Consider the following 144,179-nt stretch of genomic DNA (forward strand, 5'->3'; position numbering starts at 1 on the left):
ATCTGGGCTACGTCTAGACTGGCATGATTTTCCACAAATGCTTTTAACGGAAAAGTTTTCCGTTAAAAGCATTTGTGGAAAAGAGCGTCTAGATTGGCACAGACTCTTTTCCGCAAAAGCACTTTTTGCGGAAAAGCGTCCGTGGCCAGTCTAGACGTGCTTTTGCGCAAAAAAGCCCCGATCGCCATTTTTGCGATTGGGGCTTTTTTGCGCATAACAAATCTGAGCTGTCTACACTGGCTCTTTTGTGCAAAAGCTTTGCGCAAAAGGACTTTTGCCCAAATGGGAGCAGCATAGTATTTCCGCAAGAAGCACTGATTTCAGACAGTTGGAAGTCAGTGTTCTTGCGGAAATTCAAGCGGCCAGTGTAGACAGCTGTCAAGATTTTCCGCAAAAGCACTTGCTTTTGCGGAAAAACTTGCCAGTCTAGACACAGCCCCGGTGATTGCCTGTGTATGGGCCAATAACTATTCTGCTATTCAAGTGGAACACCTTAAACAAGAGAAACTGAACAAGCCTCATTCTGGAATATGCTCTTACCCAGTAGTAAAGACTAGAGATGTAAATGGCTAGTTGAGTAGTTGACTATCCGATAAGCATATGCTTATTGGGTTATTGAGTGACTACTCAACTAGTTTTTTAAGTTTTTCTATCAGAGGCAGTAAAAGAGGGAGCAGGAGCTGGCGCTGGAGGGAGCTGGCTTAAAACCTGGGCCCCTCCTCCCACAGCACCACCTCTGTTACAGGACCTAACGACATAAACCACCACATCAGAGGCTCATTCAGCTGCATAGCCATCAAGTGCCCCTCTGCCATGTATATTGGCCACAGTCTCTATGACAAAGGATTAATGAACACAAATCAGATATTTGAAATGGTAACACATAGTAACCTGTTGGCGAACATTTTAACTTGCCTAGGCACTCATTCATGGAGCTAAAAGTGACTATACACTTACAAAGCAATTTCAAAAACCAGCTGGAGAAAGAAACTGCGGAACTGACTTTCATATGCAAATTTGACACATTTAACCCAGGTTTGAACAAAGACATGAACTGGATGGGCTGTTATATTCAACACCCAAATGACACCAAAAGCTAAGAATTGGGCACTTACAGCCCACTCTATTAACCTCGTTTAGCATGGACACTCTAATTGACAAGGTTTTCCTTTATTTCCATTTCCCTCCCCATTTCCTCTCTTTTTCTGCCATTTATTTTTCCCTCTGGACCCCTTGCTCCATTCATCTGAAGAAGTGGGTTGTGCCCATCAAAGCTCATGATACCTTCTACAGTTTTTGTTAATCTCTAAGGTGCTGCAGGACCATTCATTATTTTAATTTTTTTCTGAAACAAAATGCTTTGTTTGACTCCAAATGCAATTTTTCTGAATTTTCCATTCATTAGAAATTCAAAAAGGTTTTGGTTTGATCCAAACTGAACATTTTTTTAAAAAAATTCAGAACTGCCAACAAATCAAAAAATCAGTTTTTGGTCAGCTGCACTCCTGACACATTCAGGTAATGGGTAGATCTTCTAATGCCTGGTGTCAGTCAGAAAGTGGCTTCCTAAGTCTACTTCCCTAAAGACAATAAGCCTCTAAGGCAGGGATGGGCAATAATTTTTGGTGGGGGGGGGGGCCACGCCAAGATTTTGGAAAGTGGTCAAGGGCCACACTTTCCTGTGGAGCGGGTGCAGGGTCTAGGATGGAAGTTGAGTGCAGAAGGGCACATGGGCTAAGGGACTGGGGTTCAGGAGAAGGTGTGGGGCCCAAGAGGGAGTCTGGGTGAAGGATGGGGTTGTGACCTGGGTCAGGGGATTGGGGTGTAGTGTCAGAGAGGGAATATGGGTGCAAGAGAGGATTCTGGCCTGGGGGAGGGGTACAGGAGGGAGTGCAGGGTCTGGGAGGGAGTTATGACCTGGGGCAGGGGGGTGCAGAGGGTTTTGAAGGTGACCTGAGGGAGGGAGTTGGGGTATAGGAGGGGCTGGGGTGCTAGAGTCAGGCTTTGGCTGGGAGGCACTTACCTAAGCCTCTCCCAGCCAGCAGCCCTGCAGCATCCCCAAGGCAGGATGTGCTCCCTGCTTACTGCAGCCCCAGGTCACTTAATACTGCAGGCTGCTCCCTCTGTATGGCTCTCAGCTCTGGCAGGGGGATAGGATTGTGCTGCCTTTATCTTCCAGGCCAATCTGGTTGTTTCCAGCCAATAGGAGCTGAGAGATTGACCGGGGATGGAGAGATCACATGAAGTCTCCCCCTCCCTCCAGAGCAGAGTTGCAAGACAGAGTCCTGTGCTTAAAATAGCAGCTGCTGTGTGACTGAGGGTTCTGGCAGGGTGGTCCACAGGCCAGATCCGATGGCTTGGCAGCCTGGATCCGGCCCACAAGAGGATATCTTGCCCACCCTTGCCCTAAGGCCACATCTAACCATGTCTATGCTAGAGTGCTTTTGCTGGTATAGCTTATAACAGCTGCCGAAAGAAAATGAGTTATACTGCCAAAAGCACTTCTATCCACACGAAGGCTTTTACCAATATAAAAATGTCACACACAAAAAAAATCAATCACAGCTCCAGCCAACATTGCTAAACTTGCAGAAGTTTCTCGTGTAGACCTGGTGTAAGGCAGGAGTGAAAATAACTTAAAATTCCTTACAAGTCTTATTACAACCCGGATCCCCAACTGCTTTTTAAATAGCTCCCTATACAGCTCCTGCTGGAGCCGTGAACCAGGGCAAACCCACTTGCTTTGACCTCTGGTGTCAGTCCTGGAAAGTGTCCCTCCTTCTGAAAGACTGTTCCCAATGGTGGGGCAAGTGGGGCTTAACACTGGATCCTTCCTGGTTTGTGCTCCAATTCGGGATAACTACACTTGTATCTGAAGGGTAAGCTTTGGAAGGAGCAGGGGAGAGTTTATCAATTCCAAGTGACTTGCTAGGGCCAGGAGGAACTGATGGTGGTGGGTGGTTTGTCTGAAGTGGGGAAAGTTGGTCAGGACTATGATCAAAGAATATCAATCCTCCTGGTTTTTAAAACCCTCCAGGAACTTGCTGCTGCCCGTTTCATGGACTTTATCTTTCTCTCTGTTCCCTCTCTGCTCCTTCTGCTCATCTTGCACTGGCACTTTTTGTGAATTATAAACTCTCCCCTGCTCCTTCCACAGTTGAGCTAATTGCTGCATTCGAGATATGGTGTCTGTTGACTTAACTGAAAGGGGGCACGAGCAGGCCAGTTTTCTTGAGGCATCATCAGCAGTGGAATTTGTTCCCTCATTTGGCATGCCAAAGCCTGAAAGCGTTAAACTTCAGGACAAGCTGAAAGAGCCATTTGTTCTCACAGACTTTTCCTTAAGGGAAGGATAAAGTTCTGGAAAAGGGGTGGGAGTTGAGAGCTGATGGGTAATTTGCTTATTTTCTGTTTGGGTGTATTGTAATACTGTAAATGTATCCATAGCAGGGGAAGTGTGTATATTTTAAAACCAAAAGGAAACCATCAAAATAAGTGCTATTGTTGCTAGACACTTCTGTTCAGCTCCCGCCCATATTTCCCCTTCATTACTTTTCCACCTCATATGAAATCTCAGCTAAAAATGTAACTTTTCATCAATAATATAATAACATCTGATGCATCCTCTGTTGGGGGAATGTCTCTAGCCTGCACACACACGGAAGAGATTTCTTAGTATTCATTAGGGCATAGTATCTAATAGGCTACGTCTACACTGGCCCCTTTTCCGAAAGGGGCATGCTAATTTTAAACTTCGTAATAGGGAAATCCGCGGGGGATTTAAATATCTCCCGCAGGATTTAAATAAAGATATCCGCCGCTTTTTTCCGGCTTGTAGAAAAGCCGGAAAAGAGCATCTACACTGGCCCGATCCTCCGGAATAAAGCCCTATTCCGGAGGATCTCTTATTCCTTTTTGAAGTAGGAATAAGAGATCCTCCGGAATAGGGCTTTAGTCCGGAGGATTGGGCCAGTGTAGACGCTCTTTTCCGGCTTTTCTACAAGCCGGAAAAAAGCGGCGGACATCTTTATTTAAATCCTGCGGGGGATATTTAAATCCCTCGCGGATTTCCCTATTACGAAGTTTAAAATTAGCATGCCCCTTTTGGAAAAGGGGCCAGTGTAGACGTAGCCTATAGTGTGTTAAACTGACTCAGAGTACAAATAAGAAACTGCCCCAAAGAGCTTACAAATTAGTTTCAGACACATAACACATGGAAGGGAGGTTATGCAAAATAGAAGGGTGTAAATAGACTGGAGGAAGCACTGAGGTAACAAGAAGATTATTCGTTACTAATCAAGGATTAGTCTGTACATGGTGGAACAAAAATTTGACTTTTAAAGTGTAAATAAAGAGAAACACCTTTGAATTCTTTGTTGTGGGTGTCATGGTACAGGTATGTTTTAGGGAGGAATTTAAATGAGAAGTGGTCCAGTAGTCTTCTGGGCTAGCTCAAGGAAGTGTTTTTATGTATAGGAATTCAGTACCTGAGTGAAGATACTGACTAGTGTCCTCAACTCCCAGGATGTCAGTATAAGGTGGGGGGTGCTTCACTTTAGGATCAGGACCTTAGTATATTCATGAACAAATACATCAATCTCTAGATTCTATGGTTCTCTCTTCTGTATGTCCCTGAATGTCTCTGTAAATACCTGTACATACTTTGTACAAAAAAGGTTGGAAGGACAATGTAAGAGTCTGATTTTTTCTCTCTTTGCCCTAGATGAGGAAGATCTGTGCAGAAAGGATCACCCTTGCTCCATCACAGGAGGGAAAGGAGCAATCAAAATCTATGTCTCCCTTTCTGTCTCCCCTCTTTGTACATAAAGCTGCAGGTGTATTATGAAGAAATTAACATCTTTACATCTGTAAAACATCTTAGGATACAGCTAATACAAAGAAAGCTATATCAAATAAAGTTACGCTGAAAAATGCTTCTTGGAATTACTTGTAAAAACAAAATCAGGGTAGAAAACTTAAAAATGTGGAATGCTCCTGTAAATAAAATAATGTGAACTGAAGCAAAAAAGCTGTACATCGAAAAGCTGCATAGGAACTGCATTGGCACTCTGTGAATGTATTAAAAACGTGAGGGGGGGGGGAGTATTCATGCACTCGCTGGCAGAGCTGTCACGATCTCAGTTCTGGAGCACATTTTGCTAACAAGAGAATGAAAGAAAAACCGCAAGCAGAGGTTCACAAGCAGAAAGATGGGGGAAAGCAGTGAAGTATAAAAATATTCTCAAGCAAGAATAAAAAAAAGAGAGACAATAAAACCCCACACATACATGTCCAGAAAAAGAACCACGCAAAATGTCTGTACCCTGCTGGGATCTAGGACTTTTAGCCTAAAATTACAGAGCACTGTCATGAATTTGAGGTGGCTTTTCTCGCTGGGTGAGGGGTGGGGTGGGGGTCTGTTTTGAGAGCTGTGCACTCGCAGAAGAGGGGGAAGGGAGGGGCCACCAGGGTTTGAAAATGTTCACGCTGCTGTGCTGAGTTTAGATCACATCTGTTCCCGCCGCGTGTGACCGGATTAAATTACCGCACATTTCAACCGGAATGAGGCTTTTTGGCTCCCTCCCCCTCTGAAAAAGGGAGCCTCCAGCCCAGAGAGAGCACCTCTCGGCTGCACACTCCAGGGGAGCGAGGGGAGGGGTAAAGCGAGGCCGATCCAATAGGGAACCCGGATTGCACGGGGACTGGAGACAATTGATCTGCGGGAGCTGCCTCTCGCTTGCTCCTCAACGTGATGCGCCTTGTGTGCCAGCGCTGCTCGCTCGCCTCCAGTAGTCGCTAGGCTCGGCTCGCTGCACGCCGCCCGGCTGCCGAAGAGACTCGCGCTGGAGCGGCCACCCGCTCTCCCCTGCTCTAGCCCGCGGCTGCTCCGAGCAACTTTTCTCCCTGTCTCCAGACGGCGCCGGAGCACACGTGCGCCCTGCTGCCGCCTCTCGGCGGGGCGGGGAGCCGCGGGGGGCTGCAGAGGCGGGGCTTGTCCCGATGCCGAGTGAAGGTCCCCGGCGGCAGCAGCAGCGGCAGTAGCGGCGGGAGGCCGGGGAGCGGCGCCGGCCAGCAGGGGCAGGCGGGAGGATGCCGGCGGCGGCTGGCGACGGGCTGCTGAGCGAGCCGCCCTCGGCGGGGTTCGGCGATGGCGGGGAGCCGCGGAAAGCGCCGCTGGGCTCGGAGGGAAGTTTCCTGCCCGCCTGGCTCAGCGCGGCGGGGGCGCGGGAGCGGCTGCGGGATTTCCAGCACACCAAGCGCGTCGGCAGCTACCTGATCGGCAGGAAGCTGGGGGAAGGGTCCTTCGCCAAAGTGCGCGAGGGGCTGCACGTGCTGACCGGAGAGAAGGTACCCAGACCCCCCTCCCCACGTCCCGCACTCCCCGCCAGCTTCCCTCCCCAGCCCCGCACCTCGACCCGGCTCCCCCCGCCGGGCACCCCGAATAGCCCTGCTCCTCCCGACCCCGCACTCACTTCCCTCCGCTAACTTCCCTCCCCGCCAGCAGCTCCTGCCCCGCTAGCTCCCGCGCCGCACTCCCCACCAGCTTCCCTCTGCTAGCCTCCTGCTCCCCCTCTTCATGCACCTCCCGACCCCGCTCCCGGCGGCAGCGCCTCTCTATCCATCCCCCCCAGCAACACCCACCCTCGGGGGCAGCTCTCTCCTCTGCTCCCACAGCACCCAGCCGACAACCGAGGCAGCTACCCCCCTTCCCCTCCCCGCAGACTTATTAGGAGGGGCAGCTCCCCCAGTTTATTCATTTCCCTCCAGGAGCAAGATCCCTTTTAATCCAGCCCCCCTTCTGGCAAGGAGCATTGCGGCCGTCCCCCTAGTTATGCCTCCAAAGGCTCCTATTTACAATTGTTATAGCGCCGTGTTTCAATTCTCCTCTCCCGCCTTCTCCCCCGCCCCCCACGTTACCCGTGGGAGCTTCCCTCTTCACCTTGGGGCCAGCTGTCCTGCTAGCCCTTGGCAAAGAGAATGCACTTTTTCATTTGAGTTTGGGGGGCAACTCCAGTAGTTTAAGTGGGGGAAAGGCGAACTGAGACAACTTCCCCCTCTCTTTTTTGCTGGCATATGGTGGATATGAGATTGTACTTTTTCCTGAGTGGGTTCCTGGGATTTGGTTGCCTGTGAAATGAGTTTGGTGTACCCAGTCCAGCGGGGAGCAGATAAAGGTCTCTGCCACACTAATCTCCCCACCAATCCAGTTGGCATAAATTATTGGCAATCTGAGCACAAAGATGCTCCCACTAGGACTGAAAGTTGTCAGTGATTGAAAGGACAATTAACTAGGGACTGTCCTTTCTGCCAGAGGTAGTTCCCCTAACTGGATTGAGACTCATTGGCTGGGCATTATACCTGCACTCTATCATTTAGAGATAAATGGGTACTTGTGTCTGCAGCACTTTTCATGAATATCAAAGGTGCAAAATGAAAACTCATGGGCTGTGTCTAGACTGGCCAGTTTTTCCAGACAATCAACCGCTTTTCCGGAAAAACTTGCCAGCTGTCTACACTGGCCGCTTGAATTTCCGCAAAAGCACTGACTTCCTATTGTAAGAAATCAGTAATTCTTGCGGAAATACTATGCTGCTCCCGTTCAGGCAAAAGTCCTTTTGTGCAAAACTTTTGCGCAAAAGGGCCAGTGTAGACAGCTCAGATTTGTTTTCCGCAAAAAAGCCCTGATCGTGAAAATGGCGATCGGGGCTTTTTTGCGGAAAAGCGTGTCTAGATTGGCAAGTGCTTTTGCAGAAAAGTGTCCGTGCCAATCTAGACACTCTGTTCCGTTAAAAGCATTTTCGGAAAACTTTTCCGTTAAAAGCATTTCCGGAAAATCATACCAGTCTAGACGTAGCCATGGTGTCTTGGAGAGCCACAGTATTTTATGCCCAAGGAAAAATTAACATGGTTCTAAATAGACAGTATAAAGAAAATATCTGAATTCATAGTACACTGAACTTTGTGAACAGTTTGGCTACATTCAAACACAAAAATAGTATTTTCATTTTATCAATAAACTAAGATTTTTGGTAACCATGGATTTGTTTTGTTTTGTTCTTAAAATGTCTTATTCACTGTAATACAATATAGAATTGAATTATTTATCTTCCCCTTTTGCCTTTAGTTATAAATATTCCTTAAACATTGTGGCAAAGAACATAACCCCTTAAACTGGCATATTGGTCACTGTGTAATTTGGTATGTCTGCAAGCAAGACAAACAGATACTATTTGCTATTAAAAAGAGCGGTAGTGGGTTTTTTGGGAGGTTGACTGTTTGTGATTAGACGTTGTCATACACTTGAAGATGTAGCACATATTTTAGTTTTTAGAGGATGTTAGTGAGTGATGAAATCATCTTATGGAGACTCACTATTGTTTGTTTATTACTACTGTATACAAAATCTTTTAGTGAATGCCTAAAGGAGTGGTTCTTAAGTGTAGTCCTCAGATTGTACCATCTTGCAGGTTGTCCTTGGACTCAGGGCTCACTCCCCGCTGCAGTGTGGAGCCTGTACTGGTGCTCCAGCCCTGCTGTGAGAATGGAGTGCCAATGCTGGCTCTCTGCTGCGTGGGGGGAGGGGGAAGAGTCGAGACTTGTGGGCCAGATCTGGCTTGTCAGGGAAGGCAGCATAGGATCCCATAATCTTTTCACCCTCACACGTCCCTCTCCAGCTGAGACTCTAATTCACAACCGCCACCCTCATTCTCAGCCCTCTCTTGCACCTTACTTCCTGGCCAGATCCTGCAGCCCACCTCCTCCTGTACCCACCTCGTCATTGGTGGTTGGCTGGTCATCTGTGTAAAGGTCTGCATTGAGCTGGGTGGGCCATAGGCCAAAACGTTTCAGAAGCACTGGTTTAGAACATATGAACGGCCACACTGTGTCTAACGGTCCATGTAGTTCAGTATTCTGTCCTCTGATAATGGGTGATGAACAGGGCGATTACTGAGAGATCCATTCCCTGTCATCCAATTCCAGCTTCTGGCATTATGAGGCTTGGAAACACCTAAAGCAGGGGAGTTTCCTGGCTATTTTAACTAATAGCCATTGATGTACTATACTCTAGGAACTTACCTAATTCTTTTTTGACCCAGAATTACTTTTGGCTTTGCAACATTCTGTGGCAGGGAGTTCCACAAGTTGACTGGGTGTTGTGAAGAAGTACATCCTCTTGTCTGTTTGAAACCTGTTGCCAACTAATTTCATTGGGTGAGCCCTGGTTCTTGTGTTATTTGAAGGGGTAAATAACACTTCCTTATTTACTTTCTCCAAGCCAGTCATGATTTTAGACACCTCCATCATAACCTTTCTTAGTTTTCTCTTTTCCAAGCTGAACAGTCACTGGGGTGGCTGTTTGGCACCGGAGTTAATTAGCCATGGCCAGTTAACTGGTTAGCCAGTCTCAGGCTTACTGCTATGCTTACTGGTTAAACAGTTAACATCCCTAGTTTGAGCACATACCTTTGTGCCCAGTTTCTAACCAGTTTGTCAGTGGAGAACACCCAGACTTGTGTAGTGCAGAACACTTTATGATTATTAAAACCTCATTGCACCTATTGAGCTAAATTCATCCTTAGTGTAACCCATGACACCAAAGGAATTACACGCCATGGGGGTATTGGGCCTTTGCAGGAAACGAGTCCTGATAAAATGAATATGGCTGTAGAAACAATAGTCTGAGAACACATTTCAGTTAATGAGAAAAGTATTAATTTTGAGATAATCTGGCCTTCCTAGTTATGTACAAGTGATGTATTAATGACTAGGTTGTCCCACACTGACCTGAAACTTCTCTCCAAGGAAGGTTTAAACAAACTTTTAAAATCTTTCTAATTTTTACAAAAAGTCTAGTTAACAAAAATGGAGACACAGTATGCCTTAATCTGTCTAACATACTACATGGGGAGTAAGGACACTAAGGCTACGTCTACACTGCAGAGCTATTTCGGGATACTGGAAGTATCCCAAAATAGCTATTCTGTGTCTATTGAAATAGATTCAAAATAGATTTCAAAATAACGGGCGGTTTATTCCAACATCCCTGTAGCCCTCGTTTCACGAGGGTTAAGGGACATTTCGGAATAGCATTTAAATTCAAAATTTGGTGCGGTGTAGACAGCACCAAATTTCTAAATAAACTGTTTTGAAATTAACATGAAATAAGCTACGCAATTTGTGTAAGACAAATTACGTGGCTTATTTCGAGGTAAGGGTGCTCTGTAGGCACATCCCTAGATTCTAGTCTGGACATTGCTGCTGAGTGGCTGTAGGCAAGTCGCTTCAGCTAAGTAAGCCTCTGTTTCACTTCCTATCCTTTGGCTCTCTACTGAGACTGTACACTCTTTGGAAGCAAAAACTGTTTTACTATGTTTCTATGGTGCCTAATGCAATGGGGCCCCGATCTCTGTTGGTGCCTCTTAGGGCTACATGCAAACAAATACAAACAATAATAAAAGGGGTTAAAAATCCTAAAAAGAGTTTTCTCTACAGTTGTTCAGAGTGGGTTTGACAGCTTATTTTAACCAGTCAGATCACGGTAAGCAAGTGACAAGAGTATAATGTACTCTAATTATAGTGGTACTGTAAATGCAGCTATCGTTAAGATTGTCATAATTTCCATTATAATTTCCTGTACTCAAGTTTTTAACTCCAGTTGTAGAAGAAATTTATTATGGGCTGAAATTTAACATGTAATGTGCCCTGAAACTTGCAATGGGAACAGTAATAGGATTAGTGATTATTATGTTGTAGAAGCACAAAAAAAAATCCATCCTTGTTCTGTTGCCAAGCTCATCCTTGGGCTTCAGTTAGAGATGTCTGAGTGTAAATGACTAAGGGTATGTCTACACTACAGAGTTTTGTCAGAAAAACGGCCGTTTTTCCAACAAAACTTGAGGAACGTCCATACTGCAATTGAGTTCTTCCACAAGAAAATCGAAAGAACAGAGGGGTTTTTCCGACATTGGTAATCCTTATTCTACGAAGAAGAAGCCTTTTTGCGAAAGAGCTCTTTTGGAAAAAGGCGTGTGTAGACAGGGAAGAGGGAGTTCTTTTGGCAAGAGGAAAAAGCACAGGTGCCCTGGTGGCCACGCCTTTCATAGCAATCACAGCTTACATGAAAGAGAGCGTCCATTCAGTCTGGAGGCTCTCTTTCGAAAAAGCAGGTGGTTTTTTCAATGCACTTTTGCAGTGTGGACACGCTCTTTCGGAAGGAGTTTTTTCAGAAGATCTCTTCCAAAAAAAGATTCTTCCGAAAGAAGCCTGCAGTCTAAATGTAGCCTCACTGTTTAACCAATATAACGGTTAACGGTGGCGGTTACACTCAGTGAAGCCTCCTCCCTGGGAGCTGTGTGGGAAAGGGCTGCCAGCTCTGCTCCCGTGGAGCAGGTTTTGCTGCCACAGTGAAGCCTTCTCCCCAGGAGCCAGTGGGGCTGGCAGGAGCTGGAGGCCCCACTCCTGTGGAGTCTTTGCTGAGGACTTTACAGTATAATGCTAAGCTTTACACGGCTGAACCCGCAGCACAAGTAACCATGTAACTGCTGAGATTTTCAGCAGTTACACAGTTACCCCACTAACATGATTTTTAACATCCATAGTTTCAGTAACTAATACCTCTAATATTCTGATTGATAAAAGACACCTATGCAGGCATGCCCTTTCCACCTCCCCTTTTCTGGATTGCTACATTTACTTCAGTCTATTAAACAAAAAAACTCCCTCCCCTCCAAAAAAAAAAAAAAAAAGAGACCCACCACTGGCCTCTCTGTGTCTGCTTCTAGACTCATAGTTTCTTTTATTTCTTGAATAACAACAATTATAACAAAAGGAACAAACTGTGAACACGTAGGAGAAACAATCTTCTCAATTACATGGGCTCGTGTCCTTATTTTTGTGGACAGGCATGTTGCTTTCTGAGCTCCCCTTGCCAGGTCAGCAAGTTGTAGATGGGCTGATCCTTCACCATGGAAGTCATTGGGGGGGGGGGGGGGGGCTGTGACAGACTTCAGCTGGCACAGAGTCAGACCTGTCACTTCTAATTGCTGGTTAAAAGGCCCATTTTCCCAGCAAGCCCACTTCTTTAACTTCTCCAGCTTCTGGATAAACCACGACATAGGGAGTAAGGATGTAAAATCCGGTTTCATTAGACAACGAGTGAAACGTTACATTTAACCAGTTAACAAATTGAACGGAGGCAGAGAGTGGCTGGAGTGGCTCCCCTGCGCTGTGGGTAGGTGCTGCTCGAGCTCGGCTGCCTCTGGCCCTATGATGGGCTGCTGGCTCCCAGTCCTATGAGCTGGGGGTTGGCAGCCTCATGCAGGGCTGGAAGCAGCAGTTAGAGTATGTGTGCTCCCAGCCCGCATAGGGGCTGCTGGTTCCATCCTATGCGGGCTGGGAGCTGGCAGCCCCACAGGGCTGGAGCAGCCCTCCACACACACAGAGCCCAACACAGGCAACTGTGCCCTGACTGCAAGTGGGAAAGACAAACGTCTGCTTTCCTGGCTTCTTTGCTCTGTATGTGGGGTTTTAGGGAGGAGATTAGAGCAGGCACCTTCTTCAAGACGTCATCATTCTGCATTATCATCTGCCAGAATTCTCAATGACTGCAGTGGGACAAGTTGAGGAGTAGAATACTACTCGAAATAAAGCACAACAAACTTGTTCTAAACAAGTATAGGTTCAATATCATACTCCTTACACAGATCAGGCCGCCAAAACCACATTTAAGTTAATAGGAGCTCTATGTTAAGCCACACAGGGCAGCCTTTGTGACAATTATTTTATTGATTTTCCTTTGCCCCTTCAAATTGCTTTTCAGATTGCTTAGCAAGAAATATTCAGTAGGCGTGACACCTTACTTGTCTCATAGTACAGTGAAGAAGAGGGACTGTTCCTCTGTGTCTGGAGTCTGGACTAAAATCCAGGTCCTCTGGTGGCACAGTGTACTTTCACTAGGTCAGAAGACCTTTATGTCAAACTTTTTAGCTCCTGTAGATTAGAAAAAAAATCACGTAGAGCTCAACTCTATAATCTTATCCATCCCAGACACGTGTCCTTGCAGGTGGACTCCCATTGACTTCAGAGTGGCTCCATGCTGGATTAAAGGTCTTCTCATGTGGACTAGTTTGTAGAATCATGGTATTTGCTGCATTTTTCTAAACTGACATTTTTCAGCCCTATTACTCACTATACTGATTAGTGCTTCATGTGTATTGGAAAAAGAAAAAATAAATTGACAAGTTGATTTTGTTTTGTTAAGCAGTTATTGAGCAAGGGCACTGATTTAATGTCAATAAAAATGCCATAAAATGTGAAGCTTAATGCTAATATTTAGTGGCTGCACAGACACAATCTGAGCCCATTACAGTCATTCAAAATTTCAAGTAAATTAAGGTGCCCCAAAAGGCATGATGCAGCAGACCTTAACCGCTGTGGAGGAGTTAATACATATTATTGCTTCATAAATGTATATACTTAGATATTACATTTTTGGATTAATGTGTCCTCAACTAGGCTCAGATGCATTATAATGCATTGTGTGATAGCACAAGATCAAGGCAATACAAAGTGAATGCCAGAACTGTGCTGTTACCTCACCCTATCATCACTGGGTGTTTCTGGGATGTTCAGATAGCTTATGATATAATATCTACTTTGCACCAAATCCTGGTTCCTCTACTCCCTTGACTAGTCTTGCTGAACCTGCTGGGACCACTCCTGCAAGTGAAATAACCTGGATTTTTTCCTGTACCTCTTTTAAATAGGCACAACAGGGTGAATTAAGGTTAGATGTTACAGCCTTAGCTATGAATGTCTTTACTTTTTAAGGGTTTTAGGTCAAATCTTTTACTGTACTTTTTGTGGTTTAAGATTTCCATAATAACAGGAATGTGATTACTTTCTGCTTTTGAAAAAAGACTGGTTATGCTTGATGCAATTGAATACATTTCTGAAAATTTGGGGGGAAAAGGTTTGATTTGTAAGATTCCTCATTTCAGATAATCTTTCTTGATACTTCTTAGAAAGCAGTTTCTGTTTTACTAGCACACTAAGGGTACTTCTAGACTACATACCTCTGTCGCCAGAGGCATGTAGATTAGGCTACCAGACATAGGAAAATGAAGCGGCAATTTAAATAATCGCCGCTTCATTTAAATTTACATGGCTGCCGCGCTGAGACGACAAACAGCTGATCAGCTGTTTGTCGGCTCAGCGCGATAGTCTGGACGCGCGGGTGTCGACATCAAAGGTATTTGTCGACCACCCAGGTAAACCTCATCCCAGGAGGCATACCTGGGTGGTCGACAAATACCTTTGATGTCGACACCCGCGCGTCCAGACTATCGCGCTGAGCCTACAAACAGCTGATCAGCTGTTTGTCGTCTCAGCGCGGCAGCCATGTATATTTAAATGAAGCAGCGATTATTTAAATTGCCGCTTCATTTTCCTATGTCTGGTAGCCTAATCTACATGCCTCTGGCGACAGAGGCATGTAGTCTAGACGTACCCTAATTTAGATTTATTGTTAAAAATTATCATGATCAAATCGTTTAGTTAGCTATATTGTACAGGCAGTCCCCGACTTACGCGGATCCGACTTATGTCGGATCCGCACTTACGAACGGGGCTTTCTCGCCCCAGAGTTCGCAGGCAGCGGGACCGCCCAGAGCGCAGCTGTCCTGCCACCTCGACCTCTGGGGCGAGAAAAGCTGCTCTGGGTGCTCCTGGTCTGCTGGGGACCGTCTCCAGCAGACCAGGGACACCTGGAGCAAAGCCGGGGAGGCGGAGGGGTCCCGCGCCTCTGAGGCTTTGCTCTGGCAAAGCCGGGGAGGCGCGGCACCCCGCCGTTGCTGCGGCTTTGCTCCCCGTGTCCCTGGTCTGCTGGGGGGGGTGGGGGGCGCAGCTAGTGCGCCCCCCTCCCCAGCAGACCAGGCTTTTGTTGTGGACCCTGGGGTAGAGCAGCTGGGGCGCTGCCGGGTTGGTCCTGCAGGGACGTACCTGGCAGCCCAGCTGTTCTGTCCCAGGCTCGAGATTCAGCCGCTGATCAGTGGCTGATTCCAGGAAGCTGGGGGCAGAGCAATTCTGCCTCCAGCTTCCTGTAGTCAGCCCCTGGTCAGTTTCAGCAGCAGCGGCTGAATCTGGAGCCAGTTCCGACGAACATACAAATTCAACTTAAGAACAAACCTATAGTCCCTATCTTGTACGTAACCCGGGGACTGCCTGTAATTGAATGAATGACAGGAAACTCAGATGTTTTCTCAGATAATCTCAGACTCAGTGTCTTTAGACTCAGAATGACCAGCCATAAAGCAGTAAAAATTCACCAAAAATAGGTTTCACAAGATACTATTGCCCATGGCATTAATGCAGACAGAAGAGGCTATGTCCCTTTGAATGTAACTGAGTGAGACTGCTTGTACTTTCAGTAGATTGAGGAGGTTGGATGATTTATTATGCATTCTGATCAAATATATGAAAGCCTCTGTATTGTATCATAAAATGACAATATATTAGAGCTAAGTAATGTTTTAGAGCTGAAGGTTATATAAAGGAACTTGAACTGAAATTACATTTAGTTTAATTTCTGGCATAGGTCTTGGCACTAGTAGTTGCAAATATTGAATAGTTTGATTCCTAACCCACTGAAAAACATATTTATCGCTTTATTTAGAGTTATTGTTGATCTTAAAAAGGTGCATTTTTAGGTCCTGGTAATCAACAGTTTTGCATGACAATGCCAGCTATGTAGTGGAAAGTAGCTACTAAAAATATAATTTTCTAGGTTCCGCCATAAAGGTAAAATGACTAATATTAGAGATGGCCTTTGCACAGAAAGTTCTCTTTTTAGAATATATTTTTGTAGCAAACAGGTGCTAAACTGTGTATTTTAGAAACCTGGAAATGCAGAAGTGATATATGTGGGAAGAACAAGCACTCGGTAGAGAGCTGGAAATTCCTATTAACCCTCAGCAGGTACTCCTTGAATGAAGCAAGTATTTGCAAAAAGCACCTGCATAGCAGATCCCGGGGAATCTGTCATCTGTCAATGACAGATTGCACTGCATACAGTTAACAAAATTACATGCTACAGTAGCAGTCACATTCTGAGCTTCATGGCCTGCTTTACCTTTTGAAGTGCTTATGAATGATTGAAATAAGCGTATAGGGAATAGTACAGCTTCAAGTGTTCTCGGCAGGTGTTGAGTCAGAGAAGCCTTATTTGGCTTCCATAGAGCCTAAATGAGATTCACTGCAGGTTGTGTCGCTGTTCTAGGCCAGCCAAGGCATTTGTGCTAAGAATTTACTGTGACTGAAAAGACATAGGCTGTTACATTAACATCCATTTATGTTTCAATGTCTGGGAGTATTTAGAATGTAGGGAGATTTAGTATATATGAGAGAGAGGTTGTCTCTCATACCACCTACCTTCCCCAGTACCACACTACTATTCCCTCCACAAACAGTTGAAGAGGCGGTAGCTTGCAGCCAGTCTTTTTCTGGATGAGACAAACAGAAGAATGTAAGAATGACCATTGTGGGTCTGACCAATGATCCAGCTAATCCAGTATCCTGTCTTCCAACAACCACCAGTGTCAGGTGCTTTAGAGGGAATGAACAGGACAGGGCAAGTATTGAGTGGTCCAGCTGCTGTTGTCCACTTCCAGCTACTGGCAGTCAGAAGTTTAGGGACAGCCAAAGTATAGAGTTTTATTCCTAACCATGCTGGCTGAAGGAACTTATCTAAATCTTTATTGAACCTGCTTATAGTTTTGGCCTTCATAGTATCTCCTGGCAGTTATTCCCTCAGGCTGATTATGTATTTTGTGAAGAATTACTCCCTTATATTTGTTTTAAACCTGTTGCTTGTTAATTCCATTGAGCGACCTCTTGTTCTTGTGTTGTGAAGGGGTGAATAATACTTCCATATTCACTTTTCCCACACCAGTCATGATTTTATAAACCTTTATTATATCCTCTCCTTCCCCCTGTAATCATCCTTTTGCTAAGCTTAACAGTCTCTTTATATGGAAGATGTTCCATACTGCTAATAGTTTCTGTTGTCATTCTCTGTACATTTTTCAATTCTAATATATATATTTTTAAGAATGGAGCAACCATAACTGCCCACAGTATTCAAGATGTGAGAGTACCATAGATTTATCTAGTGCATTATGATATTTTTCTGTCTTATTATCGATCCCTTTACTAATGGTTCCTAGTTTTCTGTTCACTTTTTTGACTGCTGTTGCATATTGAGCAGGTGTTTTCAGAGAACTATCCATGATGACTTAAAGATCTCTTTCTTGAGTGGCAACAGTTAATTTAGATTTAATGAGGGGGTAGGCATGACATAGGCGAGCAGGCTTTAAAAGCCAGAAGCAGAGCGACCAGGGGAGCGAAGCAGATAGGGGAGTTTAAGAGGGAGAGCAAGTGATCCCGCCACTGAACAGGCTATCAGGTGAGTGTACTAGCTTTTGGTGTGAGTGAGTTTGCTCAACTGTTTGAATTTGATTCTGATTTCAGATGATTTCGGTTTCAGTTACGGTGGCAGTTGGGATTGTGTGTCTGGGAGTTCCTTTGTTCCCTTGATTGCCTTTGATTAGCTTTCCCCTGTGTGACTAATGAGGGGATAGGCCTGACCTAGGCAAGCAGGCTTTAAAACCCAGAGGCAGAGTGACCAGGGGTGTGAAGCAGACAGGGGGCTGCAGACAGGGGAGTTTAAAGGGAGTTTGACAGAGGAAGGCCCACTATAGTCAGGAAGACCTGCAACACCTGTGTCAGGACTGCTTCTGTCTCCTCCACCTGTGCCTGTAGCCAGACAGACCACCTGATCATGGATGCCTCTACTCAGATCCTGGTGTGGTTTTGCAGGGACTGTGGTTTGCAATTCCCACTTACTGATATCCAGGCTGGGAAGACCATCCAATGTGAAAGGTGCCTGCTAGTGGAATCTCTCAGGAAGCAGGTGGGAGAGCTACAGGAGGAGGTGGCTAGGCTAAGGAGCATCCAAACCTACAAGCAATTCCTGGATAGTATTAATGTGGAGACAGCTGAGGTAGATGTCCCACTACACAAGACTGCTGACACACCACTGATGGAAGAGGAGATGGTTCGGGGGGACACTAGCAGCTGGTCACTTCTGGCAGCAGGCAGTGCTCCACTCCTGCTCCCAACCCTCCCACCATGGTCCTGAAACCATTACATTGTTCTGGATACGGGAGATAAGGTTCAAAGAGGGCAGGTGACCAAAGCCCCCAGGTAAGTGAAGAACATGGAGACCTGGGAGATGGGTTGGAAATGGGATGAAGTGTGGGCTATAATAGCTGAGAGGGGCAAGGCAGAACTGGGAGGCAAGATCAACTCAGTATCTTAGATGCTTACATACAAATGCAAGAAGTATGGGTAATAAGCAGGAAGAGCTTGAAGTGCTAATAAACAAAACAATGACATCGTTGGTATCACAGGGTATGTCTACATTGCCACCCTGGGGTGGCTAATGTAGGTATTCAAAGTTGCAAATGAAGCCCGGGATTTAAATACACCTAGTAACGGTAGTTCGCACTAACGGGGATTTAAAAATGGCGGCGCCCGGCAAGATGCAAATGAGGCTCGGGATATTTAAATCCCGGGCTTCATTTGCAACTTCGAATGCCTACATTAGTCACCCTAGTTTGAACTAGGGTGGCAGTGTAGACATACCCACAGAGACTTGGTGGGATAATACACACAATTGAAATATTGGTATAGAAGGGGACAGCTTACTCGGGCAGGATAGGCGGGGGGAAAAAGGGAGGAGGTGTTGCCTTATATATTAAAAATGTACACACTTGGACTGAGGTGGAGATGGACGTAGGAGGCAGATGTATTGAGAGTCTCTGGGTTAGGCTAAAAGGAGTAAAAAACAAGGGTGATATCATGCTAGGAGTCTACTACAGGCTACCTACCCAGGTGGAAGAGGTGGATGAGGCTTTTTTTAAACAAGTAACAAAATCATCCAAAGTGCAGGATTTGGTGGTGATGGGGGACTTCAACTATTCAGACATCTGTTGGGAAACTAACACGGTGGGGAACAGACTATCCAATAAGTTCTTGGATTGCATTGGAGACAACTTTTTATTTCAGAAGGTTGAAAAAGCTACGAGGGGGGGAAGCTATTCTAGATTTGATTTTAACCAATAGGTAGGAGCTGGTTCAGAATTCGAAAGTGAAAGGCAGCTTGAGTGAAAGTGATCATGAAATCATAGAGTTCATGATTCTAAGGAATGGTAGAAGGAAGGACAGCAAAACAGAGACTATGGATTTCAGGAAGACAGATTATAGTATTCTTAGAGAGCTAGTAGGTAAAGTCCCATGGGAAGCAAGACTAACGGGAAAAACAACTGAAGAGAGTTGGCAGTTTTTCAAAGGGATATTATTAAGGGCCCAAAAGCAAGCTATTCTGCTGCATAGGAAAGATAGAGAGTATGGCAGAAGGCTGCCTTGGCTTAACCAGGAGATCTTGCATGATCTAAAAATAAAAACTGAGTCATATAAAAAGTGGAAACTAGGACAAATTACAAAGGATGAATATAAGCAAACAATACAGGTAAGCAGGGGCAAGATTAGAAAAGCAAAGGCACAAAAAGAACTGAAACTAGCTACAGACATAAAGGGAAACAAGAAGACATTCTATAAATATATTAGAAGCAAGAGGAAGACCAAGGACAGGGTAGGCCCACTGCTTAGTGAGGAGGGAGAAACAGTAACAGGAAACTTGGAAATGGCAGAGGTGCTTAATGACTTCTTTGTTTCGGTCTTCACAAAGAAGTCTGATGATGAAGGAACGCCTCACATAGTGAATGCTAACGGGAAGTGAGTAGGGTTAGAAGACAAAATTAAAAAAGAATAAGTTAAAAATCACTTAGAAAAGTTAGATGTCTGAAAGTCACCAGGGCCTGGTTAAATGCATCCTAGAATACTCAAGGAACTGATAGAGGAGGAGGTATCTGAGCCTCTTTGAAAAATCATGGAAGACTAGAGAGATTCCAGGAGACTGGAAAAGGGCAAATATAGTGCCCATCTATAAAAAGGGAAATAAGAACAACCCAGGAAACTACAGACCAGTCAGTTTAACTTCTGTGCCAGGAAAGATAACCGAGCAAGTAATTAAGGAATCCATCTGCAAACACCTGGAAGATAATAAGGTGATAGGTAACAGCCAGCATGGATTTGTAAAGAACAAATCATAACAAACCAATCTGACAGCTTTCTTTGATAGGATAATGAGCCTTATGGATAAGGGAAAAGCAGTGGACGTGGTGTACCTAGACTTTAGTAAGGCATTTGATACGGTCTTGCATGATATTATCAATAAACTAGGCAAATACAACTTCGATAGGGCTACTATAAGGTGGGTGCATAACTGGCTGGACACCGTTCTCAGAGAGTAGTTATTAATGGTTCACAATCCCATTGGAAGGACATAACAAGTGGGGTTTCACAGGGGTCTGTTTTGGGACTGGTTCTATTCAATATCTTCATCAGTGATTTAGATATTGGCATAGAGAGTACGCTTATTAAGTTTGCAGATTATACCAGGCTGGGAGGGGTTGCAACTGCTTTGGAGGATAGGCTCATAATTCAAAATGATCTGGACAAACTAGAGAAATGGTCTGAAGTAAATAGGATGAAGTTTAATAAGGACAAATGCAAAGTACTCCACTCAGAAAGGAACAATCAATCTCAAACCTACAGAATGGGAAGCAACTGTCTAGGAAGGACTACTGCAGAAAGGGATCTAAGGGTCATAGCGGACCACAAGCTAAATATGAATCAACAGTGTGATGCTGTTGCAAAAAAAGCAAACGTAATTCTGGTATGCATTAACAGGAGTGCTGTAAACGAGACATGAGAAGTCATTCTTGTGCTCTACTCTGCACTGATTAGGCCTCAATTGGAGTATTATATCCAGTTCTGGGCACCACATTTTAAGAAGGATATGGAGAAATTGGAGAAGGTCCAGAGAAGAGCAACAAGAATGATTAAGGTCTAGAGAACATGACCTATGAAGGAAGACTGAAAGAATTGGGCTTGTTTAGTTTGGAAAGGAGAAGACTGAGAGGGGATCTAATAGAGGTTTTCAGGTATCTAAAAGGGTATCACAAGGAGGAGGGAGAAAAATTGTTCTCAGCCTCTTAGGATAGGACAAGAAGCAATGGGCTTAAACTGCAGCAAGGGAGGTTTGGTTGGACATTAGGAAAAACTTCCTAACTGTCAGGGTGGTTAAACACAGGAATAAGTTGCCTACGGAGGTTGTGGAATCTCCATCTCTGGAGATATTTAAGAGCAGGTTAGATAGACATCTGTCAGGGATGGTCTAGATGGTACTGGGTACTGCCATGAGGGCAGGGGACTGGACTCGATGAGCTCTCAAGATTCCTTCCAGTTCTAGTGTCCTATGATTCTCTGACCCAAACATTTTGTATCTGTATTTTAGATTATGTTTTCCAGTGTGCATTACAGTAATTACTCGTTTAACACGTGCCCGCTTAACACGTTTTCGCAAAAGCAAGATTTTATTTTGAGGGAACGTTTTTTGAATAACAAGACCATCCCCGAAATAACATGAAAGTGGTGGACTACTTCGCACGGTGGTATAAGTTGGTGAAAACAGTGGTAATACACATGAACGGATGAATACACGTGGTCACAGCGTTCCTCCGCTCACTCACGTGTTTATCTTTGTGTTTTAACAATCCGCAGCAACGTGTTGCTAGATATCTTGTGTTGCTAGATATCTAATGCTGACATTGACAACGCATCACCGACAAAAAATTGATCACCTATCACAGGTGATTCAAGACTCTTTAAGGGTATTGGCAGCAGAAGCGATGCTGAGTTAGTGCATCCTGTATTTATAATGTCTCCCTAGCCATTGCTGCCATTTTTTAGAAATCTAGGGCTTGGTCCTGACTGGTGTTGAGTACTTCAAGCAAAGCAACCGCTTGCTAAGGTCACGCAGGTACTCAACCCTGGCTCTGCTCCAGGCCTTGCCCCCTCTCCACCTCTACCCCCAACGTCCCTTTGCCTTGCCTCGTTCCTCCCCCACTTCATTCTGCCTCTTTGCGCTTCCTCTTTCATTGTCTCTTGCCCTACCCTGTTCCCTTGCTGCTAGCACCTCCTGTACACCATGGAACAGCTGATTGCAGTGGGTGACAGGCACAGGAAAGGAGGGGGAGGCACTTAGTAGCAGTTCAGCCAGTTGGTGTGGGAGGAACTGTTGGGGGGGGGCGGGAGACTGCTAGTGTGTGCTTAGCACCCATCATTTTTTTTCTCTGTGGGTGCTCCAACCCTGGAGCACCCACAGAGTCAGCATCTATGGCTTCATTCAAGTGCAGTGCACCCACGTGTGTCATTGCCCACCCAAAGCATTCAAAATTAATGAGTCAGACACTCCCCTCCAAATCATGAGATTGGCTCAAAAATCATGAGCTTTTTAAAAATACAGTTTGGGTTCTTTTCCTTTGCCTTCTGGTTTCTGAATATTTAGGAGGCACTCACCTCGCATTTTCAAGCTTTTCTCCTTAAACATCTGGACTAGTAATTTACTTTTTTAAAATGGAACTGAGGGACACACATAATCACATGGCTTGAGGAGGCAGCGCTTTAAGAAAAACCTCATGTATTCTTGTGATTGAAAGTTATCAGAGTTGGCAAAACTCATTGTTTTCAATGACGCATGGAATTAGGGCACAGGTACTTGGCTAGAAATTGGGCCTGTTCTTTTGCCTTTTTCCCCTCAGTGCTGTGTATATTATGTCAGTTTTCTGGGTGCATTCTGTTTCTCACCATGAACATTCAATTATTGGCTTTATTTGTCATTTCATTCTCAACATACTTTTTACATTTTATAGATGTGGAAGAGATTGTTTTGAAAAATACTTATTATAAAATCAGTACTTTCTCTGAGGAACACCTTTTGTCTATTAAAACCTACCACTTGTGAGAAATTTTTCATTTTTGTCTGTAGAAGCCTAAGTTAAAGCTTCGAAACTTAATTCCCAGGTCTTACAAATGGGACTATACAGTATTCAGTGTATGTAGCACATAGCTGTACATGCTGTTTTGCATTGTAATAAAACATTCTTTATCCTGGGGACTTTCCCATTTAATTAAAGCCTTGATTCTATAAGAATTTATGTACTCAACTTCATGTACCTTGTGGTCCCAGTAATGTATCACATGAGTAAAACTTAGCAATTGTGTGTTTGCAGGATCAGAGCCTAAGTGGAGTCTGACGAAGACAGGTCATCTGAGGAAATTTGGTCATGGAAGAAGTACATTTAATAAAATGTGGGGCTGCTAATGTGGAACAGTTCATAACTGGGTAACTCTTTATTGTAGGCAGAGCTGGTAGTGCTACCTAATTTTAAGGTTGTCTAACACTTTCCATTATAATATGCTGTTTTTAGTTGTGTAGAACATTTCCATGCTCCAACGAAGAGGTCCCCAAAATATGGGGTGGTCTCCCCCAGACATGGAGGAACATCCAAGGGGGCAGAGCTGGGATATTCCTTCTGGCCTTGCTCCCAGATGTTAAATTTCAATTAATTAACTAATCAAATAGTTAATGGTATTTCCATCGACTATTCGATTAGTTGATAAGGACTAGCACGGCGTTCTGCCTTTGAAATGTACAAGAGCCCTGCAGGGGCTCTTGTGCAGTTCAAAGATTGAAATGCCGTGTGAAGCCTGGAGTCAGGCTTGATGCGGTGCTTCTTCTCTGTAATGTACAAGAGCCCCAGCAGGGACTCTCGAACATTTCAAAGTTGGAACGCTGTCACTGTGCCCTGTCCCCTCCCATGGAGCTGGAGCTGGAGCTGGAGCTGGGGGGGAACTGGCTTTTAAGCTGGCTTCCCTTCCCCCCCCCCCCCCCCCCCCCCCCCCGCTGCCTCTTTCTGATAGAGGCAGCAAGTGAGGGGAAGATTTTGCTTATCGGATAGTTGACTAGTCGATTAGTCGCTTACATCCCTTTCCCAGACTGGGCCCCTGGATGTGGCCCAGCTCCAGCCTTGGCCCCCTTACCCTCCCTCCCTTGCCTTGTCTGCATTCCCTCCCCCTACTCACACAGGCCCCCCATGCGTTCTTCTCTGGAGCAATGGCCCTGGCTCTGGGAGGTGGGAGGAGGCTGCGGACAGAAGTAAGGGAGAGCACAACACTCAAAAGTTTTGGACCTCTGCTTTAACCATTTGAGATACAATTTTTCATGCCAGGTGTCTTCCTGAGGCTGATGTTTTGAGAGGAAGTTTCAACAACCAAAATGATTCATATGTTTCTGGGGACAAAGCAAGGGAAAAATATGTTGGTTTCCCCACTGTGATCCTAAGAACATTCCTATGTCGAGAGGCAACTGCCTCCCTGGTCTCTGGCAGTGACTATCAGCTGGCCTGACTGCTTAGTGTACCCCACAGAACACAGCATGGAGTTTACACAGACAACATGGCATCCACACCCATACAGGGGAAGGAACTTTGTCTGGGGAGACATGTCAGAGAATGTATTTCAAAAGTTTATTGGACAAAATGGGAGGTGACTCTCTAAATTATCCTGCACCTGAGAATACATGGAAAACTAGCTCCTTGGGAATCCCTGGGGAGCTCTTGAATAAAAGCTTTTAATAAAAGTCACCATTGCTGGAAAAGGAAGATTGGTGAGAAAACCAGCTTGAACAAAAATTGTAGTTTAAGTTTGGTCTTACCCATTAGAAAGTGTGGGTTTTTAGTAACCCTTTCTGTCTTTATCGTGTATATTTGAAATCTTTTAAAACCAGGGGGTTTCATACTTGGGTCACAGGTTCACCTGGGGTAAGCTGGCAGCAAGCTATGAGTTTTGTTTATCTAAGAATCCATAGGCATGGAGCCTTGCAGTTCCCATTGGCTGTAGTTTGCTGTTTCCAGCTGCAGGAAGTGGCGGCCTAGCAAACTGCAGCTAATGAGAGCTGCGACACTGCATGTTATGGACACTTAAGGCCAAAGCATCATGCGGCCTGCCAGCAGCTTATTCGGGCAGGTCCGTGATCCAATTTGGAAAACCCCTTCCTTAAAACCAATCTCTTTTTAAATAAACTTGTTTTACTTTTTATCTAGGCCAACCCAGTGCTTTGCTAGAATTGAAGTGATTGTTAATTCTAGCCAGGGCAACTCATTTCTGTCTCTTTAAAGGAGCAGCAAACGTAATCTCTTCTGTTATTGCACAGTGGTAAGGGCTGTGCATTGCAGAGAAACATCTCTAAGGGGCTTAGTGGCTGGGGCTCACTAATGGTTATCTGCTAGGCAAGGCAGGGAAACTGGTGTGTCAGGCAATTATCACACAATAGGGGCAGCAAAGACAGAGGCTGACAGGGGTAGCACAGTGTCTCACAGATCTGTGTATTCCCAGCAGCCTACCCCACCCATGTTAGTAAATTATGGTGACCTGTTCTTTGGAATGTGCCCCCATTCTTTGGAGCAGGAATTTGAAATTCAGCATGGGGCTGGCAAAAAGCACATACCTGTCATAAATGTTTGTGAAGCGCTCAGATACTACAGTGATGAGTGCAATAGAAAAGCCCTCAACAAAATAAATAATTCTGTTTTCAGAGGAAGATTTGTGGTGTTAGGCCACATATGCATTAAACTTTGAGGCTAAGACAAAATGTTGAACAGCTGCTCTCTTAGTGAGGATGAGCCATTCTGCACATGGAATGAGGCAGAGGCCTTTTGGAACACATTCTGTGTGATTGTATAATTTAAGACCGTATAGTAATGCAGATGCAGAAGGGGGCCAATTTAAGGTTCACTGACAATCTTAATTCTGCTTAGCTTTTCAGTGCTTGACTTTGCAGTTGTAATAATGTTCTTTTAATAGAGTTTTCTTGTATGTAATTTTAACAAAAATGCCAATGTAAATGTGAAATACTTGATCAAATAATTTTATTTAGAATGTAATTGGAAGGATTTTATGTCAAGGTTGTAGTAACTTCAGTAGGAGTTTTGCTTGAATGAGGACTAGGATTTGGCATTTCATCAGCACAGCATGGTATAACGCATGTTATGGAGCATTTAAGGGTTTTAACATAAGGCAGGATAAACACCATGTTGCTGATGTGCAATCACCTGTTCATTATTTCTTATGTAATCACCTGCTTGCAGTGGATTCATCTGGAAAATAACTAGTTTCAACAGGAGCATGTTACAAAACTGAACTCTTCCCTCTCACCCCGTTGTTTTAGGTTTCATGTCTGGAGTAAGTAAAATGGCCTTAAATAGTCAGAGGCTGCTCGCTATTCCAATCTGTCTTCCAGAAAGCTTATTTTAATATTTTTCAGCTGTAGCTCTCACATGTTCTGCAAGGATCTGAATTGATGCACATGTGGCAGTTGCTTATCCTCTTGAGATAAGCTGCTTTCAAGTTTACATTCAGCAGTTTTAAAGGCATTGCAAACAGTGCATGTCAGTAGTGCTTACTTTTAATATATACCATTGTAATTTTAGTTATTGGTGGTAAATGGGGAGGAAATAGTCAGTGTTAAATTGACACCAGGTGTAAGTTTTTGTGTGATTCTCACATCTAGGGCCTTGTATTTGCTCTTGAAAGCTTTGTATTTTTAACATTTTTAATGAAGTGTAAAGCTGTGTGCCTGCTTTTGGAGTCATGCATTACATATAAATGTCTTGTTAATTAAAACGTGTCCCACTTTCTTTGTCTCGGAATGGGTCTTATTCATCCCTGTCTGGTACATGCTCTTGAAGTTAGACCAGGGTTGTTATTGCCCTGGTGAGTAGTGGGGTGATACTATTTATCGTCATAAATTTCAAGAGACACAACTCACTTGTTATTTCCCCTTGCCTTTGTCATTTGCGAGTTATGTGGTTATCCCAAACACAAGAAAATGGAAGGTAATCGTGTTTAGCATTTATCTTTATTATTTAGGGGTAGGATGTAAATTCCTAAATAAAGCAGCTATTTAACTATTCGGACAAACCATCTTATAATAAGTGAATTGTGATAGTCTGTCTAAAGCTGAGTAGTTATGTGTTGCATAAACAGCAATACCAACCAACCAAACAAACAAAAAAAACCAAAACCCAAAACTTTTAGGCTACGTCTAGACTACATCCCTTTTTCGTAAAAGGGATGTAAATTAGATGTATCGCAATTGCTAATGAAGCGGGGATTTAAATCTCGCCCGCTTCATTAGCATAAAAATGGCTGCTGCTTTTTTTCCGCACGGAGCTTTGCCGGAAAAAAGCGCCAGTCTAGACGCTGATCTTGCGGAAAATAAAGCCTTTTCCAAAAGATCCCTTATCCCTCTATGAAATACGGGATAAGGGATCTTTTGGAAAAGGCTTTATTTTCCGCAAGATCAGCGTCTAGACTGGCGCTTTTTTCCGGCAAAGCTCCGTGCGGAAAAAAAGCAGCAGCCATTTTTATGCTAATGAAGCGGGCGAGATTCAAATCCCCGCTTCATTAGCAATTGCGATACATCTAATTTACATCCCTTTTACGAAAAAGGGATGTAGTCTAGACATAGCCTTATAGTGTTGATTACAACTTTCTCCAAAATTTTCAAGGAAATATCTACAATTATCTGAAGAGTGTTCAGTGCCAAGATAGAAGAGGATTTATTCATGGTGTTATGAGAATGTTTCAGTAGGAATAAAAGGATACAACAGAGTAAAGGAAAACTTGCACTGGCCTTCAGCAAATACTTCTTAACAGTGCGGTGCCCAACTCTTTCCCACAGAATGTGGTGGAAGATTCACTACTGGGGTTATTTAAAACTGAATTGGACAATCTTTCTCTGCCTCCTTTGAACACTTGTTTGTGATGCTGAAATCTAATGTGTGGGGGATCAACATTTCAAATATACAGTGTTTAAAATAAATAATTTGCTTTCTTATTCCTTCCATCAGTAATGTAAGGAACAGGCTGAGGGGTTGTATGGTCATACAGGTTAAGACTTGGAACCATCTCTGAACCACTACAGTATCTCTCAAACACTTTCCCTGATACTTTCTTACACAATATTTTGTCTGCTGGTGGGCAGTGGTCCCCTATTGGGTTATAGCTTATGACTCTTCGGCTATGTCTACACTGCCTCTTTTGCCGGCAGAGAGTATGCTAATTAAGTGCTCATTAGCAACTTCTCATGCTTCATTTGCATAATCTCTGCCCAAGGCTTTTTGCACAAGAGGTTTTTGCGCAAAAACAAACAGTGTAGATGGGTCCGTTTTGCGTAAAACAAAACTCTTTTGCACAAGATCTGTATACCTCCTTTTTTGAGGCATAAGGATATTGTGCACAAGGGGTTTTTGGCACAAAACGGACCTGTCTACACTGATTGTTTTTGCGCAAAAACCTCTTGTGCAAAAAGCATGGGAAGAGATTATGCAAATGAAGCACGAGAAGTTGCTAATGAGCACTTCGTTAGCATACTCTGCTGGCAGCGTAGACATAGCCTTCTAGCTGGCTCATTCAGGAAGTGGCAATAAAGAGAATATAAATGTTTGTTTTGGTATATTTCTTGGCATCACTAATCTCAGTGTAAGCACCTTTCCATCAGTAAAAATGTGTCGCCACACTAGAAGTTTGTATAGCTTTAAATGTACCTGTACTAAACACATAAAGATAAAGCAATACAAAAACTGTGTGTGGACCAGCTCTTAAATGGAGGGAACTGAGTCTAGCCCTTCCTTCAGTAGAGGGGAGGTTAATGCAGTAAAGATGTTATAGGAGGGTAGAGGGACTGTGAATAAGACCATTTGTGAAAAATAAACAGAAAGCTGAAATTGCACTTACTAAAGATTTTTTTCTATGAATGCTTCACTCCCTTACTCTGCCCTTAGAAATGATTTTTAGTTTTCAGTCATGTCATGCTGTTCTCTGTTTTAGTGCAGAATCAGAAGTGTTACTGCTATGGAAAAGGTCTCCAAATGAAGAGACTAGAAAAGAGTAAGATATAGTGTCATGACTATCTACCTATTGTATTCTTTTTTATATAAATTTTACACAGTCAGTTTTCTACATGTGGTATCTATGGAGCTATGAGAGACAAAACATGTAATCATTGTGATGCCCTGAAACACCTCTTCTCTTGGTTCTCAACATCTGTAAAGTCACTCAATAACTCAAACCTCTTGTGCATTAAAAGCAGAAGCATTTGTTTTTCTGGTAAGTGCAAGTTTTCCTCTAGCAAAACTATAAAGATACATCAGTATAAACCAATTTATACCAGGGACACTGACTTTTCTGCATGCCTAGTTGTACATTTCATCACTGAAATGTGAAACTAGGACAGTTTAATGTGTAACATATTACATGTTCATGAATATGGATGTTAGAAGATTCATAAGCCAGGGCTTTCATGTAAGGGTTGCTGTTAATGCAGCATTATTATATGGTATCAGTTCTCCGTTTTTGTTCCCCACATGTAACCTGAGAGCCTCATCCATCTCAGTATGACAGACAAAATTGTCAGTATTAAAAAGGCAAGTTATACTTTATCAGAAACAGCTGCATAGGATATGGTTCATTTGTGACCCAGGCATAAACGACGCTTTGCTGTATTTTAGACATAGCTGTTTTATGTTGTTCTTACAACTTAAAAGGGCTGTGTTTAGCTCAAGAGGACCTCTGTTTTGTAACAGTTGTCACACTGGCTTCCCCCATGACCAGTCATGTGTAGCAATCTGTTTGGTCAACACCGACTAGGGACCACACTTGCCTTAACAAGTTTTCCATCTGTCACAGTGATCACATATCACTCCTCATTCATTTGTGTAACAGCCCCTGAAAATTCCTTTCCTCTGACTTGATTATACTTTGTGGTCCAACTAGTTTTCTTGCTGAGTGACAGAGCGTATTCTAGCAATGTGAGCTTTACCTTATACAGTATATGGGGGAAAATCCTTCTTTGAAAAATATTCAATATTTGGAGAGTGATATTTGATGAACACTTTAAATTGCCAGGCAGATCATGTTGTTTCAGACATTCAAGTGTATATTTTCTCCTTGCTCTGCCTGAAACAGACTTTAAGGCTGGTTTTGACAGGCTTGAAAGGATTTCCTGTACAGTCTACACCGTCATTATGGGGCCATCATTTATCTTTGTCTTTGACCTTCCGCCTTCTCTACCTCCATCCATTTCTGCCTAATCCTAGTTTACTTGTATACAGTCTTAGGTACCTGACAGGAGAAAATTTGCTGCTATCACCAGAGAAACCCTTACTGACACCCCATTCGTTGGTTGACCAGAAGAGACTAAGAGGTCAATGGAAGCGGTTTATTTCTGTCTAAGACTGAGTGGCTCTCTTTCATGACTCTTGGAGTTCTACTTGTCCATGGAGAGTCACATCATTTTTCTCATATCCAGGTTTACAATATAGCCATGCAAAATACTGCTTTCCAGTTACCTGGGCCATACTCTAGCTACATGACACCAAAATGTTGCAACTCATTGCTCCTGCATTGGATTCTCATACTCCTGTATATTTGTCAGTCCACCAGAGTGGAGGTGAAACATACTTGTGACCATGTCTGCTTTTGCAGATTGCTGTTGGCCTGGCTTATCTCTGATTTTCTTTGAACTGAACAGCTAAGCTGTAGATAGGGAGAATAAAGAGTTGGCTAACTTGCTGTTGGTACTTTTAAAGAATGTCTGCAATTTCTTCAGAAATCTTAAGTTGAAAGATGCATAAAAACAAAAAGCACTAAGATTAATTAAGGACACCTTGTTGCTAGGGAAACTATGATGCTATGCAGAATGGCTGAAAAAATCCCCTAGAAAATGCTAGTAAAGGGATTTACAAAATATACCACTTTAAAGCTTACAGACACAAATAGTTAATAATGCTTTATGAACTGGGTGCTATGAAACCCAGAGTATTTAAGCACATGTCTGACTTCATGCACGAGTATTCTTATTGATTTCAGTGGGCCTACTTACCTTCTTAAAGTTAGGTGTATGTTTAAATACCTTACTGAATTGGGATCCTAGGGCAAGAAGTCTTACCTTGATACAGCAAAAGTCTGAATTCCATCTCTTGAGAGCACAGCAGTCACAGCTGGATATATGCTGTACAGATCTTGGCACGAAAGGGTTTTCTGTTTTGTTCAAACAATGGCAATGTTGGTCAATTTTAATAATGGATTTTCTTGAAAAATCCTTGAATCTGTAAATCTCTCTCTTAAGGCCTCGGAACCTGTCATCTGAAAGATGAAATTTAGCACTAAGTAACTAAAGACGCTACAGAGCCTGAACATTCTGCTAGAACAAATAACAGGCAGTAGAGCAGGAGTGGGCAAAACAGCCTCCGCAGGCTGGCTCAGCACACGGCAGTCCTGCTGCTCCCCTGCCCCCAGGACAGTCGAGACCTGCGGATGGGGGAGTGAGCGAAGTCTCGTCCCCAGCCAGGGGCACAAGGCACCAGAGGGAACCGATGGCTGTTTTAAAACAGCCGGTGATTCTCCCTAGGTGCCAGGGACGGAGGGCAAGACTTCATACCCACTCACGCTGATCCCCCACCCATGCCGATCTAAGTCTGTGGGTGGCAAGCACGAGAAGTCTCCTGGCCCTGGGCCTTCTGCCCAAGGCCCTTCCCCTTCCAGGGAATTTGAGAAATTTGAAGTTGGCCCCCATTTAAAAATTATTGCCCATCCTTGCAATAGAGGTCTAAGGTCTAGATCAGGGTTTCTGAAAGTGTTCGGTGAAGTCACTTTCAGAAACACATTAACTGGCCACCCCAGTTTGTTTATTTACTGGCACGAGGCACCAGAGGGACCCAGTGTGGGCTGGGACACCACTTCCCGCGGCTCCCTTTGGCTGTGTGGCAAGGTCCAAAGGGTGGGGGTGGGGGAGCACCCCGCGACTCCGCTCGTCCGAGCCTCTATCGCCCCTTTTGTCTCTGCCCTGCTGTCTCTGCCCTCGGGCCGGCGCCGCAACACCCTGGCTTGCCCTCAGCCAGGAGTTTGGAGGGCTCGCTGCCCGTGGCCCCACTCACGTGCCGTTGCCGGAATCGGGTCCTCTGGCGGGCTCGCCCTTCTTTGCTCCTTGGGCTGGGAAGGCGGGGTCGTCCGCCGGCTGCCTCCGTCCTCCGGTTCCCCAGGTAGGTCACCCCGGGGTCGGTCTGGGCTGCGGGGGTCTGGCGCTCCTTCCCCGGTCTGCCGACGTCACCCCCGGCGTTGCCTGCAGGTGCAGAGGGAATGCCGCCAGTCCCCTTTCCTTGCCGCCCGCCCCCTTTATGCGCCGGCATGTCCGAGACGTGCCGGTTCGCCCTTTGCCCCCCGGCCTCCTCCTCCCGGGTCCTAGCACCCACCATGGGCAGCGCGCCTGCCGCCGCGCGCGGCCCGGCCCCTGCCTCCCGGCTCGGCAGCGTCCCGTCCCGCCGAGCGCTTACCCCCGCGTCCCCCTCGGCTGTGCCGCCCGGCGCCTCGTTGAGGGCGCGGGCGTCAGTGCGGGGAGTGTCTTCCCCATCACAGGCTGCAAAGGATGAAACAGAGCCAATGAGATCCGCAAGGTGCTGCGGTGCCAGTAAATAAACCGGGGCGGCCAGTTAATGTGTTTCTGAAAGTGATTTCGCAGAACACTTTCAGAAACACTGGTCTAGAGGACCTACATTCAATCTCTGGTCCTGATAACTCATCTGGAGGTACCATGCTACATTTGTATCAGCCCATAACTGCAGTCAATGAAGTTTCTTCTCTCATTTTATATTAATTACTTAGGGCCAAATCCTAGAGTTGTTAATTGGCCCTTATTAAGGCATACTTCCTCTTAATTCAGTGGGATTCCTGCTTCAATAAAGGACAGCAGGATATGACTTTTATTTGTACTTTGTGTGGAATAAAGGGGAGGTTCTTTCAAAATTATCTTTAAATTGTTAGGTCTGTGTGCACTTTTACTCAAGTGTTGAGGGAGATTCCCAACCATATCATCTCAGACCCTCTCCGCTACACCCTGACCTCAGCCTCATGGCCAATCCCTCCAAAGATAATGGTGTTTTACAGCCAGTAGGGTTTGCTTCCACTGTTGTGCATTACACCTTCCTGTATGACAACCAAATCTGGTTTTCCCATTGTCTAGTGGCACGTTTTACTGATCAGCCATTGGAATATTTTCATAGAACACTAGATCTGGGAAGGGACTAGGGATGTAATAGTGCAGTCGAATAACCGATTATCCTATAGGCAAAAGCTTATCGGTTAATTCTATAGACTACAAGCATTCTCCCTGCCCCTCCCCCCCGAAAAAGGGCTGCTGCCACCCTGCACTGCTGCCTCTGTATCAGAGGCAGCAGCACAGGACAACAGGCAGCCAGTCCAAGCGGGGAGCTGGTTTTTAAACTGGCTCTTCTCGCGGACCAGCTCACGCCTGGCACCTCACATGGAGTGGCAGGGGACTCCTTGGGAGTGAGGATGGAGTGCACTGGCTGCTGTCCCCGGGTACTATAGAATAGTTGAATAACCAATAAGAATTCATAAGGTTACTTGACTATTCAGTTAACCGATCTTTAACATCTCTAGAAGGGACCCCTCAAGAGATCAGTGAGACTAGTTCCCTGCCCTTACAGCAGGACCAAGCTCCATCTAGCTTGTCTATCCAACCCATTCTTAAATATCTCCAGTGATGGAGAGGCCACAATCTTCCTAGGCAATTTATTCCAATGTTCAACCACTCTGATAGTCAGGATGTTTTTCCCCTAATGTCCAACCAAAACTTTCCCTGCTGCAATTTAAGCCCATTGTATCTTCTCCTAATGCCAAATGCTGGGCTTGAGCTAGGGACCTTTAGATCTTCAGTTGGGAACACTGCTAACTGAGCTACTTAGGCTTCTGCCAAACTTTATGAGGTTCTACTTGTCTAGGTAGAATAAAAGTGTCTCTTAAGTGGAGCGATTCTTTGAGGTTTGTCATGGAAGGGTATATGGAGGAATTAGCATTTTAAATGTAAAAACATCTCAGGTAAAGCTGTTACTGCTAAAAATAGTACTGCCTTCCAGCAATTTTGTATGTATTTGAAGATCAACTCTGCAGTGCGCTTGTCTTTCTTTTTTTAATATTTTTTTTGTTAGCATCCTACTTTGTGATGGGATCCAACATTTGGTTTCCCAGCATCAGGAGATTTCAAAGATACCATGACTTGAATTACTTATTGAAACAGGGCTGAGGTTTAGTCATAGAGAATACAGATTTACTAATAGCAAGTTTCTAGCATTATGGGTTGTTTATGTAAGAACTGGCCTAAAGAAAAATCTGTCTGTCTAAGACTGAGCCCCTTGCCTATCAAAGCTATATTGATTTCATGTTAGAATAGAACAGTAAGGAAAATACCTAATTAGCTCTGTATGTTAGTAGTGGCCCAGAAAATACTTGTCTTTAGTAACAGAAGCACCACTTTTTGACTCACACATTTCTCCATTCACTCTTTGATTCAAAAGGAAAGGAGCAAACAATAGCCAGATATGACAGCAGCGGGTGCACCCAGAAAAAAAGGGAGAGGGAGTGGTTTCCTGGCATTCATCCGGTGAGCACATAGAAGTTCCTCCTCTCAAAGCTATGTCATAGCTCAGCTGCTGGGTTTTGGGTTAGTATCAAAGGACAGCACCTGCTTTGGGCAGCATGTTTCCCTCACAACCTGGTAAATTCTGTGTCGGGATTTCACTTAGGAATCAGCAGGACTGACCTAGGATAAGCCTCTTTTGTTCGGCTCTATACTGGCCCACGATAAGATGCTCTGATATAGGGCCAAAGCATTTTTAGCAGTGGAGCACTGGAATACAAGCGTAGAGGAGATTAGAGGAAGGCTGATTGCATTTAGATCTGAAAGCAAGACCTGTGTATAATAGGGACGTAATAGTGTAGCTGGTAAAACGATTAACTGATAATAATGCGACGAGTACGTGCACCTCTCTTTTCCCTTCTTCTGAATTTAAAGTGTTTTTGGAGCGGGCGGGCAGGCACTCTGGCTTGGTCCCAGCTTGCTCCCAGTCTGGCAGCTACCTCTGTTGTAGCTCTGCATACAAAAGATTCTCACTTTAAAGGATTTAAATGCAGAGTTGCAGTGAGGGTAGCTGCCAGGACTTGGCATGAGCTGGGACTGAGCCAGTGTGCCTGCCTGCTGGCTCTCAAAGTGCTTCTAGTGCAGAGCCGCAGTGGGGGTAGTTGCCAGGACCCAGCACAAGCCAGGACTGAATGCTTGCAATGCTAACCCTAATCGATTAATCGTGTTACCAACAAAATATTTGTTGACTACATGATTAATGAATTACACGCTTCTTAACATCCCTAGTCTGTAGGATAAGGCGTTCCGCAGGAATTGCATTTTTCTCAGGAGCATCTCACACTTGGGGAGACTTAGTCGGGAGGAAGGAGAAGGCAGAAAAAAAAGGAAAGCTGCTTCTTCTCCCCAGACACATACACTGGACACAAAAGAAGCAGTGAGAGCACTTCCATTTCAGACATATTCAGTGCTATCTTTGCTGCAACCGTTGTATGGCGTTTAGATATGGCCAAAGAGGAGCATTTCTCACAAGGAACTTTTTGGCCACCTTTGTCCCTAACATAACTTCCTTGACTTTAAATAGGACCAGTTAGGCTAGGGATTAATTTGGCCCCTTCCTCTCCCACTACACAGAACTCTCGGTATACAGTCACCACAATGCTCTAATGCAACAATCCAGACAAGCAGAATTTGCTCTCGTGATGTGTCACAGCACAGCACAAACTTCAGGAAAGCAATTGACTCAATGTAATTCTGCGAAATTGAAACCCAAATATGGCCTGTTACTCATCTGTGTATCTCAAAACACACACATAATCTAAATCATTTGTTTATTTACCTGGCAGAGATTTAACCATAAGTGAAACGTGGGATGTCAAGAACTACTGTTTATACCAATTCACTTCAAACTCTTGCTTTGTTATTTGTTATGATTTCTACTGTAGTACAGGCTAAGGACTCTGAGCAGGCTCCATTGTGCCTGGCACCATGCAAACAACACATAGACAGTTCTGTCTCAGAGAGCTCCCAGTCTAAGGTTTGGAAGAGAAAATAAAATTAAATTAAAAGACTTGCCATGAGTAAAGTTTAAAACCTCAGATTTGTTTTGATATTTAGCTAATATCTGTGGGAAATGCCTTTTTGTTTATAGGTAAACGAGGTTTGCAGCCCAGTGGGAAGTGATGTACGGTGAGTATACAGGGCTACATTCGACTCACTTATACTCTAGTAAAAACAGAGTAACCCCATTGTAGGGAATGGAATTATTCCAAATTCTCCCCAGTTTAACTGAGCTCATGGTTTGGTCCTTACATTTTATTTTTAAAGGTGCAACATAAGGATGTGTATGTTTGGGGGAGAGGAACGTTTATACTCACTCTATAAAGATCAAAATCAAACTTCATAGGATGGGATCCTTGGACAGTCCCTGCCCAGATGGGGCATCTTTCAGGAAAGAAAGGAAAGACACAGGAAGGAGAGCAACACAGGAAAAAGTAATAGAATGAAAAGGAGCAATAAAAACATGGACTGGGCTAGATTGAATGAGAGACAGAAGAGCTAGGAAAAACTTGTATAGGAAAATACCCAGATGATGCCAGGGTAGGTGTATATTTTGGACTGTTGTTTGTTTCTTTTTTAAGTGTGTGGAAGCTTATTTAAACAGAAAGATTTCTGAATAACCCATAGGGTCATTTCTTTTCTTGCTTTTTTCTTCCCTCAATTGCTGGCTTCGTTTCTGCTGATCACTGTTTGCAGTATCTGTTCAGTGCCTCCTCATTTCTTTCCATCTCTCTCTTTTCTGGTGGTGGTGTTTGAGAAGTGTCACTTCAGTGAATGCTGATTAGACTTTGTTGCCCTTTGGCCAGGCCTGCCCCGTCATGGAAATAGGTGAGAGCGGGAGGCAGTGTGTAATCATTGCTGCTGATGCAAGATCTTGTTTCCAGGATGACGACTGCATACAGTGTCAGATTTTCTTTTGGACAACTTCCCCAGACTGATGGTAAAGGTTTGCCTTCTCTGCCCCCTTTTAGATGGCACTAGCCTGCACTGGATTCCAGATCTTAAATGTGTATCCTCCAAATGACTGTTTGAGCAGCACCACTCTTGCCCCAAAATATCATATTGCTGCTTAATAAATTTGTTCTATGCCCACATTTTGTACACCGTGTCCAGATTAGGAATGTTAAAAAGCAGTTCATGAGGTAACCATGTAATCACTGAAAATCACAGCAGTTACACGGCAACACAAATAATTAGGGGTATAAAACTGCGGCCATGTGAGGAGAGGCTAATAAGCCTGGGATTTTCAGCTTGGAAAAGAGATGACTAAAGGGGGATATGATAGAGGTGTATGAAATCATGACTGTTGTGAAGAAAGTAAATAAGGAAATGTTATTTACTCCTTCCCATAATACAAAGGAGTAAGGGAAGTCAGAGAAAGAGTGCTCTACCTCGGACTTCCTGTTGTGTAGACAGCATCAAAAGCTGAAATAAGCTGTTTCGACTTAGGCTATGCTATTGACATAGCTGAAGTGCGTAGCTTATTTCAGCTTTAGCCCTGCTATGTAGATGTGCCCTAACAGAGCCCACAGCACAGGGGGCAGTAGCCAGCTTCCTGGGAACAGGGTGGCAGACGGGATTCGGTACACGCCAACTCCTGGCACAGCCAGCTCCCTGGGAGCAGAGGCAACAGCCAGGGCGTGCTGGGAGTCAGCTCCCAGCTGCCAGCCCCACTCCTGGGGAGCTGGCTGCTCTGCAGGCGCTGAAGTATAAGCTCTTTATATAAGAACCTGCAGTGCAGGGTGACAGCCGTCTCCTTGAAGCTGGTGTGTGCCAGGAGTTGGCATGTACCAGCTCCCGTCTGCCACCCTGCTCCCAGGAATCTAGCTACTGCCCCACCAATCTCCCCCGGTCAGCCCCATTCCCCCGATGACCCCTCCGACCAGCCCCGCTGCCCCCTCCAGCCCTGCTTCCAGCAGCTGGTTCTCCCGTCCTCCTCCTCCTGATCTCCCCCGGCCAGCCCCTCCGCCCCCTGGCCAGCCCTGGTTCCGCCGCCTGCCCTCCCCGATCTCCGCGGGACAGCCCCCCTACCTCTAACCCTGCTTCCGCTGGCCAGCCGCCCAGATCTCCGCGAGACAGCCCCTCTGCCCCCAACCCTGCTTCTGCCGGCCGCCTGCCTCCCCCCATCTCTGCAGGACAACCCTCCTGCCCCCAACTCTGCTTCCTGGAGGCCGGTCCCCTCCCCCCACCTCCTCCCAGCCCGCCCCGCTCTGCTCCCCTCCCGGCAGCCACGCTGAGGCCCGGTATTTTTTTCCCACGGCCCAGTAGCGGGCCGCAGCCCATAGTTTGGGAAACACTGCTTTATAGTGAGCTTGCATGGAGGCCTTATGCTGGGCCCAACCAAACCAAGGGGGAGAGAGAGCAAGAAAAATGGAAGCATCTAATACCCAAAGCGTCCTACATGTGGGGTTTGTAGGCATTTCTCTAGTGCCCTTTGGAATAGCTTGGAACTAGGAAAGAGTATGCGCTCAGTCCTCAGCCAAGAGAGAAAACAGTATCCTCTGGGCTGGGTGGTTAAGTTCTTCCTTGTTACTTAAACAAACCTGCCAGTCCCTTCCTTGTCTGCTTTACATCAGCCATGGCTGTTAGACTCTTACATCAGAGGCCAAAATGCAAGGGGGACAGTTAGTGTAGTTGGGATGGCATGGAGCTGATAGGACTTAAGTGTGAAGAAAGGTAGCCCAAATAGGGATGTTAAATGGTGTTTAATCATCTAATCGATTAGGCGATGGAATTTCCATCGCCTAGTCTATTAGTTGATAAGCGAGGAAAACTGCAGAGTCCAAGCGGGGTTAGCTCCTGGGGCCTTTTACATGTATTAAGAGCTGCCAGGGTCTTAATACATTTAAAAGGCTAAAGTGCAGCCAGCGGAGACTGGGCATGAGCTGGGAATCAGCCATCCCGGCTCACGCCCAGTCCTGCTACACCTCTGCCTCCCCTGCCACACCATGGAGACAGTGCTGGGGGGAATAGGCTTTTAAGCCAGCTCCCCCAGTACCGGCTTCTGCTCCCCTCCTTTGTTGCCCTTCTCTGATAGAGGCAGCAAAGGTGGGGAAGCGACTAGTTGAGTCATTAGTCAACTAGTTGCTTCCATCCCTAAGCCCATAATGAAGGGATGAGCTTCAGAACAACCCTATAGCTCTATGGGTATGTCTACACTACCACCCTAGTTCGAACTAGGGTGGTTAATGTAGGCAACTGAAGTTGCAAATGAAGCCCGGGATTTGAATTTCCCGGGCTTCATTTGCACCTTGCCGGGCGCCTCCATTTTTAAAGCCCCGCTAGTTCGGACTCCGTGCCTGCGGCTACACATGGCACGGAGTAGGTAGTTCAGATTAGGCTTCCTATTCCGAACTACCGTTACTCCTCGTGGAACAAGGTGTACCGGTAGTTCGGAATAGGAAGCCTAATCTGAACGATCTACTCCGTGCCACATGTAGCCGCGGGCACGGAGTCCAAACTAGCGGGGCTTTAAAAATGGAGGCGCCCGGCAAGATGCAAATGAAGCCCGGGAAATTCAAATCCTGGGCTTCATTTGCAACTTCGGTTGCCTACATTAACCACCCTAGTTCGAACTAGGGTGGTAGTGTAGACATACCCTATTTGACTAAGTGGTGGGCAGTCATACCAAAGGTGTGATCCAGCACCTGCTGAAATCAGAAGCAAAGTTCTTCCTATTGACTTGAATGGTGCAGGAGGATCAGGCCCCAAATTCTTAGATGAAAGTGAAAGGATATAGCCAAGTTGCTATCTGGGAGTCCCATGTTCTCATGGCTTTCCCTGCTTCCCCATAATAACTATAGTGAATGTAGGCAATATACATGTGCTCAGCAATGTGCCTTTATATTCAATGAATTAGGGATGACTTATTGGCATGGGTGAGAGATGATTCACAACACACCTGAGACAACAGATTTATGTTCCATGTGGTTAATACTTTACATCTCTCACTTATGAAAAATACAGCACCTTTTTTTTTTTCTTCTGCAGATGTTGTGCCCTGCTGGTATGATACAAACCAGCAAATAATCTTTCAGTATCCATGAATTTGTTTGTGCTTAACTGAATAACTCTAGTAGTTTATTGTTTGAATAGTTTACACTAGCCTCTGTGTTAATGCTTTTATATCATTAGGTAAGGAACATGCTGATTTCTTGGTGAATCACCACTGGCTTTTAAAAGTAGTTAAGATCTGATTTCCCTGTTATCTTACCTTACAATAAAATGATTGTTTTTAACGTGACATAGTCAGGAATGTAGCTTCCAGACATTTTTCTACAATTCAAAGCATTTATGTATCACAGCACAGAATAGTGTTTCTCAAAGTGATCCGGGGACCTACTCTGGGAAAGCTGCTACTGGGCTGCTCCAATTTGTTTACTTACCGGCTCCGCAGCCACAGAGGTCGTGGCTCCCATAGGCTGTGGTTTGCTGTTGGCAGCCAAGGGGAACCGCGGGAAGCATCATGACCTGGGCTGCTTCAAGAAATGAGCTTAGAGCTCTTCCTGAATAAGGCAGAATGTAACAAATTCCTATTTCTATTTTTTCTTCAAGATTAAAATACGCATTTATGTTATATCTATCATTATTATATGATGTGAAGGCCCCCATGGTTCTCACCACATATGTATTTTGGAGGAGGGGGCAGGAGAGAACATGTAGCTATAAAGCATTCCCTTTACAATCATTACAAACACCTCCCCATATACCTTACCACCACCCAGTCCTAATATGGAAGTAATGTGTGCTAAGTATTATTTTCTGGAGCTCCAGGAAGATACCATCTGCACAAGCAAATGAGAGAGCAATAGAAGGCATGTGCTGAATTGTTTGTAACACATTGTGACACTTTTTGGGGGTACCCAGAGTTGTGTGAGGCGCCTTCCTTTCACCTTGACCTTCACTTGATGAGGAAGCCTTGTTTGGACCTGCTGTGGATCATTTCCTCAGCTTCACTGGCCATGGTCAACACAAGCACTGAGAGTATGTCTACGCTTGCACCCTAGTTCGAACTAGAAATGCAAATGTAGGCATTTGAAATAGTCAATGAAGAGGGGATTTAAATATCCCACGCTTCATTAGCATGATCTCGCTGGCACGTTACTCCGATCAACAGCTGTTTTGAAAGTGAAAGTGCGTGCCGGGACACATTCATTTGAACCAAACCCTTTGGTTTGAACAAACGTTACTCCTCTATTTTTGAGGAGTAACATTAGTTCGAACCAAGGGGTTTGGTTTGCACTAACACCTCCCGGCACACACTTTCACTTTCGAAACAGCTGTTGATCGGAGTAGCGCGCTGGCGAGATCATGCTAATAAAGGGCGCGATAGTTAAATCCTCACTTCATTGACTATTTCAAATGCCTACATTTGTATCCCTGGTTCAAACTAGGGTGCAAGTGTAGACATACCCTGATTTCCAGGTCTCTGCAGGCCCTGCTGTCTTTTTGTAGCCCTGAGTTTTCTGAGCATCTCTCTGGAGTGTCCAGTCTCTGATTCCCCAGATATTCACAAGTGTTCATTTAAGTACAAATATGTAGCAAAGTTGTTTCTATGCAAGCAGAACACAGCAGTTGACAAAGGGACCAATAGAACCCCAGACTGAAATTATAAGCCATATACTCACCCAAAGAAAGCTTTAATATATCTTAGGTATTTCTGGGCCATCTATCATCATAGTACCTGAAAGCCAAATACAGTAATTACGTTTGCATAGTTGCCCCTAGTGGACTTTAGTTTTCATCTTTTTCAGGTACAGCAAATATTTCTAGTTTTTGTTATTTCTAGCCATCTTATTGTTGTCATTTCTTGTCTTTGGTTAGTACAGACATGCCTTTGCATGTCTTTAAACTTTCTCTAACAATGATTAGACTTTGGCTTATCCATATCTCTTCCAGCAGTAGGCTTCATAAATGAATACTCTTGACTAAGCGTATGTTATTTTCAGCTCTTGAGAGCCCCACTTTGAGCATGGCAAGCTTGTTAGCTGCATCGTCTCAGAGGAATGCAGCCGTCTTGGTAGTTTGTGTACAGAGAGAGATTTCTGTGGAGGGCCCTAGCCTGTTGAGAGTATTTGTTCCAGGGCTTTAATTTGAAGCTGAGAACCATTGGAAGATATGTTCTTGGCACTGTTTCCAGGCAGCAAAGTGATTGTATGTGATCTATATAAATTATAGTTTACTTGTTGCCTTAATCATCAGTCCCAACTACTAGGAGTTATATAATAGTTTACTTGCCAGACAGCAGAAAGTATGAATTACTGTGGCTAAAAATCATCCAGGAGGGAGGATGGAGATAGTTGCCTGCTAAGCTGAGGGTAGAAGGAAGGTTATTTTCACTATCATCACTCTCTGGATTAATTCTGGTTCAGTAAAACTCAAATACTTATCCTGCATTGATTATTTCTGCTCTTAATAGGGATAGATAAGGCAAGGGTAATGCACATAGAGTTGCTTGCAGTTCAGATACAGGCACACAATAATGCTGTTTGTGGAGAGCAGCTGCGTAAGTAGGCCACATTCCACACGCTTGCCTGAATTTGGACCTGTGTAGACAGGAACTTTTCAAATAAAACTACATAAAAAATGAGTTGTCATGGAATGACAGCAAGCTTTCTTTTTCCTGTTTCTGAAAAATGAACAAGTGTCGCCTCAGTAATGGTTAGTGAGCTACTTAATTTCAGGGCATGAGTTAAAAGGGCTCCTGCTATTGCAGAGGAAGTGTAGCACACAAGGGAAGGACTGAGCATAGCCATTTGTTGTTCAGCTGACATATCTTGTTTAATCATTGGCTGCTGTGCTGATGACCTGGAAATCTACAGCACCATGCCTAAATGTGAAAACTTCAGAAGTAAATAAATATCTAAACACGAGGCAACTATAGGCAACTGTGTTTTTACTACAAGCTGTTTAATGAACCTGACAACAAAATCAATACAACCAGTGCCTATCAATGTATAAAACAATGGCATCATAGACTGAGTCTAGTGCTTTTGTTCACAGAAGACACATGTAGTTATTTGTTGTGAAAGTAATTGAAGGAGTGTTTTAGGTGTATATTTTTAAAGAGAACGTTAAGGTTAATCAGAAGCTGGAAGCGGTGCTCATTTTCATTTTTTTAAATTTTTTGTGTAGTATCTAGCTAGCCACTTTTCTCTCTTTTGGTTAACTTTTAAGAAACTTGTGCTGGGATTTTGACATCTCAAAACATAAGCTCAATGCCGTAAGCATGTCAAGGTCAAGTATAAAGGTCACATTCATGGTTGCAAGTAAATATCATCAAAAACTTAGTAAATACACAAAAAGAAGACTGAGTACAGCATATTCAGACTAAGCATTCAGGTTTGCTTAACGTAAGTGTTTTCTCCCCTTTGATATTCACATCTTTGCAACAACTTTTGTCTGTCGTTCTATAAAAGGTGCTGGGAAATCAATTAGGTTTCAGTGGAAAACACCAACAGCTATTTATTTCTCTGGGGGGCTGTTGTATCCCAAACAGTTTATCAGTTAGTACTTATATCCCTTGATTTATTTTGAGGTTATTTGTGCAAGGTCAGAGCTAATAAATCATTGGTGTGTATGATGTCAACCATGCCTCCTTTGTTTCTTATCAGGTGGCAGTGAAAGTAATTGACAAGAAGAGAGCCAAGAAGGATACCTATGTCACCAAGAATCTGAGACGGGAGGGGCAAATCCAGCAAATGATCCGACATCCCAACATAGCTCAGCTGCTGGATATATTGGAAACGGAAAACAGCTACTATCTTGTCATGGAGCTGTGCCCTGGGGGCAATCTGATGCACAAGATCTATGAGAAAAAAAGACTAGAAGAGTATGAAGCACGTAAATATATCAGGCAGTTGATTCTAGCAGTGGAGCATCTTCATCGGGCTGGGGTGGTCCACAGGTAAAGTACAAAGAGCGGCCTCTGAGAATTTGCCTCCGAACCATTAAATTATGCTTATATTTTAATTTTTTTTTTTAAATCCTCAGTTCATATTTTGTGCCTAATCTTGATGCTCTTCTTACCTTAGACAATAATGAACATGTTCTCACTTGAGCCCCAGCAAAGTTCTTAAGTATGAGTGTGTAACTTAAGTTAGCAGTAGTCTCATTGATTTCACACACTGAAAGTTATGCATGTGCATTGCTGAAGCAGGGCCCTACTTCTGCTCTTTATATTTAGAGTTTTGCATCTTCAAAACCCTGTACAAACATAACTTGTCTTTCAGCCATTCCTGGAGGTAAGTAGGGACAGTCTCACTTCAAAGGGAAAAACTGCAACACAGAGAGGTCAACTGACTTCCCAAAAGTCTCACATTGAGCCGATTGTCGGAACTAACTTAGAACATGGTAGTTCCTGGTTCCTACTTCTCTGCTCTCTCTGTTAGATTTTGTTGCTCCCCAAAACTTCTACATGATTTCAAAAAACAGAACTTTGCACATCTCAGTTCATGTTATATGTCTTCTCAGGATAGATCCAGAATTGGCCTGGTAGGAACATCACAAGAATTGAGGTGTGCTAACAGAGTGCTGTTAGTGAGGAAGGATGATCTTGTTAAATATACACACATATGGGTTCAGTTCCTGGCTCTGCCTCAGATTTCCTGCATGACTATGGGCAAGTCACTTAGGCCCAAGTCCTCCAAGGTGCGGAGGCTCTTAAGATCTGAGCCCTAGTTTCTCTGGGTCTCAGTTATCTATCTGTCAAATGAAGGTTCCATATAATTTCTGTCTCCCACTTGTCTGTCCTGTCTCCTTGGGGCAGGAAGTGCCTTCTACTGTGTGTATATATGATATTTGGCACAATGGGGGCTGACTTCAGCTGGAGCTTCTAGCACTACTGTAATATAAATAAGTATGGGGAAAATTTCTTCTTCAACTGGGGTTCCATTGCAACAACTAGCTACATAGAATGTATTCACTCAAGTTGAAATAGAACCATGATATGGAGTATTGTTCTTGTCCATGTGAAAAATGCCACAAGTGTTCTGGGCCTTGATTTTTCTCTCTTTTTTTTTCTTCCTAAAAGCAAAGATAGGAATTCAGGCAACACAGTGTCCCTTAACACATTGAGGCCCATATTGTGCCCTTGAAGGGTAAAAATCTCATATGGGGGTGGGGGGTTGGGTAAGGAAAACTAAAAGGATTTCCCCAGTGTGGCTCCTGTGCCATCTTTTTCTGGGGGGGGGGGGGGGGGGGGGAAGGGAAGCGGTGTGTCTCTCCTGTCCTCATGTGCCCCTTTATTTCCCTCTCCTGCTCCAAAACCTGGCTGATATCAAGGATTCAAGGAAGGCCAAGATTATCCATGCAGAGGTCCCGTGGTGGCTGTGGTCTCATCTGCGCCCTCTCAGCTCCTCACTAGCACATCTTTAAGGGAGTCAAGCTGCTATGCACCATCGGGATGCAGTGCCCCAAGATATGATCTGGGGCATATTAATTTTTCCAGACATGTTTCATGGGGCTGGAAGGAGGCAGACTCTTCTGCACTGAGAATTCTCCACAGAGGCTTGGGGAAGTGGGAGAGCTGAAAGGAACCACCCAAATTCCTATCTACATGGAGAAGCTGAGCTCCAGGCATGGATGCACAGATATGAAAGGGCCCAATCTGTGCCATGACATGAGTCTAGTATTTACCTAGAAGAAAAGGTGCCACTCACTGCATTAGTACAGGTTGAACCTCTCTAGTCCAGCACCCTCAGGACTTGACCAGTTCCGACCGAGAGAATTTTCCGGACTACAGGAAGACACTATTATCTAGCAGCATTACCAACACTTCCACTGCTTACTGGGCTGTTAGAGGATATTTAGGGGTAAATTAGCATTAAATAACAGCACAGAACAGAACACTGAGAGCTAGGAATGGTGACTGTGAACAAACTTTATGGGACTGTGGAAAACTTAGCCACAACTATGAGAAGTGGACATCCGGCTAACTGAAACCATTCCGGACGACAGATATTTCCAGACCAGAGCGTTCTGGACTGGAGAGGTTCAATCTGTAGTACCACTTTAATGCCCATAGCTGTTACTTGGAATTTTCCTGTCCAAGTAGTGACTAAGTCCAAACCTACTTACAGTTTGACACGATCGTAGTCAATATAGTTGTAAGTATTTTCTATTGAGTCTTAACCATTCAATATCTTATCTTTCGTTATGAATGTGGTATATGGAGTATCATAAAGAGACAAAAAATTCCCACTGGAAAGATAATTAGAATTTTTTGCATTAGATCTCTGTGTGCATAAGAGAGAAATGCTAATAGCTGCCTCTGGGGTTGTCCTTGAGCCTATTGAGTTTTGGGCTATAGAAGTGCTGAAAATAGACTGCTCAATCAGTAGCATTAAAAAGAAAGAAAGGAAGAAAGAGTCAGTGCAGAAGTCTGATTCATTCTCACCCTGAATGCAATGACAATATTCTCTTGTTGTTATTTTTAAAACTGTTTCAAAACTAGCAGCACTCACATCTCTTCTGTGATCTGTGGGTGTTCACATTCCCTGTTTGATAAAGAAAATACAGCCGCTTGGCTCTAATGTGGGCTGACATTGTCGGTGCTCCTTTCAGAACTGGTTCTTTTGATCATTCATCCTCTTGAATAGAGATGGGTATTTAAAAGAAAATGAGTAAATTATTGAATATGTTGTTTCAAAAAAATGCACCAAATTTATCAGCTAAACTATTGACTGAATGTGCTCACAAACAGTTTTCCCAGTTCTGTAAGCTAGGTGAAAAAAGTAGTTAAGTAGCATATTTGAAATATTATAATGAAACCAAGCTAAGCTATTTGATGGATATTATTTTCCCAGCTCCACTTATTATGGGTAAAGGCTCAGTATGGTGAGAAATCACTCTGATTTCAGAATGAGATATGTGGTCCTGAAATCAAAGGAAATGTATCTTTTAAGAGTATAGCGACTTGCCAACACTTTATAATTCAGAAACTCAAAGCAGCCTCGTTTATTTTAGAGGTCACTAAGTGGCGCTTGTATATGTATTGAAAGTGATGCACATTGCGCCAGACATATGCCTTGCTAGACCTTTCTGAGGTTACTACTCAACTATGAAGGATGTAATGGTAAACTTCTGAGTGCAGGGTCTATCTTTTCTCCTGTAGATGTGGCCAGCACTGAGAGTGCTGTAGCCACTGCTAGAATACAAGGTAAGATATATCCTAAATATAACTGTGTTGTAAAAAAATAAAAATAAAAATAGTGGATCGTCGTTGTGCTGAGACGAACTGGTTGGTTGTTAAAACTATGCAAGTAGCAAGCTCATAAATGACTCAGAGAGGAATCTTTTTCTTTCCCTCTGACAGAAGAAAACAAACCCAAATGGCAGTATATGGTGAACCTTTCTCTTTTCAGAGGGTGTTTACACAGGCCTTCATGCTGTCAAAAACCAGGATGAACATTAAGTCCTTTGGGAGCCTAAGGACAACAAAGAAAATGAAGTGAAAGCCTGGGTGCTTGCAACAGCATCCCACAGGAAATTCTCAACAACCCTTTTAAAGTAATTTTAACAAAATTCAATCCTATTCAGTGCAATTACTGTCAGAATGTCAAAGAAAGGAATTTAATAATGTATTGGAAGCAAAGATAGCATTCTGTAGCCCTGTTTTTCTGTCTTTTTACCTTCTGTTAGGGGTATGCAATTAAAAAAGATCAGAATTGTTGAAGGCGAGAAAAAATATATGGAGGGGAGTGGAGTTTCTATATTTTTCCATCTACTGCCCTCACCTTCCTTCCACCCCCACCCCCCAAAAAGCACTTTGAGAAAAGTGAAGGTAGTGGGGTAGGATTCAGACATTTTGGACATGGTAAGATTCATGCCTTGCTTGATATGTTAGCTTTGACAATTTTCATCCTATTAATTTTCAGTGCAAGTAGTCTGGTAGCTGGTGCAATATTTATGACAGATCTTTGCACTGGAGAAGAATGTCTCCTTTTGAAATGCAAAGCTGGTTTGTCTTTCTATTTCATAATCCATTTCAAAGTTGCCATTAGTCATTCTCTGTTGGAGCCCAATGTCATTAACAAACTAAGCATTGCTTTAAGGATATCCATCCAAATTCCCCTTTCACTTACACTGATACTTCCAGGTTGACTCCAGTGTTGTTGGGTGAATATATATTATTTAATAACAAAAATGGGCTCTTTGGAATGTACTTTGTGCATTATAACTGACACAGAGCTATGCAATCTGCTGCTTATTTCACTGCTAGCTCTTCTTGTGCCTAGAAAGTGGCTGAGGTTTTGTGGATTAACGTTGGGTTGGCTCTTTTCTTATTTTGTGGTGGAGAATGTAAGGCAGGCTGCATTCACAATCACTACTCTTTTTGCAGCTGCTTGCTGATAACAAAACATTGACTTCCACCAAATACATTGACTCCCTCCTCCATCATAAAAAATAAAATACAAGATGGAAAGGAAGCCTGAGTTTTGGTATGTGACACCTGCAACGGTAGTGAATATTTATAAGCTTATTTTAAAATCTCCATAACAAAAGTATAGGGTTGTAGCTCCCAGTAGTGAAGGTTCTATGGAATAAGTTTTTCAAAAGTGGCCCCTAAAGTAATTCATCAAACAAAAAACGAGGGAAACATATTTTCAAAAACAGAGAATAACAACAGCATGGTCATAGTTTCACAGCTCAGGAAAATATAAATATGCTCTGTTTCTCTGTAGTACAGTAATAGAGATCTGTGCTGAAAGTCTTACCATTCCTAGACCTTAGTAACTAGAAATACTGCCGGCACCAAACATGACTCATCCCATTCATAATCAGGAGATTTAAAGAGAGAATGTTGTGGTATTGTTGTTGTTGTTTTTAAACTTATAGTCTCCTGGTTTCTGAACCTTTAAGATGAACCCCATTCATGTTTTCAAGCTTTTCACTCATGAAGTGTAAAAACAAACAAACCAAACAAACTGATATTTTCCTGTAATCTTATGTCACCACTTCAGGAACCTGGACTTTTAAGGAACACACCAAAAGTGTGACAATCATGCCAGAATCTCAAGAGTCACAAAAATTGCAACACTGACCTAAGGCCTTAATCTTGCAAAAATTTATGCATGTGTTTAACATTACACTCACTGGGTAATTTCATTGATTTTAATCAGGGCCAGATTGGTTTCTGTGTCTGTACATAAGTTGTGTATGTACTATGTGGCTTGGCCATTCTACTTGGGCCAAGTAGATTAGATGTGTATTTCCATTTTTTTACGTTCTATAAAATGGGACAATGTGTTTTCTTACCATCTCTCTTACAAGCACAGCTACGCAATGTTCTCTGTTCTCTGAAATGAATTACCATGAACTTTCTCTGCTGAAGATACAATTTGGACACACACATTCACTCAAAATAAGTTCAGAACAGCCCAAGCAGAATTGACAGAGCAGAGCAACAGGAAAACAATACAGAAGCTTCAATGCAATAAAAGTATAATCCTGTTCCTGCAGGATGAGCCCAAGCCAGGCCTAAAACCAGCTGTGATCAAAATGAGATAAATAGCGTGACTTGGAGTGTGTCAACTCCTCCCCTCCCAAGGCACTGACCTATTCATTCACTAATATTCTATTCTGTAAGTGCTCTGTCTACTAGGAAAGGGCCCCACGCTGACTGTGTGGCTCTTTTCCTGAAAAATTTCCCATCATTACTAACACCACTGCAGCTCCTGCAGCATCAGAGGTCAAATGTCAGAGACTGCTTGGAGCCTTAAGCACCATGTTATCTAAGCTTGCTCAGAGCAGATCTGTGTGGCATAAAGGCTGGCTGGTGCCTTGTCTCTATTACTGCTAACACTGATGTAGCATAAAGCAATGGTGGGACATTTTTCAGCAAAATGATGGGCTGAAGACAAGGCCCCTCTGTGTCCTTCTGTTTCCTTTTGCAGTTTCTCAGAGACAGTTTATTTGATGGGAAATACATGCCCGACTAATTGGAGCCAAAGTTCATTTGTTGGTAGATAATAAGCTGGATGGTTGTAAAAGAGTCGTTTTGCTGTTGGTTTTGGATTCATCCCGAGGTTAAAAAAAGAAACATGCACTCACAGGGCCTGACCAGCATGTCCTTAGGTAAAATCTCACTCACTTCCATCCAGCATGCAACTGTCGAGTTCCTCCAGTTTCCTGGAGGTAGTTCTTACCATGAGGAGGGGGCAAGTCCTGCCATTACTTACATGGCTCTCGCCCCAATGAAGGCAATACGGCAGTATCTCTGAGGGGAGCAGTAGCCAGCTTCTTATTTTGTCTCTTAGTATAATTGTAGTAGAGATTTTCAGTGCCTAGATATACGTTAATTGGTGCCAGTGGTGAAGGTTCTATCTTTTTAAGGGCATGTCTCCATTGGGGAGTTATTTCAAAATAACTCCCCTTATTTCAAAATAACAATGTGTGGTCCACACTACCAAGCCTGTTATTTTGAAATAACTCCTGCTTGTTTTGAAGAGGAATAAGCTTATTTTGAAATAACCTTGGGCTACGTCTACACTGCAGGCTTCTTGTGCAAGAACAGCTGTTCTTACGCAAAAACTTGCGGAGCGTCTACACTGCACGTGTGTTCTTGCGCAAGTAAATTTACATTAAAGCATTGGAACAGAGGACTTCTTGTGCAAGCGTTATTCCTCTCCCTACAAGGAATAAGCCCTCTCGTGCAAGAGCTCTTGTGCAAGAAGGCAGTGTGGACGGGCAACAGGGGTTTCTTGCGCAAGAAGCCCCTATGGCTAAAATGGCCATCAGAGCTTTCTTGTGCAAGAGAGCATCCACACTGCCATGGACACTCTTGCGCAAAAGCACATGGCAGTGTAGCTGCACTTTTGCTCAAGAACTCTTGCGCAAAATGGTTCTTGCACAAAAAGCCTGCAGTGTAGACGTAGCCTTGTAGTGTAGACATAGCCTCAATCCTAATGTGGCTGTGAAGCAAGCAGTGGAAATTATACAGCCTCAAATTTGGTTTCTGTTGTATAATATTTACCACATTCACATACCGAGCAAAAGGAACAGAGCAGAAATATTTGATTCAAGGCAGTCAGACTAGGAGATCTAATGGTCCCTCCACTCCTAAAATCTATGACTAAAGGATCTGCTTAAGTGCAAGGTGCTATATACCCAGAAGTATAAGATGGTCCTGTCCCCAAAAACACACTACAGTAAAACTCCATTAGTCCGGCATCCAATGCTCCGGCACCATCAGGAACCCGGAAGTGCTGGGGCAGCCAGACAGGCTTCCCCCATTCAGCTGCTGCTGAAACTGACCAGCAGCTGAATCGGGGAAGCCGGGAGCATAGCAGCTGGGGTGCTGCCGGGTTGGTCTCGTAGCGCTGTCCCTCGGGGCTGCGGGACCAACCCGGCAGCACCCCAGCTGCTCTGCCCCAGGGGTCCCCGATTCAGCCGCTGCTGAAACAGATCAGCGGCTGATTCCAGGAAGCCCGGGGCAGAGCTGCTCTGCCCCGGGCTTCCTGGAATCAGCCGCTGATCTGTTTCAGCAGCGGCTGACTTGGGGACCCCTGGGGCAGAGCAGCTGGGGTGCTGCCGGGTTGGTCCCACTACGGGACCAACCCAGCAGCACCCCAGCTGCTTTGCCCCAGGTGTCGGGATTCAGCCGCTGCTGAAACTGACCAGCCTGGGGCAAAGCAGCTGGGGTGCTGCGGGGTTGGTCTCATAGCGCCGCCTCTCGGTGCTGCGGGACCAACCCGGCAGCACCCCAGCTACTCTGCCCCAGGGGTCCCCAAGTCAGCCGCTGCTGAAACAGATCTGGGGCTGATTCCAGGAAGCCCCAGGCAGAGCAGATCTGCCCCAGGCTTCCTGGAATCAGCCGCTGATCTGTTTCAGCAGCGGCTGAATCGGGGACCCCTGGGGCAGAGCAGCTGGGTTCCTGCCGGGTTGGTCCCGCAGCGCCGTCCTTTGGCGCTGCGGGACCAACCCGGCAGCACTCCCAACTGCTCTGTCCCAGGCGTCCCCAAGAGCAGCTGGAGTGCTGCTGGGTTGGTGCCGTAGCACCGCCCCACAACGCTGCGGGACCAACCCGGCAGCACCCCAGCTGCTCTATTGCAGGCATCCCCGATTCAGCTGCTGATGAAACTGACCAGCAGCGGCTGAATCAGGGACGCCTGGGGCAGAGCCGGACTATCGTAAGGGGGGCTATGAGGGGTATGGGGTAGTGATATGCTTGTAATAATCTAAAATGGAATATTAAATTGAAAAAAATCCTTCTTGGGAACTACCCCTTTGAAATGTAATCTATAAGGACAAGAATCCGGACCTTACCCCCATTACTATCGCACCCTCTATTGACAGTATTTCTTTAAAGATTTGCTATATTGTTGTCATAAGACAGATGCCAGTGTGTGCATGCACCTACTCTATGCATATTGAACAGAATCAGTGTACACAGAGTGGGTTTACCCATTCACCCACTCACAGTTCCCTTCCATGAGATTAACAATGATTCTGAGGGTGTGGCTTGGTTTCTGCTTTTTTTATTTGTTACTGTTTTGATTCTTTATTTCAAAGAATGACTAAAAAGAACACTAGGCGGCTGCTCACTATCCCACTGCTCACTATGCTCGTCAATCCCCCCCCCCCCGGGCTGTTTTTGTGACCAGAGAGTCTGTTGACATCATTATGTCGCGCAGCAGGAAAAACTTTTGTATACAGAGAGAGAGAGAACACAGCTCACAGTTATAAAAGAAGCGCTAATCATTTCCACTATCAAAATGCTGAGTTGTTCTTCAGGTAAGGGCCGGTGTACACTAGAAAATTAGTTTGACCCAGCTTTGTCACTCAGGGATATGAAAAATCCATTCCCCTGAGCAATGTAGCTAAGCCGACCTAAATCCCTGTGCAGACAGTGGTAGATCAATGGAAGAATTCTTCAATTGACCTAGCTAGCTACTGCCTCTTGGAGAAGTGGATTACCTACACTGATGGCAGAACCCCTACGGTCGGTGTAGGCAGTGTCTACACTAGGGATGTAATAGTATTAAGCAGCTGGTTTTTAAACTGGCTCTACTCGTGGACCAGCTCCCTCATGGCATCCCACGCTGTTGCCTCTGATGCAGAGGCAGCAGCGTGAAGTGGCAGGGAGCTCATTGGGTGTGGGGCTGGACAGTCCTGGGTGTTGGCCCCACCCCTGGGGGCTATAGAATAGTCAAGTAATTGTTAAGAATTCATGAGGTTAATTGGCTATTCAATTAACCGATATTTAACATCTCTAGTCTACCCTTGAAATACTAGCATAGAACCATAGAGCTGGAAAAACATAGACCTCAGAAGGTCATTAAGTCCAGCCCCCTGCTCTAGGCAGGACCAATCCCAACTAAATCAACCGAGCCAGGGCTTTGTCAAGCTGAGACTTAAACACCGCTAGGGATGGACACTCCTAGCATTTCAGGTGAAGTCAAGCTCTAAGTATTCTGATCTAGTTTGCAGTGCTGCATTTTTAAAAACTTTCAGATTAAAAAATCAGTGGTATATAAAGACTACTAGATCAGTAACCACTTACTGGTAAATCTGTTGAGAAAGCAGACATGTGTAAACAGTATGGATTAACCAGGTCTGACTGCACTCTATGGTACAGCCTATTTTTAGTTACTTTATTTTTCTTTCTGTCTGACACTTTTATTCTATCTGTTTTTATTTTTCTTAACTTTTACATGTCTTTAGTTATATTTATTTTTAGTCTTTCTATTCTTTCACTCATTTATCTCATTATTCTAATTTATTTTGTGACTTTTTTATTCCTTCTGTGGGCGTTTTGCCTGCTTTTCACTGATTTTCAGCTTTCATCTAATCTTATCAATTCTCTTTTTTAAAAATCTTTGTCGCTAATACTTTGTCTTAATCTTAAACATCCTCTTAACTTCAACTTTTTTTCCTGGTGTTTTGCTCCTGTTAATTCCTATTGGTCACCATCTACCTGGCTATTGCGTATACGACAGCCTTTCTGTATGTCCATTTATATAGGTAATCAGACAATGAGGAAATGAGATGTAGCTATCTAAGGCCTAATGGGTAAGGGCAGTAATTTTGGAGAGGAGACACTGTTTTTTTATATGTAACAAAATGCTTTAAGTGTAAAACCATGTCCACTGCTTCCATAATTCATTATATCTGTTACTATTTCTTAATCTTTTAAAGAAATGGTTGAGAATGATAAAGTTTCATCTGTTCAGATGCTCACTCAGAATTTTTTTTTTTCAGAGACTTGAAGATAGAAAATCTGTTGCTAGATGAAGACAACAATATCAAACTTATTGGTATGAAACCCTTTTAGCAATTCCAATAGTTGAAACCTGTGCAGTTGTATAAAGGGAATGTTTGAGTCTTCATCACCATTTTCCATGTGACAACACATAATGGTGTTACAGAGAGATGCTAAGAGAGTGCAAATAGCATCCAAGCTGTTGCTGAAAGCACACTGTGAAAAATGTTCCAGTGAATTCAAGATTTATTTATTAAATGCCCAATCCTGCAGCCTTGGCATAGGCAAAGCTCCTATTGAAATCAATGGGAGCATTGCCAGAGTAAGGGTTGCAGAAGTGACCCCACAAAAAAATAACTTGTTTTACACCATTAATTCCATATTTATTAAGTGCTTGATTCTGCCCCCAATCCACATACTTCTGCTGAAGTTGGCAGGAGCTGTGCACACACACAACAGCTGGCAACATTTGGTCATCTGTTTATATACAGTAAACTCATTTCCAACATCAGATGAGAAATTGATTTAGAAGTGTGTTTAAAAAAATAAAATCAACAATGGACTCCTGATTGTATTAAGGTACCCATTGTATGCAGTGCTCAATTCATTCAAGTTCTACAGACATTGTAAATTAATCATCTCTGAATATATTTGTCTCTCACTGCCTGTGTATAATTCCCATTAATGTTAATGTGGGCATTGAAAGGAAAATATGCCCCTTATTAAAGAACATCTGTTTTATATTTATTTCCATGCCTACACATTTGCCATCCGCAGTGTCTTGGTTGCCTACTTAGAGACTAGAATGCTTTCTTTTTACTCTTTCTTTGATGGAGAGATTTCATCATCTCCTACCTGACTACACTTAAGTCAAAAGGCGAGCCAGTTCATCTGCATGAACAATACACAGCTCTGTGCAAACAAGAAGGGATTGCTAATGTATTTTAAAATATCCAAAATCCACTTAGGAATTTGGTGTTTTGAAAAATGCCCATGACTTTTTAGTCATTACATTGTAGTGAATCAAGTAACTCTGGAAAGATAATAGCAAAACAAAATGTTGCATTGCCTGAATTGCAGGTTAAGAGGATATTGATATTTTACCATGATTCATTCATCAGTAATGATGGATAGCACCCATTATCTCAATTTAGCAGTGAAGTGAGACCAGATGGTTTGTAGCACTGTAATGAGAACATTTGATGGATTTAAAGAATTTCTATAACTTTCTTGTTATTCGGCGTTTGATTATCCAACAGTACATATATTTGACATCCAAATACAGACAGTCAGATGATTCATATACAATACAAAACTGGTATGCCAAAACAAAAGAAAAAGTTTCCAAACTGTTTCCACAGTCTTGGTTGCTTCAGTAAGGTCTCTTCAAAGTGGGTGGTGTGGGAAGGATAAGGAAGGAGATGTTTAGATCTTTCTTAGACTTGCTAGCATTAAAATAAATTGTCCTCTAGTCCTCCCAAATGACAGCATTTTAACAGTAGCAGATTGTTCTCAGTATGTGTTTTTTAAAACAAGTCAATTAAACCTTATTGTCCAACTCTATGTTATAGAACATAAACTTTTTATTAGACTAATAGTTTATTAGACTAATAGTTTTAGACTAAAAGTACAAGCAGATTTGCCGTCAATCCAAACAGCTACATTATATCAGAAATCAGCTGAAACCCATTGTTGCAGAGTCTCCCATTCTTTAAGGAAACCCTCAGATTTAATTAACTTGAGGTCACAGTTTGATGAAGCAATCCAAAACAGATATCCACCAACTTATTGGCCAGCGCATCTCACATGAACAGTTTTTTATGTGACACCTGTAGTGACTGATCCTGATATCTTGGCAATCACTTGTATCCCCTCTCCCCTCCCCCCCGAATAGTCCAGCAAGGGCATCCACAGTCAGGCTGTTGAATCTCTTAGGTGGAGACATATGTCTCTTGCTCTTGATGAGGGTATTTCCAGGCCACAGGGCCACCTGCCCATAAAAGCTCATCACCTAATAAACCATCTTGTTAGTCTTTAAAGTGCCACATATTTCTGTCTTTTGTTCCAGCAAAGTCAGGCACCCAATCCAGCCTGCTTAACTTTACTCTTCAGAGACAAGACACAGTGCAATTGCCACATGTAGTTACTACACAGCTCTTTCTAATTGAGCACATTTACTCTCAAGGTAAAAGCACTGCAGAAACAGGGGTTAAAAACAGTAAAAGAACCCATACACATACTAATAAGCTTACTAGAGATCATCTCCTCCCTCCAACAAGGGCTTTGGTTGGTGAACAGAACAGTCCTTCAGACCTTACTCGGGGGTTTTCCTGTGGTTATCCGTTCATAACGTCTTTTAACCAGAACAAGCCCTTCCATGATTGTGTGTCCTTTCTGTCCTTTGGGTCTTTAGATCCTGAGAATAGGTGATTTGTAGACAAAGGTCCCATCCCGATGGCGAAACCCAAAAGATCAAGTCAGGAGGTGGGCATTTCCATTTCCCTCTTCCCAAGTATTTTCCCCGAAACCTACTCAACTAACAGCCCATTCTTGACTTAACCCTCTGAAGGTTAGGATTAGCCCTGTGTCCTAGACAAATTACGTGCAATCCCCACTAAAACAAAAATATTCTTAATACAATGAGTTCCTAATACGTGAACTTAATTCCGTAAGGTTTGGTGAGGATTTTGCAGGAAATTGGCATATTGTCTCAGCACATAGACTAGTGTTTCTGAAAATTGCGTTCTGAAACCCTTATGGCAGTGGTCCACAGACCCACTATGACTAAGACTTCTAGAAGGATCCACATCTGCATTTAAAATGTTTTAGGGGTCCACAAATGGAAAAAAAGGTTGAGACCCACTGCCTTATAGTTTTGATTTATCATTCTACTGGAGCTACATTTGGGCAGAACAGAAAAGGGGATCACAGGAACCCCATCCCTGGAGCAGCTTAGGGTCCAGTGGTAGCTCTAACTTATACCAAGTTGAGCATTGAATGAAGTGGAGATCTGTGCTATGTGTCCTCCTGCCCCTGCATTTCCTTTAAAGGGGACAACTGGCAGCAGAGCTTTTTCTGTCAGCCTTCTGCGAGCAGAGAACTATTCAAGAGAAACTCTCCACCGGGTATCTTTGGCTGGTTTAAGGCTGACTTATGCTGCTTGTGCAGCACAGAATGGCCTCAGGGGACCAGAGACTCTGTCCCTCCCTGTCTCTCTGCACACTTTCTTGTTTATATGATATATGATAATGGAATATGTTGTATCTTCATACCCCTGAAAGGTCTCTCAGCAGAGGCTGTCATTGTACGGATGCCCCCTGCAAGGCTTCTGAGTGGCAAAAAGTGTGATTTCGAGAATGAAGGGCTCCTTTCTATGCATGAGTATGCATTGATCTCCTGCTGCTAAGATAACCTGTGGGTTAAGATAAGATCTGTGGGTTATGGACTGCAGTCTGATGTGGAATAGGGCTGGGGGAATTCAGTTCCCATTGGAATGAATGAGTAAACAGGAACTTTCGTTGCTCTCCAGTTAACCACAACATTTTTTTTTTTTTTACTTTGACCAGCATAAGAGTTGCATTACGTACTAGGTGCCCAGTGTGTTTGGCTTTATACGAAACACAGACAAAGACAGTCCCTGCCCCAAGGGACTTAATACAGTTTATCTCTGTAACAGAACACCTCTGCTTATCCATGCATACAAATGGGAGCTTAATTCCTGGAGTCCTGTTCTCCGTCTTGACTGCCAAAATGATGGTTTCCCACTGTGTTGGTTCTTTTTTGCGACATATTAAGATGATTTAAAATAAGTGTTTAGTGCTTTGTGTTAGATACATTGGTTACATTGTTATATGTATTCCTTTTATTGCATTAAGTGTCTCCCCATTCCGCTGCCTGCTAAGACTCAGATCTGAGAGCACATCAGGATTTTTGAGGTCTTTGTGAAACAATGTGCTTCTCTGTATCCAGCAGCCCTTGATCACAGGTATCTGATAAAGACACAATCATACTGCTAGTCCTGGGTCTTTGGGCATTTTTGAGAGCACAGCTTGGAATTTGGTTCAAGAAATAATGGGCCAAAAGCAGCTCTGGTGTAAGTGGATACAACTCCCTTGAAGTTACTGCAGCTCTGCCTGCTTGCACAAGGGCTGAATTTAACCCATAATTTCTTATATTCAATGTCTGAGAATACTAGCAGCCCTGTTATTCAGTAACATTCCCATTACTGTAACACTCCTAGTTTAATCAGTAGCCTATATGCTTAGCTCAAGATTGTGTTCCTGAAGGTGTTACAACATAGAAGTGCGGTGTGATGGTTCCCTGGATGAGCATTAACAAGAAGAGTGAGGGAGTTTCCATGTCATAATATTTACTTTAAGGAACCAATCATGGTCTTTGATCTTAATTTTGCAATCAGCAAAAAAGTTACAAAGGATACTGAATAAAGGTAATATCAGCATTATGATTATCAGTGTGAGTGCCGATAACATTCTCTTATTAAGTTCAAAAGTAAATATTTGTTTAAAAGCACATTGTAGGTACTACCAGTATTTTAACAAAGAGCTTCTTCAGAAACGTTCCCCTTTAGTCTGTGATAAAATCCCTGTCCAACACAGTCCTCTGGGTAGTGCAAAGAAAGGAGAAGTGAAAAACCAGGGAATCTATTCCTTTGTTTTCTGCAAAGAAAGTGCTTTTGTTTCAGTAAGCCCAGCAAAGGAAGGAGACCAAGTCACTGTGCAAACCGATTTTATGTTTAATAAACTCCCTGGACATGTTTATGGTTTAAACAAATGTAGTGGTTCAAATCTGAAGGCGGTGTATCTTGTCACAGCTCTTGTGACTGTAGTGGAGTGTTGCTGATTTACGCCTGCTGAGAATCTGACTTAAGTACTTTGTCAGTAAAGCACAATGTGAAAGTTGTGAAATCTGAAAGGACAGGTTAGTGGTAGGGGCTAAGGCAGAATGCTTCCTAGAAATTTGTTAACTATCTTACATTTGATGTAATCTGGTCCAGTCCATGCACAAAACAGTAACAACAAGAAGAACATGCAGAAGTATTTGTATAAACTCCAGAGATAAGTGATCTCTGGCAGGGATGATTAATCAGTAGCCAGACAGAGTAGGATTCCATCAGACACAAGCAAATAGTCCTAACTCTTCCTTCAGTTTTAACAATATGCTCCTGCAGACTCCCTCCAGCACATTTTGTATGCTCAAATGTAGCACAGTGTACATGCATTTTCTGCTTTCCTTGCTCTCAAATAGTCAGGCAAGTGGAAAGTATTCATATGCATGCACTTAGACACTTCAGCTCAAATAGTAACCTTTATAACTTTTATTTTTCCTAGACATCATTTAGCTTTTCTGTCTAAAATTGATTTCATTTAATCACTCTGACATCCATATGTGTTATATGTATTCTGGGAATTTATAAGAAGCTTGAATCAAATGAAAACACCTTAATGTAAATGGAAACTTTACATGGATACATCAGGCATTGCTGAAAGCTTCAAATATGTTACTTCAACCAAAGGAAAAAAATCTAAACAAAAAACACTGAAATTTGTTTTCCTCCTTTATTTTCCACATTTGCCATTTTGGAGTAAGAGCGCTGACTCTGCAGCCTTGTGTTTTTATATTACCATGACAGTTCTAAAAAGCAAAACCTCTTGTTAAGGTTGTTGATTCATTTACATGGTTTAGTAGCTGTAACATGTAGACTTTGCTTTTTAGGGACATTTTGCAATAATATAAAATATTTGGCAATTTTAAGATCATCCTCTGCCCTATACACAGTCACACTCAAGCCAAATTCTGCTCTTTGCTGTATTCATGCAACACTCATTGAAATCAAGTGATCATAAGTGTGCATCTGACAACAGAAGTATCCTAAGTTTTGTTTGTCCAGTGAATTAAAAACATACTTGACAAAAGCTTCTATTTTTTCAATCTATAACAGTAGCAAACTCTTGGAATTTTTTTTCATGTTGATTTATTATGGCAGTAGATTGCATGTGTCTTTAAGAAAACTATAGCTGTTTAATGTTTCAGTGCATTTGTGTATGTATTTATTATTTATTTTATTTTCACAGACTTTGGCTTGAGCAACTGTGCAGGTATCATGGGTTACTCTGATCCATTCAGCACACAATGTGGCAGCCCCGCCTATGCAGCACCAGAACTTCTTGCAAGGAAAAAATATGGTCCCAAAATAGACGTTTGGTCCATGTGAGTTATTTAGCTTGTAACAGCTAATTTCTTATTTTTATTTTTTTTTACCATAGCTCATAGACATTAAAGCGTTTGGTTACTGTGATCAATCAAACTTTCTAGGAGTGGCATGGCCCACTGCATTATGGCACGGGGGGAAGCCTGGATTAGAAAATCGGACTTGCATTATTTAGATTTGGAGGAGCTGAAAATGTGCTAAGAATTTTACAAATACAGAGGAAGGTATGGTTTCTACACGGAAGGGCATAGAATCTACTGTATGTAGATTCCTTTTATACCGAAGGCTCTCCAAACTCTTCCACTAAATTTCTATACTATATATAGTCAGCTCTGGCATGAAGGCTGGAAGCTACCCAGTCCACTGTATAAAGTAAAAAGAGAATTTTGATCCAGTCATATCTTTTGACAACTAACCACTTTTTAGAGCTTTACGTATTGGAGCCTAACTTATAGTCTCTGGTCTGAGGAGATCCAGAGCTAAACTATCATGCAGCCACTTAATATCTCACTCCTGCTGAGGTACATCCGTCCACATCAGGGATGTCGTTACCAGCATTGTGGAATGCAGGCGCTCTTACTGTGACTGGAATGCAGACACTTAGAAAGCTTCCATTCTCTTAAACCATAACCCTTACCAGCAAAAATATTCTATGCTAATTTTTTTTTTATTTAAGAACAAATATAATTAGCTCCTAGGCTTTCCTGTATCTGACCACATTATTGCTATGGAGTATAACACCTTTATAATACACTGACTTCATTTCTGTGCTTTGCACATAAGTTATTTAGACTTTGCAGTGCTGTAACTTTCTGGCTCAGGGTGTGAAACTCCTTCCTTCCCCTCAGAACAGCAAGTTACAGAGATGTAAAGCACCAGTGCAGCTATAGTATTGGGAGCGTGACTTCCAGTGCTATTAACTATTCCTCTCATGAAGGTGGTTTACAAGGAGCATTGGGAGATCTCTCTTCCAGAGGTCATGGTGTGACCACACTTTCAGTTTACAGTGCTGCTGCTTTAAACTGTTGAGTGTAGACAAAGCTTAAGAGAGCCAGCAAAATGTAAATTCTCAAAGATAAGTCAGTTTAAAGGATCTTTTAGGAGTAAGGAGAAATAGAAGAAACATAACCGAGTTTTCATCAGTAAACCAAGTTTTGGGGAATGAATACCAAGAATTGTTCAGCTCTTGTTATATAGCTGCTTTTATGGGCTTGATCCAAAGTCTACCGGAGTCAATGGGAGTCTTTCCACTGGCAGCATTCTGGATCGGGACCTTTATGTGAACCTCCCACTGACATCAGTGGGCATGCCACATGCAGAGCAGCGGTAGTGCAAAAGTTCTACAGACCCCAGAGAAATGAAAGTTGCACATTATTTTTACATACTAAGTCTATGCTTTTCTGCATGCCTTGCCACACTCCTTATGTAAACCTTTAGTTCCTTAATTGTTTCTTCTCTGCTTTTCTTTTCAGTGGAGTGAATATGTATGCAATGTTGACTGGGACTTTACCTTTCACTGTGGAGCCATTCAGTCTGAGAGCTTTGTACCAGAAAATGGTGGACAAAGAAATGAATCCCTTCCCTGCCCAACTCTCCACAGGTAAGCAACACAGCATCCCCAACTCTTATCACGTTCATTCAGGAAGAACCATTACATTTAATGGTGGACTTCAAGATTTTGCAATAGCATAACGTGTTAACTATGGAAGAATGTAGGTCTTTTTTTCATGATAGTTTAAGAAAGACCTGCATATGTCACAATACCATAAAGCTTTGTTTTTTGAACACAAGATAGGGAGGGACAATGTAGTAATGAATCTGAAGTATGAGCATGCTCCAGTATTCTGAAGGGGAATGTATGGTGTTCTTGTTTTGCCTCGTGTGTTTCCTTGTCTATTTTTCATTTGGAAATGATTCAGCTGAATTATCTTACAAGATTATTATTAATTATAGGATGATGATTATTAATAATAATTGTTCCCATAATACACCCTGACATTTGCAACGGAATCATTGCTGAACTTCAATACAAATTGTGTCAGCATGTGTCAAAAACCCTGGGGTTTTTTCATTTAGGTTTTATTTGCCTGGTCAGAGTTTGGTCTTTCTTCTAATTCTCAAAACACAAATGTATTTTAAAACAAATTAAATTTTTTCAACCTTCTGTGACAGAGAGTTCCACAATCTAAATATGCCATGAAAAAATATTTCATTTTTATCAGTTCTGCGTTAATAGCCTTCAAATTTCATTGAATGTTCCCCTTGTTCTTGAGATATCAGAGAGGAGGAGCAGGTGCTCCTGACCTGCCTTCTCTGTATCAGTTATCATTTTATATATTTTTTATCAGGAACTGTCCATATTTGCTAGTCAAGGGACAAAGTGGAGGACGGAGGGAGTTGCTCGATGTGGGAATGTTATGGTGGGGGTTGGGAATGTTGCGTTGTAAATTGTGGGATCAGCACTCTGTTTGTGGGAGTTAGGATAGTTAAGGCTCAGTAGGGAGAAACATGACAGTACTGAGGGGAGGAGGTAGTACTGGATTGTTACTGGGTAGCGGGTGGAGTGTAGGGATGTGCAGTTGGGGAATCCTGAGTGGGGATCAGTTGTTGATCAGGCATTGGTGTCTGATGCTGCAGCCTGGAAAGAGGGACTATGGAATGTGTGCAGTTATTGGAGGGACTCAGAAGATGGAAAATGGTGACTGGGACAGGAAAATGGTGAACAGTGCCTCCTACAGGTGTTTACATGAATTTCACTTAGGCTTGGTCTGCACTAGGAAATTAGGTCAGTATCACTGCATTGTTCAGGCATGTGAAAAATCTACACTTCTCAGGGAGGTAAACTACCTACCTCCATGGGAGAATTCCTCCCATCAGGACAGATAGTGTCTTCATGGAAGCACTACATCAGTGCAGCTGTATCATTTCAGTTGTAGACAAATCCTTACTTCCCATTCATAATAGAAATCTCTGTCTATATTCAAAAAAACAGTGACATCATGACATCACTGCCTCCTGCCTGCCTCCTCCCTCCCTGCTTCCTTCTCCCCAGTGCTCAGGAGAGAGAGCTGGGTCTGGTGCACCATGGCCTCAGGCCCCCTCCTCCCCCACCAGCAGCCAGGAGGAGAGAGCCAGGGCTGATGCAGCCTCGGGCCAGCCCCCCTCACCCTGGCAGCCAGGGGAAGAGCTGGGGCTGCCTACCCCCAGAGAGAGGGGGGTTGACGAGCATAGCGAGCAGAGGGAGTGCAGCCCCCTAATTTATTGTAAAATTGTTTTTCTCCCATAGAGATTTCTGTGCACCTAAAAGAGCCCCAAGAATCCCTCTAGTTATTGTACGTTTGCAGAAGTGGTAAACATTATTGCTGGTATTTACTATTAAATCCCTTCCATCCAGGCTTTCCTGGCCCTGAATCCCAGCCTCTGTCTTCTGACTTAGGGAAACTAAAGAAGGCTCCCTTTAGAGTATGTCAGCATTGCTCCTTGGTCATCTGGTACCTGCATGAGGCAATCCTTTTCTACTGGAAATTTATGTGCTAGTGTTTTATGAGTGACCTGGGATGCTCCAAGGCTCAGTAGATATCTGGTACAATCAGAGCCTTTGCTATTTCCATTCCAGAGTCTTCCTGGTAGTATTGTGTTGCAACAAATTGCTATTTTTATATCCTAGTCCACTTTCTAAAGCTCCAATGGATAAGTTGTATTGTAAGTAAGATTATAATTACTGCTTCATATTGTACTCAATGAGGTCCCAAATCTTGATCCTCTTGAAGACAAAGGCAAACTCTTAGGCTATGTCTATACTTGCGGCTTCTTGTGCGAGTAATATGCAAATGAGGCTAAGTAATAGGTGTAACAGCATTGCGCAAGAGGGTTTTTTTGCGCAAGAAGGGGCAGTGTAGACACTCCTTCTTGTGCAAGAGCCTCTTCTGAAAAAAACGATGGCTCGTTAGGTATGCAAATGAGGCTCAGCAATATTCCACGCTTAGCCTCATTTGCATATTACTCACGCAAGAAGCCGCGAGTGTAGACATAGCCTTAGGGTGTGTCTACACAGCAGCGTTATTCCTAAATAACAACGCGAGCATCTACACAGCAATTCTGTTATTTCTAAATAAATTCAAAATAATGGATAGCTTATTCCGATTTCTGTAAATCTCATTCCACGAAGAATAACACCTATTCTGAAATAGCTATTTTGAAATAGCTGTAGTATGGACACTCCACTGCTGCTACTTTGAAATAGTTCCTCCCCAAAGCCATTCAAAGTAATTACTCCTTAATACTTCATGGGGCTCTAAATCAAGGAAGCACGTCCACATTAGGGTAGCCTGGCATGGACTAATTTTGAGGTTTCCCTGCAGTGTAGACACACTATTTTGAAATAAGCTATTTTGGAGTATTTCTTCCAGAATAGCTTATTCTGAAATAAGTGTAGAGTGTAGACGTACCCTTATTGACCTCAGGATTTGGTAGTAATGTAACGCCAACAGGCAGAACCGATTGTGTGACCTCTGCAGCTTAGTGCATGAGCCTCTATCTACTGCTTGAGCTAAAAGGCCACTCTGCTCTCAGCTAGAGCAACATCAGTCTTTCTCTCTGTACGTAGTCTAAGTGCCACTACATGGGACATGAACTACACCCAGTAAGGTATGTGGTTTACACAAATACTGTACACACCTAGTATTCAGAGAGGTTTCCGCCATTGCAGGTCTATTTCTTACCGGGTAGTTTCTAGTGTTCTCGGACTAGGGGGCTTTGTCTATTACTCATTTTTATTGTAAAGATTAGAATTCTTCCAAAAAATGCATCTTTGTGTAATTTGTAGCTATCTGATATTATGCACTACAGCAAAAGTAACATTTTATGTATCCAGTGGGAGTTACAGTAGTTACTGTGAGCTTTCAGAGAAAGAAGATTAATGGAACAGACTTAAAGCTGTTAGCCTTTACCCTACTGAACATAAAAGTATGCCTCAGTTCTTGATTTAAGGCAGTGGACTTGCACATTCACTGGTTTGGCAAACTGTGATTTAAGATGACATTTGTTCTTGTCACTTTTAGGCCTTGGGTCAATAGGCAACAGCTATTCTTTTCCTCTGCTTGGCAAATTTTTGCATTTGTTAACTCTTTAGGTAGACCACCCTTTTCTTTTAGCCGTGTAACTGTTTACTGTATTTTTCTGATACATATAGAGGTTTGAGGAGAAATTATTTGCAGAAAATTCTTTAACTGTGCAGCATATGCTGTGTCAGTATATAATTTCACAAAGTCAGTTACCTCAAACAAGTAGCCACTCAAAGGAATAACAAATCTTCTACCCAAAGGTGAAAATTTTCAGTGACCCTGAGCACTCAAACCAACTATATGGAAACCATGGGCCAGAATTTGAAGTTGATGTTCAATGTTCCTTCTAAAAGTAACAGAGAAATAGCCTTGTTAGTCTGATCTTGGTAAAACAAAAACAAAAAAGTCATGTAGCACTTTAAAGGCTAACAAGATGGTTTATTAGGTGATGAGCTTTTGTGGGGCAGACCCACTTCTTCAGATAAAAAATGGCTTGAATAGATTATGCAAATGAAGTGTGACAAAATGCTAATCAGCGCTTCATTTGCATACTCTCTGCTGGCAAAAGCTGGCAGTGTAGACGTAGTCTTGGGGAGCCAGAAAGTGTTCAGGAGGAGCCCATAAGTGTTTGGGACAAAAACTGAATTGCTATGCCCATTTTTGTTTTTTTAGTTAAGAGACTATTAAACTTACCTTAAAAAATCGCCTGTGTTTTAGCTAAGGGGTTCTGCTTCTTATGCTATTGCTGCTCCCAGTGCTAGGAATCTCTCTCTTTGTACATTTATAATACAGTTGGGACTGAGCATTGCAGTCTGGGTAGACAGGCTCAGGCAAACTCAAGCTGGCACACTAACGGTATGTCTAGACTACATGCCTCTGGCGACAGAGGCATGTAGATTAGGCTACCCGGCATAGACAAAGAAGCAGGGATTTTAATAATCCCCTCTTCATTAAAATAAACATGGCCGCCGCGCTGTGCCGACGATCAGCTGATCTGGATCAGTCGGCTGGGGAAGCCTTTGCTGACCAATCCCTTATGCCTCGTGAAATGTGCTACATGACTTGTCGCCAGAGGCATGTAGTCTAGACATACCATAAAAATGACAGTGTGGACATTGTGGCCTACGTGGCATCTCGGGCTAGCACTTTACACTCAGGTCTACGGGATCAGGGGGCTTGGAATTGGGTGGCTAACCTGAGCGACTGTCCATGCTGCAACATCCATCCATGTTGCTATTTTTAGCATGCTCGCTCGAGTGGCATTAGCACAAGTCTGCCTGCCGGGGCTGGGAGGTACAATCCCAGCTGCAGTATAGACATACCCTCTGTGCCCTTCTGTACTGCAGCAGGACTTCTTCAGAGAGACTTCCCATTGGAAGACTCCCATCAGCTGGAAGTCTTGCAGATGAAAGCCCACAACTGGAGCAGAGGGCAAAGAGAGGCCAAGAGCATCAGCACTAGTGCATAGGGATTGGGGGCTCAGGTAGAGACAAGTGCATCTCGTCTTTACAGTGGAATGATTTTTGCCACAAGCGAAGCCTGTCCATCACAGCCGTTGGGCTGAAGAGGAAGCTGAATGGATTTGTTGTTCTCGATAACAGAGAATTCTTTACCTAAGAAACGTGACGTGTGGCTTGTAGGGTGCCCATGGAACTGCCATAATATCAAGTTCCAAAAGATTTAAGGACTTGTTTAAAGTTCTTCCCTACTATTCCTGGAACATTATTATATGAAAATATGGAAAAGTCAGGAGAGATCTGAGCTAAAACAGCACATTAGCTAATGATTTATGAAGATAGAAATAACAAAAATGCAGTTCACGTATAGGTGACCTGGTAACTGCATAATCATATTTTTCTCTGTTCTACCAAATGTAAACTTCATGGCTGTAGGCCTGTCTTAAACTGGATAGTCTCTCAGGGCCCTGTCCAGCAGATTACTTGGATTCTGTAGGATGTTGAACGCAAAGATTCCTCAAGTCGGTAGGGCTCATCACGTATAGAATTTAGTCCTGATTTATATCAGACCACTCTCCCTTCCTTGTGCCACGAATCCACAGGGTTTGTGCTATGCCTCAGCTTTTAAACAGTCTCCCTTCAATGTGCTAGATCCTGAAATGGGGTTGGGGCACTGTTGCTTATGTGTAGGCCACATGGCCTCAATGGCTCTTAGGCTACGGCTAGACTGTGGCGGGGAGGAGGGAGAGGTTCGGGATACCGTAGATATCCTGAAAAAACTCCGCTGCATCCATGGAACGCGTTTGCTCTTCCGCTTTTTTTTGCGGAAGAGCAAATGCGCTCTTTCGGAAGACTCTGAATTCCTCATTCTACGAGAAAGAAGGGGGCTTCCTAAAGAGGGGGGAGTTTCTGACATTTGACCCACTCTAGACAGGCCAAATGTTTGAAAAGCCTCTTCTGACAAAAGAATTGGAAAAAGGTACGCAAAATGCAGAGCGCATTTAATGTACCATTTTCTGACAAAAACTTGTAGTCTAGCTGTACCCTAAGACTTAGCCACTGGGCTCCAACACTTTCTCTTTTCACTGTGAGCTCTTCCCAGCAAGTCCACCTGGAATAGATTCCTGTCCAGAGGCTTTCCCTTCTTCAGGGATCAAAGCACCCCTGTCAGTGACATCACACAGCTTTTTCAAAACAGTAGGGTTTATCAGTCAACAGGAATGCAGCATGGGGAAGTCCTTGGGCTGTCATAGAAAAGCAAAGGTTAAAACTATAGCCGGCCCAGTGCTCCCTTGAGCCACCCTGCTATAGTAACCATCAAGATTTCTTTTCTCTGTCTTTGTCCCTTCTCTCGCAGTCCCAGGTGAGAGCTTCCTGGGTCTCTGATCACTCAGCACTTAACACCGCCATCTGACATCTTTTGAAACAATCCCCTTTTGGAACAATGACCTGGAGAGCCCTGCTGAGGTCACATCTTCCACCTTCTGGAGCTTCCTGCCCTTAGGTGCCAGTTGTTCAGTAGCTGGGGTTCCTGTTTTCTTTCTGGATTCTTCATTAATATGGGTTGGTTCTAGTCAGTTCTGAATGACTTATTGCTATCCTCCCAAATACCTCATGTCTCCTGCTCTGGCCCAGGAATATTTAAATTTCTACACCCACTCGGTAGCAATTCTAAGTCAGGAAAGTCCCTGGTAACCATGGTCATAAATATGACAGAAATTTCCCACTTCCATCAGACTTTATCTAGTGATCTGCTCTAGAACATAGCCACACATTTCCTCTTTCTGACCCCCACGTAGATCATTCTTCATGTTAACTTCCTGAGCTGAGCATGCTTAAAGGACCAATGATGTACTTAAGGAAGGGGCAGATAAGAGCACACTGCAGACTTTTAAATACAAGTGCACTTTATCTTTGGTTAACATTTATGCCCATTTCAGATTGTTACATTCTGTGCTAGAGAGCAAACATGCTGCTTTCCTTACGCCTGGGAGGGTACAGGAATAAAGAAGCTTATCTTTTATGTTTCTGGACCCAAAGATGCCTATTGATTACTGTGTAAATGGCTTTCCATGTAGAGCATTTCTGGATAAAAGTGAAGAGGCTATGTTGTTGCTGTTCTAGTTCAAAGATGGATTCAGTAGCGAAAGACAAAAAATGACATCAAACACATGGGAAGTATCTATGGAGTCAAGATTACAGGTCTACAAGCAAGAAGAGAGTACATTGTTTTTGGTATTTGCTGTGTAATTCATCCAGAATTCTTGGCAGCTCAGCACACTATTTTTTCCTTAATAGGTAGCCCTTGAATGCCAGCCAAATCATTACGTTTGGTGGCTTTTATGGTGCATACGATGTGTCTAATTTCTGTGTACGTGAGGCTGTCTGCAAGCATTTGCGTGATCCCATCTATAAAACCTTAACAAAAATCTCCAATATTAGGTTTCTGTGTCTGATCCATGAAGAATTGCAGAGGGCATATTTAAGTCCGTAGGATTGCACAAGCAGAAAGCAGGATTTGGCCAGGATGGTTTGGAGATTAAAATATAGAACTAGTCAAAACTGAGATAAGTTGCCAGCTCAGATACTGACTTCCTGTTTGCCATGGGTGAGACACGGTATCTCTCCTTATAACTAACCACCTCAGAGGCATAATGTCAATGAATGTTGTAAAGCACTTTATGAAAAACTCGAAAGGAATGGAGTCAAAACGTAAGCCCAGTTCTGCTCTAAGATACCCCCTTGCAATTCTGTTGCAGTCAATGGAAGTACAGGGGTTCACATCTGAAAACAGAAAGTTTAATAAGTTTACTGCTCTATTTTAATTGGGTCAAAGACCCCTATCATTGATTTTGGCAGGGATGTACCATTTTAAATGAGAAACAAATTTGGTCCCCTGGGCCTGATGCTGCAAGATACCTAGGACTGGCATTGTTTGGAGGCTATTAGGAGCTGAGGCTGCTGAGCCTCTCAAACAGAGCCATGAAGTTCTGTTTGGGATTGGACCTTGGGCCTCTAACATTCTGCTTCTGCTGAATTTCTGAAAGGATGTATAAGGTTAGGTTGTTTGAGAGGGAGTGTTTAAATAATGAAGAATCATTGCAACATCAAGGCCCTGATTCAGGAAAGCACTTAAAGGATGTGCTTAGGTTCCATTGAAATAAATAGGACTTAAGTATGTGCTTAAGTGTTTTACTGAATTGGGCCTGTGTTCTCTCATTATGTTTAATATCGGTCCAAATCTCTAGACAAGTAAAATTCCAGATGTCTTCAATGGGCATGTGTTCTTATCTATTACTGTTTGTCTCAGATAATGTGCTATTGAAATATGTTGCATAGGGAAGTGTCTAGATTAGATTTGTATCAAAGAGTCCCCTCCCCGCTTTCTAATATAAAATCAGATCAGTTCCATGTTGTGATCCTCCTGTTTAGAATAACATTATCTGACTAGGGTCAGGGTCTGTGTCTAATTTGGAAAAAATGCCTTTCATCATGCTGCAATTTTTTTCTGGAATCATGAAGGTTCCTGTCAAAGCACACAAATAATTTCCTTCTTGTCATTTATGACTCTATAAAACATTACTTATTTTACATATGGATTAACTTCTTATCAGATAATTTTCTTGGGGATGTTAGAGCACATCATAAAGAAAACCATTGCTTGCAGTATATTTTTGGTAAGGTTACTTACCATAGTAACTCAGTTGCTAAGTTAAGTTGTAAAGCATGTGACACAGCTATTGTCTTTTCTTAATATATCCACAGCGGCCATAAACTTTCTACAGGCTCTGCTAGAGCCAGATCCTGGAAAGAGACCAAACATCCAGCAAGCTTTAGCAAATCGTTGGCTTAATGAGAATTACCCTGGAAAAGCACCACATAATGTCACCTATCCAAACAGGTATTGTAATGAAGACAATACTTTAGAAATGTGAGAACACATTAAAACATTGGAGATTTGATCCTGCGTATCCTTACTCACAAAACAAAGTCCTATTGAACTTTCCTAGGAATACATATATTAGTAAGGGCTGCCTATGCTTATTTCAGGAGTGGGTCTGCAAAAAATGGGAGATGCTATAAGTTTTGAGAGAGTTCTTAGTTCAGAATTCAAAATTACTTCCTTAAATTAGCAGAGGGATGTCATACTTCTTCATGGTGATCTAGGATCAAGACTTCATACTTATTTGACTCTTGGATATTCTCAGAATTAATGGATGCAGTGCATTGTATATCTGTCTTGGGCACCCCTTAGTTTGCCAGTGGAGTGATGATACTATGACACTGGAAGTTACTGCCTTTCTAAAACCCCAGCTCAGATTCTGTATGATAAACACAATATTATTATGGTAACTATTATGGAGAGGATCCGAATTATATGATCTTGCTTAGATGTCTTGCCTGAAACACCTCAACAGATACAGATATATGACCAGGTTCAGGTGGATGACAGATCTCATGGCTAAGTTTATATGCAGCCAGGAAAAAAAAGAATGCTATTTTTGGTACATTTAGAGCTAAATCCACCAAGGGACTTTGTTGCTTAAATGTCACTTTAGGCACCTAAATCCAATATTTATGTCCTCAAAACCCGGGCTGTGTATGCTGTCAGCATCTAACTTCCTGTGGCATCTAAATTTTGACCAGTTGAGCAAGCACAATGCCAGCTATGTTCTGACACTGCTAAACTGCTGCTGAGTCTGGCTCATGCCTCATCCATACTGGCTGAGACAGTAGGTATTTTCAAAGGCTGTCTGTCAGATTGGGCCTTACACAAAGCAATCAAAGGAGGAGGAGTTGGAGTGTGTCCCTCTCCTCTCCTCTTTGTGTTGTCCCTTGTGATGTATGTGTTTACCCAGGATGTGAGAACTCTGGATTCACATCTCTGCTCTGCCTTATATGGAATGGGGACTTGAACCCAGGTTTTTCCCCTCCCGGGTGAGCTTGAGTGTATTCGGGGGTGGGCGTCTCTCTTGCTTACTCTGTTCAATTTTTATACAATATACTTAAACATTCATTGGGCCAGACAGACTGAGAATGACTCTGTAGCTGAGTGGTTAGATCCCGGGAGCTATGAAACTCCAGTTCAGGCCTTTATTCCAGATTAGGCAGAGGGCAAGATTTGAACCTGGCTCTCTCACACTCTGTGTGAAGATTATAGGGGGCTGCTCCTTATTTTTGTGGAACAGACAGATCTTGTTTAGGCACCTAACTCCAGGAAAGGGATCGTGGATGACAATCCTAAGTGGAGATGGGCATATCCCACCAGCCCACCTATCTGCTTTGGAGGGGCTTAGGCCACATCCTTCTTCTCAGCATTTCCTACTGGATAGCTTATGCGGCCCAGCGTGGTAGCTTTTGTGAATCCCATTGTTAAGCGTATAACTCTCTGCATGCATTCTGTAGGAAGCCTGGGTCCTTACCTCCGGCCTGTGGATTCTTTTATGTGGCAGGACATGTAAACGTTAGGTGTTGTAATCATGAGTCTAAATCCCCTTTGTGGATGTACCCACTAGTCAACATGCAATAGCTTTTGTGCAATACACAATTCAGCACCAGCCATGGACTTATGCCCAGGGATTGCAAGCCTAGAATCACAAAGAGAAGAGCAGCTTCTAGTTCTTAAAATGTGGGAGGATAGAAATGGAGTGAGATTGAGGTCTTTTATCATGGAAAGGAAGTTCATAAGAGAGATCTGGTGAAACAATGAATCATTAGACTGGCATTCAGAGGAACACAGAGTTGTGGTGCAGGGAAAAGTGATTGGCTATATACATGCATGGAATATAAAAAAAGAATATAAGAATGGTTGGTTTACAAGGGATGTGGCAGAGAGTGAGATGAGTCATTGTCTCAGCATTCTTGTCCTGATACAAAGTCTAATTGAGCTAAAACAAAACACACACAGCAGATTTGAGGAATCCTGGTGCATTGGACTGTATTAAAGTATGGCACATATGAAAATTTTGTGTTAAAGAAAGGGAAAATAAGTGTAAACTGAATGAGTCATTATGCTAATTAAATCACTGTCATAATGAGTCTAATCAATCTACTAAACATGGCATCTGTTAGGCAAATGTAACTGAGAGCTGTGTGGGTAACTTAATACTCTCACTCCTAGTCTTATCACCACCAAAAACAACACAAAGGAAGGCTTGAAATTAATTTCACTTCAAACTCTTTTCTATTTGTAAATGCACTTATATATATTTTAAAATCTCTGGCATGCGCATAAAACCCAACGTCTAAGAGGGGGGAAGTATTCTGCATAGTCTAGTTTAAAAACATATCCCTTTGTTGAAGAAAAAAATAATCACCCTAACAATAAATATTACATTAGAACCTCAGAGTTAGGAACTGTCTGGTCAACTGCACATTTCATTTGGAAGCTGAAGTATGCAGTCAGGCAGCAGCAGAGACAAACAAACAAATAAGCAAATACAGTCATATGTAAAACATAAACTACTTAAAAAAAAGAAAAAGGAAAGCAGCATTTTAATTCTGCATAGGGAAGTTTCAATGCTGTATTAAGCCAATGTTCAGTTGTAAACTTTTGAAAGAACAACCCTAACTCTGAGATTCTGCTGTATGAACAAAATCAATTTTTTTCATCACTTGCCTGTTTGAAAAACGAGAAAATTAGACCTCTGTTTACTTTGACCCACATTTTGTGCTGACGTCAGTAGAGTTCCATAGGATTAAAGTCACATAGAGTATTGCCTTTCTACCTCTGGGCTATAGTGCCTTTTTGTTTTTAACTAGCTTAGGTTGCAGACTTAACCTATCTACAAGTTGCTATACTATAGTGTGATAAGAAAAAGCCCCTTGATTGTAAATGTTTAGGGCAGTATTTTGCTTTCATTTAAATTGGTGCAAATATGGAATAACACCATTAACGCCAACTTTGAAAGAGTTTCTCTGGATGCCTGCCAGAGTGTGTGAGCAGGATATACACTCATCCACCACTTAATCACCAAGAAATCTCCACTCTTGTCCCAACCGCTGTTTTTATGGAACTAACAAAAAGCAATGTGTTGTACTCATGCATACCCCATCTGTCTTTTTATGGGCATCACTAACTGCTCCTTACAGAGGGAGTTGGTAGAGGAACGGGTGGAAGCAGAATGTCAAACAGAGATAAAATAACAAAATAATTCTCCCTGCTTTCTTTTATTAAAGAAATTCTCTGAAGACAAACTATTATGTTATATTTTACAAAAATTTCAAACAACAATTGCCTGGGTTCTTTTTGCTATTCAGAAGACTGATTTACTTACCATACAATAGCAGATACAATTTGCCTATTGACATCTTTTAAAAAAGCCCCAAAGCAGTCCTTAGGTTCAAACTGAATTTTAATAAGCATATGAAAAAAGGCAAATATCTGCTAGTCAATATTTAGCAGACTAGATTTTGAATAATATATAGAGTCCTGGTTTGGCCAGCCCCATCTCATGGTAACAGACATTGAAAATAACAGTGCAGGGAGTGAGGTGGGAAATGATGAACATATTAAAAACAAGTCAGTTATTTTTTAAAAAGTAAGCACCCAGCAGTACTTAGTTAGGCACCTAAATAAAGGTTAAAATAGCTGTTAGGAGCAAGGAATATCTGTTTTTTAACAATTATTTCTGAAAATAATGGGAACAACTGGGTGCTGGGCACACCTGGAAGTCTGGCCAGTGCATTTAGAAGCCTAAATGAGCTCTTTGGAAATTTTGACCATACAGTGCACTCTTAAAGATGTTATAACTGCACAAAGCTACAGCACTCCATTCCTCAACTTAGAGAAATCCATTATTAAGAGCACATGCAGGCACACACAAATTTTATGTACAACTTACCTTTATAGAATGCTCTCCACCTACACTGCGGGACAAAGTCGAATTAAGATATGCAGCCTCAGCTACTTTAATTGCGTAGCTGAAGTTGGAAGTAGCTTAACTTAGCTTTTGGTGTTGTCTACACTGCAGGAAGTCAAAGGAAGAACACTCTTCCTCCGACTTCCCTTACTCCTCATGAAATAAGAGTTACTGGCATCAACAGGACAGGTTACTGGCATCGACATATCTCAATTCGAATTAGCTGTCTTAACTTGACCACTAATTCGGACCCTGGAAGATCGACAGTGGCAGCTTCAATCTTCCTCTTGGCTACTTCTAGACTGCCCCCTCTTGTGCAAGAGAATATGCAAATGAGGTGAAGCAGTGAATATTGCCATGCCTCATTTGGATATTTAATGTGCCGCCATTTTTGCGAAAGAGGGGGGTTGTGCGCAAAAAGGAGCCGTGTAGCTGGCTCCTTTTTGTGCAAAAGCCCCTTGCGCAAAAATGGCAGCTCATTAAGTATGCAAATGAGGCGTGGCAATATTTCACATCTTTGTTTCATTTCCATATTCTCTTGCACAAGATGGAGCCATCTAGACGTAGCCCTGGAGTACAGGCACCCCATTACAGATTTAACAAACTACTATTGAAATATAATCATGAACTTTTGTGATTCTATATATTTTAGTCTCTATGGTGCCACAGAACCACTTCTTTTTTTTAAAGATACAGACCAACATGGCTACCCCTCTGGGTTTTTTTTTTTACTCTTGAAATGTTACTTGTAGCTCATTTAATCTACTATTGAAATACACCCATCTATGGGATGAAACACTTTAGCTAGCTACTTAATGCAAGGAGAAACACCATGCTACAGTTAGCAATAGCAGATGAAGAAGAGTATCATATCTAATAGAAATAACAGAAACATAGGTGAGCTTGAATGTAGATAATGTTGGATTTTAGCTCTTCTCCTCTAAAATGTCATGCAGTGTTTAATGACTTACAGTGGTCAAAACCTTGAGTTTTATGTCTTAAGCTAACTCTGCTGTCTGCAGCACTGAAGTGTCTCTTAACACCATGCTGGCCCATTGGTTCACTACTGTTTCAGAGGAAAGAATGTCATTTATTTAATTATCGATGTCGCCTCCTGCAGCGCATACTGTAGCTGTTTGCTGGCATGCTACCATCCAAATAGTAACTAGCCTTGACCTTTTTTAGTTTGGCAGATGCAAAGGGAATACAGCATAGGGTGGCAGGGCTGAAAGCCACAGAGAAAACTGTACCCAAAACCCTTGAGTAAGAAGGTGTGCTGAGTTAAAGTATCAGAAGGTATTATTTATCACTGAAATAGTTTTTGGCCGCTTTTTGCACTAGAGCTACCTTCACAGAAATGTGAGACTAGTCATGTTTGCATTAGCTAGCTACATAAAGGCCTACAGATCTCTAGTGCATACTCTGCAGAGGTCCTTGTTGCTAACAAGCATCCTAAATGTCTCATCTGAAGGGTTGTCTGAATAATTTGTTCTGTCTCTTCTTTGTGTAGAATTCACCTAGAAGACCTCAGCCAAAGTGTGCTGCTCCACATGACTGAAAAGCTTGGCTACAAGAATAGCGATGTAATCAACACTGTCCTCTCAAATAGGGCAAGCCACACTCTTGCCATATATTTTCTGCTTAATAAGAAACTAGAGCGCTATTTGACAGGCCTGCGAGTGAGTATTGCTTGTTACTGATTCTTTAAAACCACCACAACAATAATAATAATAGGATAAAAAGAGCGCTGTAGTATACATCATTTTTCCCACACACTAACTTGATTTTGAGTCTTTAAGGGTATGTCTACACTACCCCGCTAGTTCGAACTAGCGGGGTAATGTATGCATACCGAACGTGCAAATGAAGCCCGGGATTTGAATTTCCCGGGCTTTATTTGCATAAGCCGGCCGGCGCCATTTTTAAATGCTGGCTTGTTCGAACCCCGTGCCGCACGGCTACACGCGGCACAGGCTAGATAGTTCGAACTAGCAAGCCATTCCGAACTATCTGTACGCCTCGTGGAACGAGGTGTACAGATAGTTCGGAATGGCTTGCTAGTGGAACGAGGTGTACAGATAGTTCGGAATGGTTTGCTAGTTCGAACTATCTAGCCCGTGCCGCGTGTAGCCGCGCGGCACGGGGTTCGAACAAGCCGGCATTTAAAAATGGCGCCGGCCGGCTTATGCAAATAAAGCCCGGGAAATTCAAATCCCGGGCTTCATTTGCACGTTCGGTATGCATACATTACCCCGCTAGTTCGAACTAGCGGGGTAGTGTAGACATACCCTAACTTAGTAAAGTGTAGTCTCTTGAGATTCACTCTTTTTATAACATTAACTGTAAAAGAGAGATAATACTGGTAAAGAGATGACATTGATTCAGATAAGAATCAGTTGTGTGTACATAGTTATCAAATGTAGGCATTGTACAAAGGCTCCTGGGAAGACTCTTGGCTCACAGAAATAAAGTCTTTGCTATCTAAGACTTTTATTTTTGTCCTAGAGTTGTGGTGGGCTAATGCTTTTTAGATACAATTCTTCTGTTATTAAGAAATTATCCATTAATGGAATGTGATTCTTGGCAGGAGAGGTGGGGACAGTTTAATAACCATTAAAATGTGTGTGTTTGTTTTGAAGTGAAAACTTGAAGATAAAAGTCGTACTATACAATAATGTGCATGTGGAGTTTGTTGATTAATATTTAACCTTTTTGGTCCATGGCACAAAGCATTAATACTATACTGGGCTTGCATATGACCTTGGGTAAAAAATCTGACTGTCCAATTTGCAATGCAAGTTTCTTGCTATTGCATTCTCTTCATTCAGTTTCTGCATAAACCTCTCATTGGCATCAATAGATGTCTATGCTGGAGATGAGCGGGAACTTAATTCATTTTTTATTTTTGGAAAATAAAATGAAAATGTACATGCTTCATTTAAATCATTGCTCGGGGCTGGAGATGAAGGGTTCAGTATACAGGCTGTCCTGGGGAGAGAGGACTACCCCAGCCCTCTCTCGCTGCAGCAGCTTGGGGCCAGGTGAGAAGCACCTCTCCATGGCTGCTACAGCTCCAGCAGGCACATCTGGGGAGAAGTGCATGTCCCCCAGCTAGAGCAGATCCAGATTTGTCTGCCCCCAGCACTCCCCAGGCAGAGTGAGGAATGCAGCAAACTACACTTTCCTCTCGTTCCTTGATGAATGGGAACATCTAGCAGTGTTCCCATATGAATTGGAAGGGGGGGACTTCAGTCCATCCCCTCCTGTCTTATCTAATATGCACTTGGAGGATGGAAAGCTCGGGGTTGGGGCAGTCCCATATGGGGAAAATTTCCCCCAGCCAGCCCCTTTGTCCTGCTTAGTGATTCTGTCTCTTTTCTGTCTGCTTTTATGAGAAGCAATCCCATTCCAGGCACATCCCATTTTCCTGACACAACCAAACCCCTTACCTAGCTTTATGTTATGACAAGAGGAAGCTGTACACCGAATGTTGTGGTCCTAGCTCTTGCCGCTTATGAGGTGTTCTTGAACAAACAGATAGACACATGGACAGACTCACAAACTCTCTCAAAAATACAGTACATGACTAGAGTTGTGCAAAATATGCCGGTTTCACTTTGCAAGGCTTCTTGCAAACACCTTCGTTTGTTCTTTGGTGTTGGTCTCCTTAGGGTCACTTCCATGTTTCCAGTCTCTTTCCCCATAGCCCCCCTCCATGTTTGACTTTGAGGTTTGGATTCAAAGCAAAGGGCCACTGAAACCTGCAAGTTTCTCCAATTCTCGCATCAAAACAGTACAAAACTCTATAGTCCACCTAGTTCTGATTTGAGCCCATAACAGTGGAGATAAGCATGTACTAGATGTTGCCAACCTACCTTTTCTTTGAATGAGTGCAGCCTGTGTACCCTTTATACTGGGAAAGGCACCCTGCCTGCACCCCACCCCTTCTTGCTTGCTTAAAGGAGCCTAGCACTGCCAGCACTGGTAGTTTAGTGATTTCTAGCCACATAATGGGTGGCCTCCGGCAGGTGTATGGGGCATGTGAGGAGCTGCAGTCTACACTTCTTCCTGCAGCTCGCATTGGCTGGGAACAGTGAACCGTGGCCAATGGGAGCTGTGGGTGAACGTACCTATGGACGCAAGGTAAACAGTCTGTCTGGTGGCCCGCCAGCGACTTATCCTGATGAACTGCATGCGGCCGACTGACCACATGTTGCCCACCACTGTGCTAGTTTCTGTTTGATCTCAGAGGGATTCTGTACCTAATGAACGGCCATCGATTCTTTACTCCTCAGATCATAGTTGTATTAACAACATTCAGATGTGGTGATGATGATGTTATGCTGGCCATTTGGAGATGAGCATGAATGATATTTAAATACAATGGATCAAATTCATCATTGCCATACATTGGTGCAACTCTGCTGAAAGCCACAGAGAATTTGGCCCACCAGCAAGTAGTTTATCACTTTTTTCATTCTAATGATCTCACATTTTTTTTCTCTTCAACAGAAGTCTGATGTTCATGATGTTTGCTATAAGAACCAGCTATACCAGATAGAAAAATACAAGATGAACCAAGATGCCTATGAGGTAGAAGCTTATTATGATGCTACTTTGATACCAGACTGAATCTGAGAATTTCCCACTAGACTGTGATTAAAATTGATGGTGTTCTGGCTCAGGGAAAGGTGCGGGGAGGGGGGGAGGGGGAGAGAGGGGGGACGGAGAGAGAAAGGAAACCAAAATAATTCCAAGCCCAGAAATACAGTGAAACTTGCTTACAAAAGAGAGAGTTGCCAAACGACTCATTTCAAAAGAATTGCCAAGGAGGGTTGGGCATCTTCATAAAAGATGAAATGATTGATCTGCTTGCACAGAGCAAATGGACCTTTAAAAGTCAGAATAATACCCCCAACATGTCTGCCTAAATGTGAATCTTAGTGACATTGAAGAATATATGTTAGGGATGCAAATTTTTTAGACAGCAAATTGCACTTGTCCATTCATGTATGCTGAACCCCTCTTCAATTTGACTCTAAGAAGATTCCCAACAGCGACTAGTTAAAAATAACTGCTAGTCACAAAAGCTGTTCTGATCCTCCTCAGATATATTCTACTGTTATACAGACTACTTGGGGCTGTGTGAAATGTCTTAGGGATATTAAAAAAAACCCTTAGCGCTTCTACAACACCTTCTAGCTGTATCTCCCCAAGCACTTCACAAGAGTTAATTAAATTGAGCCTCACAAAATCCATGAGTGCTTGTCTCCCCCTCCAAGATAGAAGTTGCTCCCAGTTGGTGATGCATGTAACTTGCTGAGGAGGAGTAGAGCTCTCTGGGAGGTAGGAGCATTATCGTCTCCATTGTGCAAATAGGAAATCAAAGAACCAAGGACTTAAATAACTTGCCCAAGGTCACAGCCTTCACTACATTTGAGCCATGTAACTAAAAAAATTAGACAGTTCAACCCAGGTTCATTGACAGGCTGTGAGCAGAGCTGTTTGAAAAATGGGTATTTTTCACCATGAAAAACTAGGGTGAAGATTTCTAATTTTCTGTTTTTTCTTCAAAATTGTTGAGACTTGATCAAAAACAAAACCAGAAAACAAACAGTTTTAGACAATGCCAAAAGAAGTCAGTCCAAACCCACATTAAATTTGGGTTTGAATCAGTGCTTATTAACATTTATGAGAAATGTTCCAAGCAAAATAAAAACAAAAATGGGGATTTGGCACTTCGGAATGTTGCTGCCCTCAGCACCTACCCCTAAAGCTAGTCCTGGTTTTACAGGAACACTGCTGTCCTGTTATATGCCCAGTCCTACTATCCAGACTTCAGAAACAGTTTTGTGTAAGAATGCCTGTTTGGGCCTATCATTGCACACTAAGGCGATGTCTAGACTGCAGGCTTCTTTCGAAAGAGGCTCTTTCGAAAGCATCTTTCGAAAGAGCCTCTTTCAAAAGATTGCGTCTAGACTGCAGGTGGATCTTTCGAAAGAGAAATCCGCTTTTTCGAAAGAGAGCACCCAGCGAGTCTGGATGCTCTCTTTCGAAGACGGCCTGTTTACATTGAAGAACGCCTTCTTTCGAAAGAGGAACTTTCGAAAGAAGGCGTTCTTCCTCGTGAAACGAGGTTTACCGCCATCGAAAGAAAAGCCGCGTTCTTTCGAAATAATTTCGAAAGAACGCGGCTTGAGTCTGGACGCAGGGGAAGTTTTTTCGGGAAAAGGCTACTTTTCCCGAAAAAAACCCCGAGTCTGGACACGGCCTAAGGGTGTGTCTAGACTACAGGGTTTTGTTGACAAAAGTCCACTTTTGTCAACAAAACTATACCTGCATCTACACTGCCGCTGAGTTCTGTCGACATAACGTCAACAGAACTCAGCAGTTTTGTCGACGGCTGTAAACCTTATTCTACGAGGAATAACGCATTTTGTCGACAGAGTTCTGTCGACAGAAGGCATTAATGCATCTACACTGTCCTTTGCGTCTACACTCTCATGTGGACAGAGCGGCTTGCTTTGTCAACAGAACTGGATGTAGTCTAGACACTCTTTGTCGACAGAAGCTTTGTCGACAGTATCTGTCGACAAAAGCCTGTAGTCTAGACGTACCCTTAGGCAGCAATGGGCAGCCGAGACTAGAGAATGGGCCCTCCTTCGTCTCAGTTAGCCACAAGATTGGAATCCAGTGGTGAACAGCCTGTGGGTCACATGCAGCCCAATAGGGTTCCACCTACAGGCAGCCTGCACACCCCTTCTCTGCCCCCTTCCCTCATGTCTCTCATGCACTGGGGTAATGGAGCCCCGCACTTACCTACTCCTCACCTTCCCTCCCAAAGCTTGAACACCGTGAATCAGCCAATTCACAGCACTCCAAAAGTGCTGGCAGAGTGTGGGCGGAGTGGGGATGGAGCACAAATCAGGCAATTCATGGCATTTGGAAGGTGCTGGGAGGGAGGGGAATGGAGTAAGAAGTGTGGGGCTCCAGCGCCCCAGTGCATGAGAGGCATAGGGCAAAAGGGCAGAGCGGAGGTGCATGAGCTGCAGGTAGAATCCTCTGCCTGCAGGCTGCAGGTTGCCCACAACTACGCTAGTGGCTTTGACTACAGGTTAAGTCTGTTCCTGGACTAAAGAGCCCCGGTGAAAGGCCAGCAGCTGGGAGTTCTGCCAGGGCTGGGAGCCTTTCTGGGCTGGTGGTGGAATGGCCAGGAGCCCTACTGGGCTGGCAGCCATGGGGCAGAGAGCAGAGGGACTGGGAGCCACATCCATAAGCCCTGCTGGCAGCTCAGTGGTGGTGGGGCTGGCAGCTAACAGCCCAGCCGGGCCAATGACGACAGGAACGGCAGTCCTGCAGGGGCCAGGAGTCCAGCCAGACCAGCAGGGAGACCAGATCTTCCCTGGCCTGGCAAACTCCCTTGTTTGAGTCTGGTCAGGTCCGGGGTGGCCCTAGACGAGCTGCCAGCAACTGGCGCCCTAGGCAAACCATGCAATCAGCACCCCCATCTCCAAACCCCTCAATGATATTGTGCCACCATTTGGTGCCCCATTTAACTTGGCACCCTAGGTGACTGCCTAGTTCGTCTATATGGATGGGCCACCCCTGGTCAGGTCCCAAGGGTGCCAGACCAGGGAGGTCCAATTTGTATTATTTATTATTTGTATTACTACAGAGGCACATCATTGTGGTAGGCATTGTAGAAATGTTCTCTGCTATCAAGACTTGTTTCATCCTTGTGTTGGGTCCTAGGAGTGTAAAAACACTATTGGTAAAAGCCACTCTTTGGTTTTATACCATTCTGCAATCTGCTAGGACTGTTACATTTGGTGATAGAAGACATAGACTCAGAGCTGGAAGAGACCTCAGGAGGTCAAATGCTTCTTTGCAGAAAGAGGTATGATGGTGGTGGCCATAGTGTTATTAAAAATGGGTTCCAAAATGAAAATTACACAGGCACATTTATATTGTGGCTCGTTTTGTTTAGTTTTGTTTTTTTAAAACGCATTTACCAATTTACTAGACAAATTAAATTGCAAGCCATATGGAATTCTCAGGGCGAAACATGTGCTGCATTTTATTTATATAAAGAGTACATACTTTATTTAAAATGTATCAGCTGTGGATAAATTGAGCAATTATTTTTCAAGATGTACCCGAGAACTTTTTAGAGCCAAATTCTGCTCTGTGCACACATGGGTTCCCAGTACAATCACTGGGAGCCACTAATGTGGTCCTGGGATGGAATTTAGGTGTTAGCTTATTATTTACATGTGTGTATCATCTATATGTGGATGTATAATAATGAATTTTGTAAAAATATACACTTGTATTTTTATATACATGGAAAAAAAACTTGTTGGCAAATAGTACAAAGATAGAAACACAGAGATGAAGAAATAATGGCAGTGCTACCATGATTTTGCAATATACTGTCTCCTGGCTAAGGGGTTGTTGCATATTCCCTCTGTAGCCTGGTCTGCAGACAGTTTTTTATATCGATATATAAGTATTTTGGTGAGGGTTTTTTAACTGAAATAACTATACTGGTACAGCCAGTAGTGTGGACACAGTTATACTGACATAGCTTCTTCATCTAGGGATGTAATAGTGTAGTCAAGTAACCGAGAAACAAAAGCATATTGGTTAATGCTATAGACTACATGCATTCCTCCCCCACCCCCGCCTGTAAATATTTTAGCAGGCTTGCCAGAAGCCAGGCTCAGTCCTGGCTTGCGCTGGGTCTGGGACCTACCCCTGCTGCGCTCTGTATTTAAAGAGTATTAGGAGCCAGGTAGGCAGGCAGCCCGGCTCAGTTCCGGCTCATGCTGGGTCCAGGAGCTCAGACCCACCCCTCCTGGACAGGAGCTGCTGCCAACCTGCACTGCTGCCTCTGTATCAGAGGTAGCAATGCAGAGTGACAGGCAGCCAGTCCATGAGGAGAGCTGTTTTTTAAACTGGCTCCCTCCTGTTCTGAAGGCAGACATGGAAGCCTTCTCTCCCTTATAAATAAGGTGCAGTATAAAATTATTGTATCTTATAAATACTAAAATCTGGCCCATAAAGAGTGGAAAAGACATATCAAATACTTTCTTAAGATAGTAATTTTTGTTACCTCGTGTCACTGTGCTTCCCCAGAAGCCCTGACCATGTGACTGCTCTATGAAATAGGGGGGTGGTGACTCCATCCCCACATGCCTCCTGTACCAGTGTCCGCCTGCCACCCCCAGCCTGCCCAGTCCATGTGCCTACCACATGGTTTGGCTCTGTGTTGCCTGGCCTGGCCACAGCACTTGGGGGATGCGCTGTAGGTCCCCCTTTTGCCCCCCGAGCAAGCGACTCTGGCGAGTGCTGATGACCCGGGCCAGCACGCTGACCCAGGAGCTCCATCTCTGCGCACCCCCTGGAGCAGTGTCCGCTTGCCTCCGGGCCCCACCCCAGCCTGCCCGGCCCATGCACTTACCGCGCAGCTTGGCTCTGTGCAGCCCCAGCTCAGGCACATTCTCCTGGGCCTGTCACGAGCTGGGCAGGTCTGGTACCTCGGCCACTCCCCCAGCTCCCCGGAGCAGCAGCTCTGCGTGCTGGGCTCTCTGGGCTCGCCACAGAGCAAAACTGCCCCAACAGGCCCATGTGGAAAGGCTGGGCTGGGGGTGGGCTGTGGCTTCTGCAGCAGTGGCCGGGGCTGTGCTGCCTGGCCTGGTGGTGCTCCTGGGAGGGGAGAGGGGGGTGCAACTCGACGAATTCATGGGTGGGAGCAGGGTGTGTGTAGGAAGGGAGGAAAGGGGATAAGGGTGTTTGTGGGGATGGGTGCTGTGTTAAGGAGGGATGGTGAAGGTAAGAGGGATATAGGAATGGAGGCAGAGGGAGTGGCAGTGTGAGGGTGAGGAGAGGTTAGGGAAGGATGAGGGTGTAGGAATGGAGGAAGGAGGTGGGGTAGGGATTGGTAGTGTGGAGTGGGAAGGAGGAGGGGTTAGGGAGGATGGTGAGTGCAGGAATGGAGGCAGGGGGATCAAATTGAAATACAGGTTGCGGGGGGGGGGAGGAGGAAGAGCAGGGGTGGACCTGGCCTTGGCCCTGCCCAATGACCCTGGGGGGGGAGACTGAGCTGACCCAGCCTCGGCCCTGCCCTATGGTCAGCAGCTAGGGGGAGAGCCAGGGCTGCTTACCTCCAGAGATGGCGAGGGGGGGTGAGCATAGTTAGCAGAGGGCACCACCCCCTAGTATTCCTGAACAGAAGATGAATTCTTAGCACTCTGAAAAAGAAAATGTTCAGAAATAACTTATCTAAAAATAATCATTACCCTATAACTGAACCCTTTTCTATACTGACCCTTACCTTAAGAAATGCTTCATGATGGAGATGTCCTTTGAGTGTCTTTTCAGATTCTTTGGGAAATTTAGTGTCCATCTCCTTATTCTCTCAAGAAAGGTGTACAGTACTTACAAACTAACCCTTATTGGGCTTATTTGGGAGCTCCCAGTTTGACTGTGTTCTTCCATCACTGCTGCAAATATGAGCATCCCTCTCGCTCTGCCTTTCAGCTCCAAAGAGAAACATGGGTGCCCTAGTACCTAGATAAGTGATGTAGCTGTGTTGCCATGGAGATACCAGGCAGACATCTCCTAAGGTTCTGCAGCACCTGGCTGAATTTTTTCCATATCACTTTAGCAATGTAAAAAAATGCAAATGTAAGTGACTGTGGTTATGGCTAGTGTAGAAGTATTGTGATAGGCCAGGGGCTGTTAGCATCACAAGTTCCCTTTCGTGTAGGGCTCTATGGAGGGGGAAGTTAGCAGCAAGTTCTGCAGTGGTGTTGCTGCTGTGAACTGGTGTGCAAAGAGCTCCAAGATGCATGTTCCCCACCTGAAAAGGCTTGTTTCATATTTATATTCAGAAGAGCTAGGTAGGGAAGAAGGAAAGAGTGTTAGGAAGGACTCAGAGATTGGGAGTAGTAGAGCTAAAGTAAAAGTGCTCCATGTACAGCAGGGATAGGGAACCTTTTTTGGGTGGGGGGACCGCTGACCCACAGAAAAATTAGTCTAGGGCTGCACAAAAGTGATAGGCAAAAAAAAAAAAAAAGTCACCGACATGGCCCCCAACTGAGAAGCAGAAAGACACTCCCCACATTCTCCCAGTTAGTAGATTTTGTGGGCCTCCCTAGGCTCTGGGGTGGGGTTAAAAATGAGGGGTTCAGTGTGTAGAAGGGGACTGCCAGGAAACAGGCTTAGGGTGTGGGGTTTGGCTAAGAGGGAGGGTGCAGGAGCCTCGAGGGCCGGGTCCGGGCAAGACGGGCCATATGTTCCCCACCACGGTATACAGGATCCATGGAGGCTGGATTGGGTATCATGCTCCCCATGCAAAGTAGCTGCCATAGTCAGATTCAGATTTGGAGGGACCTGAAGGAATTCTAGCACAATGAGCTAGTGCTGTGGTCCTATCATAACAATAGATAAAGCCAATATAAACACCAATTATCTTCCTTTTAAATTTATTGCTAGGATTAGAGTAGATTTTGGGGTTGAGGTCAGGACAGGAAATAGCATAGAATGAGGTAATGCCAAATACCCCAAAGTATAGATTACTGGGACAGCTCTTTCATTGTGTGAGCTGGATGTATATAGTTTATTGAAGGCTGAACATTTATAGCTCCACTGAAGGAAATCTTCCTTTCCTTTTCAAAATATAATGGCATTTGGCACCTTGGGATTCAGGATTTTTTTCTTTTTAGAGGAAATAGACCTAGTAAATTTAAAAAATAATTAAAAGATCATTTCCAGCATCTGACCAGGGTGAAGTAACTCTCTGATAACACAGGATATGTGGATTTCCTTTTCACATGGGTACTTGAGTCTGTGCAATACGGCTGTGTTACAGCTCTATAGAAATGTTACAGAAGCATGAATGTAATATAATGTCAGGGTCACTTGGAACATGTTTTAGAGAAAAACAGAGTTCTGGTTTAGCTCTGTTTGTTGTACCACTAGACTAAAAATAATTGCCATATTGAAATGTTCTTGCTAATGCTGTATCAACCAAAATGCAGATCCTTCCCTTAAAATACCAAATAGCTGTTGACAATCTTGATGGCCTTTTTGTGTTTCTATTTCACCACTTTTTCCTCACAAGTACCTTTTAATAAATGCTTCTGAAAGAATGCCAGTTTCTGCTGGGTTTGGCATCATAGTTGCAGAGCCTCATGTAACTATTCAACATGATGGGCAGGGAATTAACAGTACAACTCCCACTGGCTTTATTTTTATGATCTATTATTTATACCATGCCATGTGTGTGCATGGTATTTTGCAGACATACAAGAAGGCAAAGTATCTGCTTCAAAGAATTGACAGAATGGACAGAATGAGAGATGAGCAGCTAAAACCACATGCAATTCATTATCCATGTAGGAGTTAATCTGATCATTTGCACATAATCCACAGCCCGTGTGAGAGAGGTTTTGTTGCTTAGTAGAGATCTCCAGAGATGCTTTAGATTCTGAGATGTCTACTTCAGCCCTAAAAATGCCTGTTACAGCTTTTTTAATAGGCCATAAAGCCTAAAATGTGTAGATCTTCTTTGCATCCCTGATGCCCTTCCTTGGGAGAATTCAACCTTCTAAAGTTCAAAAAGTAGTAACCATGGGGAAATAATTGAGAGCTCCTTCTTGTGGTCCATGGATAGCAACAAAATGATGTACCTGAGCCTTGGGAATTATTAAAATGGACTTTGCCAACCTATTTTCCTAATGTATTTTCTAGTGAGCTAGTCTCAAAGTTGTTTAAAGAGCCCCCAGCACAGTGGTTCTTAAACTTTTTGGCCTGTGGACCACCTAGCTCAATGTAAACCTGTCCATGGACCATCAGTTGCTAATGGAAACTCACCATTAATTACAGAATTACCCCCGAACCATTTTGCTAGTGTATTGGAGAATGCTCGGCAGAATGGTTTAATTTAAATTATTAAACAGATTAAACATTTTAACTTTTTCATGTTAGTTTATCAAACTCAATTTTAAATAAAGTAAAATATTAATTTATGTCCAACACAAAAGGTTTCAATGTTTTCTTTATTTATGGCAGGTGTGGGAAACCTTTTTTGGGTCGGGGGCCACTGACCCACAGAAAAATCAGTTGGGGACCTCAAAAGTGAGAAGCAAAAAAACTCCAAAACTTCCCTGCCCTCACTGATTTGGTCCCCAAGTGAGACATCTCATTCCTCTGGCACTCCAGCCCTACTGGGCAAGGGGAAGGGACAGAGAGTACTGAGGTTCAAGGGTTCCCATAGGCCAGATTTACTTTTCTGAGGTTCTGGAGTTAGTGGATTTTATAGACCCTCTTAGGCTCTGGGGTGGGGACAAAAATGAGAGGTTTGGTGTGCAGACAGGGCTGCGAATGTGTGGGATAGGGTTGGGGTGCAGTATCTGGTAGCGAGGTGGGGTGCAAAAGGGAGAGAAGTTGTGAGGTCTGGGTGGGAGGTAGGATGCAGAAGCAGGCTGCAAGTAGGGTGTCTGGCCAGGGGGAGTGACCAGAAGCAAGGGAAGGTGCAGTATGTAGCCAGAAGGGTGGGTGCAAGGAGCAACGGTGGATGCAGGAGCAGGGTGGGGGTAGGGTGTCTGGCCAGAATGGAAGCAGTCTGGCCAGGAAGGAGGATGCAGGGTCTGGCCATGAGGGAGGGGCAGGAGTGGACCGGGGGTAGGGTGTCTGGCCAAGAGGGGGCTTGGGTTAGAGTACAGGTGCAGGGAGATGGGGGCAGGGAGTGCCTGTGGATAAAGCTGGGGGACAGAGTGGCTAAAGGGTTTCAGGGGATGCGGGGCCAGGTGCCCTTGGGAATAGGGCTGGAGTCAGGGTGGCTTGAGGGGTGGGTTCAGAGAAATGGGAGGGTAGGGAACAGGGGGGCTGGGTGCAGCACAGCAAGGTGGGGGTGGATGGGTGACCCCAGCAGGTCCAGCCCTCCTGGGGGCAGTGTCCCATGGGCATCCAGGCCATGGCCCTCGGGGGGGGGGGGCAGACGCTGAGGTGGCTTGGCCCCTTCCCCCAGACCGAGTCCCTGTGGGTGCAAAGCGCCGAGGGATCCCAAGCTCCCACCTGCATCCTGCATGTGCAGGGTCCTCAGCCCCAGCGCCACCTCCTCCAGCGCGGCGCAGCCTAACCTGCTGCTGGGGAAGGGAGAGGGTGCTGGCTGCTCACCAGCCGGGCCCTGCGCAACCCAACCTACAGCCTGTCCCATGGGAGAAAATGAGGGCCATGCTGCTCTTCCCATGGGAACCAAGAGCTTGGCGGTGCCTAGATGAGGCAGACACCCAACGGTGGGCAGGACTTTTTCACGGAGGGGGCGGGGCGGCGGTCCTCCACATATAGCTTTGTGGCCACATGGGTGGGCAGGGGGTGAGTTTACTTTTTTCACCTCCCCACGTGCCTGCTGGAGCTGGTGCTGCAGCCTCGCAGCTGCACGCCACCCACAAGGGTCCAGCAGCAGCACGAACTCCCCACTGCGTGTGGATGGGGTCTGAGCCCCCACCACAGACCACACTTTGTGAACAATTGCACTAAAGGATTTGAAACTAACTTCTGTGTCTTCATCGAAACTGGTTTTCCTATATTACATGTGTGTACTAATTTGTTACTGTAGGGATAGCAATGAAATGAGTGCTGATGCCATTATTTTTTTTATAGCAAAATATTAAGGAGTTTACAGCAACACGAAGAGAGTCATTTTAAAAACAATGCACAACTTTTTTTCCAGCCCCTTCCCTAGTCATCTCCAAAAAGGAACAGACAGTTCCAAAAGTGCATCAGGCAAAATTTTCCTAAGGCAGTGTAAGATTCTTGCACTCTAGCAACTAAATCTAAATGTGAAAGCAAATCTGGTACATGATTTTCCAAGGTAAATTAGAATCTGCAGCTTCCACTAAAATCAAGGGAGTTGAGGTACTCTGTGCCTTGCAGAATCAAGCCCTTACATTTAAAAAAAAAATCCTGTTAATTCATTTCAATTTAAAAACAAAATTTTGAAAATTAGGATCTTTTCACTTACCTTTTGAGTCCTAAAGCTCAGTATGTGCTTTTCCTCCCCTCTGTCAGTTGATATAAAATCATTTGTTTTAAGATGTATGGATTTGTCATGTTTAAAGGTCAAGGCCTTAATCATGCAGTGAGCACCAGTCAGGCACACAGAGTTCATTACAGGATTGGAGCCTTACAGGCTTAATTGTCAACTCTTGTTCATCTTGGGTAGACGCTTTTGCACAGCAGCTGTAAATTGTTACCAAATCTGAATGTCTGTATTTTACATCCAGTTGGACTCATTCTCCACTGATGTATGTGGCTATGCAAAGTGCAAGACAGTGGAGTATCAGGTCCTGAATCTAGGGTTGCCAGATGGTTGAACCAAAACAAACACTGGGGAAAAAATTCTGTTGAGGGGAAAAAAAAGGCCGGGGGGGGGGGAGACCCAAAGTTGTTGAGCAAAAAAAAGATTCTGACTTATTAAGCAAAAATAGAACATAAAAAATAAATAATAAAACAGCTTGACCCCTTTCAGAGTGAGTGCAGAGTTAGAATGGGGATAGGAACAGGGGAGCAGTTGAGCATTCCCCTTGGTCTATAGGCTTTTTGCTGGCAGCCATTTTGCGTTCTTGTTCAAGCCAGAACTTAGCTTCCCTGTGAAACCAAGTAAGCCTGGGGTCAGGGGCTGGGGATGTCGGGGGGAGGAGGCTGGGGAGTGGGCCCAGGCCCGGGCACCTAGAGTTGCCAGGTATCCGGTATTTTTGTCTCCTGGCTGGGAAAAAAATCAGAAAATACTGGACATTTTAGGTGTCCTGTATTTTCTGAATTTTTTACCGGACAGGAGGCAAAAATACTGGACTGTCTGGATCAATACCGGACACCTGGCAACCCTACCTGACTCTGCAGGATCAGGTCCATATTCTTCAGGCCTGGGCTCAGACAGAATGTAAATGACCTGGGAATTTAAATGCCTTTAAAACTTCATAGCTCACCTTTTAAAATGTCGGAGGAAATAAAATAAGGAGAAATCAAAGGAATTATGTTTAAATGTGGAAGCAAACTTCAGATGTGCAAAAACACAAAATTTCATGTTCTTACTTCAGAACTTCTCCTAGGATTGAGTGGCCTGTGAAGAAAGAGCTTTCCTTTTGTCTGAGTCTGTGAAAACAGTTTTCACACTGCATGAGTTTCAATGTAGATGAGAGTCATGAAATCACGTTTCACAGATCAGAAGAAAATATTACATGGAGGATGTAGTTATTTTGAGTAGCCAGATGCATTCCTGGTAAATCTTTGAATACAGCTAGATAAGTGGTGTTTTTATTTCTGTGTTTTCTTAGGAAGCTTAAACTTTTTAAAATAAACCAAACAATTTTTGTTTGTTTTGTAACAAAGGACAAAAAGCAAAAAGACCAAGAAAAGAAAGGGGAGCTTCTCCACCGTCCACATCCAAAAAAAACAGAGAAACATTCACCTTCTTACAGACAGCCCTCCTCCTGCCTTATCTCACAGTTACAGAACACCAAGGCACTGCTGAAAGATCGAAAAATCACCAAGACCAGTGTTCCTGAGAAAGGTTAGTAAAAGAGTCTTGTGTGTGTGTTGTGCATGCTACCTGCCACACGTAGAAGGAAGTTGTAATAAGAGGGGATTGAACAAAAAATCATGCTTTAAACACAATTTCCTAAAGAGACAATGACAATTTTGGATAATCACAAACTTTTGGTTTTGTATCTCTTCTGCTTTGCTGTGTAATAGAGTAGCCATGGCTTTGTTTAAAGTCTTGCTTCCTCTACACATATAAAAAAGTGTAAAATCACCTTTACTTTATACGAGCTCTTTAAAAGCAACTGCAGCTTCCCCAGAACCCTGTTGATTTGGTCAGCAGATGAGTGAACCCGACAAAGATTTTTTTTCTGCTGCCCATGGAATACAGTAGGAGTGAAATAAAAGGGAGCAAGGAAAGCAACCACTGAGAGAGCAGAGGAGAGTTCTGGTAACCAAGAGCAGCTGCAGAAAACAGAGGGGAATGATTGCATGGTAAAGGAAGGGATAAACAGCCAGCCAGTAGGGAAGGAGAGGGAAAACCCAAACCACAATAAACCCTTCAAACAAAAACAAAGCAAGAAAGCTAAATATTTAAGACCAGAGACAGAGCCCAGAAACTTGTTAATTGTGCTGGAGGGGAGGCAAGCTGGTGAGAGAGCCGGTGGGTGGGAGGAAGCACTGCAGGGTGTGACAAGACAAAGGAATTGAAGAGAAGAGTAGTCAATAGGGAAAATGGGATAGTGTATATGTGGAGCAAGCGGGGGGAGGGAGGACCAACGCTGGCAGTGAGAGAAGGGAGTGAATAATATGTTTGTGGGAGGTTAAACCCAGATGTTTGTGGAGACCTACAACATCTCCTGTGTTAAACCTATATTTAGCATATGTTTTCCAGTTAACTGACGTTTTATTCATTTGATCATTAAGCTTGCTTGCTTAGTGTTATAAAGGGATTTGTCAGGCCATGGTGCGAACTGCCATAACATAACAGTAATCCACATGGCTGGTCAGAAATGGTACCTATTTTCCATGAAAAATTTCAAAAGTAATGACAAATTTTAATTTTGTTGACATTTTAATAAGATTTTTTGCAAATAAAATATTTTCCACGTTTTCTTTTTTTTCCTGTCTCCTTTTTTCTGAAATGAAAATCTTTCACATTCTGACTAGAACAAAATACTAGAACAAAATGTTCTCACTCACTTGACAAATATTTTGGCAAAATCTTTTGACCAGTTTAAGAAAACAGATCACTTGGACAAAATCCCATCAGTATGTCCCAGATGAACGCAGCTAATGAACATCCCCCATGCATGCACCCACAGATCTCCACCCCTTGCCCAGTTGTCGCCTTTCCTAAAGTCCCAAGGAAATGGATAAAAGCTTTGAAGTGTGTCTTGATGGTCAGCAGACATGAGCTATTTCAGACCAAGGATACTTTAAAGCTGTAGGATCCTATGAAAAATGCTTTATTGCCAGTCTTATCTCCTTTAAATCAAGTGGAATCTAGCTAAAGAGCTTCTATGATTTGCTTTTCACAAACACAACAAAAATTGTTTTGTCTCACATTGGTTTTAGTTGCATTCAGTTTGGTGGTGGTAGCTGTGAACATTTAGCATAAACTAAGGAGAATTCTGGGTTGTACTGTTATTTTATTAGTGGTTCAGATTATGAAAACCTTGTTCTATTTGTATTTAGCCCTTTTTCAGGCAAAATTCCCACTGAAATCAATGAATGAAAATGTGTTGAATTTTACTGTGTGAATATGGAAATGCAGTTTTACAAATTTACATCTGTGAACCATTGTCCAGTGGGAGTAAATACTTCAGGATTAACCTCCTTTTCATTACCTGCATCTCAGGGCATTCAGTGGATAAAAGGTTCAGTCCCTGTGAAGAACCATGCAATGCTCTAATAAGAATGAACAATAAATAAATAAAAAAAGGAAATACCCGATTTCCTAGGCTTTGCTCAAAAGTTCATGAGTAATTCAAACTACTAAGGATGTCAATGTGTGGTTGTGTATTTCACGCCCTCTTCTTACTGTGTCAATGCACTTCCTGCCACTTATTTCACTAGCAGGTAAGAAACCCACAGAACAACTATGTAAGTCCAAAATAAAAATCAAAGCATTAACTACTTGATCACTGCACTTTGTATATCCTGCTAGGACATTTGGTTTCTACACTACATCCATCCTGCCAGCTAAACCTTCTGTGGAATGTAAGGTCAAGCACCCTCTGCCCTAGGCCAGAGCAAGTATTAGAGAATGTCATTCACTTTTCTTTTCCTTTTGCTTTGTAGATTCTGCTGGTGGTTTAAGCCCTTATCATGAACCCATGGCAACCAAGACAGGTTGTGTCACTTCCTACTCTCTTGAATATCTTGAAATCCAGCCACCTCTTCCAAGGACTCCTAGACTCCTTAAGAGACAAGATTCTCCTCCGCAAGAATCTGCAAGCAACAGAAGCCAGACAAAGGATTCCCCTTTGATTCTGAATATTGTGCATTCTTTTGAATCTGTTGATAGAGAGGACCAAATAGACCAGATTTCCCCTTCTCATCAGTATAGAATTTTGAGCTCACCAGTGAATTTTGCTTATAAAAGCTCAAGTGAAAGGACACTATCTCCACTTCTCCAACCTGGAAGTGCATCTCCTGTTAAAACTCCAGTTCATGGCACTCAGCTCTCTTTCACGTATGAAGAAAAGACAAGTCCCCTGAGTGAAGAAGTCACATCTCCTACTCAGCTAACTTCAAATAATCTCTCCAATCCTTTGGGGAGCCCTAACTGTGTTAAAAGCAGAGGCAGATTTCCCATGATGGGGATCGGACAGATGCTACGGAAAAGGAATCAAACAATGCAGTCAACCACTGACAAGCCGCTGGAAGCAAGAATGCCTCAGTTGCAGCACATGAATCCAGCACAGATTTCATTTAATGCAGCTGATGCTGTGAATGGCCAATGTTAACCTGCCGCTTTTGAAAGCCTGGATTTGCAGTGCTGCTTTCTTGGGCTTCAGATGTGACAGAAGAAGAGAAAACTTCAGGCATGATGGTCTCCCTATATATTATAGCAGCCTGCCTGGCAAATCAAAGGTCTGCTTATAATGTTTTGATGGTTCTGGTTACTGAAATCAAAAGAAGAGGGCCCACTTATGCTGTTAGGAAGATTTAGCAACAGTGACACTCATTTGGTTTGACTCTACAGTGAAATGTCTTAAAAGATCTACAGAAAATCTACATAAGGCGTTGCTAAATTCTAGTATGACATACAGTTTTTAGCATCAAAAGAACAGCCAGCATAAAAACTTGATTCAGTGTTGTTACCTGTGTTAATAAATTTGCCCTTGACTGCTGGTCCCAGACAGGAACTGTGGTTGAGATGACAATTGGTCTCATATAGTACTGACACGGGTATTGTTCATGTAGTTCAAGAAGAGGAAAAACACTAGGGACTTCATTGCTGAGATCAAGAAGTACACTTCTAAGTCAAGAACAGGCTCCACCAAAAAGGAAAAGCAGATCAGTGGGAACTTGGAATAAAAGCATGCGTTCTAGACGTTCAGAGCAAGTGAAGTTTTAATTGTTAAAGCAGATTTTACTGTTAACCTTACAAAATAGATAATAGTTGAATCTCTTTTCTTTTTTTTTAAAGAAAATGTTCATTTTATAGGAGATGTTACAGAAAAAAACATTTTCAAACTAATTTGATCCAATTGATATTTTCCTGCTCAATTCATGAGACAGGTCTGCAAGTGGATGATTAAAACAATAGTCAAAACTGCAACATGGTCATTTAAATAATCCAGTCACCTCTGATTTTTGTATTTGTATTAGTTCTGTGGAAGACTTAATGGGAGAATTGCATTAACCTCTGTTTTAGCAAAATAGCATTGGACATACATGAAGGCTTCTCCAAGAAAATGCAGTGAATTTGAGTTAAAAGGACACACCAGTGCCATTTCAGATTGCAAGGATGGTAATGCAGTTGGTACCAAAAATTTAGTTGTATTCTGAGCTGTGAAGATTAACTTCCTAACAGGAAACATATTCTACACACTGGCATTCTTTTTCTAAGTAAATAATACATCTGAATAAAGAGGTTAATGATTTTGGTTAATTTTTTTTTTTCAAATCATTTGCTATAAACTTAGAAGGTTTAACCAAATACTATGTTGTGGTTTGTCTGTACTGTACTTGAATATGTGTTGTGTGTGCAGGACTGTTTGATAGCTTTTAGCACTAACCTGATCAGTGGCAAGTCGCCACCAATTGTGTATGTGCTTTCCCCTCCACACTTGTAGTCAGTGGGTTTTAATGCCTTTTTAAAAGACCAGGCTGAAAAAAATTGGCTCAGGGGATTGGTAATGAAATATGGGGACTTTCATCTCAAGATCATCACTCTGAATCTGTATAATTATTATTCATATTACAATAGCAGTAGAGTCCTAACTGACAAAGGAGCCAGCCTCATTGTGCTAGATTCTGTGCAAAAGTATACTAGAAGACATTACCTGCTCTGAAGAGCTTTTGGTCTAAACCGAAAAGTCAGACAAAGGACGGGAGGGGAAATGGAAGCACAGGGAGGTGGGGGGACTTGCCCACAGTATGTCAGTGACAGAGCCCTGAGTATAAACCTGATGTCCTAACACCCAACCCAATACCCTATTCTCTAGGCCACACTGCTTCCTAAGTTTCTACTTCTGCTTGATGACCTATGTGACATGAGGTAATGGTTAGTCCAACTGCTGCTAAGATAGATTGCCATCTCCCTCCAATAACACCCACATTTGGAACTCTTGGCTGGCAGTACCAACAGAGAGGCAGGGCTTGAATGGAGCTTTCAGACCGGAACTAGAATATACAGAGATGTATAATAGGCCCCCAGAGAGTTCAAATGGTATTTGAAAAAAATAACTAAAAGCATTTTCAAACATTTTGGATGTTTGAAGTATCCTATTAAATTTGCACCGATGCATCCTCTGGGTCCATTTTACTGCTGCCATCTGTGTGAAACATCGGCTATCTTTTGGAAAAACATATTTACATTAAGAACCTGAAAATTCTTGCGTTCGAGTCCAGAGAAGTGAGAAAAATTCTTTGTATGCTTCAGAGTTGTGTACCTAAGTACGTTGCAAATACTAACTTAAACTACAAACTCAGGTTTCTTTAGAACCCAATAGAAGGTTGGGGGAAGCAGAAAAGAGAAGTGTATTTTTTGTGAACTCACAGTAAATGTATGTAAGTATCAATGAAAACGAAAAAGTTAAATCTTCTATTATTTTATTATATTTATATAGAATATACAAGTTTTACATTGGTAAGCATCAGTATGTATCCAACTTAGCCAGCAGCTATTTACTATCAATCTGCAGAGACCACAAAAGAAAGTTACAGACCTATAGTAGTGTAAATTCTAGGAAAAAACAGGTGATCCATTTTCTCATTCTTTAGCAAAAATATATTTGCTATCATTATTAAACGTATGTGCTTTTACATGAGATCTCAATGGAATGCTGATTTTATGTCCAAGGCCACCCTGCAGCATATGTACCAAAATGACAGTATCTATATAATTATCACATTAACTTCACCCATGAAAAGCTTTTGCTTTAAATCCAGCAGTTGGCTGTTGCCAATAGGCTCTGATCCAACTAAGAAACAATTAAGCAACTCTGGTGGCCGCCCTGGGCAGATCACAGTTTCACTACCTCAAGCCTCCATTTAGCATGGGAGCCAGTAAGGCCTTATGTCAATGGCACATCTTATTTCTGATTCCTGGCATTTGGGCAGGAGCTGTGACTTTAGATCAGGGAACTGTGATTAGCTCCTTGACACAGGCAACTTCTCCCAGTCCTCCCCCTGCCGCTTCATTTGCTTTGCTGAATGGAGCTCGGACACATGAGCAAATCAAGTCCCTACTTCTTTCTTCTTTTTTTTAGCCAACCACAAAACTTTTAAAATTAAACTGTCCCTAACTACTAAATCTATGGGCCAAACTCATCAGGAATTGGGCACAACTCTATTGATTTAAAGCGAGTTACTCTTTCTTACAGCAGTGGTGAATTTGCCTGACTGCTCATTTTCTTTAATACTTCGTTTCCTCACCTGGTCAGTTTTCTTTCCCCCATCCCAACTCCAGAGCACAAAGAAACTACTGAGTACGCTGTAGACACTTATTTTTCCTACTAAAAAGTCATCAAAGTTCTTTGGAATAAAAACTATATATCCCTTAGCATACAGTAATATAACAATGTGTGGCAAATTCATGAAGTGACTCCTATGGTCTGTAAGCTCCCCTGCTTATACTATTTGTTTTCTTTCTTTCACACTGAAGGCTCAATAAGGATAATTCAGAGGAATACTGGGAGCTGGTTCAATTTAATGTTATCTCTTTTCAATGAGAGAAATGTCCTCTCTCAGCAGTAAATGAATGTATTATTTGTAACAGTTTATCTGCAACAGAGCTGCTTAAGCACTTGATTTGAAAGACAAATGGGTTATCATTTGCACATCTTTCCATGGACATGTTTTCATTACACAGAATTGTCTTTCACTATGATGACTTGCAGCCTCATGGTTGGCAGGTGGGGGTGGAATAGAGGTTAAATCACTTGGAGTTCTTTTAATAGTTAGCAGCAAAAGAATCTTCCAATATTATACATTCTTTTATTTAGATACAAACAATTAGCACAATTCCAAAGGATAGAATTCAAAATATGACCTGGGATTAATTTGACTTTCTCTGGTGTGGCTTACTAATGTTTCAGCAGTGGTATTTTCCAGAGAGAAGGCATAAGGAAAGCTGCCTTGGTTAAAACTGAGCTGCAATCCTAACCAGTACCACAGTGACTGTGCAGACTTAGTTCATAAAGAAATATATTTGAAAATTTGTATTTGAATATCAAAATCTGAGGCAGGGGTCCTATAGAAAAATAGCATGCGATCATGTAACTAAAAACTACCAACATACAGTACATACAAATGAGACTAACATTTTTCAGACAATCTTAATTCTCATTCCCTAACTTTTGAGTGCTTGACTTTTCAACCTTAAACATAGGTGTGAGAGAGGTGTGTGAGAGAGAGTGCATGTAATATTATATATGCTGCAGCAATAGCCACTTATATTTAAGATAAACAATTTCCTCTCGGTATCGCTGACATAGTAGTGGAAAACAATTATGTGAAAACTGGGTATGAGATTTTGCTCATTTGAGAAGTATGAATTTTCAAATGATTAGATCAAATGGGTTTTCAGATACATTTGAATTGATCTTACCGAATCTGACCTGATACCCGCCACAGTCTATGGAAAGACTCCCAAGTAACATCAATGGGTGTTGGAAAGAGTCTACTGGGAACTAATTTTTTTCATTTGAAGGATCAGTATATTTGTTTGAAGAAAATTGGTGCAGTGTCCCTTTAAAAGCCCATGAAATAGTAACCTAGAATTTTTGCTGTCCCATGAAGATTATATGTAACTATACTCCTCCAGAGAGTATTTTAATAGACATGGAACAGCCATCCAAGCTAATGTTTTAATTAGGGCCTTCATCATAACTCTCCCAGCTTCTCACTCATGCTTACCAATTACCACATTCCAAAGGCCAAGTCAGAAAAACAATAGTGCAAAACAGTTTCATCAAAGTGAAACAAGTGTTTTCTCACAGCATGCTTTCCATAGTGAGAAGTCCACTCCAAAAGTAAATTGCTTAAATCACTTGTCCCAGTAGAAGCCTCCAATTTGTTGTAATTTATGGATTAATTAGATTTTACTTTGAATCCCATGGCTACTGCTAAAATCTTCAGGCTTTTTACTTATGGCTTAAGGCTTAACTTCTTAATAACCACACACATGACGTAAACCTTCTTATTTAGTAACACAGGCAGTCAGCAAATACAGTATGACAGACTGGGCCGGGTCTGGGCACCGCTGAGGGCATCCATTCAGGGTGAATTGTTCAAACTCGGGGCTTCTTATAGCCCCTGACTGGAGACCTTCCCAAACAGGTCACAAACCAGTCACACCAAGCAAAACCCCATCAACGCTCCAGCTCTCCCTGTGCTCCAATCAGCCCCGGGCCTAACACACAGGTAAGGGATTATAGAACCCAATCTCACCTACCCCGAACAGGTCTTTCTGGTCCCAAAGAACCGGTCACAAATCCCCAGTCAATTTACACTCTGGATCTTACCCACAAGATCACGCTGAGTCAATCCTTTAGAATCTAAAATCTAAAGGTTTATTAATAAAAGAAAAGTATGAGAGTAAGGTTGTTAAGGAGAATACATTACATGCATTGAATCACCCAGTTCTCGATACAGGCTCTTAGCAGAGATGTTATAAACTGCTATCTTAAAAGTCTCTGGTGTACATCCTATGTCAGGACGGATCCCCAGTTATTTCCGGTTCGCTGATCCTTGCAAGGCTGCATCTGGAATCAGTAGCTGAACTGAAGACCAGATGAAGGGTGCCACATGGCACTTATATACCTCTCTTGGCATCCTCCTGGCCAGAGCAAGTCACATGGTCAAGTGACCTATCTCTGTTTCGCATGGTGGCAGCCATTATGTCCTGGCTGGTTTGCAGGTATCAGTCACATTCCTCAGGTGTGTATCAACACTTAGAGATTCGTTGTCCCTAGAGCTTTGCTAATTAGCATAGCCACAGGCTGAACATTCTTTGTCTATTGTTCTGTCTCAGACAGGGAATTTTCCAGCATCAACACAGAGTACATATTTATAACTCCACATACAGATATTATACAGTACATGAATAGCACATACAGAATCAGTAGAACATAAGCTTTCGTGTGACACCTCACACGGCCCCCTTTGTATAGACTTTTGGGGCAAACACCCTCCCCCCCCATGCATGCTGCAATGATCTTTAAAATCCAATAACATAACATACAAAACAAGCTTTTATTTTACATCCTTTTTTAGATGGTGTTGATGGGGTTGTGACAACATTTTAACTTACATATTATGAAGTACAGTTGAAAATATGAGAAGGTAGAAATAATAGGTCTCTCGTCTATTGTTAGGTGGGTGTTTAGGTTAGCTTTTGGCTGACGGTGAGGCTAGTTCTTCAGGAAGGCACGGTGCATGGACATTTGAGGTCAGGTTGGAGACAGAACTGGAGGCAAGGTCCAGTTGTGAGCTGAAAATGTTGTTCTGTTTTATGGTGGTAGGTACCAGCTTTGAGGATATCAGGTTAGACCTAGCACTCTGTGTAGTGACTAAAATTGTCTTAGTGGCAAACAAGTTTAATATATATCTCAATAATCTCTATAGGGACTCTGCCTTGTTTACAAGTACTTCCCTACAGCCGGTATTGTAGACTCAGCCTGCAATCTGAAAGCCCAATTCAGTTATTTTCCGCTCATCCATTAGCAGCAGTAATAATGGTCCCTCAGCCTGAACTCTTACATCTATGTAACGATCCTCTTGACTTCAGTTGGCTGCACAATTCCAGTGGCAGGGCAATTCTGTTGGTGATTCAAAATAAGGAATAGATTCCGATTAGCTCTTACTCTGAGCTGTTAGCTCTGCAGGTTTAATGGGAATACAAATTTAATTGTTAGTGAAGTCAGCAGAAAGGAGCCAGTCTGATGGGTAAGAAAGTGCTGTGTGTACAGACTCTTTCTAGAGTAACACCACACTTTCAGCAGGTGTCATGGTGTGCAGACTTGTCAGTAACTCACCAGGAGTTACACTTCATGGTAACAGTATCAGAGGTGCCTACGGCAGAAATGGAGGCCAGTAGAGAAAAGTTAATGAGTAACATCTCCCAGAGATAAAGGATTAATGGACACAAATCAGAAATTCGAAATGCTAATACATAGAAACCTGTTGGGGAACATTTTAACTTGCCCGAGCACTCACTAGTGGATTTAAAGATGGCTATTCTCTTAGGATATGCCTACACTACAAAGTTAATTTGAAATAATAGCCATTATTTCGAATTAACTTTAATAGTGTCTACACATACAAACTAATATTTCGAAATAAATTCAAAATAAATTCGAATTTGGTAAACCTCATTCTACAAGGAATAACACCAAATTCAAAATAGCTAATTCAAAATAAGTGCTGTGTAGACACTTATTTCGAATTAGGGGGCCTCCAGCCCTTCCCAGGGAGACCTGGTGGCCACTCTGGGCACAACCAGGAAAACTTGTCTGCTCCCTCCCCAGCCCCGGAGCCCTTAAAGGGGCAGACTCTGGCCACAGTGCCTGTGCCAGTTGCAAGCCTGCCAGCACCCAGCCAGCAGACCCTGCACCTGGCACAGCATGAGCCAGCAACCCACTGCCACCCAGCCCTCCACTGCTCCCCAGGACCAGGCTGGAGGCTCCCAGGAGCCTGCCAGGGGGCTGCAAAAGGCGGGCGCTTTCCTGGTCTAGTGCGGAGAGCGTGGACCTCATTGAGGTTTGGGGGGAGGCCTCCAACACCCATGATTTCCTCAGTAAGTGCAGGAATGCAGCCGTCTACAGCAGCATGGCTGCCAGCCTGGCCACCAGAGGCCACATGCGCAGTCAGGAGCAGGTGCACAGCAAAATAAAAGAACTGCAGCAGGCCTATGCTAGGGCCTCCCAACCAGGGGCTGACCCAGAGGCCTGCCTGCAGTTCAAGGCCCTGGACCACATCCTGGGGGGTCAGACGGTCTGTGCCCTCCTGGTCGTCGTCGACCCCGGGGCAGAGGGCCCTGCCCCTGACACAGGGGAAGAGGAGGAGGAGGAGGAGGATGGCAGCCAGGAGCCTTCAGGGAGCGTGCCCTGTACCCAGGACCCCCTAGCAGAACTGGAGGGCCCGTCAGCAGCCTCATCCGAGGCCAGGGAGGCCTCCACATGTGAGTAACATCACGGTCCCCTTATGCGGGATGACGGGGGGAAGGGGCAGCCCAGGGACCGTGCACATCGGCCTTGACGACCGTGGAGCAGGCTGCAACCTGTGCATCTGCTGCGCCATCCAGGGCATGTGGTCCCAGCGGGGTGCCATGTAGGGGCACTGGCCTGTTCCCCACACGCATCTACGTGTGAAGGGACATGACAGGATCCTGACCCTGGGGAGAGACACTGCACACTGCCCTCCCTCCAGACGCCCCCTCTAGACAGAGGCAGGGCACATCTCCTCTCCCCTCCCCCCCCCCCCCCACACCACACTATAGGCAGCACAGGGGCTGGGGTGCAGTCCTGGGCCAGCTCACACTCCCGGGGATAGCAGGATGTGATGGTGCAGACACCTGCTGTCCTCGCCTTGCAGAGGGGGGATGGGTTCCACCCACTGTGCCCCCAGGGAGAACTGACCACTTCTCGTTTCACCACAGCCGCAGCACCTGCGAGTGCAGGACACACCACCCCGCCTGGACCATCCACCCGCACCCGGGCCAGCAGGTGCACCCGCAACCAGTAGGAGTTCCAGAGGCAGCAGCTGCGGTTACAGGGACAGCAGGTCCACAGCCAGGAGCAGTAGGTTCAAGAGGACCTGCAGCTGTGGCGGAAGAGCTTGTGGGAGCTGCGGGAGCAGGGCCGTGCCCTCCGCAAGCACCTGCAGGCCCTGGCGGACCAATTGCTGCCTCCTGCTGCTCCAGCCCCTGCGGCCGCCCCAGCTATCGCTCCTCCTCCCACCCCTGCTCCTCCTCCCACTTCTTCTGCCCCCCCTACTCCTTCTGCCCCACCCTCCACACCCACTCCCCCCCGGGAATGCCGAGGCCCCCGCACCCACAGTGCTGCGAGATGGGAGGGCCAGCAAAACCCCCAACCCTGAGCTTCCCCTCCCCCTTCCTCTCCTTGCCTCCCCCTTCCAGCTCCTTCCACCCAGGTTTCCCCCCTCCCCTCTCCTGCCCTCATTCCTACCCTCTCCCCAACCCCAGTGATGTTAAATAAAGAGAGTTTTTTATGGCAACACAGGTGTTTTTATTGTATATCTGGGAGGGGGGTTAGGGAGGGGAAAGGGGAAGGAGATGCGGATGGAATATAAGGCACAAGGCCCCAGTGGGGCATGCCAGGGGGACTTCAGTCCTCATCCACCTGGAAGCTCTCCCTCAGGGCTTCTTGGATGCGGACAGCTCCCCGAAGGGCCTCCCGGCTGGTAGCCATGTGGGGCTGTGCGTACTGGCCAGCCAGGCGGTCAGCCTCTGCCAGCCAGGCTGGCAGGAAAGCCTCCCGCTTCCTCTCACATAAATTGTGGAGCACACAGCACGCTGCCACCAAGTGCGGAATATTGTGCTGGGAGAGGTCGAGGAGGGTGAGGAGGCACCTAAATCGGGATTTCAGTCGGCCGAAGGCCCCCTCAACCACAGTGCGGGCCCTGCTGAGCCTGGCACTGAAAGCCTGCTGGGAGGAGCTGAGGTGTCCCATGTAGGGCTTCATCAGCCAGGGCTGTAGGGGATAGTCCGCATCTCCCAGCAGGCACATGGATATGTCCACGTCCCCAACCCTGATGTGGCAGACAGGGAAGAAAGTCCCGGCGTGCAGCCTCTGGCGCACGGAGGAGTTGCGGAACACCCTGGCGTCGTGTGCCTTGCCGGACCAGCCCACACTGATGTCCGTGAACTGGCCCCAGTGGTCAGACACGGCCTGCAAGATCACGGAGAAGTATCCCTTCCTGTTGATATAGAGGGAGGCTTAGTGGTCTGGGGCACGGATGGGGATGTGCATCCCGTCGATTGCTCCCCCACAGTTGGGGAAGCCCAGGGTGCCAAAGTCCAGGTCGGTGAGGTGGATGACTCTGAGAAGCAGCACCCTGTTAATGGCCTTGACCACCTGCAGAGAGACACACAAAACTGAGGATCACTGGGGTGCCCGGGTGGCTGGGAGTGTTTGTTCCCTGCCACTGTCCCGCACCCCACTCCTAGGAGCAACTCCCGCTGCAATCCTGGCCACCATGGGTGGTCTGTAGCACGGCCGGGACAGACCGAACCCTCTCGGGGAGGGCACTTACACCACCTCCGCCCCCGTTTTCCCTGGGGGAGCCCATGTCCTCCTTGCAGTCCCTTCTCCTGGCCCTGTGGCCTGTGGGTGCCGTACCTGCATGAGCACTGCTCTGACGGTGGATCTCCCCACGCCAAACTGGTTCCCCACTGATCGGTAGCTGTCCGGCGAGGAGAGCTTCCAGAGGGCGATGGCCACCTACTTGTGAAGGGGAATGGCAGGCCTCATGCGTTTGTCCCGTCGCCACAGAGCAGGGGCGAGCCACTCACAGAGCTCCAGGAAGGTGTCCTTCTTCATCCTGACGTTCTGGGTCCACTTTTGGTCTCCCCAGTGCTCCAGGACGATGTGGTCCCACCAGTCGTTGCTGGTGTCCAGACACCAGATGCAGCGGGGCACATTGGCGTCCAGGCACCACTCCTCCAGGGCCCCCGGATGGGGCAGGAGGAGAGCCAGGGGGCTGGCCTGCAGCAGAAGGTGCCAGGCAGCCTCCAACAATTGCTGCCAGGCTTGCAGCAAGACGTTCAACATGAGCACCAGAGTGCTGAGTGCTGCAGTGGTCCAAATGAGAGCGACCAAAGCAGGCGGAGAGGAAAACAGTTTGCTGTCCCTTGGCGAGGTAGGCAGGTAAGTGGGAAAGCTGAGAAACGGCTATCCCAGTGGTGGTGGGGGGGTCCCTTTAAGCACAAGCCTCAGATAGCCTCAGACAGCAGCCACACAAAGCAATTACTGACCTGATGCCCTGCTGGAACCAGTTTCAGTTGCCCTTAAATGCGATCCAGCATCCAATCAGTGTGGATGCGCTATTTCAAAATAGCAAAACACTATTTCAAATTAGTTTTTGTGTCTAGATGCGTTATTTTGAATTAGCTTATTTCGAATTAACTAATTCGAAATAAGTTAATTCAAAATAGCGCTGTAGTTTAGACGTACCCTTACAAAGTAATTTCAGGACTCAACTAGAGATCTAGACTCTGCGGAACTGGCCTTCATATGCAAATTTGATACTACCTCTCTTGAACAAAGACATGAACTGGATGGGCCATTATATTCAACACCCAAATGACACCAAATCGGGCACTCACAGCCCGCTCTATTAGCCTCATTTAGCATGGACACTTTTAATTGACAGGGGGTTTTTTCCTCCCCCTCTCCCCTCTTTTTCTGCTTTATAATTCAACCGCTGTGCGTCTTGCTCCATATTTGTCATCTGAAGAAATGGGTTGTGCCCACGAAAGTGCATGATACTCTTTATATATTTTTGGTTAGTCTCTAAAGGTATGGCTGGACTACATGGCTCTGTCGACGGAGCCATGTAAACTAGTTTACCTGACATAGTCAATGAAGCGGGGATTTAAATAATCCCCGCTTCCTTAAAATAAAAATGACCGCCGCGCTGTGCTGACAATCAGCTGATCCAGCACAGCGTGGCAGTCTAGACATGGATCCATTGACAAGGGAAGCCTTTGTTGACCACTCCTGTAAACCTCGTTTTGCAAGGCAAAAGGGAGCGGTTGACAAAGGCTTCCCTTGTCGACCAATCCATGTCTAGACTGCTGTGCTGTGCCAGATTGGCTGATTGTAGGCACAGCACGGTGGCCATTTTTATTTTAACAAAGTGGGGATTATTTAAATCCCCGCTTCATTGACTATGTCGGGTAAACTAGTTTACATGGCTCCGTCAACGGAGCCATGTAGTCTAGCCATACCCTAAGGGTATGTCTACACTACAGCGTTATTTTGAAATATCTTATTTTGAAATAGTTAATTTGAAATAAGGTATTTTGAAATAACGTGTCTACACACAAAATGCATTTCAAAATAGCGTTTTGCTATTTCAAAATAGTGTGTCCACACTGAGTGGACGCTGAATCGCATTTAAGGCCGGCCAGAACCATGTCCAGCAGGGCATCAGGTCAGGAGTTGCTTTGTGTGGTTGCTGCCTGGGGCTATCTGAGACCTGTCTTTAAAGGGAGGCCCCCGAACAGTCGGTTCTCAGCTTTCCCTGCTTGCTTGCCTACCTCAATGAGGGACCGCAAAACATTTTGTCTCTGCGTGTTCTGGTTGCCCTCACTCAGGACACCACAGCGCTCTGCACCTGGGCACTCTGGTGCTTCTCATGGACATGTTGCCACAAGCCTGGCTGCACTTGCTGCAGGCTGCCATCCGGGAGGTCCATCAGGGGGCTGTCAGTATCCAGGAGGCCCTACGGGAAAGCTTCCAACCTGAGGAGCACTAAGAGCTTCCCTGGTCTGCCCCACTAGGGGCTTGTGCCTCATTCCTCCCTCACGTCCTTCCACTTACCCCCCTCCCTAACCCCCCTTCCTGATGTCAAATAAAATACATGTATTTTCATGAACCCAAACTCTCTTTATTTAACAAAACTGGGACGGGGGGGATGTAACTCTGGTGAGACTGGGGAAAGGAGGTGGGAGAGGGGAAGAGAGAGGGTGGAAGAGGGGAGGGGGAAACCTGGGAGAAGGGAACTGGAAGAGGGAAGCAAAGGAAGAAGGAGGAGGAGAAGCTCAGGGATCAGGGTTGGGGGTCTCACCGGACTAACTTGATTTTCATGCAAACCTGCACCTGGGTTTGCATGTGGACTTTGGTGGCCAGCCTGGCAGCTATCCTGCCATAGACGGCCGCATTCCTCCATCTAGTGCAGAGATCATGGACATCGGGGGCATCCTCCCCAAACCTGAATAAGGTTCATGATCTCCACTCTGGACCAGGAAGGCGCCCGCCTTTTCCGGGCCCTGGCAGGCTCCTAGGATCCTGGGGAGCAGTGGAGGGCTGGCTGCCAGTGGCTTGCTGGCTCATGTTTTGGGGCCACTGGGTCAGGGGCAGTGACTGCTGGCTTTGGGGTGGCAGGCTTGGATCTGGCACAGGCACTGTGGCCAGAGTCTTCCCCTTTAAGGGCTTCGGAGAGTGGGGGAGAGAGGGGATTGTTCTTGGTTGAGGCTGGAGTGGCCACCAGAGCACCATGGGAAGGCTGGAGGTCCCCTATTTCGACATAAGTGTCTACACAGCACTTATTTTGAAATAGCTATTTTGAATTTGGAATTATTCCTCGTGGAATGAGGTTTACCAAATTCGAAATAAGCGCTCCACTATTTCGAATTAATTTTGAAATAACGGTTTGGCTGTGTAGACGCTAGGAAAGTTATTTCTAAATAGCTTTGCTGTGTAGACATACCCTAAGGTGCTACAGGACCATTGACGTTCTTTAAATTAGTTAGTTACAGACTAATACGGCTACCCCTCTAAGATCTTCCAGATAGGCAGTTGTTCCAAGGGAAAGGGAAAAAAACCTTCCATTTATTGCTGAATATAAATGATGTAAGGCTATGATCTCTCACTCTGTGATCACTGCTGGTTGATGGCTTTATTAGCAAGGAGAGAAGTAGCTCTTTCTGGTTCTGGCTTATTTTCTATGCGCTAAGTGAAAAGATCTAATTTTAACCCAGGCTATGACAGGCTTTGCTGCTTGCCAGATAGGTCCAATATCTTGGTTGTGGCTATGTAAATCAAAGGCACAGCAGGATCCATCTTAATACATATTATAAAACCAGCAGAAGATACAGTTTCTGCTTTCCCACTGGTTACTGGCATGGTTACGAACTTATGGGAAAAGATTGGTGTTGTTAACAGAGAAACCCTTTATGGCCCCAGCAGCACAGTCAAAATAATAGATGGAAGAAAAGAATGTTTTACAGGACCAACTTGAGGTTTTCTTGGCAGTAAAGAAGTTTGGTTATGATCTCTCTGCTTTGTCTTGGGCATTGAACTTTCCCAGTCAGTCATTACATTGCAGATAATGCTCTGCCACTGGGTTATTATTGCTTATTTTAGTACTAATTGCTTAGCCTTAAGAGCAAATCTTGCCCAGTCTTGCCTAGATGCACATGGCCCTAAAGGCAGAAAAGCTATGTGGAGCCACTGTGCTGAGGAGCTGGGATGCATAGAGAACTTGTCAGAGAGATCCATGTACCTTGTCTGGTATGGAGCTATGCACCATTGGATTCTTGAAGATGAGGGTAGGTGGGTGGGTGTATGTGGCTGGTGGATCAGAAATTACGAAGTTCCACTAACCGAAAATCTTCTGTGTGAGACATTCGGGAGTTTCAAAGCTGTTATGTAGATATGGTGGAGTCTGCTTCACTGGGGGAAATTCTTCTGTAGTGGGGAAATCATTCAAGGGTTGAATCCATTGGATTGATGGATCTTTATCTTAACTGAGCCAAAAGAAAGGAGATGCAAGAGCTGAACAAGGCCCCTGCACTGAATGGGGCCTAGTGTCTTCGGTCGTATAAGGCTAGTTCATTAACATATTTCAGGGCCCCTTTCGTAGTAATTTGTAACACTGCACCCCTGAATTTATTTGGGTTGGAGCCCTCTGTATCTTTTCACTGGTTAGATAAGTAACCCAATAGCTAACAATGTGGCCAGTTCCATATGTGATAGTGATGATGGCTTTAGATCAAAGGCATCTGCTTATGAAATGTTTGACTTACATAGCCACAGGGTCTTTGGGTGCATTGATTCAGCAACCCTGCCTTGCAGATTGTCTACCAGACTATAGATTCAGCTACTCAGGGATTGCTGCAGTGCAGAGGGGATTCATCTGCTTTCCATACACCCGTAATGCACATCTAAAACTCTCCCACTCCTGCGGGTCATATGTCAGATTTACTTTTATAAAGGGGGATGGGGCAGCAAAGTACTTCCTAGTGTGTTTAGCATGAGATTTAAAATTTATTGGCACAGTAAGTCACTAATCTTGTAAATCCTGTGGCTCTTCAAAATTTCCTTTAGCTCCGACATGCGCTGCCTTGTCCAAATGAAAAAGACGCTGCATTTAGGTTTAGTCTCCAAAACAATTTAAACTGCTTAGAGCTGATTACGGATTCTACAGCGCGCACACATTGGCAACAGTCTGACATTTGGCTCAGGCTGAGGCTGGCAGGAAATAAGTCAATTTCAAAGTTAAATTCTAATCTCAGTTCTCAGTAATACAAAAGTATGTTCACATCAAGCTTAGTAGTTTAGATTTCTTTCATAAGAAAACACTTCCCCTAGCTCAGGGATGGGCAAGATACAGTCCTCAGTCTGGATCCTGCCCACCAAGCTTCCAAATCTGGCCCTTTGGCCACCCCTCTGAGCCCCTCGGGCACAGAAGCAGCCCCACACTGCTCTAAGCATCTGGCTGCTCCCTGTGGCTCTCTCCTCCAAGTGCCAGGGGGAGGAGGGACGCTTCACACTATGCTCCTGCTCCCCAGCAAAATCTCTCCGGCCCCATTTGCTGGTTTCTGGCCCATAGGAGCTAAGACATTTTGTTGGGGGGCATGGTGGTGCATGAAACCTTCCTCTCCCCCAGTGCCCGGAGCAGAGAGCCACAGAGAGAAACCAGCTGTTTTGAGCAGCCTGGGAAGGCTGCATCAGGGCTGCAAACTGGGAGACACCTAAGTAAGAACTGCCCATACCACCCATCCTCTCCTTCCCTCAACTCTCTGCCCCAGGCCAGCCCCCAACCCTCTGCACCTCTCCGCCCCCAGGTCACAATTCCCTCCCAGACCCTGAACCCCATCCTACACCCATTCCCCAGGCCAGAATATTATCCTGTACCTAGACTCCTCCCAGACCTTGCACTCCATTCCCCTGGCCCAGGTCATCACTCAAATCCTCTGCACCCCCTCTTTTTCCCCTCCCCCAGGTTACAGCTCCCTCCCAGATTTTGCACCCCCTCCTACAGTCCTCCCCCAGGCCAGAATCCTCTCCTGCACCCATACCCCATCCTGGACCCTGCACCCTAAACCTCTGCCCCAGATCATAACCTCCTCCTTCATCTAAACTCCCTCTCAGACCTCACACTCCCTCCTGTCAGCCGACGGTCAGGGCAGTGAGTGGTGTGTGTGTGTGTTATACACCCGAGACCGGGGTCCCTTCACAGCGGGCAACCTGGAGGAGGTTGACGGGCACCCCAACAAGTTTACAGGGAGAGCTTATTACACCTCAGATTTTAGCTGCTAGAATACATGATCCCTTCACAGCGGGCAGCCTGGGGAGGCTGAGAGATGCCCCAACGGATCTGTTACCTGGGAGTGACACAAATCCAAACGCCCAAACTCTCCCTATACCTGTCCCTTATGACTGGCTGAAGTTCTTTTAAATTGTGCTTGGTTCTGTTACAGCAACTGAGGGAGTCAGGTTAAAGCTTAAACAGTTACTATTTATTGTTACAGGGTAAACTTAGCTGTTAAATGTTACTGCTGTGTTACAGATAACACAGCCACTACAAAGGACAGGACAGAAATTACACTAAGAAGTCACTTACAGGTACCATGAAACCCTTTTGGTTCTCTGAGCTTTTATTAAATGCATGCAAAATAGACACCTAGCAGGTATAATTCTCACCCCTGCGTTCCAGACTTGGCGTGGCCAGCGTCTTTCTCTCAATCCCTCGGGAAGAAGTAGGGCGAGGTTGGGCGTCCCACGGAGACAATCAATACCTGCCAGCAGGTGTAGATGATTGGAGCTCAAAGGGGGTGGGCTACTAAACCCCTCTTTATACCCCTTGGGTCATGTAGGCTTCTTCCTGGTCTCAAGTGGCTAATTAGGAAAAATGGCTTTGAACACCAAGTTTCCCACGAAGGGTACAAAGCATAATTCACACCTGGAAAAATGCAGACAATGGGCACCTCTGGTATGTGATGGGCGAAGATTCTTCTCCTGGGACAGTGCAGGTGTCAGTTACTGGTACTAGCCATCAGGGCGACGGGAGGCCCCAGGTCGTCAGCTATCCCATTTACTGTCTGGTTTCTGTTTATGGTAGTGTCAGGGACAGGCAGCACACCTGCGTTCCCAGGGCATGAAAGGCTGACTGCCTTTCTCTTGCTCTCTGGGGGGGGGGGGGGGGGGGAGAGGAACAAGATGGGGTTGTCTGGCTACACCTCCTGAACCCCAAACTCCTACCCCGAACTTCCTTCCTCATCCAACCCCCATCCCAAACCCCGCACTCCCTTCCTAGAAGACTGCAGCCCTTGGAATGCCTCCCCATCAAACATTGTCTTCCCCTTCCCTAGCTATAGGTGGAGAGATGAAGATGAGACTGCCTCAGTCCAAGTTAAGAGGTCGGCTAGCTGGTGGTCTGAAGTTATGATTTAGGCATGGGATGGTGCTGACTGTACAGCCATGTGTGTAACTGAAAACCTTCTCAATGTTTTCTATGGAATGGTTGTATCCTTGTATTTTAGACTTCAAACTAGATCCAGAGAAGGGTTGAATATCTCCAAACTGCAACTGACTTGTGATCACTTGTGATCAGGTCGTTACATTAGCAGCTAATGCCTCATGGAATGATTATGCCTTTGCACATCTTTTCAGGAGGATGAGGTACGGAAGAAAGAATTTCTCCCTTCATTTGTTATTACTAAGATCACCAGCATGATGATCATATTCTTGTTTCCTAAGAGCTCATTTGGACTGCGTATTAGCAAGTTGAAGCCCTCGCCGCTGTTTGTGACATTGCAATAATCTCCATAACAGTTCACTGTAATAGCACAAAGAGAGGATTATGACTTGGACAGGCCAATAAAGAACTCCTAGACAGAAAGGACTGGAACTGGGTATCCCTGTGTCAGTGACATGCATGTTCTGCCGTTTCTGTGGAAGGCAAACACATTATATTTCGTTTTCATTCTTGCTGCCTTTGTGCTCCTTGGATTGGATGGAGCCTGTCAAGTCATCAAAAAAAAAAAAAGTCCAACTGCCATGGAAGTTTTTTCCACCCATTGAATTGCTTGAGTTGGGGGTGGGGTTAGAGGTGCAGGTTCTGTGCTGCAATTACCTCCTCAAGCAAGTCTCAGAAACAATAGCCCGTCCCTCTTCCATCTGTCTCCTATGCAGAAATGTAGCCAGGCAGCTCTGTGTGCTGCTGGTTCCTCCACAGGCACTTCCCCTGCAGTTACTACTGGCCATGGATCCCAGCCAATGAGAACTGCAAGGGCAGTGTTTGGGGCAAGGGCAGTGCACAGAGCCCTGTGGCTGCCCCTACACATAGGAGTCAGATGGGAGACATGCTGCTGCTTCCAGAAGCCACACAGAGCCATAGCACATGCAGAGCAGGGCAAGCCCCGGAACCTGCTCCCCAGCAAGAGCTCGAGGGCTGGATTAAACCAAGTGATGTGGTGTGTGGATGTGGTTTGTGGGCTGTAGTTTGCCCCCCCCCCCCCTTTTCTAGAAAGTGAGGCTTGAAGCCCATTCAACTCCACTGGCCATTTAGTGATTTTGTCTTGCTATCATGACACTACATTAGGATGACCAAATGACAGTAAATCAATAGCCATGAGATCTGTTAGAAAGCATAGAAGTCTCCTCAGTCTTTTGAGGAGTACTTGGGAAAGCAATGACAAGTGTCTTCCATGACAACATTTTGGTTAAATATTTCCCACGTCTGCTCAGATTGTGGCTTCTAGGACATGTCCTGCTAGGAAAGTATCATTCTTGACCAGTCCACTACAGTCCTTATCCAGTTATCTATGACACTCTGTGGTTACAGAGAATTATACTCTGGCAAGAGCCACTGACATCCTTGAAAAACTCTTTACAATGTTTTTGTATTAAGTTTCCTTCCTAATAAATCCCTGAGGAAAATCTGTTTCCTTGTCTCTCCAAAACTAATCAGTTGGCATCTTTGGTCCTTCCTGATTCCGACAGAGCAGCATGGTGGCAGTGCCTGTGTTCATGTAGCTAGCTGGAAGGAGAAGGTGCATTTGTGTTCTTTTAAAGACAAAGTAATTAATACAGTGGAGCTACCATGGCTACCATGATGCTAAAGACACATTGGTTGTATAACATTTCTTGGCAAGTATTACTGTAACCCACTGGTGAGTGTTAGAGGGCCAGCTGTAGCTAGGGTTGTCAATTTTGGATGGACGTATTCCTGGAGGTTTCATCACATGACATAAGGTTTAATGAGAAAGTAATCATTACCCCCTGGGGACTCCAGGACAAGCCTGGGGAGTTGGCCACCCTACCTGCAGCCCCACCTAGCACGTTTTAACTCAAGCTATAGCAATTCTTGCTTTTGGCTCTGGAGATGCTTCCTCCAATCCTTGGCGTGTCACCCAAAATGGCTGCTGATATATTAACAAGTGCAAGCATCGGTTTCCAACTATGTTTTTATTGCATTCACATTTAACCTTCATCCAGTAACCATTTTCAGACTTTCTGGTCTCTACCTATTCTCCCACAACTTCCTATACCCCAGTACAGATTGATCCTTTTCTCCTGGCAAGTCTAAAGCCTATGCTCCTCCAGATTTTCCTCAACTCCTTGGATGTGCAACTGATGGATGAAGTGCAAAGAAAACAGTTTTATTATAGGATAGCCGATGAGTTGTATTTATCCACATGTGACCATGCATTGCTGAGGGACTGGAAGAGAAGTCCTAAGGGACTTGGGGGAAGCTGAGGGAGAAGACAATTCTGATGCAGTCCGATGCCTGAAGCTAAAGAAATTTGTTTTGGGACTTGAGAATAGAGGGTGGAAGACAGCGAAATGCTGATAGTTGGTGATGCGTTAGAATTTGCACTTGATTGGCGGACATTAGTATACACTAGTCTATGATTATGGAAAGTGTGAGGAAGTGAAAATCAGGATCCACTGAATGAAGCCTGGTGAAGGAGAAGAATGGGTCAGTATTGGTACCAGATTGCAAAATGCTCATGAAGAGAAACTAGGAGCAGAGGAGAATCTGAAGGTTTGCAGTACAGCAGGCTCGTTTGATTTATTACTGTATATGAAGCTGAAACATCCTTTGACTTGCAGAGGTGAGAGCATGTCCTACCTACTCAGCACAGGTAGAAGACACTGAGCATGGCCTGCACTGGATGGGTTGGGCCTATACTGCTCCACAAGTGTTCACTACAGTGCTGATCTTGCCTTTGAAGGCCTGCGTTCTATTCCAGTTTCACCTTTGCATGTGTGATTTACTACCAAGAGGGCAAGCACTGCTTCTCATCCCCAGAGATGGTGCTAGTCCATTGGGTAACCTAAGCAGGAATATTTTTGGCCCTCTTCCTACAAAACACATACTAAAAAAGCAGATGAAGGCTCCTTTGAGCTGCTCATGGCCCTTAGTATTTGTTGAATCTAATTATTCCTGGTGCCAGCACTGCTCATCCCACTTGCAATAAAGTCCACAGCAAAACTTGCATTGATTTCAATGGAAGGCAGACCATCTGTCTTCAGTGAAATCTTCTGAATTCTCCTCCTCCCTCCCCTTCATGTTAGTGCTCTGTAAGTCAGTCACAACCCGTGAGGAGTTGCTGTGGCGATTTAAGATGCCTTCTGGTCATTTTTGCAAATAAAATTCAAGTAATGTTTCTTGTGAGCGCAAATGGTCAACTTAAACTTTTACCATTGTTACCCCCTATATTAATCATCATGCCCCTGCTCCAGTAAGTGTTCTGATACTGAGTTGTTGATGCACTGTTTATCTTCAGTTAGGGGCCATAGTTTCCATTAAAATGCTTCCTTTAGCAGTGTGGTGGCAAAGGGATTCTGCAAACAAGGTCTTCTATTCATTGGAGATCTTTTTTTCTGCTTTGTTCCTGCTACATTTAATGCATTAGCAGTGTTCTACGTACAGTGTGAAGCCAGAATCAAAACCCCCAAGCTCCCAACATGTGGCACTCGAAATGGAGAATGTATGAATGGAAGATGTTGGGACGAGATACAGGAAAGAGCAATGTGAATAAGCAGTGGCAGTTTAACATGCGTCTTACTTGTTACACAATTGCCGTCCTCCTTCCCCAGCAATATTTTCTATAATCTACCTGGTGCTGAGTGAAGGAAAAGGAGCAAAAGAGTTTATAGGTTTTCTGAGACACATCTCTCTTGAGTTGTGCCTTGGAGGAGAGGGTGGAAGCATGGCAGACAGGCTCAAGGAAGGAATCCCAGACAAAGGATGGTTTGAGAAGGAAAGATATATGGAGAGGACTGTGTGGAGAGGTGGCGGTATGTTCTTCAGTTTGGGTGGAGCACAGAATCTGACAGTAGTGAAATGATGACAAGGGATAAATGAATATAGATGGGAGCCAATTGGTTTAGGGTTTCAGAGGGGTAGCCGAGTTAGTCTGTAACTGGAAAAACTTAAGCACCTATAGTCTAGCAGCACCTTAAAGACTAACAAAACATGTAGATGGTATCATGAGCTTTTGTGGGCACAGCCCACTTCTTCAGATGAAGGTTTAGGGTTGTTAGGTTGAGGAGTGGGGCTGTTAATTTTGATGCAGAAGATGGGGATGAAAGAACATGATGAGGACCTGAACATTCCCAGGGCAGCAGACAAGTTTGTATGGTAAAAATGTAGGCACTAACCAAATGGGGCTACTAACCAAAGATATACAGCATAACAGCAATATCTTTAAAGTTGATGGATACCATATAACAAAGAACATAGAAAGTATTGGAAAATGTTCGTATGAATCTACTATATATTTGAGAGAGTTTGTCTGTCTGTGAGTCCCTCTGTCTGTTCAAGAACACCTCTTAAACCAGCAATTCGCAACCAAGATTAGTAAGTGGGCCACATGAGTGACCCTCAATCATCTTAGTGGGCTGTATGCAGCCTGCACACCCCCTTTCTGCCCACCTCTACCATTCATCCTGTACTTGCCTGCTCCCCTCCCTCCTAGCACTTTCAGATTGCCAAGAACAGCCTGATTTGTGCTCCATCCCCACTCTTTCCCCTCCCTTCCAGAGCTGGAATGCCGTGAATCAGCTGTTTGCTGCTGTTCAAGCTCCAGGAAGGAGAGGGGGAGAGCGGGGATGGAGTGTGAATCAGGTGATTCATGGTGCATTGAAAGTACTGGGAGAGGGCGGAGTAGGAAGTGCAGAGCTCCAGTGACCCAATGTGTGAGAGGCATATGGAGGAGGGGGCAGACAGGAGGTCCACAGGCTGCAGGTAGAGTCTCAGTGGGCTGCATGCGGCCCGCAGGTCACAAGTTGCCCACCATTGTCCTAAATGGTAGAATCTAGGACTACAGTATTTATATACCTCTTCCTCTTATCATAACTTAAAGTAAGAGTTTGGTTGTGCCAGGAAAATGGGATGTGCCTAGAATGGGGTTGCTTCTCAGAAAACCATATAGAAAAGAGACCGAATCACCAGGCAAGTGAAAGGGACTGGCTGGGGGCGTGCCACCAAATCCAGGACGGCCCTAGCCCTGAGCCTCCCACCCACCAGGCACCCTTTAGGGAGGGCGAGGAAGGGGCAAAGGCGCCTCCCAGTTCATACAGGAACATTGATGGCTGTTTCCCTTCATCAGAGAGCAAGGGGAAAGTGCACAGTTTTCTGCATTCCTTACTCTGGCTGGAGAGCGCAGGGGGCAGATGAACCTGGATCTGCCCCAGCTGGGGGACATGCACCTCTCCCCTTCCTGTGCCAACTGGAGCTGCAGTGGCCACGGAGAGGTGCTTCTCACCTGGCCCTAAGCTGCAGTGAGAGAAGGGTAGGGCTGTCCTCTTTCCCCAGGGCAGCCTGCATACTGAACCTCTCATCCCCAGCCATACCCCCAGAGCAATGATTTAAATGATGCATGTACATTTCCATTTTATTTTGAAAAAAAAATTGAGTTAAGGACCCAAGCAATGCTGGGTAAATCTTCTAGTATGTAAACAAAGCAAAGTTCCTGCATGTGGCCAGGATAATTATAAAAAGGGAAGAAATTTTTCCCTAGAAAAGATAAAACAAAACTTTCTCTATATAGGTTTTTCATAATTGCCAGATGTATCAGTAGCTTGGTAAGTGTTCCCCACCCCTCCACTCCCCAGAGATCTTTTGTGGAGCAGAAAGGGTGGGTTTGCTTCACAGTATTGTGCCCAGGAAACATTTGCAATGCATGAATGCTCCCTCACTGTCCTTGTCGTTGGGGCTGGCTGGACATGCATGGAATGCTGATTTCCAACAATCCCCCTCTAATGACTATTTAAGAGCACAGCATGGGTTTTACTGTGCAATAAATGTCCAGTTTACGCATTATTCTCCTGTCAAGTGTCAGCCTCCACACATCAGCAGAGATGTTACAGGGACCATGCTGGTTTATTGGAGATGAGCTGCCCTTCTCGAGCAATGAAGCCAAAGCTACCAAAAGGCCCCTTTCTCCTGAAGTAGAAGAGTCTGAATCCTTGCTGCGTCTTCCAGCATTTTGGAATATCAAGGAGGAGAGCAGGACTCTCTGCCTTTTAGACCATAGACACGTCCTCCTTAAAATTAGGCTTGGGGAGGAGGGATTGTGTGTGTTTCTGATAATTACAAAAATATTAAAGTAACAATAACAATAATGGATGGTATTGTTCTATTGAAGTCAATGGGATGATCTCAATTTTCATTGGTTGAGAAAGTGACCATGGAGAATGATACTCATTATTTCACACGGGATTCAATTACTGTTTTAATTAACACTACTGGAACAATGCTGATTTACACCTGGTGATCTACCCAAAGAAATAGATCTGGATTTCAACATTTAGATTCAGAGTCAGATCAAAATCTAACTTCTACAAATTCAGAGCTTGACTCGGACACAAAGTTCTGATTTGCTTTCACCCCTAAAGAAACAAAACAAGAAATAGACTAGATTAGATACAAGAATAGACAGATAAAAGGCACATAGCTAAAACAGCAGATCCAAGGTATTGCTGCCCATATAAAATAAAGAGTTGTTTTCTCTTTATCCGGGTCTTTTGGTGTCTCCTTTCCTTCCTTCTCTCTTTTGACCTTGGTCACTTGTTGTTATTTGATATTTTATCTGTTTAATTTATATTGTGAGCTCCTGCTGCGTAGGGTCGTTGTCCTTGTATATATCTAAAGCACCATGCTGGCTAATGGAACTGCCAGAATCAACCTAATGAGCAATTTGAGTATCCTAACACAATTATGTAAAGTAAAGACAGATCTTTTCCCTGGCTTATAAATAATGTCCAGCTGTTGGTCTGGATGTACTGCACACACATGAAGCCAGCTACTCCTGCAGGGCTGAATGGATTTAGGTGAGAGAGACATCACCTCAGTAATATATTTTGCAGATGTTTCTGTAATCTAAAATAAATACAAAATGGAAATTATATGTATTTTTAAATTATAATTAAAAACTTGGACCAAAGATTAAAAAAAAATATTTAAGACATTTCTGGCACTTGATCTAACAGGATTAAACAGTAGCTGTTGTGTATGAGACAAGGTAGGTATCTTTTATTGGACCAACTTTTGTTCATAATCTTGTGTCTCTCACGTACCGATATTACCTCACCCAGCTTGTAGCTCTACTATCCTAGGTCCAGCACTACTACTATTCTGCATACAACTGTTGTGTGTGGTGATGGGCTGAATCATTACTGAGGTTACAATCCCACCATCCAACTAAGGGCCTCAATGTGAAATTGCTTGGGAACAAAGGAAGAAAAAAAGCAGGAAATGGAGGGGGAGAGATGTGAAGGAGAAAAGGGGGGGGGGAGTTGAAAGAAGATGACAATGAGGTGAGCAAAGAAGAAAGGGAGTTAAGTGGCACCAGCTGTGAATGTCCAGGACCAGGTAGGTTTGGGGAAATATCACCTACAGTCATGAGCTGCAAACTGGCCCTCCTTGAAAAGATTGCTGGAAAGCTGTGATGAGGGTAAGTACTTGGGAGATTGGAGAGGAGAGTTACTGTTCTGTTGCTAGGTGATGGATTTCTTATCATGCTAATAACAATAAATGATGATACTGATGCTAACAGAGCACCTTACATATGAGAATTACCAAGGTTTCCATAGACATCTATGTATTTTTATTCCAGTTTCCCAGAGGCTCTGTCAGGGCTGAATTGATTTGCCACAGGTCACGCAAAGCAGCAGAATAAATGGATAAAAAACTGTCCCATTTTATTCTATTAGGTCATAAAGCCTCCCTTTTCAAGCAATCTCTTTTCTCTCCGTCCTCTCGTCAGTCATCCCCAGGCCCCGCGCTTGCCCATGCTGTCCTGTGTCTTGTTTGGGTCTCTGGACTCATTAGGATTTCTATGCTCTTCTGAGCAAGGATCATGATGTTTTGAGGATTGTAAAAGGCTGGCATGGGTAGCAAGTGACTCCTCCATTTGGGGAGGCTGGGTGTGCCTGGATTCTGGCCCTGCAATGAGGCCTGCCCTGCTTGCCCCACCCCTAAGACTCTCCCTCACCTGGGCCTGTTTAACCCTCCCAGAGCCACCCCCCATTGTTGTGTCTCTTCACATCCTCCCCAAGGTTTCACACCCATCGTATATGCCCCCTTCCCTGAGGCCCCCATGCAGGCAGAGCGGCAGCAGGAAGAGGCAGGGGGAGGGTGGGGTCTTGGGGGAAGAGGATGAGCAGAAGCAGGGCCTTGGAGTGGAGCATGGGCGGGGCCGTGGCTGCCGCCCTTTCTGCAGCAGTGCACTTCTCCCTGCTGAGTAGAGAGACCTCGCTTCCCTTGCCCTCTTATGCCCATTGCCTGTGAAGGCTTGGTACATGTATGGGCTACATTGTGAAAGTTCAGCTTTGGTCTGAGTGAGGAACAGTGTGGAACTGTGTCAGCCCTCCAAGAGTGGCTGTGGAAGGGGTTGATCTCACAGATTCCCAATCCCTCCCTCAGCAGCCTGGTGCAGAGTCTGTCTCAGACTTTTTGGATGATGCAACCTGCTCCTTGCTGAGCAGAGGCCCAGTTCATGATCTGATGTGCTGGGGGGACAACGCTGTGGACCTGCCACCTCCCTGTGCACATTTTTGTGGTGCACAAAAAGCAGCTGTTCCTGTGTTCCGCCACACTGGCTGAGGCTAGTGAGATAGGTGATTGAATGGGCTATGCAAAGGGAATAGACTTCTTGTATGCCTTGACCCCTATATTCTTGTCACCCTAAGGATCCTGTGTAAGGGCCTGTGACACTTCCTGATTTATGACCATAAATGGTGTTAAGTATCCCATTCCCCACAACTATGTTTAATTTTTGCTGGCAGGCCAAGGAGACTCTGACTTGCCAAATTTTATGTGATTTCAGTGTGAGGGGCATCTGGTTCATTTTCCTGTGAACCTGAATTACCAGTTAATCAGCCAATTATACTCATCACACTTGTAAAATGTTCAGCAATTGCATAATGAGGAATTCAAATTACTCCAACTCCTCAGATAAAAGCTCTCTCTGACACTCACAGTTACTGGGTGGCACTGATAGTTTCAACACAAGGGGTACGTCTACACTACATGGCTCCGTCGACGGAGCCATGTAGATTTGTTTATTGGGCAAAGGGAAATGACGCGGCGATTTAAATAATCGCCGCTTCATTTAAATTTACATGGCTGCCGTGCTGAGCCGACAAACAGCTGATCAGCTGTTTGTCGGCTCAGCGCGCTAGTCTGAACGCTCCCCTGCCGACATCAAAGCCCTTTGTCGGCAGCCCCGGTAAACCTCATCCCACGAGGAATAACGGGGCTGCTGACAAAGGGCTTTGATGTCGTCAGGGGAGCGTCCAGACTAGGGCGCTGAGCCGACAAACAGCTGATCAGCTGTTTGTTGGCTCAGCACGGCAGCCATGTAAATTTAAATGAAGCAGCGATTATTTAAATCACCGCTTCATTTTCCTTTGATTATGTGTCTAATGTACATGGCTCCGTCGATGGAGCCATGTAGTCTAGACACAGCCAAGGGCTCCTAAAACACAAATACATAAATAAATACATGAAGCTATTTTCCATCATTACAGGCAGTCCCCGGGTTACGTACAAGATAGGGACTGTAGGTTTGTTCTTAAGTTGAATTTGTATGTAAGTCAGAATTGGTACATATTGTAGGGGAAACTCTAGCCAAACATTTCTCCAGAGCTCAGTTTTATTCTCCCTCACCTCACTTCCCTCAGTCCTTTATTCTCAAGCTGAGGTGTCTGCTGAGAAAAGCCGCTCCGCGTCTCCCTGGTCTGCTGGGGGGAAGCAGCTAGTGCGGGGTTGCCTCACCCCGTTTGTAAGTAGGGATCTGATGTAAGTCGGATCCAGGTAACCCGGGGACTGCCTGTATTATATTCTGTGGCCACTATAAGGGTATGTCTACACTACAAAGTTAATTCGAACTAACAGACATTAGTTCAAATAAACTTTCATAGGGGCTACAAATGCAAACCGCTACTTCGAATTTAATTCAAAATAGTGGAGCGCTTAATTCGAACTAAGTAAACCTCATTCTATGAGGACTAACGCCTAGTTCGAATTAAGTAGTTCAATTAAGGGCTGTGTAGCCACTTAATTTGAACTAGTTGGAGGCTAGCCCTTCCCAGGTTGCCCTGGTGGCCACTCTGGGCCAAACCAGGGAAATTTTTCTGCCCCCCTCCTGGCCCTGGAGCCCTTAAAGGGGCACGGTCTGGCTACAGTGCTTGTGCCAGTTGCAAGCCTGCCAGCACCCACCCATCAGACCCTGCACCTGGCACGGCATGAGCCAGCCACCCGCTGCCACCTAGCCCTCCGCCTCTTCCCAGGACCAGGCTGGCGGCTCCCAGGAGCCTGCCCAGGGCTGCAAAAAGCAGGCACCTGCCTGGTCTAGTGCGGAGATCGTGGACCTCATCGCGGTTTGGGGGGAGGCCTCCAACATCCACGATCTCAGCACTAGGCACAGGAACACGGCCCTCTATGGCCTCATGGCTGACAGCCTGGCCACCAGAGGCCACATGCGGACCCAGGAGCAGGTCCACTGCAAGATCAAGGACCTGTGTCAGGCCTACTCCAAGGCCTCCCAGCCAGGGGCTGACCCAGAGGCATGCCCTCATTACGAGGCCCTGGACTGCATCCTGGCGCTCATGCAGTCCATGCCTTCCCGGGCGGTGACTGACCCCGGGGGAGAGGGCCCCGTCCCTGACACAGAGGAGGAGGATGCCATGAGCCAGGAGCCTGCAAGGAGCCTGCCCAGGACCCAGGACCCCCGAGGTACCCCACAGAGTACATCGCCTGTGTCGTCCGAGGCCGGGGAGGGCTCCACATGTGAGTGCCATCATGGTCCCCTTATGCGTATGGGGGGGGGGAGAGGGAGCTCAGGGACCGTGCGCCTGGGCCTTGTGCACCATAAAGCAGCAGCTGGGTGTCATTGTTGTACCAAATAAAAGCAAGCAGGATCTTATGAGGGGGATAAGGCAAAAAGCCACATTTATTGTAAAGATAATAATGAAAAATAAAGAAAAGATAGAAGCAAACAACGTTGTTTAACTACTTATTCCTAACACTACTTAACCCTTATACACTTGTATGTATATTATATATATATATATAACCATTCATTCATACATCCATTCATTCAAGTTCTGTGTATAGTTACCAGCCTGGAAGTTGCTTGTGACAGAATACTGGCCAGGTATTCTGTACACAAGTGATGGTAGTGGGGAGCGAAGTCCTGATCAGATGTGCATCTGAAGCTCCTGGTAGGCTGGCAGCAGAACCTTGGACTCTGATTCCATAGTTTTTTAGTCCAGTTCTTATAGGAATTTCTTCCTATGCCAGTCTATGGAAATTGCTGTATCATGCTGATGTCTCCAGGGTGGCTGCCAGGTGCTCATCAGTGATCTCATCGGGTGGACCTCCAGTTTCTCCACTTGACACCTTTTGGTTGCACTGGCACCTGACGCCTTCTTCAGCCCTTTGTTGCTGTATTCTCAGGCTGGCACCTCTCAGAACCATTCACTCATCATCCAAGCACTCTCTCTCTCTTACATACATTCCTTAATGTTTCCCATACAATGTTTTTGTATAATAATAACTTTACATATATCAGAGTTGTAGTTACAAAAAGTTTCTGGTAATAATAACTTTACATATATCAGAGTTGTAGTTACAGAAAGTTTCTGGGTGGTATTGCTTAAAACATTCTCTGAGTGCTGAATAAAGTTACAATGTTTTAAAGAGAACAGGCCTCAATTAAGTAACAATGGCCTTAGTCAATTACAGGGCTTGGCTCCCATAGCAGAGTTAGTGGCTTGACAATGCATTGTTACAATGTATCTCTGCAATGTCAATTTCAAGCAGCCCCTTGCACAAGCTTGAGTATGCCCTGGAGCGCAGAGGGGGGGGGGGGGGGGGGTTGTTTCTGGCTACATAGGATTATATTCTTAACAGTTAGGATTATATTTTTAACAGTTCTAAGTTACATTACCTAATACATTATATTCTAAAGGGGCAATAATAATAATAAATCTAAACATTTAACAATCTTAACTAATAATAATAATAAGAATTAATAATAAATCTAAACACTAAGTTGTGGGGAACAAATTATGGGGAGTCACTTCCATTTGGAGGAATCATTTTCAATACATTAATATGTTATCCCTACATACTCCCCCTTTTGACACTACGATATCTGGTATACTCGTAGTGTCACTTTCTATTTAATCTGTTTAAGAGAAGGTATCGTGAAGCAACATGTGTTTGTGATTGTAATGTAACAAATATTCTTTTTATCCAGGTTAGGTGACTTTGCCCAGAGCGAGAGAAAAAATAGTGATTTTATTCAGGGCAGCTTGGGCAACAGTCTGAAACCCAATTAACAGTGCATGAATTTATGTGCTCTCATCCCATATAGTGTAGGCATCCTTGCATTTAGCCCTGAAAACAAAATTGGTGGTGTGCCTCAGTTTCCCTTTTTACATCACACACCAATTTTGGAATTCCCCTTTCTTAGGTGAGAAGCTCCAACACTAATTACAAGTATGAACAGTAAAATACCAGTGTACAAGGCTTTTGAACATACAATGTGCTCTTGGGTACAATTTTTTTTAACCATTTCCAGGGTTTTGGTACAAAATCCTGCACATTGAACATTGTTACATTCTTAGTAACTGCAGTACAGTGGTTATGAAAGTTAGCATAAGTAGCAGGAACAAATCCATCCCAAGTGTACGCTGACAATTTTGGGTTTTTAGGTTGAAAAATCTGCAGCCTTTCTTGGCCACATAGGTTTTGCCCCATTGCCCTGTTGTTTTAAATGCAAAGCTCCCTCTTTCAAAGACAAAAGGCCTGGCTGGGTGTGCCTCCCCTGGGAACACTCCTGTCCCAAATACACTGACTTCCCAGCAAGCTGGTCATACCCAGTTACTTGGTTGCCAGACTGCTCCAATTCCCTGGCTGATTCTGCCTCTTCTGAAACAACCCTCAGTCCCTCTGAGATCTCTCCACAGCCATCCACACTGGGTTTCTCTAAATGCAGTTAAAATGTTTAATGCTTATTGAACCTTTCCTGCCTAGTGCAGATTATCTTTAACACAGTATACTAGCTAGTCAGACAGACAGACATGAGACAAACACAAAACATAAAACAATCTTTGTTGCAACAATACATCCATGGTGTTGTAGGGTATTTAGCTGGTACCAGCTTGTTCTGATTTTCTGAAAGACAAAACAAGAACATACTTCTACCCCTTTGGGGGTGGCATTATTATTTACATACTTTCTCTTTTACAAATATGTTTTTATTCCTCTCTGCTTACACTTACTCCTATAGTTAAATATTTTTGTTTTGTAGGCAAAACAGGTTTTAATGGTTTTTACCCCTTCTTGTGGGTGAATTACCCCACTGTATAATTATTAAATTTAGGAGGTGTACTTTAGTTTTCCTCTTATACAGCAGACTAAGTTAGTAAGTTTCTGCTGTGTTAGGTTTATGAATAGAGAGTAGCCAAGAAGCATTATTACTATAATGCTGGGAGGGTTTTAAGTGTGAGATGTGTTTCCAATGATTATTTTAACATTTTAAAGGTTTTTCTTTTTTTTTTTTTTTTTTTTAAAAAATCATGTACATATTACAGGGTTAATTATGAACATTAGCATTAAATAACAAGTAGCCCTGTGGATCTTACCAATAGGTGTTTAAGTATCCTGTGATAGCATGCCTTTTATTTAGACAACTTAGCTTTGAGACCAGTGTGTTTAAAACCATCTTGAAATTTTTCCATATGCAGACCCCTTTTTGTTCTGGTCTCAGGTAGTTTGCTAATCAAACTATTTATTTACCTGCAAACATTTTTTTTTTTTTTTTTTTTTTTTTGTGTGTGCTGCCAGCTAGGGCATTTGCACCACAGACACTTTCTGGCTTGCTTTTAGATTAAAAGCTGTTTGTAGCTTTGTCTTAAAAAGGGACACAATAACTTTTGCCAGAGATTTACAGTTTTGAGTTTTTACTTTAAGTTCTGCTTTCTCACACAGCAACCTGAAAAGGAAATTACAACCTGTTGTGGCTCCTGGAGCCTTCACAGGATTTTGATTTGTTTCCAGTTTTTACCTCCTTCTACAATATACATTGCATGTCACAGGAAAATGTGCATTCTTTGTTTATAATGTTATTTAGCCATATTAATTTTTGCATCGGGTGTAACTATTTCTTTTATGCTCACTGAGTTTTCCTATACTTTTATTAAACAACTTGGTATGAAATGGCTTTACTAAAAACAAAACAAACCAATTTGTTTTAAGCATACAAAACCGTTTACTAACCTACAAAACAGGAGTTCTGGATCTTAAAAACTTCACCTACTATTTATACTATATTTACACACAGATACATGCATATATTCTCTGAATATTTTTAACACTATTTTTACATACCTGTACAAAGATTACATTCACTTTTATTCATTTGGGGGTAGTTAAGTTTCCAATAGTACCCTCTTGAAGTTCTTTAGTGAAATTTGCCTGGATTATTTACAGACACTCTTTTGGAAAAGGGCCCCTTTTTCCTTTAGAATGGCTGCAAAGAAGCCAAGAATTCTTTTCCTATAACATTTTAGCATTTTCACAACTGCTCAATTTCCTCCAGACTCTGTAGAGTTAACTTTTCTGTGTTTTTTTTTTCTTAAAACACTTTCTTATTTCTTAAAATGAAAACTGGCCTTGCTTTAGATATTACTTTTTGTAAGTATTGTTTTAAGAATTTAGATTTTCAGTGCCTGTACTTACTGCTTTTTCTTAGTTTTACCACAAAGCCTTCAATCTATCTTTTGCCTGCCTGCTTGTCTGGGCCTGATCCTGTTTTTTCTTGCTGAATGGCCCTTTTCCATGGACACAGGCTTTGTCCCATTACCAGTTTAGCAAGGAGGGTGGCCTTGTTCACTAAACCCCACACCTCCTGGTCCTTTTATTTTTTAAAGCATATTCCTGAAAACTTTGAGAGTGTTACTTTAACTCTCAGTACCCATCCTTAAGGGAATCTAGCTGTGTCTGGGTACTGAGGAACAGACATTTCCACCTTTTTGCTTTTGCAGCAGAGGCTTTTACATTTTGCAGTTTCCTATTTGAATTTTTATAATTAGTTAATTTGAGGAACACCTCATTACAGGTTTCATAGGAGCCAAATTGAAGTTGTGGGTTTTCTTTTCCCTTTTTCTTTTGGGTTTAGCTTTTTTTTTGCAGAGAGATTTTTTTTTTCTTTGCAGGTAGCTAAGTGGAGGTAACTGTTATTACATGCCTCCCATAATAGCCAAATTGCTGCTGCATATCCTTTGGCAGCATTAGAAGGTTTGTACATGAGGATATACTGTGCCAATCTATCCTCTAGGTTCAAAATATTACAAACATCTTCAAGGGCTTGTCCAAGGACTTGTACCCATATCTCTGAAGGATTTGTTTAAAGGGTGTTATTTCTTTATGAAAGGTGAGGTTAGAGCTCCTTCAAACTCTATTCCTCCCTCTGAGACTGCTTTTCCTGGACTTTTTTTTAAAACATCTTTAATACTTGTGTAGTTTCCTTTATCACCCCTGAACTCTTGCAGCGAGTGACACAGCCTAGACTATTAATTAATAATCGTAGCTTCTTTTTACAGCCTAAATTATTTTAATAATTGTAGCTTCTAGTTACACAGCCTAGATTATTCCAATGAATAATCGTAGCTTCTTACACAGCCTAGATTATTCCAATAATAGTCGTAGCTTCTATTTACAGCCTAAATTATTTCAATAATTGTAGCTTCTAGTTACACAGCCTAGATTATTCCAATGAATAATCGTAGCTTCTTACACAGCCTAGATTATTTCAATGAATAACCATAGCTTCTATTTACAGCCTAAATTATTTCAATAATTGTAGCTTCTTTTTACTATGAGCTCTTTTGTGAAGCCTCTACCCTCTGGAGGTCAGCAGGCTTTGGTTAACCAAAATAAAAAGAAAGAAAAAGAAAAAAAAATAGAACTGCTCTCTGTAGAGTCAGCTGTGTGCACACCAATGTCCACAATACCTGAGGCTTTTTTACCAATATTCCCCCTTTCGCATTCTCCACCAAAATGTTGTACCAAATAAAAGCAAGCAGGATCTTATGAGGGGGATAAGGCAAAAAGCCACATTTATTGTAAAGATAATAATGAAAAATAAAGAAAAGATAGAAGCAAACAACGTTGTTTAACTACTTATTCCTAACACTACTTAACCCTTATACACTTGTATGTATATTATATATATATATATAACCATTCATTCATACATCCATTCATTCAAGTTCTGTGTATAGTTACCAGCCTGGAAGTTGCTTGTGACAGAATACTGGCCAGGTATTCTGTACACAAGTGATGGTAGTGGGGAGCGAAGTCCTGATCAGATGTGCATCTGAAGCTCCTGGTAGGCTGGCAGCAGAACCTTGGACTCTGATTCCATAGTTTTTTAGTCCAGTTCTTATAGGAATTTCTTCCTATGCCAGTCTATGGAAATTGCTGTATCATGCTGATGTCTCCAGGGTGGCTGCCAGGTGCTCATCAGTGATCTCATCGGGTGGACCTCCAGTTTCTCCACTTGACACCTTTTGGTTGCACTGGCACCTGACGCCTTCTTCAGCCCTTTGTTGCTGTATTCTCAGGCTGGCACCTCTCAGAACCATTCACTCATCATCCAAGCACTCTCTCTCTCTTACATACATTCCTTAATGTTTCCCATACAATGTTTTTGTATAATAATAACTTTACATATATCAGAGTTGTAGTTACAAAAAGTTTCTGGTAATAATAACTTTACATATATCAGAGTTGTAGTTACAGAAAGTTTCTGGGTGGTATTGCTTAAAACATTCTCTGAGTGCTGAATAAAGTTACAATGTTTTAAAGAGAACAGGCCTCAATTAAGTAACAATGGCCTTAGTCAATTACAGGGCTTGGCTCCCATAGCAGAGTTAGTGGCTTGACAATGCATTGTTACAATGTATCTCTGCAATGTCAATTTCAAGCAGCCCCTTGCACAAGCTTGAGTATGCCCTGGAGCGCAGGGGGGGGGGGGGGGGGGGGTTGTTTCTGGCTACATAGGATTATATTCTTAACAGTTAGGATTATATTTTTAACAGTTCTAAGTTACATTACCTAATACATTATATTCTAAAGGGGCAATAATAATAATAAATCTAAACATTTAACAATCTTAACTAATAATAATAATAAGAATTAATAATAAATCTAAACACTAAGTTGTGGGGAACAAATTATGGGGAGTCACTTCCATTTGGAGGAATCATTTTCAATACATTAATATGTTATCCCTACATCATGCCCTGGCCCATTTCCCACACGCCGACCTCACCCTGCAGAGGGGGGCTGGGTTTCACCTACTGTGTCCCCAGGGAGAACTGACCAGCCCACATTAATGTCTGTGAACTGGCCCCAATGGTCACACACGGCCTGCAGGAGCACGGAGAAGTAACCCTTGTGGATATACAGGGAGGCCTGGTGTTCCGGGGCACGGATGGGGATGTGCGTCCCTTCGATGGCCCCCCCGCAGCTGGGGAAGCTGGGGGTACCGAACCCCTGGATGACGGCGTCTGGGTCGGCGAGGCAGACCACCCTGCGGAGCAGCACCCGATTGATGGCCTTGATCACCTGCAGAAAGACACAGCAAACCGCAAATCACTGGGGTGCCCAGGTGGCTGGGAGTGTTCATTCCCTGGCACTGCCCCGCGTCCCTCTCCCAGAAGCGACCCCCGCTGCAATCCTGGCCACTGCGGGCAGCATGCAGTATGGCCGGGACAGACCGAACCCTCCTGTGTGCGGCACTGTTGCCTCCACCTCCCCTCCCCGTTTTCCCTGGGGCAGCCCATTCCCTCCTTGCAGCCTCCCTTCCCCCCGGCCCAGTGGCCGGTGAGTGCCGTACCTGCATGGGCACTGCTCCGACGGTGGATTTCCTCACGCCGAACTGGTTCCCAATGGTTCGGTAGCTGTCCAGCGTGGAGAGCTTCTACAGGGTGATGGCTACACGCATCTGGAGGGGGATGGCGGGCCTCATGCAAGTGTCCCGTCACCGCAGAGCAGGGGCGAGCCACTCACAGAGCTCCAGGAAGGTGTCCTTCTTCATCCTGAAGTTCTTTGTCCACTGTTGGTCTCCTCAGCGCTCCAGGACGATGCGGTCCCACCAGTCACTGCTGGTGTCCAGACGCCAGATGTGGCAGGGCACGCTGGCATCTGGGCGCTGCTGGCGCTCCTCCATAATCCCCAGGGAGGCCAATGGGAGAGGCAGGGGGCTGATGTGCACCAGATGGTGCCAGGCAGCCTCCAGCCATTGCTGGCAGGCTTGCAGCAGCAAGTCCAAAAACTGGAGCAGCATGCCCGGGGCGAGCTCTGGCTCCATGGTGCCAACTGAGGCGGCGTCCTCAATGGGAACCACCGACACAGGCAGACGGAGAGGAAAATGCTTTGCTGTCCCTTGGTGAGGTAGGCAAGCAAACGGAAAAGCTGAGAACCAGCTGTCCAGGGGGGTCCCTTTAAGCACGAGCCTCAGATAGCCTCAGACAGCAGCCACACAAAGCAACTACTGACCTGATGCCCTGCCGGAACTGATTTCAGCTGCCCTTAAATGCGACCCAGCGTCCAACCAGTGTGGACGCGCTATTTTGAATTAGCAAAACGCTAATTCGAATTAGTTTTTGGGTCTAGATGCGTTATTTTGAATTAGCTTATTTCGAATTAACTAATTCTAAATAAGTTAGTTCGAATTAGTGCTATAGTGTAGACATACCCTAAGGGAACATAAGAGTATCTAAATATTACATCTGCTTAAAAACTTGGAATTCCCATCCCATGGGAAATTCCAAGTTTTCAAAATTTAATTTCATGCTGCATCTGGATGAAACATAGTGATCCTTCCCCGCACACACACAGCTTCCTGGGCAATACATCATATTCCAAAATATTTCAGTTTGAACTTACTGAAAAGTTTTGGTTTGACTTAGTTGAGATATTTTGTTTTAATTTTATAATTTTGGCTTATTATATTTATTAAGGGTTATAAGTTATACTATCTAGTATAACACATTATGAAATGTAAATTATAAAGTTGAAACAAAATAGTTCAACCCTATCTAAAAGAAACATTTTAATAATTTCCTATTGAAAATTTCAACCAAACCGATAAGTTTCTGCAAAATGTTTTGATTTAGTGGAATCAACATTTTCAGAAATTTTCAGCCATTGCTACTGAATATTAATAGACAGTAGGCGTGTCTGTCTCTCTCTGCCTCACTCACATTCCCTCAAAACACACTCCTCCAACACATACTTTGTCTGTCTCGCTTTCACACACATACATATACACACACACGCTGTCTGTCTCTCACACTCCCCCAACACACACTGTCACTTTCTCACACACTCCCCCAACACACACATTATGTGTCTCACACTCCCTCATTTCATAATTTTATTTCTCTTATGTTTATATTTAATTCTTGAGTTGTGAATTCTAAAATGCCTAATCTATGCTGGCTGGAGTAATTATCATTGCTGCATTACTACACTGAGATTTGTTATTCATTATTTAAAATGGTACAATCAAATAATAGTATCCTTCTAGAATGTAAATTTAGCTTGTACTCACCTTGGCAGTGCCAGTTGACATATAATTAGCGACAATGCATAACTTTAGACACTGTGCAGATGAAGGTTGTTTATTTTTAAATTGTAATTTAAGTTATATCTGTAAAATAACTTGAAATTTGTATGAAAATAAATGCATTTCCAAGAATGATACAAATAGGAATGATGGAGTCAAATGTAAGTGACTCATATACATGATTGTGATCGGTAAACATAAATACCAAAATAGTTAGAAAAATAAATTCCTGGTTTTAAAAGAAAACTCATGTATGTTAAAATTAAAGAAATACATTTTTAGTGGTGTGAAAAACAATTGACTAAAATAGAGTTGATAATGGCAGTAACACAGTGTGTATCTGTTAGAGAAAATAAGCAGATTTTAAGCAGATTTTATTTATTTTTATTTATTTCTACTAAAGACAGTGTACAAAGTATCAAACTTGTGTTTCTGCAATCTGCGTCAAAGCCTCAGCACTGATACCTCAAGGCTTGGGATTGGGACTGTCTAGCTGTATTATCTCCCGACTGTTTTAAATTTACCTATAAACTTTAAACATGGCTTTAATTGCAGTTTGTATATATTTTTTCTTTCTTTATATAGGAATTAGACACAGAGCTACCATCAGAGAATTCCTAAGTCATTATTTGAAAAAAACCCCTATATTGCACCCCACACTCCAAAAATCTGAAATGGTGCTCTTGGTGAGCCAGGAGTAGCTAGGCAGGAGGGCTGTCGGCTCTGGCAAGTGCAGCCCCCAAGTGACAGTGTGAAGGCCACAGGCTGAGCACCAGGCACCATGAGCCACGTGAGCAGTGCAGAATAATGGTGGCAATACCTTCAGAGCAGGGAGCCAGGCCAGCAGGCAGCCACTACTATCAGGCTAACAAGCCAGCCCTGATTTGTGTGGTGGCTGCGCATTGGCACCTCTTTCAATACAAATTAAACACTCAGGGGAGGCAGCAGGGTGGGGTGGTGATGAGGGAGCCCACGGAGGCCAGGGATGCAGAGTTGGGGGACGCCAGATTACAAGTTCACCCCAGTGCCATTTTCTCTATGGCCACCTTACCTGGGGAGAGAGTGCTTTGAGTGGCTGCAAGGCGGGTGATGTTAGGGAGCTAAATCCAGTTCCCACAAACAAGGAGGCCTGGGTGGCTGGAGCGATCTGTAGAGTGGGGGTGCTGCGAACCATTGAACTGAAACCCTGCATATAATGAAAACCACTTCAAGCCAGGGTATGCTGCAACTCAGACCCCCTCCCCCTGCCCCTCCATCTTCCAGTTCCAGCACCTATGCTGGAGGCAGAGGATAGCAAGGTGATTCACGGCCCTGGGTACCCTGAGAACTGTCACAACAATCCTTCAGCAATTTGAAGGCAAAGAGTCACACCCCAGCATGAATGCTTCTTGTTAAAGCCTACCAAAGGCAGGACAGCACAAAACCTTATTGCAAGGCTGTAATAGATCCCGTAAGAGGCCTAAGCCCTCCTAAGCAGGGTAGTGCTGCCACTCACCAACCAGTAAAAGACCATACTGATTTTGATCAAGCAAAGAGCCGTTTTAATCAGGTGAGTAGCTCCATTACACTCCTGCGCTTAAAGTTAAGCATGGGTTTAAATGCTTTGGTGAAGCATCACCATTGTCTCATTCTATGGAAAACACACCCCGGGGAAAACTTCCTTCATTTCAACAGCAGGAAAGCTGATGTGCTATCCCTCTGCCAGAAGAGGGGTATGAGCAGTATTTGAGAAGGGGCAGGCCAAGCTTACCACTACATAGACACAAAGACCCACAAGATATCTTGTTGATAGTCCCATGGTTCTTGGGACTTCTCAAACTGTGGGTTGAGAGCCCATTTTAATGGGGTCACCAGGGCTGGCTTTAGATTTGTTGGGACCCAGGAACAGAGCCGAAGACAAAACCTGAGCTCCACTCTCCCGGGGTTGAAGATTGTGCTAAAGCCTTTGGGCTCAGGCTTTGCCTACCCTCAGGGCTGAGGAATTTGAGCAGCCTCATGTTTCGGTCCCCCCTCTGGGGCTGAATCTAGACTGGCATGATTTTGTGGAAATACTTTTAATGGAAAAGTTTTTCTGTTAAAAGTATTTCTGCAAAAGCGCATCTAGATTGGCACGGATGCTTTTGCGCAAAAGCACCCGTGGCCAGTCTAGACGCGATTTTGCGCAAGAAAGCCTCAATCGCCATTTTAGCTATTGGGGCTTTTTTGCGCAAAACAGTTCTTCCGTGTCTACACTGGCCCTCTTGCACAAGTATTCTTGCACAAGAGGGCTTTTTCCCGAGCGGGAGCGTGAAAGTATTTGCGCAAGAAGCACTGATTTTGTACATTACAAAGTCAGTGTTCTTGCGCAAATTCAAGCGGCCAGTGTAGACAGCTGGTAAATTTTTGCACAAAAGCAGCCGCTTTTGCGCAAAATCTTGCCAGTCTAGACGCACCCCAGGCATTTATGCAGTACATTTTGTTGTCAGAAGGAAGTCGTGGTGCAATAAAGTTTGAGAACCCCTGTTCTAGATGCAGCATGTTACTTAGTGCAATATCTAGCCTGATAGTGTTGCTTTCCCAGAAACCCAATATGCCTGTGAAATATTACTCCCAGCCAAAAGCTGCAGAAGCTGTACACTACTCTGAGCGCTATTAATGGCCACTATGTTTCTGCTGCAAAAATAAGGGTTCCCTAGGGGAACATTCTACCTAGAGCAGTTGTAATTGCAACTGGCTCCTTACCCTTCTGGGCAGCAACTCGCTCTTAATTCATCCCAAAGTACCCGCTACCCTTTTGTCCATGTGGAGAGGCTGCTGGCAGCAAGGCACTGAGGAGAGCTGTGAACATTCTCCCCAGATATGTACTTCCCAGCACCACTTCAACTAATTAGTGCGAGTGTAGTTGACAGGATGGCAGCCAGCACCACATACTGGATGAAGCTTACTTCTCCATGCAGTTCAGTTCCACCTCTACCCTGCTCTGTTCCCTGTGATTCCAAGGAAAACGTTCTTGTTTCCTATATACACTGAGATCCAACACGAGTAATTTGCCATACATAAAGAAACATTTCCACAGGTTAATTGCCATTTGGAAGGGAGGTCAGAGAAATTGGTTTCTAGCTGCCAACCTGCTTTCTTCTGGTTTTCTGCATATTCAGCCAAACAAATAAAAGCATCCCAGTAATATATTCACTGATGTCATTTCTCAATTAAAACATAAACACCTATGGATTTAAAGAAAATGATAGATATGTAGAAAGGTGTCTAGCCACTGAAGTGAAATATATTGCTGGGTCTCCCCTGCATAAGGAGAGCTTTGCACAACTCTGTGGGGGCAAAGTGGATTTAAAATGGCTTAGCTGGCCATAGGAGGATCACTTTTGCAAAAGGGGTATATGCACCCCCATTGCAAAGCACGTGGCCAAGGCAAGGGGGGACTAGCAGAGGCACTCTAGTGTTCTGGAAAGCCTCACGTGCCATAATTGCCCCTTGAGGCCATTGGCAGCAAGTGCAATTTAAAGCAACCTTCTGGCTACTCTAACCTGTCATGGACCTGACCAAGGGATAACAGTTCAGGATTGGGAGGACACAAAGATGGCTTAAAGCCACCTTTGCAACTGCCACTCCAAGTGCTCCTCAGCCTCAGCTGAAAATCTGGCACAGGGATGGTTTAGGACCAGGTTATAATAAAGTGACCCTTGACACAGCTGTGGGCTTGCTGGTCTCTGAATGCAGTCCTTCAGGCATTAGGCCTTGTGTTTTTACTTTTCCTGAGGTGGAACCCTGTGATTGTCCCATTCTTAGACTGGCCCTAGTATACTGTGCACTATGTATCACCAGTGCCTAGCACTTCCCACCACAGTCAGTACCTATAGTTCTTCCCTTTGAAAGTCTGTGTCCTATAGTGAATATAGTGACCAGACAGCCTTCTTAAACTAAACTATTGCTTATTTTAACAGTGGAAACAAAGTATTTAAAAATGAGGTTTTTGAATAACTAGCAATCACACATCCCTGTCTTACTTCTGGTTCTCCCATCCTGTGAAGGTCATTTAGCTATGATTTATTTATTATTTGCATTATCTTAGTGCCTAGGATGTCTAGGTATAGAATCATAGAAACGTACTCACTTAGGGCATGTCTACACTACACAGAAGATTGATGCTGCCACAATCAATCATCCAGGGTTCAATTTAGTGGGTGTAGAATAAACCCACTAAATTGAACTCAAAGGGTGTCCCTGTTGGTGCCAATTTTCCTACTCCTCACAAGGAGTAAGGGAAGCCAACCAGAGTGTTTGCTCCCGTTCACCTCTTGCTGTGTGGACAGGGATTTAAAATATATTAACTCCAGTTACGTAATTTACATAGCTGGAGTTGTGTAACTTAATTTGACCTTCTGGTGTAGTGTAGACGAGGCCTTTGTCTTGCCTCAGTTCAGGGTCTATAAAGATCCTTTCCATGACCCCATTGTGCTCAGTGCTGCCCTGACAGAAGAAGACAGTCCTTGTCCAAAACAGCTTGCAATCTAAGTATAAGACAAGGAGACAACATGTGGATACAGACAGCTAGGAGAATACAAGGAAAAAATGAGAGACATGAGAAGAAGTGGTTTCTCACACCAACAGCCTAACATTTGTCAAGGTGTTTTTGTTTTGTTTTGTGGGCATCATGGTAAAGGAGGATTTTTTAGGAGGGATTTGAAGATGGATAACAAGGTAGCTTTGCAGGTATTTATACAGAGCACCTTCCAAGAATAGAAATGCACCATAAGGATCTTCTGGCAAAGGAAATCCTGTTTTTTCCAAACAATGCTAACCTCAGACCTGACAACCTCAGCATATCAAATACATTTCTTACAGGATATGTACCTATAAAGAGTAATATACTATGTAGCTACAGAAAGCTTGTAGTCTCTCATGAGTCATGATCATTGTGAAATGTATGATAGGTAATATTTTAAGGAATTTTGCATTTATATTGAAAATATGCTTTATGCACTTGGAGGAAAAATTACTTACCAGGGCATAACATGTCGCGGGTCTGGCCTACATACAGACCTATAACAGTATACTTATGACACTTAGTGGTGTGAAAAATCTGTACTTTTGATGTAGTTATATTGACCTTAGCTCCCCATGTAGACAGTCCTATGTCAGTAGGGGTGTATCTAGACTACAGGGTTTTGTCGACAAAACTATACCTGCGTCCACACTGCCTTTGAGTTATGTCGACATAACGTCGACAAAACTCAGCAGTTTTGTCGATGTATGTAAACCTCATTCTATGAGGAATAACACCTTTTGTTGACAGAGTTCTGTCGATAGAAGGCATTATTGCATCTACACTGTCCTTTGCGTCCACCCTTTTATGTCGAAAAAGCGGCTTGCTTTGTCGACAGAACTGGCTGCAGTCTAGACGCTCTTTGTCGACAGAAGCTTTGTTGACTGTATCTGTTGACAAAACTTCTGTCGACAAAACCCTGTAGTCTAGACATACCCTAGGAGAGCTTCTTCTGCCAACATAACTACCACCTTTTGCAGAAGTGGATTAACTATGCCAACGGTAGAGCTACATTGATAGACCTGCTCTCGATGATGGCTCATTTGGGCAGCAGGGTAGTTGTTGCCTCCACCATGTTTAGCTGGTGATGCAATGTAAGTCTCAGTTGTTTAGCTTTGAGTAACACCAAGACTTTAAATGGGAAATATCAGAGGCAACCACAAACAATCCAACCACTTGAAAGTAAAAGGGAACTTCACAAGACATGGGTTCACTCTTTCTTGAATAGAAACAAGTCTGTTTTCAGTATGTAAGCAGAGTCTGAGTGAGCTCTTCCCTGACATCTAGTGGTGAGCTCTGGAAGAGAACTTCAGGAGCTGAACTCATTTGCATGGGCACCCTGCCTAGGTGCTCAGCATGATGGGATTATTTGCCCAAATGATCACATTTGGCTGGTGTTGAATCCTCAGTTTACTTGTTATTGGAGCAGGAGTGAAAAAAAGTGTTGCCCTTGTTGTGCAAATCCAGGACAGCAGAACTCTACCTTACATACCCTGAGCGAGGGATTCACCCTCAATTAAATGACACTCATTAGGTATGGAATGTAGATTCTAAAGCCTAGTGAGTTGAGACAGTGTGGGCATAGGTGGTGTGGGTTCTGTTTGGGGCTCGTAGATGCTGTTTGAATCGTCCTCTCTTCAAAGTATAATAAAAAAGCCAATTAGATTCAGCTGAGATTTTTGTTACATGCTGTAGAGATGAAGTCACTGATACTTAGATCTAAGTATTAAATCTATAAATGGTCTGGTAGGACTTTATAGACTAACAAAACATCTTGGCTATCTCTACACTGGCGGGTTCTTGCACCAGAAATATGCAAATGAGGCTAAGCGTGGAATATTGCCAAGCCCCATTTGCATACCAATAAGCTGCCATTTTTTGCAGAAGAGGCTCTTGCACCAGAAGGAGCATCTATACTGCACCTTCTTGCACAAGAAAAACCCTTTTGCACAATGCCGCTACGCTGATTATTTTCAGGAATAACGGCATTGCGCATGAGGGTTTTTCTTGCTCAAGAAGGGGCACTGTAGATGCTCCTTCTGGTGCAAGAGCCTCTTCTGCAAAAAATGGTGGCTCATTAGGTATGCAAAGGAGGCTCGGCGATATTCCACGCTTAGCCTCAGTTGCATATTTCTGATGCAAGAACCCGCCAGTGTAGACATAGCAGTAGATGGTATCATGAAGAAGTGGGCTGTGCCCACAAAAGCTCATGATCCCATCTACATGTTTTGTTAGTCTATAAAGTGCTACCAGACCTTTTGTTGTTTTTTCTGTGTGACTAACTCAGCTACCCCCTGAAGCTATTAAATCCATGTTGGGGCAGTGTTGCTGATGCATGAAGACTGCTCAGGACCAGCGAGGCTGCCCCACTCACAGCTGAAATCACTGAAAGCTGAAATCACGAGGTGTTGTATTAAGTGAAGGGCTCTGAAGAGAGCCAGCTGGGTGGTTGGTTGGAGGGGTGCAGCAAACAGCCAGCAGGGGAGAGCCATGGCTAGCAGGATAGCTGCTGGTGAAAGGTGGCTGGTAGGGCAGCTGGCAGAGAGGTGCAGCCAATAGGGAGGTGGTTGAGAGGCTTGGCCAGCAGGGTCGCTGGCAGTGAGGGATGGAGCAGAATCCTCAGAGAGGCATGGTAATAGGCCAGCGAGTGAGTGTCCAAGCAATGGACATGTAAGGTGCTTCTTTACCCCACCCTTCAAGCCAGGATAGGAGGTGAACTCTGAAGATGAATTTCTGAACTCTGGGGCTGATCTGACCAAGGACAACCACAGTTCAGAGAAGGGATGGGCACGTTAAAGGGACTTTTGGATTGCTAGACTTAAGAAACTGAAGAGAAAGAACCCTGCCCAACTTACTTGGTGTGGATCTTTTGCTCATGGTTTATGTTTATGAACCCTAGTTGTGTTTTTTCCCCAAAATTAATACTGTTACTTCCTTCCTTTTATTAAAGATTTTTGTTACACTCAGACTCTGTGCTTGCAAGAGGGGAAGTATTGCCTCTTAGAGGTGCTCAAGAGTGTGGGAGAGGGGCTGTAAAATTGTCCCTGGGCACTGTATGGGGGTTCAAGCTGGTTTTGAGTTGCGTTGTTGAAAAGGAACCTCTGGGTACTGAATCTGGCCCTTATTGCTGCCAACTCTGACTGGCAGAAAGGTTACAAGTAGAATGCAGAGGAGGGAGAAGCACTCTGTATCCATTCACTGAGAAAAAACCCTTGTGGAGTGGGAGTGTTTTCATGAAACTTGGATCCTGGTTCTTGTGAGCTAGCAAACTCTGAAACAGATTTAACCGGGGGGAGAGAACCTGCTTTATAAGATAGGAAAGGTAGCTATTCATAAGTGTACACGCAGGGATGTATTTTGTTTCCTATTGCATCCATTTATTTGCTTTACTTTCTTTCATTTCCAGGTAAATCTTTTCCCTTTGTAAGTAAACCTACTTTTGTTTTATTATAAACACTCGCAAATACTGGGTGCTATACAGGAGCAGTGGCTTAAGGTAAAACTGTGGTAAACTGCAATTTTGGGGGCAAAGGGTTTGGAATTTCTCTGAGTAGCTGGTGTCAGATTGGTAATCATAGAGGAATGTGTCAAAGAGACAGAGGGTGCACCACTTGTTAACCTGCGAGGCAAAAGCAGGGGTGGCACAGCCTTGAGAGAGAGCTTGAGTGGCTTTAAGGCTGATGGTGTTGGGGAGTGGGCATTCAGCCAGTCAAAGGTAAGGTTCCCCGGAGCCAGTGGCAGGGGTAACAAGGGGACTCACGCACTGGCGTACACAAAGAGGCAGCTTGGGAAAAAATGTTTGAAAATGTAACAAGTGGCTGATGGAAGCTGGTATAATGTGTTGATTGGAGGTGGGAACTGAGATCTCCATAGTGAATGAGAGCTGATTGGTAGGGTGAGGATAGGCCATGGAAGGGCTTGAAAGTGAAGACAATTAGATAATGATTCATGCTCTAAAGAAAGGAGAGCCAGTGGAAGGATGGGGAGAGACAGAGCAACAGACAGTGAAGGCTTCTTCAGATATCCCAGCACCTGTAATATGTCTGATTTGCCCCACACAGGTCCTCAGCAAGAGCTTTCCCTGTTGACCACTGGATTAATCCAGCCAGGGTCCCTTTGGTCTTGTCAATTGCTAAGGCTTTGGCCCTGCTGATCAAAACCTGATCTGCTGGATCAGCAGAAAGCTGAGTCTACTCCTCAGAGCCAATGGCTCTTCCAGTGTTTCAAAACCCTAAAGGATTTGTGAGCACAGTGACTTATCTTATCTTCCTGATTGTTTTTCCATGCTGCCCGCTGTTAAATTAAGCCAATCAATTCATACAGCAAACATACTAATCACCAGGTCAGCATGCAGTTTTCATAAGTGATTACCAAGCAGTTCCACATCTGCTAGGGTCCCATCTATTGTGTAGACACACTCTCTACATGTCCCCATCATGGTGACATTACAACAAATGGGTTGTACTATTAAAAAACAAACAGTGGCTGTACAGATTATAAAGTCCTTTCAGTTGTCTTCATTAACCCATTCAGTTGCCCAGAGACTGCAACAAGCTATCTTGCATGTTAAGGGGCTGTGTTCCCAGCTTCACCCGCACATTGCCATGCAAACCAATAAGCAGTAGCCTCCAGCAAATGTCGCTGCCTCTGAATATTACTGCTGAAAACTTTTAATATTCCTCAGTGGTGCTTCAATACCTGCATGATGCCTCTAGCAAATTTCTGCTGTCTGTTTATTCCTTCCATTTCACAGCCCAATATTTTCCTGAGCTTGATAGGTACGACACATCAGTGTAAAAATATTGGCAATTAGTTCTGCAGTTACCAGAAGACTAGGGATTAAAAAGAAAAAAGAAAAAGGGTACCTTAGAGGAGGAAAGAAGGAAATTCCTTCAATACAATACAATTCATTGTTTAGCAAAGAAATCAAGAGGGAGCAGGGAAAATTACATATATGTGCAGTCCTATTTTCAGTTGACTCAAGTTCCTGTTGTTGTTTTATGATCTCATTGGCAGAGAAAATCAGGCTTGATGAAAGGATGAAACTGAATCTGACCTTCCTGAACAGGCACTGATGGCTAAATAGAGACCTCCATAAAGGACCATGTCACTGTTACCAGCAGAGATGGGTAAGTATAAAACCTATTTTTTCAGCAAGACAAGTGGGTTAAAGGAAGTTTCCAGGGCATGGTAACCCCATAAAGATCCAGTGCACTATACATAATCTTCAGAGGGGTAGCCGAGTTAGTCTTTAACAGGAAAAACTTAAAAAACAATGAATAGACTAGTGGCACCTTAAAAGATTAACAAAACATGTAGATAGTATCATAAGTTTTCGTGGGCACAGCCCACTTCTTCAGATGACAGGGCTACGCCCACGAAAGTTCATGATACTATCTGCACGTTTTGTTAATCTTTAAGATTCTACTAGTCTATTTGTTGTTTTTTAAGTTTTTACTATACATAATGAACCTAAAGTTGGCACAATTTCACTTTTCCTTTCCTTACTCCTCTTTAGGTGGAGCATGAGAGCCAGTCAGAAAACATCACAAATATCACAACCACCAACAAAAAATATGCACATCTTTATTATCTTACCCATGAAACTAATTCCCAACATATATTTAAAAAACAAAGACCACATGATTAGATTTTTCTAAGCCTAGCACAATCTCCTTTCTTATTAAACAGTTGGAGCAGCATTCCAGTGCTGTTCCAGTCCAGTGTAATCCCCAGTGACTGAAGACTACTGAAATAGCATCAGTCTTTCTAAAAATCATTAAAGTAAGATTAACATCCCCCTCCCCTAGCCACCACTCCTTAGCTCTGGCTGGTTGTTATGTTTCATTCAGCAATAACTGCTTTGTAGGGAATCACATGCATACTAAATGTTTCCTCTGGTTCTGATAAACTTTGAGGCTACAGGCCAGTGTGTTTATTTGCTTGCTATAGGGGATTCCGTTTGCCAAATGCTCTACACTACGGTTAATTTATGTGCTGCAGCATTAGTTGGAAAGCAGTCAAGTCCTTTACTTGTCTCCCAGAAATGAAAACCAGCATACTGTCCAACACACTGCAAAGCAGTTAATCTTAATGGCATGGTATTTTGTAGGGAGTGGAGGTTTATCAGATGATCTGTAGCTTTCCCAGGCCTCTATGAAGGCGTAATATACAGCCAAAAAACTGACAAGTAGAAGGGTCAGTGCCTGCAATGTATGCAGGATGTGGGTACACCAAGCACGGTGATCTTTTTTGGTGCAGAACTCAGGTTAATTAGGGAAACAATGCAATCAGCTGATGTTAGGCACATTGGGTGTTCCTGGAATTAATACACTTTGTAGCACATTTTTTCTAAGACTAAGAGGAAAGCATGTCATCATAGTCAATAGGGAGACACTCAAGTGCACAGAGCCAGACTTAAAGATTTGCAGCATGGCCTGATGTCTGCTGGCTAAAAGAAATTGCAGATTGCAGTACACTAAGGTTATTCCAGAATGTTCTTGTGTTTTTGGCGAGAAGTACCCTGGGAAATCAATATGAAAATTCCATGGACTTCCCTGGCAACAGGATCTGACCCATAATGTTCCACTTATGTTAGACGGAAGTTGGGTTTCTTTAAATATGGGAAAACAAGAGTCTTGAATTTCTCTGGAGTGGGAATCCTGAACCATTTGCCAGCCTGTCCCCATTTTAATGAATGATTACCTCAAAGGGCGTGAGATAGCATAAAGGGTACCATTTTAAAGAGCAAAATTCTGTCCTTCTGTGCAACATGATCACAAACACAGTATATGCATGAGGTCACTCTTCATGCAGGATATCAGAGTGGAGGATGAGATGGTACAGGAGCTCTGGAGCAGGAGGGGAGAATCCTACCCAAGGAGTCTTGTCATATGTGCCTACTAATTAGGGCTTGCTGCGGGAAATAGCTGTGGTGCTTAGAACTACACCGAGCAGACTAATATTTTTCATACTGATAGAAATGTAGCCGTGTTAGTCTGGTGTAGCTGAAACAAAAAACAGAACTATGTAGCACTTTAAAGACTAACAAGATGGTTTATTAGGTGATGAGCTTTCGTGGGCCAGACCCACTTCCTCAGATCAAATAGTGGAAGAAAATTGTCACAACCATATATACCAAAGGATACAATCTCTTTCAAGTGTGGTCTGAAAAGGTCTTTGAAGCAAGATGCAGGTAATCGAGTCATTGAGACAATGTCCTTGTTTCAAAAGTTTCTTGCCATTTCAACCAGAAAGACATTGTCTCAACGACTTGATTACCTGCATCCTGCTTCAAAGACCTTTTCAGACCACAATTGAAAGAGAATCCTCTGAACTGTCATTCATGCTTAAATTCGACACTTTACGCCTAAGTTTAAACAAAGACATTAATTATCTTACCCATTACAAAGATAGCTTCCCCAATTATCACCTCTAATATCATTATCTCACAGACATTTACCCCCCCCCCAACCCCACTTCTGTTCTGAAATTTGATTTGTTCTTTTCATATGTGTTCATTTTTTTAATTGTATCCTTTGGTATATATGGTTGTGACAATTTTCTTCCGCTATTTGATCTGAGGAAGTGGGTCTGGCCCACGAAAGCTCATCACCTAATAAATCATCTTGTTAGTCTTTAAAGTGCTACGTAGTCTTGTTTAATATTTTTCAGTCTGCAAAGGGATATGTGTATTACACTTAGGCGTAAAGTTTTTACTGTGGAATTCTAATGGCCTACTTTGTCCACAAAATTAGCCTTGATTGGTTAGCTATAAGATAAGCTCCACAAACTGAAGCAAAGATGCTCTCTCTGCGTGTTCTTTGTTTAACTACTAATCACTACTGTGTTCAGAATGTTTATTGCTGTCTAAAGAAGATGCTATTCACACAGAGTCTTTATGTAGGTGGCTGGTAAATGTGTTGATTTAAATTATTAAAATGATTCCCAGAGTCTGAGACACAATAAACAGCACATACATTATACATTCTCTCATAAAATTGCTGCAAAAAATACTCAACCCACAAAACTTTACTTTACTTTGCAGTCAAAGTTATTATTATTGAATAATAATAATAATTAGGACTGTCAAGTGATTAAAAAATGTAATCGTGATTAATTGTGTGATTAAAAAAATTAATTGTGATTAATCGCGCTGATCCCCGGCTCTGCTTGCACTGCTCCTTTGAAGTGCCGCTCTGGTGCTTCAAAGAGGCAGCACATTAGGAGCCGGGGATCAGCTGGGGACTTTAAAGTAGCACTTCAAAGCGGCAGCGCAGCATTAACACCTGCAATTAATGCGTTAAAAATTAATGTGTTAATCTTGTCCTGCGTTAATCACAGGCATTAACGCAGGACAATTGACAGCCCTATTAATAATAATTTCTTTTA

General features: G+C 43.9%; 1 protein-coding gene across 1 annotated transcript; it reads left to right on the forward strand.

The window, feature by feature from the left end:
- Positions 1–5,656: 5,656 nt before the first annotated feature.
- On the forward strand, positions 5,657–95,558 carry HUNK (hormonally up-regulated Neu-associated kinase). Its single transcript, XM_075910712.1, has 10 exons — positions 5,657–6,348; positions 43,693–43,985; positions 54,281–54,336; positions 60,374–60,509; positions 61,983–62,110; positions 70,796–70,931; positions 76,403–76,571; positions 79,405–79,485; positions 91,291–91,471; positions 93,745–95,558. The coding sequence occupies exons 1-10, from the start codon at positions 6,091–6,093 to the stop codon at positions 94,410–94,412; spliced, it is 2,106 nt and encodes a 701-aa protein (XP_075766827.1). The 5' UTR covers positions 5,657–6,090; the 3' UTR covers positions 94,413–95,558.
- The last annotated feature ends 48,621 nt before the right edge of the window (positions 95,559–144,179 follow it).

This window comes from Pelodiscus sinensis, chromosome 1 (genome assembly GCF_049634645.1).
Source record: "Pelodiscus sinensis isolate JC-2024 chromosome 1, ASM4963464v1, whole genome shotgun sequence".
NCBI classification, from domain to species: Eukaryota; Metazoa; Chordata; order Testudines; family Trionychidae; genus Pelodiscus; species Pelodiscus sinensis.

Bases quoted from the DNA above. Each gene is read 5' to 3' on its own strand.
- HUNK (XM_075910712.1), top strand. From the start codon at position 6,091: ATGCCGGCGGCGGCTGGCGACGGGCTGCTGAGCGAGCCGCCCTCGGCG. The intron at 54,337-60,373 runs GTATGAAACCCT...TTATTTTCACAG, and splicing joins CAACAATATCAAACTTATTG to ACTTTGGCTTGAGCAACTGT. The intron at 76,572-79,404 runs GTGAGTATTGCT...TCTCTTCAACAG, and splicing joins GCTATTTGACAGGCCTGCGA to AAGTCTGATGTTCATGATGT.